The 144,179-nt window shown below is 47.0% G+C and overlaps 5 protein-coding genes and 2 pseudogenes across 6 annotated transcripts; 4 read left to right on the top strand and 3 right to left on the bottom strand.

Moving 5' to 3' along the window:
- The first annotated feature begins 4,021 nt into the window (after nucleotides 1–4,021).
- Nucleotides 4,022–8,010, top strand: LOC149328969 (kunitz-like toxin PcKuz1). The gene is made up of 3 exons (XM_089560247.1): nucleotides 4,022–4,091; nucleotides 6,690–6,719; nucleotides 7,850–8,010. Exons 1-3 carry the CDS (start codon nucleotides 4,022–4,024, stop codon nucleotides 8,008–8,010), a joined length of 261 nt encoding a protein of 86 aa, XP_089416373.1.
- A 52,950-nt stretch (nucleotides 8,011–60,960) lies between these two features.
- LOC149328968 (uncharacterized) lies at nucleotides 60,961–64,020 on the bottom strand (annotated as a pseudogene).
- Nucleotides 64,021–66,610: 2,590 nt separating this feature from the next.
- Nucleotides 66,611–70,653, top strand: LOC149328967 (kunitz-like toxin PcKuz1). Its single transcript, XM_089560248.1, has 3 exons — nucleotides 66,611–66,680; nucleotides 69,347–69,376; nucleotides 70,493–70,653. Exons 1-3 carry the CDS (start codon nucleotides 66,611–66,613, stop codon nucleotides 70,651–70,653), a joined length of 261 nt encoding a protein of 86 aa, XP_089416374.1.
- Nucleotides 70,654–82,848: 12,195 nt separating this feature from the next.
- LOC149328966 (uncharacterized) lies at nucleotides 82,849–85,118 on the bottom strand (annotated as a pseudogene).
- Nucleotides 85,119–93,124: 8,006 nt separating this feature from the next.
- LOC149328965 (kunitz-like toxin PcKuz1) lies at nucleotides 93,125–97,187 on the top strand. The gene is made up of 3 exons (XM_089560951.1): nucleotides 93,125–93,194; nucleotides 95,879–95,908; nucleotides 97,027–97,187. Exons 1-3 carry the CDS (start codon nucleotides 93,125–93,127, stop codon nucleotides 97,185–97,187), a joined length of 261 nt encoding a protein of 86 aa, XP_089417077.1.
- A 21,607-nt stretch (nucleotides 97,188–118,794) lies between these two features.
- Nucleotides 118,795–122,792, top strand: LOC149328964 (kunitz-like toxin PcKuz1). Its single transcript, XM_089560251.1, has 3 exons — nucleotides 118,795–118,864; nucleotides 121,473–121,502; nucleotides 122,632–122,792. Exons 1-3 carry the CDS (start codon nucleotides 118,795–118,797, stop codon nucleotides 122,790–122,792), a joined length of 261 nt encoding a protein of 86 aa, XP_089416377.1.
- Nucleotides 122,793–137,330: 14,538 nt separating this feature from the next.
- On the bottom strand, nucleotides 137,331–142,394 carry LOC149328963 (BEN domain-containing protein 5-like). Of its 2 annotated transcripts, XM_089562025.1 has the most exons (4): nucleotides 141,670–142,394; nucleotides 141,317–141,488; nucleotides 138,030–138,255; nucleotides 137,331–137,475 (listed from the first exon to the last, which is right to left on the bottom strand). In XM_089562025.1, the coding sequence occupies exons 2-4, from the start codon at nucleotides 141,317–141,319 to the stop codon at nucleotides 137,348–137,350; spliced, it is 357 nt and encodes a 118-aa protein (XP_089418151.1). In that variant the 5' UTR covers nucleotides 141,320–141,488; nucleotides 141,670–142,394; the 3' UTR covers nucleotides 137,331–137,347. The 2 variants fall into 2 exon arrangements, with proteins under 2 accessions (XP_089418151.1, XP_089418150.1); XM_089562024.1 differs by lacking the exons at nucleotides 141,317–141,488; nucleotides 141,670–142,394 and having other exon boundaries at nucleotides 138,030–138,398.
- Nucleotides 142,395–144,179: the final 1,785 nt, after the last annotated feature.

Here is a 144,179-nt window from a genome sequence, read left to right as displayed (position 1 = left end):
CCTGTTCTGTTGATACTGCCCTCGAGCCACGCCACCGCGAGAAGCTTCTTGAGCTGTTGCACCGTTTTTGGTCTTCATTCGACACGCCGCAAGCCTCTTTGGGCGGGACGACGGCTGTCTCCCACCACATCGACAAAGGCACTCACCCGCCTCTGCACCAGCGCCCATACCGTGTGTCACGTACAGAGCGTCGTGTCATAGCCGAACAAGTCGACGACGTGCTCCACCGCGGTGTTAGTCCCTGGTCGTCTCCCGTTGTCCTTGTCAAGAAAAAGGAAGGGTCTATAAGCTTCTGCGTAGATTATCGACGTCTCAACAAAATCACACGTCGGGCTGTGTATCCACTCCCACGCATTGACGATGCATTGGACTGTTTGCAAGGCGCCGAATTCTTTTCTTCGCTTGACCTACGCTCCGGTTATTGGCAAGTTCCCATGGCTCCAGCTGATCGCCCAAAGACCGCTTTCATCACTCCGGATGGGCTTTACGAATTCAACGTTATGCCATTCGGCCTTTGTAACGCCCCAGCAACATTTAAACGAATGATCGACAATGTGCTGCGTGGCCTCAAATGGAAGACCTGTCTTTGTTATCTGGACGACATCGTGGTTTTCTCTCCTGATTTTCCTACCCATCTGCATCGTCTCCGCCAGGTGCTGACCTGCCTTGCTCGTGCCGGCCTTCAACTGAACCTTAAAAAATGTCACTTCGGCGCCCGCCAACTCACCATCCTCGGCCACGTCGTGTGTAAAGATGGGGTCCTCTCCGATCGTGTGAAGCTGCGCGCCGTTGCTGATTTCCCGAAACCGGCCTCTCTCAAAGAGCTGCGCAGCTTCGTGGGCCTATGTTCCTACTTTCGTCGTTTTGTACGTAATTTTGCTACAATCTTCGCCCCACTAACAAAGCTCATGAATGGACCCGCTAACTTGTCCTCTTGGACACCGGCCTGCGACGAGGTCTTCGCGAAGCTCCGCAAAGTTTTGACATCACCGCCCATAATTCGTCATTACGATCCCGATGCTCCAACGGAACTCCACACTGATTCCAGTGGTGTCGGCGTCGGTGCGGTACTCACCCAGCGCAAGCATGGTTTTTCAAAATACGTCGTCGCTTATGCCAGCCGTGCCCTCACGACAGCAGAGTCAAACTACTCCGTTACCGAAAAAGAGTGTTTAGTGATCACCTGGGCGATCACCAAGTTCCGTCCTTACCTGTACGGACGCACGTTCGTCGTTATAAGAGACCACCACGCCCTCTGTTGGCTCGCTACGCTCTAAGATCCGTCGGGCCGTCTCGGACGCTGGGCTTTGCGCCTTCAGGAATATGATATCCGTGTTGTGTACCGCTCGGGCCGCAAGCATTCTGACGCCGACGCTCTCTCTCGGTCGCCGGTGTCCCTGCCTTCCGTTCCCACACCAGACCCTCCCCTGACCACTCTCACAGTCTCAGATATGCCTTCCGAGCAGCGCCGAGATCCTCGGATTTCTGCCCTGTTCAATGTCTTCAATGCGCCTACCATGGCTGCATATCCGCGAGCTCTCCGCCGCCAAGCTTCTCATTTCTCCGTCCGGGATGGTCTCCTTTATCGCCGAAACTACAACCCTGACGGCAGAAAATGGTTACTGGTTATCCCAAGCCATCTCCGCTCCGACGTTTGTGCCCATCATCACACTGACCCGCAAAGTGCTCACGCTGGTGTCCTCAAAACATATCACCGGCTTCGTCAGCGCTACTACTGGCGTGGAATGTACAATTTTGTCCGCCGCTACATTCGATCGTGCGATGCCTGTCAGCAACTAAAGGATTCACCCTGTCGCTCGGCCGGTCCCCTGCAGCCTTCACCATGCCCCGCTCGCCCCTTTGACCGCATCGGCATTGACCTTTATGGCCCACTTCCCTGCACTCCGGAAGGTAACCGATGAATAATCGTCGCCGTCGGTCACCTGAGCCGTTATGCCGAGACAGCCACCCTCCCCACGGCAACGGTTCGTGATGTCGCTTATTTTATTCTACACCACTTCGTCCTCCGTCACGGCGCACCTCGGGAGCTCTTCAGTGACAGGGGCCCCGTATTTTTGCAAGAGGTGGTTCAAGAGCTCCTCTCAGCATGTCAAATCATACACCGTGTGACTACTGCCTACCATCCGCAAACAAACGGCCTCACGGAGCGTTTCAATCGCACTCTGGGCGACATGCTCACAATGTACGTTTCGTCTGACCATTCCAACAGGGATCAAGTACTTCCGTTTGTGACTTCTGCCTATAATGCCGCCCATCAAGCGATGACAGGTTTCTCCCCTTTCTTCCTCTTATACGGCCGTGAACCATCCTGTACCATCGACACCATTTTACCCTACCGACACAACTATCTCCGACCTTGCTCACAAGGCTGAAGAGTGCCGTCAACTGGCCCGCACCTTTACCTCCGCCACACAAGGACACCGCAAAGACGTGCACGACAATGCCAGGCCTGCTCCGACGTTCTCCACTGACTCTCTTGTTTGGCTTTCGGTTCCTGCCGACAGCAAGTTCTCCATCAAGTACCATGGCCCTTATCGCGTCAATCAATGCAAGTCTCCTGTCAACTACCGCGTTGAGCCAGTTACAACTTCCTCGGACCACCGCGGTCGTGGTCGCGAGGTCGTCCACGTTAGTCGCCTCAAACCGTATTACAACCCGCCTGTCGTCTCTTCGCCGTAAGTCGCCAGGATGGCTATTCCTTCTCGCCGGGGCCATTGTAAGAAGAAGAAGAGGACGTCTCCGCGGTTCCGCACTTCGTCATCATCGCTGGTGGTCCCGGCGTGAGGCTCGTGCTGGAGCTGCTTCCTTCGGCTGGTTCTGCCGTCTTGCTACGACCTGACCGCTGCGTGCGTTGGTCGCCGTGACCCACTAATAAATCCACTGTTCACTGTGCTCTTTTCGATTCTTGATACTACTTCTCTTATTTCTCCATGCTTCCCTTGACTTTTTTTGCATAGTGTTCCTGTTACTTTCTTGCTTGCCTGCTGCCATGCCTAATGTTCCTGTTACTTGATTGCTTGCCTGTTGTCCATGCCTAGTGTAACCTTGACTTCCTTACTTCTGGAATGGCGAATCAACATCAACTTTGATCAGAAAAATGAACCTGGAAGTCGGGTGCCAGCTCACCGCGGTCCCCATTATTACTTGACGAGCTACTCGACACATGGCAGCAGGTGTTCATTGCAAACCCTGTGTCCCACCTTGAGACTGGGCGCCATACTGTGAACTCGACGTGTGCTTGTGTAAGCCGCAATATGTAGCGGGCTGTAGTTGATTTATGTTTTTACAACAATAAACGCTATCATCGCTTTCGCGCCTCTACCTCAGACACCTCACCCAAGCATTATGTTCAGATCATCTCCGAATTTTGTAGTCACCGTATCTACGTCGCGCACCAGCAAAGCAGCGCTATTAGGCGCCGCGTGGTTCTCTTGAATCCCACAGAGGAAAGGCTGGAGCAGCGAAACATGGCCGAGGAGCGGCCACGTTATCAACGACAGTATCGTAACCTTCACTTGGCTCTAAGTTCAAAGCCCTTGGGCAACAGTCTATGTTCATTCTATTTACAGTTCATGTGCCCCCACGTTGACCTCATCGAGGCTGAAATGGCTTAAACACAGTAATATCGGCTATGTTACTGAAATATTCTTTACATCTACCAGGTAAAGAAATAGGGCTTTGACATTGAAGCAGTGCTCACTTCCCTCTAAAGTTATTACCCCACGGGCTATGTTGCTGTTGAATTTGACATTTTGCTCGGGGTTGAAAGAACTACTGGCTACATCTCTCTGTATCTTTGGTACTAGAAGCGAAAAAAAACCCACAGCGATAAAGGTTGCACCCGGTCGCACGTGGGAAAACAGAGCGGAGGTATACCACCCATAAAGAAACATTTTGATTTTATTCGTGATATGCGCTTCTTGCTTTTTACGAGGACGCTCGTTCAGTGTATAAAAGATGAAGCTTTTCGCCAGGGTTTTGAATTCTTGCAGCAGAAGCCATGAACGCAGTATTCTCTTTAGTCATCGTGGCAGTTTTCCTCGCTGCCCTTGCAAGTTGCCAAGACTGTGGTAAGATTTTGTTTCCATAGATTGTATTTTGTCCGCATTTGAGAAGAAAAAGGCATTGCACGGGAAAAGTCTTGTAAATTATCAGCACTGAGAAACTTTATCGAAAACTCATCATTCAAGTGCAATGTTTTTTTCTCATGACCACTATTTTATTTTCTGGCTGAATAATCCACAGAAGATGGAACGCTTGAAAAGCGGAACGTCCTACATCGCTCCTCAAATGCGTTTTCTTGGTATGAATATCAGTCAGGAAAGGTGCAACAATATTCAAAGACCAATGAAAAGTAACATGACTGAGAAGATCAGAGAGACGCAAAATAAATGTTACAGACAACGAATTTGAGCAATCAATGAGCGTAGAATTCATTCCGCTCTGAATATCTCATATAACTATAACCCGATAGAAGTACCAAATATTCAATAATCGGTAATAAGTAAGGAATTAATCGCGTGGTGTTGATGTAATGGAGCTTAGTTTTCCGCTACCTGTATTGCTTGTTACTGTGAATTCTATTGCTGAGCACCGAAACCATCCAAAATACTCTGAGAAATCTTCCACTTGCTAATAGGCGAAGAAAATAAAGAACATAATGCGTAAACATAAAAACAAGACGAGCTTAAATCCCACTTACGCACGAAATCTGCATTTTTGAAGAGATGAAAGAGTTTTCAAGACAAATGCACCATAAAGCGATTTGATGGTGGTGTGTCCTCTCGGAAAGTTGTACGTGTTCTAACACCTAGTTGATGCTTCCGCCACCTGACCACATGGGCCATATTTGAGGATTCACAAACGAAAAACTCGTTCAACCATTTCGACGGTTCGAGTCTCGGCTCCACGGCGTTCATTATCCAGAGTCTTGAAAAAGGACAAGCTCTGCTGAAAACGTCTAACCGAAATAATTCTCTTCGTAAACGAAGCGTTTCTTAACCTCACATATATGTATGTATACGTAATGACAAATTATGCAGACGCACACTCTAAAAGGTAACAGGAGTTTACTGATCATGGGAAGTAGCGGGCCAGTTGGTTCATTTTTCTACTTACAACAGTGCGCAGGGACAGGACTGTGTCTAGTTGTTTCTCGATTTTGTCCTGTCCCTGCGCACTGTTTTAAGTGGAAAAAAGTTTACTGATATTTCGACTGGATAGCACGCATATTTATTGTTTCATACCAGTATATGTAGGGGTTGAGAAAAGCCTGCTAAAATGGACCCGCCGTAGTACCTCAAATGAAATCCTAAAGCAAAAAATGCTGTAAATATTGTACGCGGGCTTTTTCAGCGCCGAATGAGTCATAACCGACAAGGATGTACGGTAGCCGCACTCTGGGCACGCCACAAAACACTGGAAAGGATAGACGCACTGCACAATGCACAAATAACACTTGCTGTTCGAGTGCAGTTTATGGCAGGTTCACCGTCCAGGGCACTTCGAACAGAGGCTGGTGTAGTTGCTGGCACCACAAATACGCTCTCCCCGTCACCCTCTAGTCGAGCAGCCTCTGAGATAGTAAGCATAGAGGCTGACACAGAACACGCAGCCGGGAGAAAACTTCGTACCTTAGACATGCGTCCCAGCTTTGGGACTGCCTCATACCTCTTCAGTTAGATGCGTATCATTATCATTACGAGGAGCATCGTGTTTTCGTCCAAACGGTGTTCCGAGGTGTTCATCTGTGTACCAAAGCTGAAAACCAAGCCTTAAAATTCTTCTCTTACTTCGACACCGTTACCTTATTCACCGCCTCCACACGCTCTAAAGGATCACATGTCGTCACTTTGTTAGCCCTTTAACAATCTTCTCATGGGAACACTTTTTTACACCCGCCACCGTCACCACCGTATGCTCAGCGCCGACGCCTTTCCAATGCGGCTTTGAAGGAGCGCCTTTGGCTTTCGTTTGCCGCTTTTCCTGTCCAGTCTCTCCTTCATAGCGCTACTGCTAATCCTCCATCCCCGTTCCTGCTCATTCCTTTACATTTTTTCTCCGTCGTCTGCGTACTCCGTTCCTCCCTTGTGCTTTTCTCCACGTTTTCCGCTCATAGTATGTTTCCGCTTTACAGTTCTGTGCACGTCTGGATCATTTAAAAAAGCTAATCTGCACCACTGTAGCGGCCTAACCCTGCTAGAAAACTACAATAATTGTCACTTCATCTATATATATATATATATATATATATATATATATATATATATATATATATATATATATATATATATATATATATATATATATATATATAAACGCGTATATGCACACTAAAGCATAGTGTAGGATATGTGAAGCTCAATATGAACAGCTGACACCTACAAGGAATCCCCGGACCGCCGCAAATCTCTTGGCGCAGCCATACCCGAGGAGTCCCAGAATACAGAACGCCAGTTTTGTGAAGTATGTGAATGATGCTCAGGTATTTAGGTAGATATGCGCTCCACCAACTCAGTAGTCTTTTTGCATTTGAAAATGTTTAAAAAATTTCGTGCTCTACAAAGTTTGCTCTACTTAGCTGATTGTGCGAGTTTTCATTTGTTTACAAAAAAGTACAACGCAAAGCTTGATCTAGTTCCAAAAAAATTATGAATTTCTTCTTTCAGAGGACCCTCCAAAATGCACCTATCCAGACGGTATGTGTTCGAGTTTTATATCTCTCTGCTATATGGTTTCTGTGTTAGAATTATGTCTACTTTCTCGAGCTAATCAATGTTGCTCAGGTCATACAGAATATCTGTGTGCAAAACAAGAAGTACACTGGCACTTTGGGAGCATGTGTGTTGAGAGGATGGGGAAGAAATTCTACCATTACTTCATATAAAGGGGTTGAAGACGAAGCACAAACTCGCTTATCGAACCTAGAATGCTAAATAAGAAGTGTGGAAAGCAGAAGGCGGCCACTCCTTGCACACAAGCATGTGCAAACCTGTGCAGAATTCATGATTAACAGTTTTCATGGAATGTTTTCAGCAAACAAACATGTCGGCACAATCTCCTATTATTACAGCCTCGGATAATTGGTTGGTTGACAGGCTTGAGAGTTTAAAATCCCGAAAAAACAAGGATGTACATATTATATACTAAAAAAATACTATACATACTACGTAGATTACTTTATACTGTACATTTTATGCGCCATTTAAAATTCTTGCCTGTTTCTAGTTACGTATTCAGGCAAGTTTGCAATAGGCGATTTCATAACCGTATCATAGAATTCTTCATATGCAATGCTCGCTCTGCGGATACCTAGCTAACCACCGAAAAGCGCAAAAAACTTTTGCGCACTTTAAGTTTTGCACCCCAATGTCGTGTGTTGATACTTGTCGCCGAATACAAAGCAGGTTCTACTAAAAACAATCAAGCCAAAACAATGTTTAGGAAATAGGGGGTCTCCTTAGCTTCATAAAATGTACAAAATATTTGATTGCAGCGCTAAATTGATCATTTCGAGCTGCCTTTAATTATGCAGAATTAATTAATCCTGCCTAATTAATCCTGCTGAAGTATTGAAACTGTGTAGCATTAGTGGGAAGTAACAGACTGAATTAAAAACGACAAATCAAAAGGCAATTATAAATTTTTAACCAATAACATGATACCGCTACACAGAAGCAGTGGCACTCCACTGCAGTAAGCATGGACTCTGTTTCTTCAGCGCCTTACCATGGAAGATGTAGAGCGGGATCAGGAAAGAAATATGTGTGTGAGCGTTCATGACAAAGTTGTGGAGTTATGCCGAGATCTTGGTGGCTCTTCCATGCAGGTTGCGAGGAACCTCAAAGAGTTGGACCATGCAAGGCGCTTGAGCCGAAGTACTATTTCAACTCTACGACCAGGAAATGCGAGCCCTTCAAATGGGGAGGATGCTGCCCAAACTGCAACAATTTCCAAGAGCAGGAGGAATGCGAAAGAAACTGCCTGTGAAATTAATAACATGCAGCTCGCAGTCTGCTCTCTGTGATCCGCGTAGGCCAAAAACACAGACAGCATGAAGAAATGAAAGTTTCAAAAAAAAGGTTTACATTGAATGTTTAGTTGCAGCGCGATGTCAATGTGCCACGCTGGTGATTTATTAGGCGCAGTACCAAACATCTGACTGTCATTCTACATTCGAGGTGGTGTGGAAAGCTGCCAGTGACGAATGCCCTTCATTAAGAATTTTAAGGAAGGGGCGTCCATAAGATTACATGTTGACGATACAAAATATCCTTACGAAAGGTGTATGCGGCCTATCATCTGTACTATTATGAAAACCACATCTTCCATTGTGCCCAGTCCGCTTTAGTACTGAGCAGTGCACCAGATGAAGCACACATGCTTGGACAGCGGTGCTGGTTAAGCAGACATTCAACAGGAAACCTCCACCAATGGGCGTCCTCTCATTTTGATAGCATTTCATTCCAGTGAAGACCAGGGGAATTACAGTGTTGTCGCTATGTGAAACACAGCTCTCTCCTTGACCCTTTGTCTAGCTGCGATATCATCTCTATATGTTTACCACGGCGGACTACGGCTGCAGGCGAGGGTTAGAGTTGGGGTTCGGGCACTGATTGACGAACTCGCGGACAAGTCGACACCCGTTCCACCAGGAGAGGAGTGCCGTCGGGTGTTAAATTTCGGTGATAAGAGAAAGTGGAAGGCTGGGTTCGGATACATTCTATACAACCTCAACAGAAACTGGGAGAGTCTCTTCGCCGCACTCGTTGCAATTTCAAGATGGCTCTCATTCCATACAGCCATTAGAGGAAGGGTGGCCCTTGCCATGTACGCGGTGTCCTGATAACTTTTGCACGACGACACACCACCGAACTTATGGACATGGCGCCACGTGAAGATTGTGGGGACGCACTCGCTCCCTGTGGTTCGCTATCCTGCATTGCATCAGAACTGTGGTTAGCTGCCCCGCAAGGCACCCTCCTCAGTTGTGTTACTGTTGTGTCGCTGCGACGCGGGCGCCCTCCCCTGTTAGTTAAACAGGGGACGGCGCCCGCGTCGCAGCGACACCAGCGCCACGGATGGCGTTTTGCTGCGCGTGCGCGGGGGAGAGACTGCTCTCTTCTGCTCGGCATCGGGGAATTACGCGGACGTGTCGCGCGCCGCTCCACTCTTCGCCGCGGTCGCCTCGTGTAGGAACATACTCCCGCTAGCTCTCCCGTCCGGCCTCGGAGTTTTCCCCTTTGCAATAGCGTGGGCGAATGTTCGCTCCAAATCGTGCTGGTGAGTCGGTCATCCTCGATTCCTCAATGTATTTTGTTGTAGCAATAAATGCCTTGTTTGTGTCAGCCAGTGTGTCTTTCCTTTGTTCTGCCAGAGCAAGGCGCGCCGCAGTTGGCGTGCGCTCGGTAGAGCTCGGACCACGGGGTGCGGTCCGCGCGGTTTTGAACTGTGTAAGCCGCGGTTAAACGGGGAGAGCGTATTTATCTCCCCAATTTAAAGCCCCACAAGATCCACCGGAAATGGACCCTTTCGTGCTCAAACGTCAGGGCGACCTCATTTAGGGGCTGCCGACGGGAGATTTTTAGGCCACTTTCTCGACCCCGGCGTTTCCCTCGATCAAGCGAATGCGTCGGGTCGGCAGCTGATTGAAGGCGGTGTTTTTGGACAGATTACTCGCCGAAATTGGGCGGCGGCATCTGCTGGCTCCTGCTCTACATCGCCGTCGGGCACCGGACGGCGGAGCCCCGCCCTGCCCCTAGTGAGAGCGCGAGGACGCTTCACGTGACAAAATATTGCATGCTGCAAGTGAGCGAGACATGACGCTGAGGAGCGGCGGCGAGGATGCGCGGGTTCGTGGGCACGAAGAATTTTTTGCGGAAGCAACACTACACGAGTCACCGAGTCATTTCGCAGAGCGGACGCAAGGCCATATTGCGCATGCGCGAGGACGGCGCGCTCTCCACTGACTCTCTCTCTCTCTCCTCGTTGCTTTCGCAATCCTCCAGGTTTAATCAGAGCTAAACCACTGCCACTGCCAAGCCAGCACCAGCTATGAAGGTACAGAGAGCGGGTCGCTGTTTTATTTTGTGGAGTCATATACCGGCTGTCTCAGCTAAACTTGGTCTTTTAGAGTTTCGCGTTTGCACTTTGCGCGAGATAAAAGTTAAGCGAATTTCTATCATGGGCGCTCAAGTAGCACCACTGTGAAGGAGTATATTTTCAATTCCGCGCGGTTTCTTCCAGAGCTTTTAAATAAAGCTACACAGAGGGTGCTTTGTTGAAAGCTGTCACAAAATTCGGCGCATTTTAGGAACAAACAAAGAAAAACCGCCGCGAGCACGGCGTCTCGCCGGCGCGAGCCCGACGGGGGAGAGGGAAAGCCCCGCCGAGCGCATGCCTCTCTCTCCACCGCCGCGGCGTGCGCCGAGGAAATGAGTCATCCCCGCCGATTATTCTCGAACATGCGAGTCGGTTCTACAGCTGACGGGGGGAAAGGGCGTAGCCTTGCGTGCACTAAGACACGTCCCCCTCGCCCGTCGGCGTCGGCGCCGCTCAAGAACACGCTCGAAACTTCGAGATGCGACCCCCGACCTCTGACCAATGGGGACGCGCGGCCGGTGAGAAGAGGAAAGGGAGACAGCACTGCCAATGCTGCGTGTATGTGCGCGCCTACTCGGGCACGAACAACAAGCAGACGGGAAAGCGAGCCTATAAAAGAAGGACGCTGACAGCTATCAGTCAGTCCGGACCGCCGTTTAAGCTTCGGAGGAGCGCGCCCGTTCGACTCCCGGGGAAAACACCACTCGGCCAGCATCGGACCAACGAGGCAACGTTCGCCAGTCTGCGGGACGGCATCGTCGTGGAACTCTGGTCGTCGGACTGCCGCAGTGCCCGGTGAACAAATTGTGTTTTGTTTGTTTATCTCTCTCTCTTGTGTTAGTGCACTTTAGGTGCAATATTGTCATTGGATTGTATTCTCTCTCGAGTTTAACTTTGCACGAGTTGCATTGTTTTGATAATCACTTTGTATATGTTTGTACTAGTGATTGTGAAATCCTCTGTATCGTCTCTTAGCTGTATAAACTTTGTTTTGTTTTGTAAACCTCTGGCTCCGACCCATTCTCTGGCTTGCGACCAGCGAAAGCTGGGCACCGAACGCCCAAAAACCTCTTGTCACTTGGTGGCTGGTCTCCGCTGAGCTTGCCACGCTGAGTCGAGGGCATCTCCTTTGAGTCCGAGACCGCTACCCCCACACGCTCTAAGGGTGTCTGGGAGCTTCCCACTTAAAAGTGCGCGAAGTCTGGGTGACAAAAGCACGTCAGCAACTCTTTTGCAAGGTAATGTACATTATTCTAAATAAATGTTTTTTCCGTAGCCAACATTTAAACAGCCAGCAAGGTAGGTAAGGCTAATTAACCATCTATGCACAATGTAAAAAAAAATTGGACGGCACATTTACGCTCCGCCTTAAGGTCATTCCCTATTATACGTCAACCGATACCTGTGAACCCACATCCGCTTCCTGGCACAGTGGTACAGCTGTTAAGCACTGTAGTTAAGCGCTGCACTGGAATGCCAGGTGCTTCAACCGGCGGGGCTAGTGTGGCCTAGGTTGCTTTGCCCAAGTGACCAATCATTAACTTAGCTGCCACCTGCTTGGCGGGCAGGTTGTTATAACGTCCCAAGGTCACGTGACCTAAGTGGCCTACCTGCTTTCAAGGTTGCTATTTGGGGACCACCTGCCCGACCGGTGCTTTTGATTTTTCACTCGCCACGCCAAAAAGCCCTTACGATAGGCCACCCCTTCATGCACCTTCTCATTGGCGCGTCTACGTGTATTTTGGTGGTTCTTGGCAAGGGTGCCTGCTAAGATTATGTAGCCAAACGACTTGGAACACCACTCAAGAATACATGATGAAATATCTTAATGCCGAAAAATCCTGCCCATTTGGGTAGTAGCAGCTGCAGCAGCGGTGACATAGCTGTCTGCAGGGCAGCGGCACAAAGGTCGCAATGCATGAAAGTCATGAATGTCGCTGACATGGAACTTTAGGCTGTAAACGTGGGAGGTGTGCGAGAAGAGGCACAGTCGTGCAGCGGACTTTCGAGATAATGGTCGGAAAGTTCTTCTCCTAACGAACATCATGACAAGGTGATTACTGGATAACGACAGATATTTCTTATGAAAAAGAACTGATTCTGGACATGAGAAAACAAAACCAGAGTAGCCATACAATGATCAGGCAGTCTTTCCTAAAGGATACTCGACAATGAACCATGCTGATACTATCAATCAGGTGATTTAGAAAGGCGCAGAATATAACCAACCCCTATTTATAGCGTTCATTGATAACGCGAAAGCTTTTGACTCAGCGTTAACCTCAGCAGTCATGCAGACACTGCGAAGTCCCGATGTAGAAGAGTCTTATGCGAGAAGTAACGAATCTACAGCTCCCGTAATTATTAGTGAAGTTACTAATGAAATTCCAATCTAGAAGGGTGTCAGGCCATTCACTGCCTCTTTACGGAGTATGTTCCGAGGCATGGATTGGAAACTGTTGGGGATAATAGATAATGGGAGTTCCCTAAGCAATTTACGATTCACTACCCTATTGAAAATATTGAGCGTGAATTCTGCGTGCCTATCTTTGCGTGTTTATTGCCACGCAAAATGCGACGATTGAACGAGGTCGCAGAACGCGAGACATATTTCACATTATTTGCGCAAGCTGAGCAAGCTCGCAAACGCGAGACATCTCTCACATAAGTGCGCAAGCCGCGTAAGGCTCGTACAGCAGGAGACATCCTCGCGTAATATGCGCAAGCCGGATGAGGCTTCCAGAATGTCCGAGAGCCAAGGGTGAGTCCCAGAATGTTCAAGAGCCGAGTCTGGCTCACAGAGCACTAGACAGTGTCTAATGGAGTTACCATCATGATGCCGATAATACCTTGCATGGCTGCAAGGCTCCTACATCACTGCTCAACACGGTACGCTAATGTACTGCATTAAGGCCTCCTCATCTGTCTGTCACTGCCTCATTCAGCATGCATGTTGTGAGATAACAAGCTTTGCAGAAACGGTGCTTCGTGGGATGGTTCTCATGTGTGTAGCATGCTTGCAAAAGGACATAGATAAGGTCACCTTTACTGGCTTTATTAATGCCACATCCCTCATGATGGGTGCCACACAGTGGCTAAACAATTTCTTCAGTTTCTCCAAGTCCAGCAGGTTGGCGTCTTGATACAGGTTCTCACTATGCAGCACCTGCAAAAAGGTAGGAGTATATGCAAAAAAATTCAGTTAATCTGTTTTCTGGAAATTCGAGAAAAGGGCACAAGTACTTCTTCCATTAATGAACTAATGATGATTTCGAAAAGTTTCAGGTTTGAAATACAGACACTGGAAAACCCGACTCAAGCACGCAGACTGCTCAGCATCAAACCTGCACAAAATCTAATAACCGTGTCACACAGGCATTTTGAAGGCTTTCAAATGGCTATTAACTCAGTGGCACTTGAATACAGCTAAATGGGCATTTCCAATAGCCACTGAGTCCCTAGAACAGTGTGGACATCTATTAAGATTTTGAAGGCTTTTCAGTGGTAGAAATTTGCACTTAGACATGGAGCACTCGCAACTATACACGAAGGAATAAAATCAAAGCAATTTAATTGCTGAAAGAATACTCAACATGAAATGTACAACTTATTTCACTAAAAAAAAAAGAAGGCTAGCCACAAAACACTGCAGCAAGCATATTATTACTGTTGCCAATAGCACAAAAACAATGAATACCACCTTTTCAAAACTGTGTGAGCGCTACAACAGCTTCCCAGCAAAATTATCAACTGTGACAGTGGCGCCACAGCAGCTTGGTGCCAGATGATGAAATATCTCTACGGCGATCAAGTATTCTGTGTAGCAGTGGCATAACTCCCGAGTTGAAGTGCAAATCTCGAAGCTCAATCTCCCACCTCAACTGTTATCTTTAAATACATATTTAAATTCATTGGAGCGTGCTGCAGAAGTAGGTGGTCAGATCATTCGAGAGGATACCTGCAAGCTATCTCAGGAGACGAAAGATCTGATGAAGAAACGCCAAAGCATGAAGACGTCTAACTTCAGAGATAGAATAGAACTAGGAGAGCTATCGAAGTTATTTATAAGTGCAAGGTAGCCAACATAAGAAAGTTTAACATGGAGAAAACCTAGCATGCTCTAAAGCATGGAGGTAGCCTAAAATCAGTGAAGAGAAAACTAATCACAGATAAAAACCAGATGTATGCTCTAAAAGACAAAGAGGGCAATGTCATAAGCAATATGGATAAGATAGTTAAAGTAGCCGAAGAATTCTGCACAAATCTCTACAGTAGTGAATGTAATCAGAACGTTACGGAGAGAGGCAGTAGAGCATAGCAATGGGACATCCCACCAGTAACGAGGGAGGAAGTAAAGAAAGCCTCAGGAGCAATGCAAAGGGGCAAAGCAGCTGGTGAGGATCAGGTAACAGCAGATTTGTTGAAGGACGGAGGAGAGATTGTGCTAGAGAAACTAGCCACCCTGTACACGCTTGCCTCGTGACCACGAGCGTATCAGGAGCTTGGAAGAATGCGAACATTATTTTAATTCATAAGAAAGAAGATGTCAAGGACTTGAAGATTTACAGACCGATCAGCTTACTATCGATTGCCTACAAGGTATTTACTAAGGTAATCACTAATAGAGTCAGGACAACCTTCGAATTCAATCAACCAAATGATCAGGCAGGCTTTCGTAAAAGATACTCAACAAGAGACCACATTCATGCAATCAATCAGGTGATAGAGAAATGGGCAGAATATAACCAACCCCAATATATAGCCTTCATTGACTACCAGACAGCAATTGACTCGGTGGAACCACAGCTGCCATGCAGGCATTGTGGAATCAGTGTGTAGAAGAGTGTTATGTGAAAATATTGGAAGATATTTATAACGACTGCACAGCTACCATAGTTCTCCATAAGGTCAGCAATAAAATTCTTCTATATTCCGAGTTTTCTAACACCACCATCATTTTTTGGCACCGTGACCATATCATACAAGAATGTGAGACCTACTGCATACCTAAAGAAAATATGTGTGTAAGCCAAGCATCAGCGGTTGTATGCAATAAGAAGTCTAAGTGAAAAAGATTCGATGTAAATTAGAGAAAGCCTTGCCATTTTTGTACTTCTGCTTCTATGACTGCTTGCTGGATTTTTTTCTTTAGTTGGAAGCATTCTTCCATCCCTTATCTCTATACACTATTCCTCTGCCAAATGACTGAGTAACCCAAATAGCAATTCCTAAGTAGGGAGGGGGCCTTCCACAGTGACCACACAGGGGCCTTCAAGTTCTTGCAGCAATCAAAACATCCCTTTGTAACACTGGCCTTGAATGCACCACTATACTTTTGTGGCAGGCCAAATACCTATACAATTTATGTTTTAAAACCACACAGAAATCCACAACTGCCATTATGAAAACAACCTAGTAATGTAATCATAAGCGTACCTGGCCAGCATGATCAGCATGGAAAGGCGCACAGCTTGTGAGCAGCTCCTAAAATGATAGCAAATTCACATGATTAATTGCAATTTCCACAGAGACATTCTTGAAAAATCATGTTTTTGCACCACTCACCCTCAAGCCTGCCTTATTGCTCCTGCAGCAAGGAGGCAAATCTGAGCACAGCTTGGGGTGAGCTGGTGGTATCACATTACGCACCTGACACTACGTGCATCAATCCATTTGTATGATAGAATTTCAGAATGGCGAAAAGACACACACACAGGAAAAAATGGTGGGTGGATGAGATTAAGAAGTTTGTGGGGACACAGTGGCCGCAAGTGGCAAAGGACAGGGTTAATTGGAGAGACATGGGAGAGGCTTTGCCCTGCAGTGGGTGTAGTCAGGCTGCTGCTGCTGCTGCTGCTGCTGCTGCTGATGATGATGATGACAGCCTGAGCACACCTACAAAGTAAAACTGTGATCTCGACCCAGCAGCACTTTACTGTGTTGAAAGAGAACAGGTACAATTGAATTACTGCATTACCTTGTTATTATCATTAAAAAGTACAGGGCTCTAAGGACTTCCTAATTTACATCGAAACGAATGGGTTACAGTGAACTTTCACGGATTACACTAACAGGCACTGAAAATCCAACACAGCTGCCCAAGAGAATATTAGGCAGCCGCGCTAGCCTTCTTTTGCACTATGCTACCTGATACCAGATTAAAATTCCAGAGCAATTTACTCATACTCTAGCACTGGGATACCTTATGTCCCAGACTGATGCAGCTGTCTTACTAAAGGCAGAGAAGCTTTCAGTGTGGGTAATGTGTGCTGTGGCGTGAACACATGCACAGCATCGCCTGCTACCATTCAAGTCCTCTGTGTACACAAATGCAGGTGCAATAGAAAACCCACATCACAAATTTGGCTAGTCTGGTCGGCCAAGCATGGGCCAGCTGATAGCACGAAGAAGCAGGTGCGACACATACCATCATCATCAGCCTGACTAGGCCCACTGCAGGGCAAAGGACTCACCCATGTCTCCACATTAACCCTGTCCTTTGCTAGGTGTGGCCACCATATCCCCGCAAACTTCTTAATCTCATCCGCCCATCTAACTTTCTGCCGCCCCCTGCTACGCTTGACTTCTCTTGGAATCCACTCCATTACCCTTAAGGACCAGCGGTTATGTTGTCTTCCCATTACAAGCCCCGCCCAGGCCCTTTTCTTCCTCTTAATTTCAAGTAGCATGTCATTAACCCGCGTTTGTTCCCTCACCCACTCCGCCCCCTTTTGGTCTCTTAATGTTAGACTTATCATTTTTCTTTCCATAGCTCACTTTGCTGTCCTTATCGTTTGGCACGTGTTTTTTTCTTTGTAATAAGGCATAAAGTATTATACACGGATTACCACATGGCATCCTCCTATGACCGCTAAATAATTTATAATCAAATTTCTTTCTCCTGCTGTATTTGTTTCGGTTTCAACAGCTGAATGATGGCTGTGACGTCAAAGCGAGGTTATTGGTCACGTGAGGCATGAAAAACTGCAATAAAATTGGTACTTCTAGCTCTTAAGGAATACTGGCGTCAGCGCTGTAGCGAATTAAAATGATGAAGCAGCGATTATAAGTGCAGTTTTCCCACGCCTCACGTGACCTATAACCTCTCTTTGATGTCATAGCCATAGTCAAATTGTTCACCGAAACAGGATGGCAGAAAAAGTTGATTATAAATTATTTAGCGGTCTCACGCGAATACCAGATGGTGATTCATGCATAGTAGTGTCTTCCGCACCATTATAGAGAAGAAAACATGCCACCAAGATTAGGTGTATATACTCTTTTAAGCTGAACTCTATTCATTAGCCTCGAAGTTTCTGTCCCAAAAGTGAGAAACATGCAGGCTAAAGAAAAGATTTCAGCTTAAGTACCAAAGTGGCTCTAATCACACGATGAAGCGGAAAAACTCTCGACACTTGAACAGAGAACAAATAGGAATTCCAACAAAATTTTAGATTCTTGTAAGGCTATCAAGCATTTCTGAATATTGTAAACTGCACTTTCACACATACAGTACGCATGTATGCCAAGCTCACATTCAGTAGCTCTGTTTACCGGCAGTAATTATCACGGTCTGAGCTCAGTTACAGATTTAAAACCAGCCAAAAGATGCAACACAGGAAAAGATAAGAAAACAGGTTGGACTATCAATTGAATTTTTTGTAAAGGAAAAGAAGGCTCGCATGAAGATGCGCCACACATGACCCACACCAGGGAAAGGCAGGACAACAAATAACTGTCACTGATATACAAGCACGCCATCTAAAAGAGAAAATTCTTTCCGTTGAAGATTGACTAATGGCTTCGCTACTCATATAGCCGTTGCCTTGGAGATATGCATCAAATACCTTACAGATTTGTTTAGCACTTCTATACACCACTGAAGTGTCACAGAAATCAGGCGTACACTCTGATGGGTCATCTTATGATTTACACTCACGACATTGGCACTGTAGTGCCAGATTAGAAGCTGCCTTCCCCCTAACAAATTAGTGCTCACTCAGGAACACATTAAAGACACCTGCACATATCCCTGAAGTAGTTTCTTGCACAAGCTAGCGGAATGTGATAAACCACTTCCTGCAAGTCCTGAACCTAGTTTTATGGGATACCATACTGCTATCCCGGTTTTAACAGCAGCGCAAAGGCCATCAACACAATGATTGGCGCAAAAATTACATTTAAAAATTTTCCCGCCACTCGATTTGAACTCATGAAGTCTACACAAAGGACTCCATGATAACCGTTCTGAGGTGAATGGCAGTTCAGCCTAGCCTCTGGAATCTGTGCCAAAAAAAAACGGAGTCAGCGCATCGCAATTTACTTCCGAAATCAGCCGGTGCTGATGAAAATTGTATGTTTTGCTTTCTCTGGCTTATAAAGCTCCACTTTCAGAAAAAGTGTCGTCTTTGTGGTTAGGATGCGGAACTTCATCATCACAGGTCAACTTCAGCTTGCCATCAGTGTCCCTTTAATGCCTCAAAGTTGAACAATAGCTCCATTCATAGAGGAGGGCTGTGCATAAATTTCGACCACCAAAGATTCTTTAACATGCACTGACATTGCATAACACACGAGCAAATATGCATTTCGCCTTGTCGAAACGAAGCCACCACAATTCAATCCCGCGTCTTTGGGCTCAGTAGCCGAACACCAATGCAGTAGGCCACAACAGCAGGTGAAAAACAAAAGAGAGCCCTTAATAGGCAACCTAACTTGCCAAAATCAACATAACGAGGGGTCACACAAGTAGCAGTGGACTAGGAAAATAAAAGCTACTTGTGTCGGAAGATGTCTTCAGTGCTTACCTCAAAAGCCTGCTTGCTTGCTGGGCATCCTAGCACCAAGTGAAAGGCTGGCACAGCCATACTGGAGAGCTTGGAAGAGGCATTGCTGGTAAAGCTATGTGGAGATTGCTGCAAGGTAAAAAGACACATTTAACAGCAGCACAGAGCAAAAAATGGACTAGAATCAAGCATGTAAGGCAAAATGCTAGGCACAAAAAGGAGCCGGTCGCAGAATGGAACACAACTGTTTAACCACATTTCGAAGTGGGCCAGGCAACAAGAAATTCATAACCACGGCAGTCATTCACAAGCTAGCCTCAGACGAGACATCACTTGCATATCGATATCCAGCATCGTTTCTACAATACATGCCACCATTCAAAAGAACAGACCACAGCAGAACGATATTTTCAGTAGAAGGCTGGTTTGCTTCAAATTCTGCATGCGTCCCTCAATTTGAAATCTCTCATGATTAGCACTGATTTCACATTCTCACAGGTATGATGAATTAATAGTGCCAATTGCAGAAAACCACACTTTTTCCTTTAACATCAAATAAGGTATTGGAGAGGTACCTCAGCATATTTAAGTCAAAGTCAGATTTATTTGCGCCATTGGTTATAATCATGAAACAATCAAGTTTATTCTTCGTACATATTAAAGGCTCAATTACCCTTAAATTTCACTGCAACTTCGGGATTTAGGGCAAATGGAGCTAGGGCACCTGTGTGCATTTTGCAGTTGTTTTTACCATTTCAGCTCCGAGCCAAAGTATGAAAAAGCGAATGCCAAAATAGAGGCGGAAAACTTCAGAGCAATTTGTTTTTATCTCACCGTTCTGCTATTCAAGGCTCGACTACACTGGCTCGGCTATAAGTACGAACGCAGCTGGATCATATGCAGCTTCGTACCTTAAATACACAATTTATAAAAGTACAAGTGAAATACAAGTGAAAGAGGAGGAAGCTCAATCCTAACGCATACAGCTGAATCGCAGTCTACGTAGTTAAACTGCTCGAGCGCTGTTACTTCAATTACAGCGTAACATGCGGCGAGAATGTAAAGCCCGGGCCGAAGATCTATTGGTGGGCACATATTCCATTCTCGGCGAGAGATCAATGGCAGTACGGCGGCAGTACGGCGCCGATATCGTGCACCCCGCGATCGGATCAGCTGTGCATATTTGCATGGCATACTGACCATGACCGTGTGACCACTGACACTACACGCGCATTCATGCCCGTGTGCCGCCAGCAAACAACCTTTCAGCGCTGCGTGCTGCCGCGATAGGCACTGCGTCTTCGCGTCTCTGTACTAGCTGTGTTGACGTGGCCAGTTGTGCGCAAAGGCTTTGAAATAATGAACAGGTTCGAAGAAAATTAACTTACCCCCAAGATGCGAGATGTCACCCGGGTAGTGGTCTCCCACCAGCTGCTCCGCCATGGAGGAAATGAGCCCCACCGTCAGCATAGCGTTTCCAGTGAAGGCGCGCAAAGGACGACGCGCTATCCGTCGAGCCAGCTGACGCACGCTATAAACGCAGGTTTACTCAGCACCTTACCACGTTTTCGTACATCGCACCAGCGAATTTCACTGCTGTCGGCACATCACATATCGGAAGAGTGACAAATGCTCATGCCAGCGACGGTTCATGCCCTCGGCACCACAAAGGACCACGACAAACGTAGTAACGCTGACCGCCATGCTGTCCCACCCCAGACGCTGCGTTCGTTGGCTAGCGCTTCGGCCAGTTCCGGCTTCCTTCGGCCCGTTTAGAAAGGCATCGCCTTGAGGCATTCCTCCAGGTCGTCTCTTTCGGGCTCTATGCTTTTGGGCAGTGCGATAGCAAAGGACTAAAACCAAATGAAACTTTCGTTACAAAAATAATTAAGTTCTTGTGCACATATTAGCATTAAAAACTTGAGAAATTTGTGACGCATGGACGCATTAATATGCGTGTCGGTACATTCGTGCGTGCGTGCGTGCGTGAGTGGGCATGGTCTAGCGCGTCAAATCCAAAGCCTATCCGACATGCTGCATGGTTTCTGAGATCACCGCCGTGAGCTTTGCTTGTTTTCTTGTGCTGCTGCTGGGCGGTCTTGCGCGCCGCTGTTACTGTGCTGGAATCGCAAAATAAGAAGGATTACCGGTGTGTGCTGCCGGTGGGCGCGCTCTCATCCAAGAGTGGTAGTTAAGCGATCCGTCGGGGCATATGTGTTATGGATGTCTGGCCGACAACGATAATGAGGTCAGCAGTGCGGTGCCGTCGTTTGATGAGTCGAACATTTCGGCCTATTGCACTGCTAACTTCGTTGCAAAAATGCCTGGCTCATAAGCAGCGACAGTGACCATTGTTTCTGTGGTGTGTTTCGATTACAAGACGGCGCCCTTCTACAGTGTGGCTTCCTTGGAAACTTAGTCGGCGGTGTGCCTGCAACGCCTGTCGCTGTCAGCTCAAACTGCCCGCCTGCGAGCGCTGCCTTCTTTTGCGATGTGAACGGTGACGGGACACTTACTGCCTGTGGCCGGAGCTTATAGCAAAAGCGAAGAGTGTTTTCTGTGAAGGTTTGACGAAGTGCGTGTGTCAGTCTGGACCCTTAGCAAGTCATACGAGATGCGACATGCAAAAGTGGTCCACCAGTCGCTTCAGCAGAAAGGAGTGCGGATGTTTTTTACGTTACTTCAATCGAGAACTGCCCATGCAAATATTTCAACTCGTCTCTTGCCTAAACAGCATAGTAAAGAAGCTAAAGCAACAAAACTGCTGTTTCCATGCTGTATATTGATTCCGCACTCGTGCTAGAGGTGGGAAATATGTAGCAGTTATTGGCGGAGTTACAGCCTATGAAGCACGTGCAGCTTCATGTAATTGCAGGTTAGGATATGCGCCTTACATGGTATTGACTTTGTAACCAGACATAGCCATCTGTCAACTAAAAGAAATTTTCTTGCTATAGGATTCTGCAACATTATGTATGCTTCTGGACACTGAATACCGGGTGCGTCACCTCTCTTGAAAGCACTCAGATTTGTGTACTTATCAGTATGTTTGAGATGAGAAAATTTTATCAGCTTCTTTTCTTTATTTTATAATTAGCTACACAGTATGTCGCAAAAAAAAATGTTTTAAGGAAAAGTATTTCAGTTTAGAGTACAACAGTTCAACAAAGTTGTTTTGGGCATTCTGGTGACTTCAAGATGGTATCTGATGGTTGCATACAGACGCGCAAGTCAAACCTCAAAGGGCATCAAACTTAACAGTAGCGCTGAGCTTATCCTTTCGTGCTTTTTATGTGTGTGTAGATCACCTGGGAAAGTTCAGTATTGTATGTTGGATTTCATAGTTCTGCTACAACTTTTATCTTCCTTTCTACACATGAAACATTACTGAACTTGATTACATTCCCCAAGCAAATACCTGACGCCTTACAAGCGTTCCTTATTGTGCACAGTTGTCCCAGTGCATTATATCCACTCATGTGCAGCACACTGTTGTGTTGCTCTTGGTCTCCGAATGTGACTCTCAGCAATATGATGGAATCATAGTCCATCCAGATGGTCTTTGTGGTAGTGCAAATTTCAAAACAGATTGAAGAAGAATGAAGAGTGTGATACTTCGTCATGCATCATGCAATGCTGGTGCTAATCAGGCATGTGTGGTATATATACTTCGCACATTTGAGATTCATTGGATTTGTTCTGGAGCCATACTGGGAATTAATTAATCGATCTGTGATTTGTCACTGAAATTGAGAGAGGGCACTAATTTCTGAACTTTTGACACCAACTGTGAATTCAAAACTGTCTTTTCGTGTAGGCTTACATGGCCTTTTTACGTGTATGTAAATTTATGCTAATGACTTTGGAAATTGCTTTGGAAATGGTTTTGGAAATTGCCTCGTAACATTCCTGTTACAGCTCACAATTCGCTTTCTGCACGTCATGTTTGATTGAACCTGATTATATCCCCAAGCTTGTTTCTTGCACCTAACAAACACTGTTGCCCTTTCAGAGTTATTCCATTGATTGACTCCTTTCGAGTGCAAGCAACAAATGGTTGTGTTGCTTCTGATTTCGAAATATGGCTGTCTGCATGACGGGCAACAACATAAGTGCTCTGGATGGCTTTCATCATGCATCTATAACATATCTGTAACTTTCAGAATTGGTTAAAGGAAGAACTGAAGGATGCTGTAAGAGTCATTAGCAGCTTGTTTTTTACATTATTTTACAATGAACTTGCAATGTTGACAAGTTCTTGCTCAGTGTGCATGTTGTCATGTACAGGTCCCTGCAGTATCGAAGGGAACCATTTTGCACTAAAAGATAATTTTTTGGTTATTTGTTTGCTGAAGTTGAAAATGATTAATGGGTACTTACGCCAAGACGAAAAATATAAAACAGCAAAACGTGAGCTTATTGCTCATTATTGAGAAGTAATCATTAACTGAATGCTCGAACTTTGTTTGCTTTCACCCTAAATGGGCCTTTACAGTCTCGACAAGTTGCTACTAAGCAAGCAAACGCACACATGGCCACACGCAGCCTCACTGAGCTTGCTCAGTATGCACATAAGCACGCACAGCTTCGGCAAGCCCCTCTCAGCACGCAGATGTCCACGTACAGAGAGTTCTCCACGAGAGTCCACGATTTTTTACACGCAAAGAGTGTGCGTGAACGTCTATCAGCTCACAGTACGCGCATATGTACACACAGGACGCACAGAATGCGTACAGGTAACGCACAATTTCTGCGCATTCGTGTGCAAAATGAACGTGATCGTACAAAAATCACTGTTCTCGTGCAAACTCACGCAGAGTTTTTTCAATAGGGTAGTGATATTGCCTGCTAAGTCCTTTAGGAGATGAGCTGCAAAACACGATCAGTGAGATCGACAGGCAGAGCAGAACTGTAGGCCTTAAAATTACCATGCAGAAAACCAAAGTAATCTTCAACGGTTTCGCAAGGGACAGCAGTTAAAAAATGGTAGCGAGGTGCTGGAAGTGGTTAGGCAATACTTCTACTTAGGAGGTAGAGGCACTCAACCGGATCATGAGTGGGAAGTAAGTAGAAGTAAGTAAATGGACGAAGATCTGGTGGGTGGATACGTGTCCGCTTCTAGCTCTTTGTTTTCGAGTTGTTTTGCCTGTTGTCTCGAGTCTTAAGTGAGTGGGACAGTGCCCTCCGTGAGAACGAATGCCGAAGACGCCCCTGCGGAGAGATTCCCGGCCAGGTGGGCAGACTCTCAAGTGAAAAAACTCAGCCGGAACCAGAAGGCGCAAGCTAGGCTTAGCTCGGCGCTGCCGAGCGAGGCCGCGCTACGCGCCTGCATGGATTCGGCGTTGTTGACGACAGCTACGCGGGCGCCCGCTGTGTTACCACCTGACGCGGCCTCCACGTCTACGCTACCTTCAGCGCCTACGGGTCTCCAACCTGCTCAGTCTCCCGATGCCACGACACTGGTCTGTGCCATGGACTGCTCCACCGCCTCCGTGCCTATGGCACTCCCTCAAGAAACAGTGCCCGTCACACCTGTTCAGCACTCCCATCAAGGGTCGACACCAGCGTCTGAGCCCCTGCAGCCTCCACTGATGCCTCCCGTGAGTCGAGCCTCGCTTCCACCTGCTGCTCACTCTTTCCGCGTCACCATCAAGCCCACACTGCGCTTTGATATGACTGCAATCCCTGCACGGTATGTTCAAGCCACAATTGACCACGCTCTTGGCTCTTCGAATTACTGCGGATTCGTCGTTCATCGCCCATCTAACACCATCACGGTAAACTTGCCATCCTTGGAGGACGCCCAGAAAATGTGCGCCGTTACTCAGATCCCCCTGGACAATAGCAAGCATGTCCCGGTGCAAATATATTTTGCATCTAGTCCTGACACCCTCCGCTGCATGGTTTATCATGTTGACAGCACAAGTCCTCCGGAGGCGGTGCGGGCTAACATACGCTGCAAGTCTCACGTAGTACTGCAAGCACGGCCTATGGGACGCCGGGGCTCATACCTGCTCGTTCTGCAAGGCCCTTTGACTCTGCCGGAGTACCTTACTTACTACGGTGCGATTATCAAACCACAGCCCTTCCGACCACGTCGTATTTTTTGCTATCATTGCCACAAAGAAGGCCATATGCAAACCACCTGCCCTAATCCTGCTGCTGTGGTCGACATGAATGAACCATCAGTTCTTTGCGCCTTGTGCAAATCGCCGGACCATGATATACGCTCTCCCGCTTGTCCAAAGAAGAAGCGAGCGAAGAACCTGCACAAGCCATCTGTTAAACAGGATATTCCTACAAGTAATCGTTTTGCTGCCCTCGCATGTGATGACAACGACTTCCCTGAGCTTCCTTCAACTGACCCCGCTGCGCAGCACCCGTCTTTTCAGCACCCGTCTTCTCGGCAGCGTTCATACGCACAAGCGGCTCGCCTTTGTCGACCAAATGATACACCAACACGACCAGTGCATCCCTCACAAGTGGATTCCACAGATGAAGACGCAGCTTTAGAAAATGCTATCGTGGAGGCTCGCCGTCGACTAGACAAACTCAACCAGCGCCGGGAACAGCGACGTTCTCACTCCTCTAGAAGAACATTAACCACTCGGGAGCAATCTTCACAGGAATCACCCCCAATAACCACTGGACCACAATCATGTGCCGACCACCCGTTAACAGTGACTACCCCGACAGTGGATAAAATATTGGCGCTCATGAAGCAGTTGACCTCCCTCATCATAGAAGCTCTTCGGCCTAGCCATGGATAGTGCATCATCTATGGTGGTGCAGTGGAACTGTCGAGGCTTTGCTAATAAGGCCACTGAGGTGAATATCCGCCTTCGTGACGGAAAGTTGAAGGCATGGGCGTTCCTGCTGCAAGAGCATAATTCACTACCACGCCTTTCAGGATTCTGCGCATACAATTCACCCTCGATCCCTGATCGCCGTTACATCGCCTCCTCCCTCACCCCAGGTAAATCTGCAATTTATATTCACAGATCCATTCCCCATACTCCGCTAGACCTTTCACGGTGGTGCAACACACGTCAAGAGGTCGTCGCCATTCTTGTTAAACCAGCACGCACCCCTCTTATTCTAGTTTCTTTTTATGGCCGTCCTAGCTCCGCATCTCCCAATCTTGGCTGGGTACGTTTCCTTCGTTGTACCAACCCGGGTATCCCTATTCTAGTTGGTGGAGACTTCAACGGCGCACACACTTCGTGGGGTTACCCAGCAGATTCCTCAAGGGGTGCGCACATCCAAGGCAGCTTTTCAGATAATTCCTTTCAATTTTTAAACCACCCGAATACCTCTACCCGCCCAAGTGGTGGCCCGTATTCACCTGACTTGACTTGGTGGTTAGGGCCCGGTAACCCTCCTTGGGATGTTGAATCAGACTCTTGGGGTAGTGATCACTGCCCTATTTTTATCTCCCTCACTCCTTCGCGTCTACGGAAAGTACGCCGCAGCGTACGCATAACATCATGGGACTCTGTACGCGCTGACAATCGTTTAACTACATTCAACCCGTCTTCAGCAGTGTCTACCCTCTCTGATGTTCTCGCAACTCATACTATTACCAGTACTGTAAATGAAGGCGACCAAACCCGGACATACACCTCCTGAATCTGTGGGCTCTTCGTCGCCAGGCCGATCATTATGCTTCTCGCAACCCTGAGGACCCCTTGGCTCTTCCCTCTCTTCACCGAGCTACCGCCCGAGCGCGGCGTTATGCAAAGCAACTAGGCAGGAAATGCTGGGCTGCATGGTGTGCCCGCCTGTCCTCTACGCAGGGCAATCGACATCTTTGGAGAGTGTTTCACGCCATGGAGCGCCCTTCTCAGGTTGCAGATTACACTGAAAGCATTCGCCTCGCGCTGAATGTGGACGAAGATACATTTGCACAACAAGCGGCCCGTCAGTTTTTTCCACACCATGACTGCACCCCTACATCTCCCCCAGTCTTATCGGTTACAGAGCCTTCCGATGAGGTTACTTCTGATTTAACCATGGCAGAATTGCTAGCCTCCATTGAACGCCTCAAAACTACCACTTCTCCCGGGCACGACGGCATACCAAACTCTTTATTCCGTAACTTGGATGGGTCTGCTTTGCAAACCCTACTGGATACTTTCAACCAAGTGTGGCGTTCTGGTGTCATCCCTGGACAGTGGAAGCATTCTATTGTGGTCCCAATACCCAAGTCAGGTCAGCCTCCAGTATGTCTTTCGGCCCTTCGTCCAATTTCTCTCACGCCTGCCATCTGCAAGCTTTACGAAAGCATTCTCGCCGCACGCTTGTCGTGGTGGCTAGAATCACACGATTGTTACCCAGATTCCCAAATAGGTTTCCGTCCCCAAATTGGAACGGAGGATGGTCTTGCTACTTTGGCTACTGACGTGCTTCACCACTCTCCGCATAGTCACCTCGTTCGAACGGTGATCGCGACAGACATAACAAAGGCATATGATAACATCCTTCACTCTGCCATTCTTGCCTCCCTTCAAACTCTTGGTCTCCCTCACCGGTTTCTCCTATCCATTCACGCCTTTTTAACAAATCGTACCTTCAGTGTACGGGTCCATGGAAAGCCCTTTGGTAACTTCACTTCTAATAGAGGAGTGCCCCAGGGCTCCGTTCTCGCCCCCACATTATTCAATGTGGCTTTTATTCCTCTTGTTAGAGCCCTAGAGACCATCCCTTCTATCCGTGTGCTTGCGTACGCCGATGACATAACCTTGTGGTGCTGTCACCCAGATGCGTCTATCCATCAGTCGGCCCTCCAACATGCGCTAGATGTCTTGACATCTCGCCTCCCACCTCTGGGTCTAACCCTATCGCCTACTAAGTCATGTTTCATTCGCATTGGTAACAAAGCCGGCTTACGGAAAGCTGCCCCTTTAAATTTTGCAGTAGATAGTTCTCCGATTCCTCAGGTAGAAACTGTTCGTATTCTTGGCCTCCTCCTTCATACCTCTGGGACTGGCACCCCTTGGCTGACAGCCACACGCAAATCAGCTAACGCTACAATAGGTCTGATTCGTCGCATAGCTATGCGATCTGGTGGCGCACGTGCTCATACGGCCCGCCAGCTTGTGCGCTCTATCCTTCAGCCACGGATAATATATCAGGCACAATTTCAACGTCTCACCCGCAGACAGTGGGACTCCCTTGAGGCTATCAATCGTGAGGCTATGCGCGCCATAACATTTTTGCCTCGTTTGACACCCATACCCGTGCTTCAGGAGTTCGCCCAAATTAATACTCTCAGTGAACTCATCGACCAGCGGGTGGCAAACAGAGCTCGCAAACAGTCTCTACAACTTCATCGTTTAAAGACGCTCCCTCCGTGGTCGTATTGTCAGCTCACAGACAATCGCCCCACTGTTTCCCCGTCGGTATCAGCCGCGCATCTGCCTGAATGGTGCATATTGTACACCGATGCATCACATACTGCAGAGCGGGGAGTTACTGCTGTATACAGTCCCTCCCATCCGCATCTCAACTCTCGTGCGACGTACACCGCAGATACATGTACCCCCCTGGCATTGGAACTTCAAGCCATTTACAATGCCATTGCTTCCCTTCCGCTCGTTCCCACATTCAATGCAGTTCATATTTATACAGACTCCCTCGCCGCCCTTAAACAGTTTAAGGCTGTTCGACGCACATTCCAGATTACACAATCGATTCACCTACTCTGCGCAAAATACCCATGTCCTGTACGCATACACTGGATTCGCGGTCATGCTCACGATCCACATAACATTCAAGCAGATGCTATGACTCACATTGACACATCAGACGATCCGCCACCTTCCCCTCTTCCCCCAGATCCGTTGCTGTCCCATGTCTCCGATTCACAAGCACTGCGCCAGCGAACACGCGCTCTAATTCCTCCGTGTTCGCACCCTCTCCCCCGTAGTCTTACTCGGCAGGAGGAGGTATCAGTGCGCCGGATTCGGGCAGGGGCGGCCCTAACCCCTTCTGTCCGTTATCGGTGGGGTGATAAATATCTGCCAGCAACTGACAGGTGCCCTCACTGCGGCGCTGCACCGGACATTTGTGATGTGCGGCACCTGTTGTGGACTTGCCCAGCGACGGCCCCTATTAGAAAACGGCTCCTCAGGGAGGTCGGCCTGTGGTGGAACCGCGACGGGGACTATGTGAAGTGGACTATGGACAATCACTTCACAAGCAGCCTATGCGAGTACCTCGCCGAAACTGGTCTACACTCCTTCTTTTAACTTTCTGTAACCTACATTCCACTCCCCCTTTTCTCAACTTATGCCTCATGGCAGACTTCTCGAATAAAAAAAAAAGTAGAATAATAACCATGGGGTGGAGCACACATGGCAGGTTTTCTCAGATCATCAGTGGCAGTTTACTAATATCCCTCAGGAGAAAAGTATACAACATATGTATCTTGCCGGCACTCACCTAAAGGGCAAAAACGTGGAGCGTAACGAAACGAGTTCAGCTTAAGTTAAGAACACAGCAGCGCTACGGGAAGTAAAATTGTCGGTGTAACGTAAATAGATCGGAAGCGGTCAGAATGGATGAGGGAGCAAACAGTGCTAATGATAACCTAGTCGAAATCGAAAGGAAGAAATGGACTTGGGCGGGGCAGTTAATCCGAAGGCAGGATAACCGCTGGTCTGTAAGGGTAACGGAGTGTATTCCAAGAGAAGGCAAGCGTAGCAGGTTGTGGGGATACGGTGATGCAGTTGGCTAAGGGCAAGGTTAATTGGAGAGACTTGAAAGAGGCCTTTGCACTGGAGTGGGCGCACTCAGGCTCATGATGATGATGATATTGTAATTCAGGTAAAGCTCTTAGATAACAGCCTCGAAAAGAGTACGAAGATGACAGGATACGGCGAGCCGCGGTGATCGGTGGATTGGGAGGGTGATGGGGTTTTGCAGTAACTGGAACACGGTCAGTGTCAAGAGGAGCGATTTCACAGCAACCAAGACGGGAGTCCGCCACCACGAAAATGCCGGACGAGAGTCCATGGGTCGAGAAGGCCAGATTCAGAAATGACAGTGACACAATGTTCCCTTTGACGGTAGCCACGGTATGGGCCAGTGCAACTTTGGGGGTCAGCAGAAGATCGGCAAGTGGTGCAAGTACGCTGCCCTCATTGCGGATAGACGGCGGGAGAAGCAGGGAAAGAAAGATGTGGATTAGGATTGGAGAGAAACTTGGTTGGGAGAACGGAATTGTGGCGAAGAGGGCAAGAGTGCGGGGTCGGTGATTGGATGTTGGAGGTGCTGCACTCCTTGCGAGCAATCAATAAGAAATGATTGTTCTGATAGTTTTGCGTGAATCCCAATAAAAAGCATTACCATAAGCTACCACCACTCAGTTGCTTATAAGAGCTAAATGTTAGAGTGAAAGCAGGCACAGCCCTGCATGCAATTGTAGAGAAGCCTCCAGTCCCACAGGAAAGTAATGGAGTGCATATTGCTACCGCTCAAAACGACGCAGGACGAAGAGAGGAAAGCACAGGACAAGACGCGGAACGTCAACTAAAGTTTACTACAGGAAAACCACATTTATACAGGAAGCGTAATGACACCTGATAAACAGCCGAAACCATCAAATAACTCAGGCACACAATTGTCTTAAAAAAATTGACGACCAAGCTTAGCAGCGAAATCTTCGAAGCCAACTGCATAAGAAAAGAAAATGACCGTTGCATCAGCTCCACTTCGGTATCTTTATCTAATAAAGAGTGCCACTTGTCCTTCCGCGTCTTGTCCTGTTCTTTTCTCTCTTCGTCCTGCGTCGTTTTGCGCGGTAGCAATATGCACTCCATTATCAATCACCAACTAGCCGGCCTTCACTTGTTACATGTCCTACAGGATAGACCTTTGATTGAACCACTAAAATAAGCAATTACAGAATGAATGAATTGTTTGATTAAATGGACCACGGAATATCGTTTTCAAATTAAGTTGTTATAAGCTGTCTGCTATGGTGTTAAGTCTTTCACGAATTAAAAATAAGTTGTCACTTTAATGTTCCCTAGGTTGCGTGATATTCAGTAACTGCTCGACAAAATACACGACCGAGCAAGGGACACACGCACCAGCTCATAAACTTCCAACGTTTAATCGAAAGGTTATAAATTTTTTTTGATACCCTCTACCCCACCCCCACCCCCTATCAAAAGCACAAAACAAAACCGAACCAATTATCTGCGTAGAATCTCCCATTCACTGCACGATATCATCCAGGTTCCGGAACATGGGCAGAGGCTAAGAAACCGCGAAAACACTAGACCTTCCATCAAAATGGTAAAAAAAAACAGGTGGTTACAAGAAGATTATTAACAGCCACCAAGCTAAACCCAAAGTTAAAACAATGAAAGCGAAGATAATGCCCACAAGAAACACGGTAAAATGGTGAGGGTGCAACCATAAATACCGAAGACAAAAGCAATGACGTGAAAGAAACAACGAGAACAAGTGTAAAGACGAAATGCTGGGCGCAGGGCTAAAAATGACGGTGCGAATCTGTACCTTCTAAATATGATATTTTATTATCTGAAAGCGGAATAGGCGGTCTGCTCGCACATTCTTTGCGAATGAGTGCAGAACAAAGTGCGAGCACGCCGTGAATCCTACTTAAACGCACTCTTGTGATGTGCACCGTACATCGCCCTCATCATCAACTTCCATCTGCGGCGCGAACATATGAGTTCACCATAACCTCGGTCGATACTAAACCGGAGTGTATGAACGTTGCCATGCTTTAAGAAGACAATGGAAAACATAACCATGAGCCAACCAGGCTAAGCGAACGCTTGCGCATGTCAACCGTGTTTATGTACTGACAACCATACCAATTATTTTACGATTGTTTAGATTACTTCGCCCATTGTGCGTATTCATTGGGCAGCTATTTATATAGTGTTCCTGTTAATATCCTTCCTTGCCTGTCGCCCATCTCAAGTGTTTTGTTTGCTTTTCCGTACCGATTCTTATGTTTCATATGTTAGCCAAAGCGAACACGCCGCACGCGCAGCGATGGCAATGCCGCCGCTAACCAGAATGTCCGTCATCGTCTTTACAATACATAAAAAGGAACTCAGCAGCCACCAAAACCAACGTTCATGGTTCCATTCACGTTGACCATAACCGAGGAGCAAAGTGATATGTTTCTATTTCTTATTGGTGGTGTTAATCGATAGCAGATTAATAGTGTAATTCTTTTATCGCTTAATGATAAATTATTACAAAACAGAAGAAAAAAACGAGCACATGCGGCTTGTGGGATCCGAAGTCGTGACCTCCAAATTTTCCGTTTGGCGCTATAACAACTAAGCTAAGGCGACCGCTGTGCAATCTTCTGCTTTCGAGGATATTCCCATTGCCTGCAACCTGGCCGTTGCAGTGTTAATCAATGCAGCCTTTAACAATAGCAGGGGACATAGTAGGTGTATGCAGTAACCTAGCGAGGGCTTCGGTTCGGGCAGTCTTGATGCCTTAAGTAGCATAAGAGCGTTCTCGCTAAGCTAGTGCCGTCACGTTCTATGATGTTCTACGTCACACTGCGGACAATATAGGACGTACTACAACCACCGTATCTGGAGGAGGATGGAGCTGATGAACACCCTCCAGGTTAGTTAAAGGCAACATAAATACCCTCGCAAGCAGATGGAAAAGCCGTCACCGTAACTCAGTTGGAAGAATATCGGACGTGGAATTCGCATGTTATGCGTTCGGATCCCACTAATGGAATGAGTTTGTTTTTTCTCCTGTTTTCTAGTCATATATCTTGAACGATTAAATTATTACAATCTCTAATTGATTCACATCACTAATTTAAAAAGTATGGAAACATTCCTCTGCGCTGCTGGGTGCCAGTGGCGGCTGGGTTCTTTCACAGAAGTAAGGCTTCGGTTACTTATACGTGACTGGCGTATTTAATACGCCCAAAATTGCTCAGCCTTCGTAGGTTGGCAGCCTAGCCTGAGTAGTTGAATAAAATATTTATTGTTTACGCATACTTCGAGCTGCACAATTTAGATGATAGGAAATGTGAATGTTACGAATTGTAGGCATGTGTGTAACAATTTATATTAAGCCACCCTTCTAAAATACCGCATCTGCGGTGTTTGCAGCAGTCCCAGCGACTGACTGCTAGTGCTTCTTTCGACCTCATCCGCGAGCACCTGCCACTCCTCGATTCGACCAGTGCATTCACCTTTACTAGGGAGCCGTCGACCCCTCCGCCCCACATGGACTCGTCATTGGCACGTCGTTTCCGCTCTCTATCGCGAGAGCGGCGTTTAGTAGCACTGTTGTGTGTTTCAGCTTCATCCATGCCGGACCACTGCAATCATGCTTCTCGCAATCCTGTGGTACTCCTCTTGGACCCTGTGAGATCGACAATCCTGTGGGATCGGCCAGACTACCTGCTACTGTCCGCACGTCCGAGTACAATGGCGCAGCTGTCGTGGTCACTTCCTGTCGCTGTGCGAGCTCCTCACTATGTGTGCAGCAGCTACGCATTAGTCAAGAAAACCGTAGAAACACCTATCGCTATTAAGGCCTAATTTAATGTCAGTATGTGAAGGCGTTTTAGAGCCAATAATAAATAGTTTGGTTTGTTTATGGGGTTTAACTTCCCAAAGCGAGTCAGGCTATGAGACAGGCCGTAGTAAAGGGCTCCGGAAATTTCGACCAACGGGGCTTCTTTCACGTGCACTGACATCGCACGAGTACACCGGCCACTAGCAAAACTCTAGCAGCGCGGCCGGGATCGAACCCGCGTCTTTCGGGTCAGCAGCCGAGCACCATAACCATTGAGCCACGGCGGCTGCTCAATAACAAATGAAGATAACAAAAAGTTGCAATTGAAAATAAAAAAAGCAGGTGCATGACGATTTGTTTTAAAAATGTCGCTTTTATTTATCTTCTTTGACAACACTAAAGCACGCATCATGTTCTGCGCAAAAAAAACACTGCATGCACCCGCGGCGATGCTGTCACGCGGAGCTGAAAACGATCCTGAGACCAGTGCAAAAGAAATGCATAACACTGATATTTTAGTCATGAGGCTGCTTTAAATTAAATAGTAAGTAAATTTACCATTTGAAATAATCGCTTCCACAAGTGCCTAGGTAAGGTATGCGTACATGAAACCAAAGAGCACATGGAAGTGCAGGTATTTATTTTCTGCAACGTAACCGTCACCGTGCAGCTCACATCCAACGTGCAGAGCTGTCGGATGGCAATTTTTCTACCATTGGGGCCGTTAATGGCTGCATCTAGAGGCCATATATTGTGCTAGCCCACTTGATATTGCTTACAGGAATTTTCTCAAGTAACATTTCTGAGTCAATCAGTGTCAACTAAAAGAATATTGAAACTGAAAATTGGTTTTGAGTGAAGGAAATGACGCAGAAACTGTCTGACATATCTGAACTGCGCCTTAAGGGAAGAGATAAAGAAGGGAGTGAAATAATAAAATTAATATGCTTTAGCTTTCTTTAAACCTAGCTAGAAGTGCTAGCATCACGATGGTTTAGCCTGGCAAAGTCTTGTTAGTCTGTTCGTTGACCATTTCTTTGGTGTTTTACAGCTAAACCATCGTGAAGCTACCGCTTCTCACTCGGGTTAATCGAAGCTAAAGAAACGTTAACTATATTAAACTGTCTAAATGTTTAACTAATGAAAACACTTGTAACGTGAAGCAAGGTCTTTTATTATTGATGATTCTTTGTGACCGGTACGAGTAAACTTGTTGTCGGTAAAAAAGTTTGTCTTGGGGAAAATCTTCCAAACACTAAGCGAGGCTTGGATTGGTTGTCTCTGTTTAGGTTGCCCTAACGTAATGTATCTAAGACGAGATCAAAGTAAGTACCCCACCGAGTTGTATGCTTTGGTTGAAACTGGGTTAGTTCTAGGCTGATACGCTTGTTTAGCTCAGACGGGCCGAGAAGAGGCCAAGCGCCGGTTTTGTCTAGAGCGGAACCTACACATGATGCGAAGAGAAGCAAGAGCAGAGTTTGTACAAAAAACACCGGCAACTAGATACCACACTGTGTATGCAGACACCGATACATACACTGGTAACAGAAACCACAAGAAAAGCAAAGTGGCAACGGTGATCAACTCGGACGTAATTGAAATCACCAGCGTGTCAATCCGGAATTATATGGTAGTCGAGGACGAAGAGGCAGCCGTGGCTCTAGCGGCAGCGGAGGGCTACCGATACAACAGGTCCCTAACCATACTCACCGACTCACAAGCTGCATGCCGAAGCTACCTAAACAAACAGAATCAGCCACAGCGCGCCCCGCATACTCCGCTCAAGTGGCAAAACCGAAACGAACCAGGCCAAACACACAATAGTTTGGATGCCGGGACATACCGACATTACGAGGAAATCAGGAGGCGGATAGGATAGCTCGAGGGCACGCAACAAACCGAGTATCCACCAATCCCGATCCCGCCGAGGAACTCGAGCCGGTAGCCCAAAGCTATACAGACATTCTTAACTACTACAGAAGGATCAGACGAAAATACCCGCCCTCACACAAACAACTCAATAGAGAAGACGCCGTAGCATGGCGATAGTTAAAAACGGGAACACTTCCGTGCCTAAACATGCTAAATAAAATCTACCCCACGGAGTACAAGAGCGAGTGCCCGTGGTGTGGAGACAAACCAACCCTATACTCATGGGCTTGCCAGAAAATATACGAGCTACCTCTAATAGAAAACCCGAGTGTGGAGCATTGGGAGAGGATGCTATCCAGCCACATCCTGAAAGTCCAAAAAGGACTCGGAAGGCGTGCACGCAAGGCAGCTACCCTCGGCGGAGCCCTGGACTCGTTGATCCGTCCCTGATGATGAAATGAAAGACTCCATCTGAAGCCGCAAAAACATATTGTAAAATAGAGCAAATAAACGTTTTCCACAGCCACCACAGGCGCCGGGGGTGTTTCATCTCCATCGAAACGCGGCCGCTGCAGCGTAAGAGAATATTGCATTTCTTGTTTTCCGACGTTCAATGCAGTGCTGAGAGAGACAATAGAGGGCAAGGCTTCTTAAGGATTCAAAGAAAGAGTAAACAAAGTTAAAAGCGTGAGGACGAGGTGAAGATTTTAGATGTGGCCTAGAGTGGAAATGGCAACGGAATAACATGCGTCAGTAAAATATTGCTCTTCTCGAGGAAGGATAAGAGGCCGAGAAAAAGGATTAGAAGCAATGTTTGCTGAGTGCTTCTTAATTACAAGCTTTGAGGCTACGGTATGCTCTATGATACGTAGAGGGTGGGAAGGCCCCACTCTTGTCCCCTAGTTTAAAAGGCCTCTATCGCCTGGTAGAATATCTTACACCTGCAGGATTGAGGACATCTACGTTTGAAACTTGTCCTCGAAACGCGCTGTTCAGCCAAGTACTGTGCATGATTCGACGCATAAACTTTCCCTGCCAACGTTGACTGCGAAGTGCATAGAAGACGGATCCTCAAGTTTGTCTCCACTTCATAAACAGGACATGCTTTCTTGTGCTCAGCCGTCTGAACCCTACAGGCTAGGGTAGTCGGCCAGAAGTTCGCCTCATCGTTTAGATACTGTTACTTCTTCGCCGCTCTACGGTACGAGTCCCATAAGGCAGGACTGAGTGCCTATCCATCTCCAGGACAATGAAGTATGGTTTGGTTTATTGGTGTTTAACGTGCCAAAGCAACTCAGGCTATGAGGAACGCCGTGGTGAGGGGCTCCGCAAATTTCAACCACCTGGGGATATTTGACGTGCACTGACATCACACAGTACACGAGCCTCTAGAAATTCGCCTTCTTCGAAATTCAGCCGCCGCGGCCGGGATCGAACCGGCGTCTTTCGGGCCAGCAGCCGAGCGCCGTAACCCCTGAGCCGCCGCGGCGGGGCAAGTGGAATAGGAAAAGTTGTTCATTTCTATGTTCTTTTCGATTGTGCATACTACTTCTCCTATTGCTCCATGCATCGATCCTTTGACACTTTTTGCATAGTGTTCTTGTCACTTTCTTGCTTGTCTCCTGCCATGCGCCTAGTGTTCCTATAACTTTCTTGCTCGCCTGTTGCCCAAGCCTAGTGTTAGCCTTGAGTTGCTTATTTCTGGAATCCCAATCAGCGTCAACTTTGATCAGAAAAGTGAACCTGGATGTCAGGTGGCAGAACATCGTGGTCCCAATTATTACTTGACGAGCTACTCGACAGATGGCAGCAGGTTTCCATTGCAAACCCTGTGACCCACCCTGAGCCTAGACGCCATGCTGTGCACTAGACGTGCGGTTGTGAGTTATGTTTTGAAAACAATAAACGCTATCATTTTTCTCGTGCCTCTACCTCAGACACCACACCCAAGCATTGTCTTCACATTATCTACAAACTTTGTAGTCACCGTATCCACGTCGCGCACCAGCAAAGCAGCGCCATACGGCGCTGCGTGGTTTGCTTGAATCCCTCAAAGGAAATGGTGGAGCAGCGAAAGATGGTCAGGCAGCGGCCACGTTGTCAAAGACAGTAGCGCATCCTCCACATGGTTCTTAGTTCAAAGCACTTTGGCAGTAGTCTATGTTTGTTCTATTTACGGTTCATGTGCTCGCACGTGGACCTCATCGAGGCTGAAATGGCTTAAACATTAAAAATATCGGCTATGCCACTGAAATATTCCTGTACTTTTGCCAGGCAAAGAGTTAGGGCTTTGAAATGGAAGCAGTGCTCACTTTCCTCGAAAGTTATGGCGCCACGTGCTATGTTGCTGTTGAATTTGACATTTTGCTCCAGGTTGAAAAAACTACTGGATACATGTGTCTATATGTTTGTACAAGAAGCTAAAAAACGCACAGCGATAAAGGTTGCACCCGGCCGCACGTGGGAAAACAGAGTGGAGGTACGCCACCCATAAAGAAACGTTTTGACTTTTTTCCTGATATGCGCTCCTTGCTTTTTACGAGGACGCTCGCTCAGTGTATAAAAGATGGAGCTTTACGCCAGGGTTTTGAATTATTTCAGCAGAAGCCATGAACGCTGTATTCTCTTCAGTCATCGTGGCAGTTTTGCTCGCTGTCATTGCAAGTTGCCAATACTGTGGTAAGATTTTATTTACATAGATTGTATTTGGCCCTCATTTAAGAAGAAAAGGGCATTGTACGCGAAAATTCTTGTAAATTATCGTTGTGGTCTGGTTCTCCGCCTCGGCTGCGGGAGGTGGGAGGTTCGAAACCCACCATCGGATTCCCACCGTATGGTACAGGCTTCCCCCGGCCTGAAGATCGGTTTGTTCAGGAGGTGCACACCTGGGAGAGGCTCCGTATACCCCGCTATGCCCTTCGGGGACATATCCTGTTTCGAACAGCCACCTGAAAAGGTGGTTCGATGTATGTTACAGTGCCGCCTCGTGGTTGTCTCGTTGCTGTGTAAGTGTTATATGTCAACCCTCCTCATGAGTGATGCCCAAGCCTTCAATGGCCTTCATTCAAGTACAATGTGTTTCCCTCGAGACCAGTATTTTATTTCCTGGCTCAACAATCCACAGAAGTTGGACCACTTGAAAAGGGGAACGCCCTACATCGCTCTTCAATTGCGTTTATTTTGCATGAATAGCAGCCAGGAAAGGTGGAACAATATTCAAAGACCAATGAAAAGTAAGATGACTGAGAAGATCAGAGAGATGCATCATAAATGTTATCGGAAACGAATTTGAGCAATCAATGAGCCTAGAATTCAGTCCGCCCTGAATATCTCATATAGCTATAACCTGATAGAAATAGCAAATATTCCACAATCGGTAATAAGTAAGGATTTTATCCCATGGTATTGAAGTAAGGTTGCTTATACTCCGTTTCATACATAGCAGTCAACGCCGCCAAGGCTGCGGCGCCTGTTCTCGCTCCTCGTCCGCATTGTAATGTAGTGCGTCAAAAGTAAAAATCGTAATGAACTCAAAATTAAAATAAATTTTGGTTGATATTGCAGTATAATAATAACGGTGTTTTATTTTGCAAAAAGATTGCGCTTTCTTTTATGTTCTACAAAACAGAGTGCCTCAGTTTTTCTGTTTTTTTTTTCCTGTTCCTCCTGTATCAGGTTTTCGCCGCTAGGCCGGCCGTTCAGGCCGGCCGGTCATGTCGTCTGCTTGAGTGGTTCACTGAAGCATTTCGTTCCTCCGATATCTGGTGCGCTGTTCTCTTTTCTGTAAAAATCGCCGACCGTGCAACCGCTGTAGGCCACTCGCATGATACTCGTAGCAAATGTTATATATACCATTCCATAACCTACAGCACCAGTTTCTACACTCTTGTGAGTTGTGGCAGCAGTGAAAAACAACGGTAGTAGATTACAATCGAGCAAATGGACAACTTTAGTTACAAAGATGATATTTACAAAGATTAGAAACATGAGAGCGGATGTCAATAATTAAATGCCAGCCACAACGTTCACTCACGCTGCGCTTACATCTCATTGTTGTGTAAGAAGCCCGAATTTTTACTCGTTTATATTGTTACCGCGAGAGGACGATGACAAGCTACTGTGTGGAGAACGAACAGCGAGCTTCGTCAACCTCTTTGTGCGCCGTATTCAGGAAGTACGGAACCTCGACGTCGGCTTCTGACAATAACAATGTCAACTGCAGCGGGAAGTGCGCTAATATACGACATCACTTGTTGCGTTCGATGACCTGCGCAGCGGAATCTCTGCTCACGGCCCAAATACACAGCTTTCAACAATCCCCATCTCACCGAACTAGCTCACACCCAATCCGACATCTAATACAAAACATTACTACGAACGGAAGCACTTCAAAGAATTTTTCTTGTGACAACAGCTCATAAGTGGAGACTTCCCGAACCAGGCGCCGCTCACTTTAAAGCCGCTGAATACGCCGATCAATGCCGGGTTGCCGCTAGCCGAAGCTGCTCGGAATAATCGACGCCGCACTGAATTCTATCACCACACAATTAATGATCCATTGTGTGCCGCAATCAAAAGAGCCACTGAAAGCCCGAGAGCAGCACTTCGCAATCACGTCCGTCGCCAATACACTACACTGCTTTTTCCCTTCGAAACAAGTAAGCGGCGCAAGTAAATAGCGCAGTGTTTTTCAAAGTAGGCATTAGAGTTTGACAGTTTCGGCTTTCTACCTAATGATAATTATAAGAAATGAAAAAGGTACCAGCCACGCCGGAGTCGAACCTAGGCCTTTTGTAAAATGAACACACAGCCGCGCGCTCCGTACCACTCAGCCACGACGCGAGGCGGACGGATACATTTTGCTTGTTTTTTTCAGCGGACTACTTTCGTACCTTTGGCAGCGTTGACAGCTATGTATGAAACGGAGTATAGTTTTCCGCTTCCTGTATTGATTGTTTTTTGTGAATTTTATTGCTGAGTACAGAAACCATCCAAAATACTCTGAGAAATCTTCTACTTACGAATAGACGAAGAAAATAAAGAACATAATGCGAAAACATAAAAACAAGACGAGCTTAGATCCCACTTACGCACGAAATGTGTATTTTTGAAGTGAAGAAAGAATTTTCAAGACAAATGCACCATAAAGCGATTTGATGGTGGTGTGTCCTCTCGGAAAGTTGTACGTGTTCTACCACCTAGTTGATGCTTCCGCCACCTGACCACATGGGCCATATTCGAGGATTTACAAAGAAAAAGCTTCTTCAACCATTTCGACGCTTCGAGTCTCGGCCCCACGGCCTTCATTATCCAGAGTCCTGAAAAAGGACAAGCTCTGCTCAAAACATCTAACCGAAATAAATCAATGCCTAAACGAAGCGTTTCTAAACTTCACTTATATGTCTGTATACATAACGATAACATATGCAAACACACTCTAAAACATAACAATAGTTTACTGATGTTTCGACTCGACTGCACGCATTTTTATTGTTTCATACCAGTATTTGTACGGGTTGGGAAGAGGCTGCTAAAATGCACCCGACGTAGAACCTCAAAAGAAATCCTAAAACAAAAAATGCGGTAGAAATGTACGCGCGCTTGTTTAGCGCGAAATAAGTCACAACCGACAAGGATGTCCGGTAGCCGCACTCTGGGCACACCACAAAACACCGGAAAGGATACACGCACTGCAGAATTCCCAAATGACACTTGGTATTCGAGCGCAGTTTCCGGCAGGTTCACCATCCGGGGCACTTAGAACAGAGGCTGGTTATAGTTGCTCGCGCCACAAATACGCTCTCCTCGTCAGCCTCTATTCGAGCAGCCTTTGAGTAAGCATGGAGGCTGACACAGAACACGCCGCGTGGAGAAAACGTGGTACCTTAAACATGCGTCCCAGCCTTGGGACTGCCACATACCTCTTCAGTTAAATGCGTATCCATATCATTAAGAAGACCATCGTGTTTTCTTCCTAAAGGTGTTACGAGCTGTTCATCCGTCTACCAAAGCTGACAGCCAAGCCTTGAAATTCTTCTTTTACTTCGACGCCTTTACCTTACTCATCGATTCCACACGCTGTAAAGTATCATATTTCGTCACTTTTTTAGCCCTTCAGCAAATCTTCTCATGGGAAGACATTCTTACACCCGCCACCGTCAGCGCCGGCGCCTTTGCACTGCGGCGACGAAGAATCGCCTTTGGCTTTAGTTTGCCGCTTTTTTGTGTCCAGTTTCGTCTTCATGGCGCTACCGTTAATCCTACATCCCAGTTCCTGCTCATTCCTTTATATTTTTTCTTCGTCATCTGCATATTCCGTCCCTCTCCTGTGCTTTCTTCCGTGTTTTCTGCTCATTTTAAGTGTCAGTTTAAAAGTTTTGTGGACTTTGGAGCCCTTTAAAAATAAATCTGGAACACTGTACTGGCCTAACCCTAGTAGAACACTACGACAATAAATGTCTACATACTATATATATATACAATAAAGTATAAATAGTGTATAATATATAACACTAAAGTATAAACAGCTGACACCTACAAGGCATCGCCGGGCCACAAGTCTCTTGGCACAGCCGTACTCGAGGAGTACATGAATCCAGAGCGCCAGTTTTGTGAAGTATAAAAAGGCGCTCGCATATTTAGGAAGACATGCGCTCCGCTAACTTAGTGGTCTTTCTGAATTTGAAAATATTTAGGAAATTCCGCACTTCAAAGACAAACTTTTTTCTACTTCACTGATTGTGAGAGTTTTCATTTGTTTATAAACAGAGTACAGCGCACAGCATGATCTCATTAAAAAAAACATGGAAACATAAGCTCTACAACGCATTTATTCTTTCAGAGGACACTCCAAAATGAACCTATCCAGACGGTATGTGTTCCAGTTTTATATTTATCTACAATATTGGTTCTGTTTTCAAACATTCTCTAATTTCTGAAGCAAATCAATGTTGTTCAGGTTATTCAGAATATCTCTGTGCAAAACAAGAAGTACACTAGCACTTTGGGAGCGTGTGTGTTGAGATGAATGGGGAACAAATTTTACCGTTACTTCACATCATTGCAGCGGTGTAAGACGTAGCACGAACTCGATTATAGAACCTTGAAGGCTAAATAAGAAGCCTGAAATGGCAGCGCCTTTCACACAAGCAATACATCCTTCGCAGAATTCATAATTCACAGGTTTCGTGGAATGTTTTCAGCAGTCAAGCATATATGCACAATGTCCTAGTGTTGCAACCTCGGGTAGTTGGTTTGTTGTCATGCTTGGGGGTTTAAAAACACTAAAACAGAAGGTTTTATATATTATATACATTATTTACTATATATACTATGCGCATTAAATTGTACTATACATTTTATGCGCCATTTAAAACTTTTGCATGTTTCTGTTTAAGGATTCAGGCAAGTTTCAATAGGCGATTTCATAAGCGTGAAATAGGGTTGTTCATACGCGTTGCTTTCTGTGCGGAGACGTAGGTAACCATCGAAAAGCGGAAAACCATTTTGCGCACTCTAAGATTGCATCCCGATGTCGTTGGTTAATACTTGTCACACAATTAAAGAAACATGTTTTACTCTATGCAATCAAGCCGAAATAATGTTTAGCTAAGTGGGGGGGGGGAGGTATCCTTAGGTTCACAAAATGTAGAAAATATTGGTGCGCAGCGCCTATTTTGATCATTTCGAGCTGCCTTTAATTGTGCTGAAGAGCGTAACTAATTCCGCTGAAACATTCAAACTTTGTAGCATTAGTGGACAGTAAGAGAGTGAATTGAAAAGGACAAGTTAAGAGGCAATTTTAAATTTTTAGCAATAACATGCATTCGCTACACAGAAGGACTGGCAAGTAATTGTAACAAGAGTGAATTCTCTTGCTTAAAGGCCCTACCATTTAAACATTTAAAATGTAGAACTTAATCAGGAAAGAAATATGTGTGTGAACGTTCAAGCCCAAGGTGGTGGAGTTATACCGAGATCATGGTGGTTCTTTCATGCAGGTTTCAAGCAACCTCAAAAAGTTGGACCGTGCAAGGCGCTTGTGCCGAAGTACTATTTCAACTCTACGACCAGCAAATGCGAGCCCTTCAAGTGGGGAGGCTGCTGCCCAAACTGCAACAATTTCCAGAAGCAGGAGGAATGCGAAAAAAACTGCCTCTGATAATAATGACATTCAGCTCGCAGTCTGCTCTCTGTGATACACGTGGGCCAAAACCACAGAAAGCATGAAGAAATAAAAGTTTCAAAAAAAAGGTTTACATTGAATGTTTAGTTGCTGCACGATGTCAGTGTGCCACGCTTGGAACTTATTAGGCGCTATACCAAACTTCTGACTGCCATTCTATATGCGAGGCGGAGTGGACAGCGGAAAACAATGAATGTCCGTCATTAAGAATTTTGCAGTGGGGGTGCCCATGACCTCAAATATTGGCAATAGAAAGTGTCCTAACCAAAAGACATCTACGGCCCATCATCTGGAGCATAATGAGAACCACACCTGTCATTGTATCTAATCCGCTTTAGTTCTGAAAAGTGCCCCTGATGAAACACGCATATATTTTGACGGCTTAACTGGTTAAGCACGAACTGACGAGGAAACTGGCACAAAGGGTGCTCTTTTATTTTGATAGCTTTGTATTCCAGCGAGGAACAGAGGAATAACAGTGTTGTCGCTATGTGAAACACAACTCCCTCCCTGACCACTTGTCCATATGCAATTTCCGCTGTACATTTCTGACACGACGGACTACAGCTGCAGGCGAGGGTTAGAGGTGGGGTTCGGGCTCCGCTTGACGAATTCTCGGACATGCCGACACCCGTTCCACCGAGACAGGAGTGCCGTCGCGCGTTAAAGTACGGTGATATAAGAAAGCGGAAAACTGGGTTCAGATACATTCTATAAAACCTCAACAGCAAATGGGAGAGTCTCTTCGCCGCACTCGCTGCGATTTTTAGGCGGCTCTGATTCCATACATCCATTAGAAGAAGGGCGGCGCTTGCCAAGAACGCATTGTCCTGACAGCTAACTTTTGCACGACGACACACCACCGAACGTATGGACACAGCACCCCCCACCGCCACGTGTTGAGATTAAGAAGTGAGGAACATGGTGTGAGATCGGTATGTGATGTTCTCCGCACGTTTCCAGGGGCTCTGTACTTGAAGATGCACCCGAAATGGACCCTTTTGTGCTCAAACGTCAAGACTACGTTATTTAGGGCTGCCGACGGGAGCTTTCTGAGGCCACTTTCTCGCAGCAGGCTTTTCCCTTCATCAATCGCCTGCGTCGCGCCGGCAGCTGATAGAGGGTGGTGTTTTTGGACCGAGTACTCTGAAATCAGGCGGCCGAACCCGCTGGCTCCTGCTCTACGTCTCCGTCGGGCTGGGCGACGGAGCCCCGCCCTGCAGGGAACGAGCTAGTGAGAGCGAGAGGTCGCTTCTCGTGACCCAAGCTTGCGTGCTGCAAGCGAGCGAGACATGACGTTGAGGAGCGGCGGCGAGGATGCGCGGGTGCGTGGGCACGAGGAATTTTGTTGCGAAAGCAACTCTACGCGAGTCACCCAGTCATTTCGCGGAGCTGACGCAAGGCCCTACTGCGCATGTGCGCGGACGACGCAGAGCTGGCGAGCCCCGCCGTCGCTGCGCGGGTGACTCAGAGGTGCCGCCGCAGCACTCGCCAATTGCGCATGCGCAGTAGCGGCGCATAACTAGCGTGCCGGGGCCGCCGCCGCTGCCGCGCGCTCTCCTTCGCCTCCATCTCTCTCCTCGTTGCTTTCGCAATCCTCCAGGTTTAACCAGACCTAAACCACTGCCACCGCCAAACCAGCGACAGCTCTGAAGGTACAGGGAGCGGATCGCTGCTTTATTTTGTTTAGCAGTATACCGGGTGTGTCGCTAAACTTGGTCTTTTACAGAGCTTCGCGTTCGCACTGTGCGCGGGATAAAAGTTCAGCGAATTTATATCATGAGCGCTCATGAAGCACCGGTTTGATGGAATAGATTTTGAATTCGGAGCGGTTTATTTTAGAGCTTTTAAAGGGAGCTACACACGGTGCCTTGTTGAAAACGCGACAACCAACTGTTTTTCAAGGTGATACATACTATTCTAAATAAACTGTTTTCCCGAAGCCAACATTTATATAGCCAGCAAGGTAGGTTAAGCTAATTAACCATCTATGCATAATGTAAACAAATTGAACGACACACTTACACTCCGACTTAAGGGTGTCATCTGTGAGCGTAATTGTTTCATTCCCAAATATAGGGAAGGACATTCCCTATTATAAGTCAATAGATACCTGTGAATCCACATACCCTTCCTGGCGCAGTGGTACAGCGGTTAAGCACTCTGGTTAAGCACTGCACTGTGATGGCAGGTGCTTCCACCGGCGCGCCTAGTGTGGCCCAGTTTGCTTACCCCAAGTGACCAATCATTAATTTATCTGCCACCTGCTTGGAGGGCAGGTTGTTAGAATGTAGCAAGGTCACGTGACCTAAGTGGCCTAGCTGCTTTCAAGGTTGCTATTTGGGAACCTCCTGCCAGACAAATGCTTTTGATTTTTTACTCGCCCCGCCAAAATGCCCTGTGAGCAATATATTCGCCTTCGTCGTCGTCGCCTCTTTGGCTTCGACTTCATTCTCTTTCACCTGAAGATTCTCATCGTCATCGCTTGGGGCTGTTCGCTTCGCGGCTTGAAATGGAACACCTGCTTATGCTATCTGGACGACATTGTTATTTTCTCTTCAACATTTTCTGACCGCTTACGCCGCCTCGATGAAGTGCTCTCTTGCCTCGCTTCTGCTGGCCTTCAACTTAATGCGAAAAAGTGCCGTTTGGCCAGGAAAGAAATCACGATTCTGCGCCACCTCGTCAGCCGGGACGGCATTCGACCCGACCCTGATAAGCTTGCCGCTGTTCTGAACTTTGCCCATCCCCAGCAAACTAAAGAACTGCGTAGTTTCCTCGGACTGTCCTCTTATTTTCGGCGTTTTATACGAAATTTCGCGACCATTGCCGCGCCATTGCATCAGCTCCTCACTGCTCACAATGCTTTCGTTTGGACTGAGGAATGCGAAAGTGCTTTTCAAGACTTGAAGCAAGCACTCACCTCCGACCCTGTCCTTGGCCACTTCCACGATGCTGCTCCCACCATTGTACACAATGACGCTAGCGGCCACGGCCTTGGTGCTATTCTTCTACAACGTGATAGTACTTCTCGTGAAAGAGTTTCTGTTCGCCAGCCGCACTCTGACACCTGCGAAACGTAACTACACTATCACTGAGCAAGAATGTCTTGCCGTCGTTTGGGCAGTTCATAAATTCCGCCCCTATCTTTACCGCCGCCACTTCACAGTCATCACGGACCGTCATGCGTTTTGCTGGTTGTCCAGCCTCAAATATTTGCCTGGGCGCCTTGGGCGTTGGGTTATTCGTCTCCAAGAGTACAGTTTTGACGTCATCTACAAGGCCGGTCGAACGCACCGAGACGCCGATGCCCTTTCTCGTCGCCCGCTTCCAGAGTCTTCGTGTTGTTCTTCTCCCCACCTTCCACCTGTCACAGCGACTCCTCATCGTCGCCGGCTCTTCTGCACGTCGCCGCCCTCCCCTATTTCGGATCTGACGACCTAACCGCCCTTGTGTCGGATCAACGCAACGATGCGTATTACCGCTCCATAATCGACCGTCTCTCGGGAACATCCTACCCTTCTACCGCTCAGCTGCGTCGGCAGCTTCGGCAGTTCAAACTCGACAACGCTGTGCTCTACCGCTACGTTTACTGCCCTGATGGCACCCGTTGGGTTCCAGTGGTACCACGTACACTTCGCTCCCGTATTTTGGAGGCCCTCCACGATGATGCGACGGCTGGTCACTTTGATTTTCACAAAACCTATGACCGCGTCAAGAGCCGTTTCTTTTGGCCTGGCCTTTACTCCAGTGTCGCTAAATACGTCGCTTGTTGCCCGCTGTGGCAACGCTGAAAACGTCCGACTTCACCTCCTGCTGGACATCTGCAGCCTCTACCAGGCCCCACCACGCCTTCGCCGTCGTCGGCACCGACTCGTACGGCCCGCTTCCTCTATCTACACGAGGTAATCGCTGGATAGTCACTGCCGTCGACCATCTGACACGCTACGCCGAGACCGCAGCCTTGCCTGATAAATTGGCGCCCGAAGTTGCTACATTCTTTCTACAATCCATCGTACTGCGCCATGGCGCCCCTCGGGTGCATCTCAGTGACCATGGCCGGACGTTCCTTTCGACCGTTGTTGCAGATGTTCTGCAATCTTCTTCTACACTTTACAAGATGACGTCCAGCTACCTCCCCCAAACCAATGGTCTTACTGAGCGGTTCCATCGCACCCTGTCTGATATGATTGCCATGTACGTCGAACCTGACCACCGGAACTGGGACGCAGTCCTTCCTTTTGTCACTTTTTCCTACAATTCCGCGTTGCAACGAACCACTGGTTACTCCCTGTTTTTCCTGGTTTATGGCCGTTCTTTCCCTACCATTCTCGACGCCTCTCTCTTCTCGACGCCTGCGAACTCTTCATCGTCTGTCTCCGACCAGTTCCTCTCTCGCTTGGTCCGGTGCCGCCACCTTGCTCGCCTGAACACGGAAGCCTGCCAGGAAGACCGCAAGAGTAACTACGACACGACGCACCGCGTTGTCTCGTTCAACCCTGGAGACGAGGTCGTGCTTTCTACCCCTCTGCGGACGCCTGGTCTTTGCGACAAGTTCCAGCCCCGTTTCATTGGTCCCTGCTTCGTGCTCAACCAAACTTTTCCAGTGAACTACCGCGTCACTCCTGTTAATCCTCCTCCGGACCGCCGTTACCGCGGGACTGAAATTGTACACGTTTCCGTCTCAAGCCTTTCATTCGGCGCTCTGCAACAGACTAATCGCGGCCAGGCTGGCCACTTCGGCCCGTGGGTGAAGTAGTTGTTGTTTTTGTAGCCTTTGACAGAATGCACATACCCACACTGGGGGATCGGCCAAGAATCGGGAGGTAAAGGTTCGTATTCATCTCTACGTAGTAAAGGCAGAAGGAAAGCACACGGGAGAGGAACACATGGGGAGTCGACCACAAGAAGGGCACGGAGAGGATGAAAAAATAAAAATTAAAATTAAAAACAAAAACAAGAACAAAACAAAACAAAAATAATAATAATAAACAAAAATATTTATATATAAAGGAGTTTGGATTGGAGAGAGAGTGAGAGAGAGAAAAGAGAGAATAATTGGAAAAATTATGAAGCATAAAAAGAAAATACTGACAGCTTTAGCAAGGAAGTCGATGAGATTCCAGCAAGAAATTTTGAACAGCGTCACAAACAGACCTGTGGCTGAACCCAAGCGTGGTGGCACCAAATGATAGCAAGTGTGGGCTGCCCAAACTAAGGCCAAGTCACTGTAAGGGCAACTCCAGCAGTCTTCTTCTCAAAGAGGTGAAACGACGACAATGGAGCCAAAAATGATCGATAGATTCAGGCTCACAGCAAAATGCACAGAGGGGAGAAAACGCCAAACCAGATCTGTGCAGATATAAATTTAGAGGGGGGATGCGGCAGCGCAACCTCGTCAGAGATACTTCTAGCTGCCGAGATGGACAAATTTTCCTGCTCCAGGAATATTTCAGATGGTGATATTCCGCCGATGTTAAAAGTGTTGTGTCTTGCACGCTTAATAACGCTCGTCGCCGGAACCTAGATGCTGTGATATACGCTGTAGCCGGGATGATAGGCAACAAGGGGCCGCCTAGGGAAGCCTTTACAAGGTTATCCGCGATCTCATTTACAGTCATGCTGCAGTGGCCGGGTACCCATATCAAGTGAACAAGGCTCAAATGAGAAGCAAGTAGCGATAAAAAAGTGCTTAAAGTGGGACAGTCAACATGCGATGCGAGGGACGAACACAAAGATAAAAAATCGGTAATGACTGCCACTGCAGAAATAGAAAGATCAATCTTGCGCAGAGCAAGAACTACTGCCAGAGACTCAGCTTGGAAAATAGGGGTGAAATCCGGAGGGCGCAGGGAAAAGGACCAGTCTAAACTCGGACAGAAAATTCCCACCCCTGCCTTTTCGTTGCACTCAGAGGCATCGGTTGCTATTGCAATTTTTGTAGGAAGGGACCTTAAATGATCCTCTAATAGTCCATTTAAAATACGGGGTGGTAAAAGTTTCGCGTTTTGAGGAAAAATGTTGTCGAAAACAATGTGGACAGACGACCCACTGCTTAGTGCTGGAAGGATGTTGTAAATCTGCAAGTTTAAAGGCTCAAGCAGCCTTTGCACGAACACAACCTGTGGGGTATGAAAACGAGGCCAGTGGACACCAAAAAAGGAGGTCGGCTGGCAACAGAAAATGCTTTGCGAACGGTGAAAATGGGATTCAAAGATAATTAGGAAAGTCTGCACAGTTAGAAAGTGAAATCGGGATAACGGAGGAGAAATGCGGGCCTCAAGGTACAGCACATTGGTAGCCACGAATTTGGGGACGCCAAGGCACATCCGAAGCACCTCCCTCTCCAAAAGGATGAGAGGACGAAGTTTGCATGAAGCCAAGGCTGAAAACAACACAGAGCCAAATTCTAAAATTGGCCTGACATACAATATGTAAATCCTTAGGAGCGTATCCCTGCGCATACCGTACCTGGGACTGCATAACCTCCGTAACATGCCTGCGCAACGAGTCCCTTTGACAGCAACATGGTCAATGTGAGGCCGCCAGGTGAGTTTGTCGTCATAAATGACGCTCAGGTATTTTAGGGATTGAACTTGAGATACTGGCTGAAATTTGCATGAAAGAGAGACCACAACAGGATCCTGTAGAGGGAAAACAAGGACGGCACACTTGTTAACATTAAATGTGAGGTGTAAACTGCTCAACCAGTGCTCAAGAGAACTCAAATATGATTGCAATTGATCATAGAGGGAATGTATATCAGGCGCAGCCGCAAAAAATGCTATGACGTCCGCATAGACGTAAGTGCGAACATGGTGGTGGAGAGGAATGGAGCTGAGCAGAATATTGAACAGCACAGGCGAAAGGACAGCTCCTTGCGGAACACTTCTCGTCTGTTTGTACCTATCGGTTTCCCATCGCCATCACTTGGGGCTGTTCGCTTGAAATACGTCTCTGGCAGAGGGCTAGAATAAACGTCTTACGTGAAGTCTTCCCTTACAGCCCTTACAATACGCCACCCCTTCATGCACCTTCTCATTGGCGCGTCTAGCGGAATTTTTGCGGTTCTTGGCAAGGGTGCCTGCTAAGATTACGTAGCCAAACGACTTTGATTACCATTCAAGAATACATGGTGAAATATCTTCATGCCGCAAAATCCTGCCCATTTCGGTAGTAGTAGCTGCGGAAGCTCTGACGTAGCTATCTGCGGGGCCGCGGCAGAAAGTTCGCAATGCGTGAAAGTCATGAATATCGCTGACATGGAACTTTAGGCAGTAAACGTGGGAGGTGTGCGAGAAGCAGCACAGTCGTGCAGCGGTCTTTCGAGATAATGGTCGGAAAATTCTTCTCCTAACGAACATCATGACAAGGAGATTACTGCATAACAACAGATATTTCGTATGAAAAAGAACGAATTCTGGCCATGAGAAAAAAGAAACGCAGTAGCCACACAATGATCAGGCAATCTTTCGTAAAGGGTACTCGACAATTAACCATATTTATACTATCAATCAGGTGGTATAGAAAGGCACAAAATATAGCCAACCCCTATATATATCGTTCATTTATGACGCGAAAGCTTTTGACTCAGCAGAAACCTCAGCAGTCATGCAGACACTGCGAAGCCCCGAGGTAGAACAGACATGCAAAAATAAAGAAGCTACAGCTCCCGTAATCCTTAATGAAGTAACTAATGAAATTCCAATGAGGAAGCGTGTCAGGCAGGGAGACATGATCTCGTCATGCCATTCACCGTCTGTTTACAGAATATGTTCCGAGGCATTTGATGGGGAACTGTTGGGGATAACAGATAATGGAATGTACTTCCTAAGTAAATTACGATTCACCAGTGATATTGCCTGCTAAGTCAGTGAGGAGATGAGATGCAAAGCGCGATTAATGAGATAGACAGGCAGAGCAAAACTGTAGGCTTTAAAATTAACCTGCAGAAAACCAAATTAATGTTCAACAGTCTCGCAAAGAACAGCAGTTAACAAATGGTAGCGAGGTGCTAGAAGTGGTTAGGGAATACGTCTACTTAGCAGGTAGAGGCCACTGAACCGGATCATGAGAGAGAAATAACCAGAAGAATAAGACTTTGGTGGAGCACAAATGGCAGGATTTCTCAGATCATTAATGGCAGTTTACCAATATCCCTCAAGAGAAAAGTATACTACAGATGTATCTTGCCAGTACTCACCTATGGGGCAGTAAGCGTGGAGCGTAACGAAACGAGTTCAGGTTAAGTTAAGGGCAGCGCAGCTCTACGGGCAGTAAAATTATGAGTGTAACGTTAAGGTATGTCGCCACCTTTGAAAAATCGTTTTTTTGTAAAAATGACATTTTTTTTCTTTTTTATATTTTGCGAATTCCCAAACATTCAAAAATCTTTTGCAGCAAGAATAATGTTCGTATCTTACTTTGTTCAAAAGATATAGCCAACTTTCCAACAGGTGGTGAACAGTTCTGAAACCGAAACTGATGTGGTTTGGTATCAGAAAATGATAACTCTGCGATAATCAGCGGCGGATATTGAAAATTTTCTGTTTTGTTTTAGTCTGATATGTAAAAGATTATTCAAAGGCAATTTGTAAGGCTTCCTTTTTTTTAAACATGGCTTTAAATTTTCGCAAGGGGGATGCGAGACGCTACAAGTATGGCTACAAGCGTCTCAGTTGTTTACTTTGCGCGCACTTCACGCTGTCGCTTGGAATGCTATCGGATTCGTCCTTCAATGATGGCAGCAGAAGTACAGCAGATATTTTGAGGGAAGCAGGCATCGAATCTGGCCACCACACTCTCCTAGCATGTTGCACCAGTGACCATTACCATGTGACGAAGGCCCAGCGTCAGTCAACGGGCGAGGCAAAATATCTCCATAAGAAAAGACGGGCAGCAACACATGCCAAAAGAGAGCTCTTGTCAGCTAAGCAGAGCCTTAGCTATGAACCTGGAGGATTTTAACTTCCTAGGGCATGATTATCGTGTTTCTACAAGGATCGAAAAACTTTAATCTCGTTTTTCTCAAAACTCTATTTCTCGCACTTTCGTGTTGCGCGAACAGTGATAACTTCCAAATGAATACATATTTTTCAATGAAACTTTGCACACTAGTTCCTTTTTTACTAGCCTGTGCAATGAACTAGGATAAATGAAATCGAATGGTGAGTTTTGATATAATCATGTTTTAAGTCAAGGAAGGTAGGCAATAATAACACATTTTTTTGTTTTGTTCAGCATTTTTGCTATAACATTTTTCTCAATTATCGGATGGCAAAGATCCTAGTTGGTTGCACAGTATGGTTAGTTGGCTAACTCTGTGCCGAAAAGTTTACAATTCCTGCTCTTCATTCACTAGTTATGAGTGTTTGCATAACAGCTATATTTGGGCAATTTTTTGTGAATAATAAATGCCAGCATGGCTTTTTTCACTCTTTTTTGCTTTTGAATATTATATAAAGTGGTGCTTTATAAGGTAAATGTGAAATAAAAATTTAGTGGTCAAAATTTTTAAAAATTTTGAAAAAGGTGGCGTCATACCTTAAGAGATCGGAAGCGGTGGGAGTGCGTGAGGGAGCAAAAAGTGCCAATGATAACTTAGCCCAAATCGAAAAAAAAGAAACAGACTTGGGCAAGATATGTAGTGTGAAGGCAAGATACCCACTGGTCATTAAGGGTAACGGAGTGTATTCCAAGAGAAGGCAAGAATAGCTGGTTGTGGCAGAAAGTTAGGTGGAAAGATGAGAGTAAGAAGTTTGTGGGGTTACGGTGCTGCAGTTGGCTAAGGGCAGGGTTAATTGGAGAGACTTGAAAGAGGCCTTTGCCCTGGTGTCGGCGTAGTCAGGCTGATGATGATGATGATATTGTAATCAGGTAAAGCTCTCAGATAACAGCCTAGAAAAGCGTACGAAGATGACAGGATGCGGTGAGCCGCGTTTATCGGTGGATTGGTAGGGTGATGGGGTTCTGCAGTAACTGGAACACGTTCGGTGTCAAGAGGAGCGATTTCACAGCAACCAAGACGGGAGTCCGCCACCACCAAAATGGGTCGAGAAGGGTCCATGGGTCGAGAAGGCCAGATTCAGAAATGACAGCGACACAATGTTCCCTTTGATGGTAGCCACGGTATGGGCCAGTACAACTTTGGGGGTCAGCAGAAGATCGGCAAGTGGTGCAAGTACACTGCCCTCACTGCGGGTAGACGGCGGGAGAAGCAGAGAAAGAAAGATGTGGATTAGGATTGGAGAGAAACTTGGTTGGGAGAACGGAATTGGGGCGAAGAGGACAAGAGTGCGGGGTCGGTGATTGGATGATCGGGGTGCTGCACCTCTTGCGAGCAATCAATAAGAAATGATTGTTCTGATAGTTTTGCGTGAATACCAATAAAAAGCATCACCATAAGCTACCACCACTCTGTTGCTTATAACAGATAAATATTAGAGTGAAAGCAGGCACAGCCCTGCATGCATTTGTAGAGAAGCCGCCAGTCCCACAGGAAGGACCTTTGCATCAACCACTAAAATAAGCAATTACAGAATGAATGAACTGTTTGATTAAATATACTATAGAGTATCGTTTTAAAATTACCTTGTTATAAGCTGTCTGCTATGCTGTTAAGTCTTTGACGAATTAAAATTAAGTTGTCACTCCAGGGTTCCCTAGGTAGCGTGATATTCAATAACTGCTGGAAAAAACACACGACAGAGCAAGGGGCACACACACCCGCGCATACACTTCGAACTTTTACTCGAAAGGTTATAAATCTTTTTATACCCTCTACCCCCACCGCCTAGCACAAGCGCAAAACAAAACCGAACCAATTCTCTGAGTATAATCTCACATTCACTGCACGATATCATCCAGGTGCCGGAACATGGGCAGAGGCTAAGAAAGAGCGAAAACATTCTACATTCCATCAACTGGTAAAAAAAAAAACAGGTGGTTAGAAGAAAATCAATAACAGCCAAGAAGCTAAACCCAAAGTTAAAACAATGAAAACGAAGATAATGCCAACACGAAACACGGTGAAATGGTGAGGTTGCAACCATAAATAGCGAAGATAAAACAAAGGACGTAAAAGAAACAACGAGAACTACTGTAAACTGTAAAGACGAAATGGTGGGCGCAGGGCCAAAAATCACGGTGCGAATTTGTACGTTCTAAAAATGAGATTTTGTTATCTGAAAGCGGAATGGACGGTGTGCTCGCATATTCTTTGCGAAAGAGTGCAGGGCAAAGTGCGGGCACGCCGTGAATCCTACTTCAACACACTGTCGCGATGTGCATCGGACATCGCCCTCATCATCAACATCCATCTGCGGCGCGAACAGACGAGTTCACTTTAAACTCGGTCGATACTAAACCGGAGTCTACGAACGTTGCCATGCTTTTCGATGACAATGGAAAGCATAACCATGAGCCAACCAGGCTAAGCGAACGCTTGCGCACGTCTACTGTGTTTATGTACTGAAAACCATACCAATTATTTTACGATTGTTTAGATTAGTTCGCCCATTGTGCGTATTCATTGGACAGTTAGTTATATAGTGTTCCTGTTAATATCCTTCCTTGCCTGTTGCCCATCTCTAGTGTTTTGTTTGCTTTTCCGTACCGATCCTTATGTTTTATATGTAACCAAAGCGAACACACAGCACGCGCAGCGATGGCAATGCCGCCGCTAACCAGGATGTTCCTCATCCTCTTTACAATACATAAAAAGGAACTCAGCAGCCACCAATACCGAGGAGCAAAGTGATATGTTTCTATTTCTTATTGGTGGTGTTAATCGATAGCAGATTAATAGTGTAATTCTGTTATCACGTAATTATAAATTATTAGAGAACAAAAGAAAAAAACGAGCACATGCCGCTGGTGGGATCCGAAGTCGTGACCTCCAAAGTTTCCGTTTCACGCTATAACAACTAAGCTAAGGCGACCGCTGTGCAATCTTCTGCTTTCGAGGATATTTCCGTTGCCTGCACCTGGCCGTGACAGTGTTTGTCAATGCAGCCTTGGACCATAGCAGTGGACATATTACGTGCTATGCAGTAACTTAGCTAGGGCTTCTGTTCTGGCAGTCTTGATGCCTTAAGTAGCATAAGAGCGTTCTCGCTAAGCTGGTGCCGTTACGTTCGATGATGTTCTAAGTCACACTCCGGACAATATAGGATGTACTACACTTGCCGTATATCGAGGAGGGTGAAGCTGGTGAATACCCTCAAGGTTAGTTACAGGCAACATATATACCCTCGAAATCAGATGGAAAAGCCGTCACCGTATCTCAGTTCGGAGAATACCGGACGTGGAATTGGAACGTTATGGGTTCGGATCCCAGTAGTGGAATGGTTGTTTTTGCTCGTGTGTTCTAGTCAATTATCTTGAATGATTAGATAATTACAATCTGCCATTGATTAACATCACAGAATGGAAACATTCCTGTGTGCTGCCAGGTCTGAGTGGCGGTTGGCTTCTTTAACAGAAGTAAGGCTTGGGTTTCTTGTATGTGACCGGCGTATTTAATACGCCCAAAATTGCTTACCCTTCATAGGTTGGCAGCGTAAGCTGAGTAGTTGAATAAAATTTATATTGTTTACGCATACTGCGAGCTGCACAATTTCAATTATATCATTACGCAGGAATCGTGAATCTTACGAATTGTAAGCATGTATATAACAATATACATTAAGTCACCCTTCCTAAATACCGCATCAGCGGTGTTTGCAGCAGTCCCAGGGATTGACTGTTAGTGCTTCTGTCGACCTCATCCGCGAGCACCGGCCACTCCTAGATTCGACCAGTGCATTAACCTTTTTCAGGCAGTCTTTGACCCCTCCGCCCCACATGGACTCGTCATTGGCATGTCGTTTCCGCTTTCTATCGCGAGCGCGGCGAATAGTAGCAGTATCATCGTGTGTTGTAGCTTCATTAATGCTGGACGACCATAGGCATGCTTCGCGTAATCCTGTCGTAATACTGTGGGACCCTGTGGGATCGACAATCCTGCGGCATCGACAAAGACTACCTGCTGTTTCCGCACGTCCGAGTACAATGGCGCAGTAGTCGTCACTTGCTGTCGCTGTCTCAGCTCCTGACTATGTGTACAGCAGCTAAGCATTAGTGAAGAAAATTGTAGAAACAGCTATCGCTATTAAAGCCTAATTTAATGTCAAGAAGTCAAGGCGTTTTAGAGCCAATAAGAAATGGATTCGTTTGGTTTATGGGGTTTAGCGTCCCAAAGGGACTCAGGCTATGAGAGACGCCGTAGTGAAGGGCTCCGAAAATTTTGACCACCTGGGGTTCTTTAACGTGCACTGACATTGCACAGTACACGGCCCACTAGAATATCGCTTCCAGCGAAAATCGAGAGCCGCGGCCGGTAAAGAACCCGCGTCTATCGGCTCAGCAGCCGAGCGCCGTAACCGCTGAGCCATCGTGGCGGCTCAATAACAAATGAAGATAACAAAAACTTGCAATTGAAAATAAAAAAAAACAGGCCCGTAACAACTTCTTTTTAAAAATGTCGCTTTTATTTATCTTCTTCTTTGACAACACTTAACCACGCATCATGTTCTGCGCAAAAGAGCACTGCATGCACACGCTGCGATGTTGTTACGCAGAGTTGAAAACAGTCCTGAGCCCAGTGAGAAAGAATTTTATTTTAGTCACGATATTTTAGTCACGAGGCTCATTTCAATCAATCAATCAATCAATCAATCAATCAATCAATCAATCAATGAATCAATCAGTTTCTTCTGCACTGCAAAGACATTTTACAGATTCAGGCCTGCCGAAGCCTCATTGGGCTTCTATGGCAGCGCCTGGCAGGTAGCGGCAAGTCGCGTGCGACGCTTTACAAAATAAGATTAGCAGAAAGCAACAGAAAAATAGGAACAACAAAAAAACGTTCAAACACATCACACTTCACAGTTAACCGGAAAAAACGCTGAATACACTAAACTACATCGACCACACATGTGTATCAGAAAATGTAGGAGATGAAAGTCCAGGAATATGACCATGAAAGGAACGACGAGAGAAAACAGGCGATAAATTATAATATAAACTATAATGAAAAGCAAAGTAAATTTACAAATTGAAATAATCGCTTCCATCACAGCTTAGTTGAGGGATTCATACATGAAACCACAGAGCACATGGCAACGCAGGTCTTTATTTTCTGCAACATAACCGTCACCGTGCAGCTCACATCTAACGTGCAGGGCAGTCGCATATTAATTTTTCTACCACTGAGGCCGTTAATGGCTGCATGTAGAGGCCATCTATTGTGCTTCATACTATTTACAGAAATTTTCTCGAGTAACATTCGTGATTCGATCAGTGTGAACTAATAGAATATTGAAACTGGAAATTGGTTTTGAACAAAGGAATTGACGCAGAACCTGTCTGACATAACCGAACTGCGGCGTAAGGGAAGAGATAAAGAAGGGAGTGAAATAACAAAATAGATAGTGCTTTAGCTTTGTTTAAACCGAGATAGAAGGCGCAGCATCACGATACTTTAGCCTGGCAAAGCCTTGTTTTTCTGTTCGTTGACCGTTTCTTTCGCATTTTGGAGCTAAACCATCGTGAAGCTACCGCTACTCAGTGGGTTTAGCCAAAGCTAAAGCGAGGTTAACTATTTTAAACTGTCTCGTTGTTTAACTAATGAACACACTTCTAACGTGAAGCAATGCCTTTTATTGTTGATGATTCTTGGTGACAGCTACGATTAAACTGTGGTTGTCGGTAAAGACCTTTGTCTTGGTGGAAATCTTCGAAACATTAAGCGAGGCTTGGATTGGTTCTCTCCGTAAGACGAGATCCCTTATTATTTTTATTTCTCGATAGGTTCCCCCAACCTAATGTATGTATGACGAGATCAAAGTAAGTACTACATTGAGTTGTATGCTTTGGTTCCAACTGGGTCAGTTCTAGGCTAAAACGCTTATTTAGTTTAGATGGGGACAGACAAGGGCAAGTGCCCGTTGTATCTAGAGCCTAGACACCCTTGTTCAGTATTGGACTCCATGGCTCTGACTGCAAGGATACTCCACAGCTGCTATTTATGCGCGCCTGGACGCATGGCGTCACGGACTAGCACGTGAACAGCCCATGGGGACTTCGTGCGCAGGAGCACTGCCGCTCAGGCGCCTAACACGTGAACACTACTTGTGGAATTCGTGCTAAGGCGCGGCTCTGCTGCAGCCCTGACGGCTCGGCCTAGCACGTGAACACGATATGTGCACTTCGTGCCAGGCGCGCCGGTGCTACTTTAGTTATCTACTGGTTTAGGAGGGCGTAACCTCATGGCCTAGCACGTGAACACCGCATATGTGGTTTGGTTTGGTTTATTGGGGTTTCACGTCCCAAAGCGACTCAATCTATGAGGGATGCTGTAGTGAAGGGCTCTGGAAATTTCGACTACCGGGCGGTCTTTAACACGGACTGACATCGAACAGTACACGGGCCTCTAGAATTTCGCCTCCCGCGTTTTTCGGGTGAGCAGCCGAGCGCTGTAAGCACTGAGCCACCGTGGCGGGGCTGAACACCGCATGTAGACTAATACCCCTGTTACACGGGCACTTGCAACGGCAGTTGAACGCCGTAACGACCGTGGGAACGGAACAGTGGTGGCTGCCTCACTCGGCACTTTACATGTTCGGTCGGTTCACTTCCGTTTCGGCGATTTATCGCGTGACACTTGAACTTTTTACCTGGCCAACTCAAAAAAATTTTGTTTCTCTAATTATTTTCAGCGCTACATGCTGTACAGTGTGTTTTTCCAACTATTTGCAAGAGTTGCTTGCAAAACAAGCGGAGAAGCTTATTTAGCCGATCCAATCCGATTTAAGGCGTTGCAAAATGGCTGCGTTTGTTGTGGTACTACAGTACTGCTTATTGTGGTTTCAATGTGGTGGAGTGTCCCATTTCACGTTCCATCGCTTGTGCTAACCGCAGCACCACTGTGCATTTCTTTTTGTCATTCGTATCGCGAGTGACCGTCTGCGCGATTCAGCAGGTGCTGTGTTGAACGTTTTGCGACTTCGCGACGCGAACCCCAGAAGAGCCGTGGAATGGCGCTTAGCCGGCCGCGTCATGAATGCGACCGTGATCGTCCGCCCGATTTGCTTCTCCTGGTTGCGCACTACGAGGCCTTGTTGTCAGCAAAAAGGGCTGAACTGCAAGCTGTGCGCGTTCAGAAAGCGTCTGTAAAGAAGAAGCGGAAGCGGCAGAGAGGCGGTGTCGCAGCCTCGCAGCACTCGCTGTGGCGATGTCTGCCAGGCAAAGGAGTGGATGGACGCTTTCCAGACCACCGTCTTGGTAACACACCACCGTGCCGACGTTTTCGGATGAAGACTGCAAGGCCAACTTTCGCGTGACCTGTTCCACATTTGCATACATCCTGAGCTCGTGTCCCTCACTAACACGGGAGGATACGAACATGCGAGCTTGCATACCCCTACCCCAGCGCGTCGCCCTCTCTCTGTACAGACTCGCCACATTGGCAGAGGAAAGGACTGTGGCGCATCTTTTCGGCGTGGGTCGGCCATCCGTGAACCTGATCTTCCGCGAATTTTGTGACGTTGTCGTAGATGTTCTCGAGCCTCAGGTTGTACGGTTTCCGTCACTGAACAATGTTAGAGACCACGTGCGGGAGTTCGAAGCCTGCACAGGCTTTCGGCAGGGCTTTGGCGCGCTGGCTGATTGCCATATAAAAGTCTCGTCATCGAAAGAAAACGCGCAGGACTATTACAACTACAAGGGCTGGTATAGCATAATTTTGCTTGCTGTTTTGAACACAACTACAAGTTCATGTTTGTTAATGTAGGGTTTCCAGGGCGCAATCATGACGCAGCAGTGTACAGAGGCTCGATACTCCCGGGTGTAGTAGGAAATGATCTCTTCACTGTACCAACCCAAAACATTGACGGGATGCCAATGGGAGCGGTCCTCCTCTGTGACCAGGCCTTTCCTTTGCAGCGTCACTTGATGAAGCCTATCCCTCACATGAGTGCAAGCAACCCTACAGTGCAAACGTTCAATTACACTCTCTCAAAAGCGAGGCGTGTTGTTGAGAATGCCTTTGGGAGATTGAAGGCTAGATTCAGGGTCTTGAAGATGATTGAGTGTCATATTGACAATGCCAACAGCATTGTCCGAGCTTGCTGCATCCTCCACAATGTATGGGAACACATGCGTGATCAGTGCGACACACAGTGGAGTGCTGAAGCAGCAGCCGGGGAGCTTCCGCATACTGTTTGTGTGAGCAACGCAGTGAGCTCGTCAGGTGAAAGTGTCCGACGTGCTTTGGCCAAGCACATTTGTTCATTGAAGCCATGACTACTTTGAAAAGGTTTGTTTTATGCATGCAATTGTGAACAACGAACAGAACGTGAAAGACTGGTCAAGTTTGTGGCAATTTTCGGAGCACGTGCGCACACTGGTCTTTTATTCACCGTTCTCTGGGCAGTCAGGCTGACGCTCCTGCCGGCCTTCAGAGTACTGGCGAATAACGCTCACCATTTCGCGGTAATGTCATTCGCCTCCTCCTGGAGACTGACCGTCTTTTTGGCCAACGTATATTCTTTTTTGGGCATCTTTCTGGCACGGTTTTCTTGCCTTTCCAGCAGCAGCACAGCCTTCTCCATTGATGATGTCGGCTGTCGCCTTTCCTGTGTGTGGCCTTGCTCGGCTGAGGCAGCAGGTGGTGAAGCCTGGCTCGTCGATGCCTCGTTGGTCGAGGCCGGACTGGTCAACGCCTCGTGGGTCGAAAGACTGGTCGACGCCTCGTTGGTCGAGGCCTCGACATTTGTGATGTCTAGGACGCTTGGCGCTTCTGAGGGTGGTTGTGAGGCAATAATCTCAGCACCCTCTGGCAGCCGTTCCACCATGTCCAGCTTAAGAAAAGAAGAAGAACGGAAGGTTACCGAATGTTGCTTCTAAGTGATTATTACTGCGTTGCATGATGAGTGGAAGTGGTACACTTAACGTGCAGAAAGACTTCAATATACCAGAATTTTATGCAATAGCTGCCGTTTTCTCTAAAAGAGTTTTGGTACACCCTAAAGCATACAGTCTACACTGGTACCCTTTTGTAACATAACCATCCTTACCTATCTCGCCCTATTTTTTAACTCCAAGAAAAGTAATAAGTTTTGTGCCATCCAGTATGTCGGAAATGTTAGGCAATGGTTTCGATGCTACATAGACTGTGACGCTTATTAAAGTTATCTGTGCAATTTTGGTACTCTTGAACACAACAATGCCTTATGCTCATGTCATTCGTTTCAGTAACATGAATTTCTCTGAACTTTGCTGCCATCCGTCTCCGGCGACAAACTTGGCAAGCAAAAAAAAACAATTTCGATTTGTCAGTCCATTTCAAGTGTTTACATGCAGCCAAAATAAACAAATGTTGCACCTGAAAGCTCTCCTGTACCAGGCTTTTATCACTCAGATGAAGGTTTCCAAAGAAGGTGTGAAGCCGCTTGTAAAATGGGCACTGAGTTGCAGCCGACTTAGTGCCAGCAGTGCTTTCCTTTCTGAAATGAAAACAAAGTACAGCTAAGAGTCACTTCTTTATGTCGTAAGAGATGAACATGAGTTTTTTTTTTGCACAAGTATAAACTGCCAAGAACAATGAACCTCCTTGTGATGTAAGTTAAAACAGGAGGCAGAGAGGTAAAAAACAAGGACAACGCTCTTGAATTACGAAGCGAGCTCAATAGGCTTCGATCAAAGTCAGCTGATAGCCAAGATACAAGTTATTAGCCGATAGACACTGTCAAGACATAGGTTTGGGAGAATGTAGAACGTGTTGTTGGGCTAGTTGGTTCAATACTTAAGACATGGCAAGTGCACGAAACACACACACACACACACACACACACACACACACAAGACAGGGTACGGGACGAGCGCAAAGTTACAACTGATTTTATTCAAAGGACACAGCACGTATTTAGAGAAAAAATGACAAAAGAATGAACTTTGAGCATGATCAGCGCAAGGATACATCATGTGGCAATCAGTGACACACCAAGGCCTGAACTTAGATCATCTTATCGAGAAATGCTACCTCATTATTGAATAGTACAATCGAAGAATCACTTATACAGGCATCTCCTCTTTTCATTATGAAGTCAGCTTCCATAACTTTTCTCGTGCGATTCATTCGCGACTCTTACCCGGAACTGTAATCTCATCAAGCCGTGGCCAACAGTCACTCCAGGACAGGCAATGCTTTGCCAAATTAGATCCCTTCCCCGTGTTTAGCGATAACCTATGTTCCCGTGCACGATCGTTCAAGCAGCGTCTAGTCTGGCCTACGTACGTTTTTGTTTCTGATCGAACACACTTCTCGGCGCAAATACGTTCTGTCAGGCTAGGCTGGCCATGCCTAGCGTACGGCAAACGGCTACATATTGTGACGAAGACGAAGCTGGCAGTGGCGCGGGACGGAGCGCTCGCGCTAGGCCAGCGGCCATTAAAATCATCTCTTGTCCATCGTCCATCACGCCTCATTCTTCGGCTGGCCGCCACGTAACATTTGGTGTGAGGTGCTGGGGTCCCTTCATCGCCATCCTGGTCACGGAGCTTCGGTGTCCTACGCCTGCCGTGGACGTCGGCCGTAAGTACCTGGTCAGCGCCGCACGGCCGCGCCCCAGCCCGCCCGACGTGAAACGACCTCGATTCTCACCCCAGCCCCGTCCCCCGCCCGGACCACACGACACGAGGACCCAAGACCCGACGGACCCAAGACCCCACCGACCCAAGACCCCACTGACACAAGACCGAAGCGTGAAGACACCGCCCCCCTGCCCCTGCCGTTCGGTGCGTCCAGAGACCTCGGCCGTCAGCCCCTGGCACCCTACGGCCCGGATGCTTCGTGAACCGGGACTCATTCTCTCATCTTTCTGATCGTGGCGGCCAGCACTGCACCATCTTATACATACTGTTCAACCCCCCACTCAAGACCATCGACACATCGCGCGTCTGTTCGTCACCGATCGGGACGATAGCTCGGTGGCCCCGGGTAGTGTGACGAAGACGAAGCTGGCAGTGGCGCGGGACGGAGCGCTCGCGCTAGGCCCGCGGCCATTAAAATCATCTCTTGTCCATCGTTCATCACGCCTCATTCTTCGGCTGGCCGCCACGTAACAATATTATAACCAAATGTACTACGCTAAGCTGTGATCGCTCTTCCTCCATTGCTGCATGAACATTACAATGAGCCCGAAGCGTCGAGAAAGTCACGTTCGAGCTCATGTCAAGCAAAACTCTGCGTTGGTTCTGGCATTGAAACATACGTCCGGCCCTGCGGGGCCCCAGATTACATTGAACATGCCTCACAAAGCGCTATGTCGGCTGAAAAATCACTAATAAATTCATAGTAACTTACTTGTGAGCCTGGCCCAAGTTCTCCATCTTGCGCTTTATTTGCTTGACAGTCACGCACACAGCGTGCCCACATTCTTCGCTTGCGAGCTGATTGAAGAGTGCCGTCATTCTTAAGTACACCGGCGCGTTGTGTTTTTGCGCTCGCAGTTCGGCCAGGTGGTCCTGCCACAAGTTAATCAGAAAATGCGTCATTGACACTGTCCGCGCAAGGCGTTTTCGCGCCGGCGCGCTTGCCTGCAGCGGGGACGCGTTGCTGCTGGGCGCTGCCATCTTGCCCACTTCCCGACGAAACGGACGGAAACGGCGGCGGAACGGAGACCGGCGAGCTCCGTTGATGTCAATCGCTGGCGCTGCCGTGTAACTCCGCCTAACGGCCGTTACGGCCAACTGCCGTTTTCCTTAACGGCCGTTGAAGTGCCCGTGTGATAGGGGTATTATTCCTAGGCGCGCCAACGCTTCCGCTCTTATAGACTTGGTTAAAGATGGCGTGACGTACGCCCTGTCACGGAAACGCCGCGTATAGGCTCCTCGGCGAGCCCAAAGTCAATTACGTTACCGAATTGTGGTTGACCTTGACGCGTCCTCGATTTGACCTTGACCGTTGACCTTGTCCCCTTGACCTGTCCAACTGATTGACCATTGGTATGACTATTGATCATCCACCGGTTCTCCGAACTTATAAACTGAAGGTTTGACCTTGGCTGAGCCTTGAAGGTGATCGGCAACGCACGGCGGTCTTATCTCGAGACCTCTAGTAGTGAAGCTACTGCTTAAAAGGAAGTGCCGTAGTGGAGGCCTCCGGAATGATTTCGACCACGTGGAGATCTTCAACGCGCACTGACACCTCACTTGCACACAGGTGCCTGGGGCGTTTTGTCTCCGTCGAAACGCGGCAGCTGAATCGAATATTGCATTTCTTGTTTTCCGACGTTCAGTGCAGTGCTGAGAGAGACAGTAGAGGGCAAGGCTTCTTAATGATTCTAAGAAAGAATAAACAAAGATAAAAAGCGCGAGGAGGGGCGATGCTTTTAGACGCGGCGTAGAGTGGAAATAGAAGGAAATAAGGGGCGACAGTAGAAGAATATTGCTCTTCTCGAGGAAAGGCAAGAGGGCCGAGAGTAAAGATTAGAAGCAATGCCTGCTGACTGCTGCTTCTTAGTTACAAGCTTAGAGGCTACGGTGTGCTCTCTGATATGTGGTGGGTGGGAATGCCGCACTCTTGTTCCGGGATTAAAAGGTCTCTATTGCCTGTTCGAATGTCTTATGCCTGCCACATTTATGCCATCTACATCTCAAGTTGGTCCACTGAACACGAAGTTCAGCTAAGTACTGCTCATGTTCTGACGCATAAACTTTCTCTGCCAACGCTGAGTGCGAAGTGCACAGAAGACGCATCTTTAAGTTTGTCTCCACTTCATAAACAAGAAGTGCTTTCGTGTGCTCAGCCCTCCGAACCCCACAGACTAGGGTAGTGGGCCAGAGGTGCGCCTAATGGTTTAGATACTGTAACTTCGTCGCCTCTAAAAACGGTACTCGTCCGATCAGGCAGCAGAGTGCCTATCCATCTCTAGGACAATGAAGTGCATTAGGAAAAGTTGTTCGTTGCTGTGCTCTTTTCGATTGTTGATACTACTTCTCTTATTGCTCCATGCTTCCCTTGACTCTTTTTGCATAGTGTTCCTTTTACTTTCTTGCTTGCCTGCTGCCATGCCTAATGTTCCTGTTACTTGCTTGTTTGCCTGTTGCCCATGCCTAGTGCCACCCTTGAGTTCCTTACTTCTGGAATGGGGAATCAACATCAACTTTGATCAGAAAAATGAACCTGGAAGTCAGGTGGCAGCTCATCGCAGTCACCATTATTACTTGACGAGCTACTCGACAGATGGCAGCAGGTGTTCATTGCAAACCCTGTGTCCCACCTTGAGCCTGGGCGCCATGCTGTGAACTTGACGTGTGCCTGTGTAAGCCGCAATATGTACCGGGCTGTAGTTGATTTATGTTTTCACAACAATAAACGCTATCATTGCTCTCGCGCGTCAACCTCAGACACCTCACCCAAGCATTATCTTCACATCATCTCCGAATTTTGTAGTCACCGTATCTACGTCGGGCACCAGCAAAGCAGCGCTATTAGGCGCTGCGTGGTTCTCTTGAACCCCACAGAGGAAAGGCTGGAGCAGCGAAACATGGCCGAGGAGCGGCCACGTTATCAACGACAGTATCGTAACATTCCCTTGGCTCTTAGTTCAAAGCCCTTGGGCAACAGTCTATGTTCCTTCTATTTACAGTTCATGTGCCCCCACGTTGACCTCATCGAGGCTGAAATGGCTTAAACACAGTAATATCGGCTATGTTACTGAAATATTCCTTTACGTCTACCAGGTAAAGAGTTAGGGCTTTGACATTGAAGCAGTGCTCACTTTCCTCTAAAGTTATTAAACCACGTGCTATGTTGCTGTTGAATTTGACATTTTGCTCGGGGTTGAAAGAACTACTGGCTATATCTCTCTGTATGTTTGGTACTAGAAGTACCCGGCCGCACGTGGGAAAACAGAGCGGAGGAATACCACCCATAAAGAAACGTTTGGATTTTATTCGTTTATTCGTTTATTTTATTCTTGCTTTTTACGAGGACGCTCGTTCAGTGTATAAAAGGTGAAGCTTTTCGCCAGGGTTTTCAATTCTTGCAGCAGAAGCCATGAACGCCGTATTCTCTTCAGTCATCGTGGCAGTTTTCCTCGCTGCCCTTGCAAGTTGCCAAGAGTGTGGTAAGACATTATTTCCATGGATTGTATTTGGTCCGCATTTAAGAAGAGATGGACATTGCAGGCGAAAAATCTTGTAAATTATCAGCACTGAGAAACTTTTTCGAAAACTCATCATTCAAGTGCAATGTTTTTCTCTCATGGCCACCATTTTATTTTCTGGCTGAATAATCCACAAAAGATGGACCGCTTCAAAAGCGGAACGTCCTACATCGCTCCTCAGTTGCGTTTTTTTGGTATGAATGGCAGTCAGGAAAGGTGCAACAATATTTAAATACTAATGAAAAGCAACATGACTGAGAATATCAGAAAGACGCACCATAAATGTTACAGAAAACGAATTTGAGCTATTAATGAGCCTAGAATTCATTCCGCTCTGAATATCTCATATAACTATAATCCGGTAGAAATGGTTTTATTCCGGTTTAATGTCCCGAAGCAACTCAGGCTATGAGGGACGCCGTAGTGAAGTGCTCCGGAAATTTCGACCCTCTGAAGTTCTTTAACGTGCACTGACATCGCACATTAGACGGGCCTCTATAATTTCGCCTTCATCGAAATTCAGCTGCCGCGGCCGGGATCGAACCCGCGTCTTTAGGGTCAGCAGCCGAGCACCGTAACCACTAAGCCATCGCGGCGGGGCAATCCGATAGAAATAGCAAATATGCCATAATCGGTAATAAGTAAGGATTTGATCCCGTGGTTGTGATGTAATGGTGCTTAGTTTTCAGCTTCCTGTATTGCTTGTTTTTGTGCGTTCTATTGCTGAGTACGAAAACCATCCAAAATGAGAAATCGCCCACTTGCGAGTAGGTGAAGAAAATAAAGAACATAATGCGAAAACATAAAAATAAGACGAGCTTAAATCCCACTCACGCGCGAAATCTGTATTTTTGAAGAGAAGATATAATTTTCAAGACAAATGCACCATAAAGCGTTTTCATGGTCGGGTGTCCCTTCGGAACGTTATACGTGTTCTACCACCTAGTTGAGGCTCCCGCTACCTAACCACATGGGCCATATTCGAGGGTTCACAAACAAAACACTTGTTCAACCATTTCGACGCTTCGAGTCTCGGCTCCGCGGCCTTCATTATCCAGAGTCTAGAAGAAGGACAAGCTTTGCTGAAAACGTCAAACCGAAATAAATCACTGCCTAAACCAAGCATTTGTCAACCTCACATATATATGTATGTATATATAATGATAAAATATGCAGACACACACTCTAGAACATAACAGGAGTTTACTGATGTTTCGACTGGATAGCACGCATCTTTATTGTTTCATACCAGTATTTGTAGGGGTTGGGAAGAGGCTGCTAAAATGCACCCGACGCAGTACCTGAAATCAAACCTTAAAGCAAAAATACTGTAAATATTGTACGCGGGCTTTTTCAGCGCGGAATGAGTCATAACCGACAAGGATGTACAGCAGCCGCACTCTGGGCACACCACAAAACACTGGAAAGGATATCACGCACTGCAGAATGCACAAATAACACTTGCTATTCGAGTGCAGTTTATGGCAGGTTCACCATCCAGGGCACTTCAAACAGAGGCTGGTTTAGTTGCTGGCACCACAAATACGCTCTCCCCGTCACCCTCTAGTCGAGCAGCCTCTGAGATAGTAAGCATGGAGGCCCACACAGAACACGTAGCGGGGAGAAAACTTGGTACCTTAGACATGCGTCCCAGCCTTGGGACTGCCTCATACCTCTTCAGTTAAATGCGTATCAATATCACTACGAAGACCATCGTGTTTTCTTCCAAACGGTGTTCCGAGGTGTTCATCTGTGTACCAAAGCTGAAAACCAGGCTTTAAAATTGTTCTCTTACTTCGACACCGTTACCTTATTCACCGCCTCCACACGCTCTAAGGGATCACATTTCGTATTTTTGTTAGCCCTACAGCAAATCTTCTCATGGGAACACTTTATTACACCCGCCACCGTCACCACCGTATGCTCAGCGCGGACGCCTTTGCACTGCGGCGATGAAGGAGCGCCTTTGGCTTTCGTTCGCCGCTTTTCCTATCCAGTTTCTTCTTCATGGCGCTACCGCTAATCCTCCATCCCCGTTCCTGCTCATTTCTTTATATTTTTTCTCCGTCGTCAGCGTACTCCGTCCCTCCCTTGTGCTTTTCTTCCCGGTTTCTGCTCATAGCAAGTTTCCGTTTTACAGTTCTGTGCACGTCTGGATCATTTAAAAAAGCTAATCTGCACCACTGTAGCGGCCTAACCCTGCTAGAAAACTACAATAATTGTCTGTTCATCTCTCTCTCTCTCTCTCTCTCTCTATATATATATATATATATATATATATATATATACACACACACGCGTATATGCACACTACAGCATAGTGTACGATATGTAAAGCTCAAGTATGAACAGCTGACACTTACAAGGCATCCCTGGACCGCCGCAAGTCTCCTGGCGCAGCCATACCTGAGGAGTCCCAGAATACAGAACGCCAGTTGCTCACGTATTTAGGTAGATATGCGCTCCACCAACTCAGTAGTCTTTTTGCATGTGAAAATGCTTAAAAAATTTCCCGCTTTACAAAGTTTGCTCTAATTAGATGATTGTGCGAGTTTTCATTTGTATACAAAAGAGTACAGCGCAAAGCTTGACCTAATTCCAAAAAAATTATGAATTTCTTCTTTCAGAGGACCCTCCAAAATGCACCTATCCAGACGGTATGTGTTCGAGTTTTATATCTCTCTGCTATATGGTTTCTGTTTTAGAATTCTCTCTACTTTTACGAGCTAATCAATGTTGCTCAGGTTATACAGAATATATCTGTACAAAACAAGAAATACACTGGAACTTTGGGAACGTGTGCGTTGTGAGGACGGGGAAAAAATTCTACCATTATATCAAATAAAAGGGTTGAAGACGAAGCACAAACTCACTTATCGAACCTAGAATTCTAAATAAGAAGCGTGGAAAGCAGAAGGCGGCCAATCCTTGCACACAAGCATTACATCCTGTGCAGAATTCTTGATTAAGGGTGTTCATGGAATGTTTTCAGCAAACAAACATGTCGCCACAATCTCCTAATATTGCAACCTCGGATAATTGGTTGCTTGACAGGCTTGGGAGTTCAAAAGCACGAAAAAACAAGGATGTACATATTATATACTAAACAAATACTATACATACTACGTAGATTACTTTGTACTGTACATTTTATGCGCCATTTAAAGTACTTGCCTGTTTCTAGTTACGTATTCAGCAAGTTTGCAATAGGCGGTTTCATAACCGTATCATAGAATTGTTCATACGCAATGCTCTCTCAGCGAGACCTAGCTAATCACCGAAAAGCGCAAAAAACGTTTGCGCACTTTAAGTTTTGCATCCCAATGTCGTTTGTTGATACTTGTCGCCGAATAAAAAGCAGGTTCTTTTAAAAACAATCAAGCCAAAACAATGTTTAGGAAATGGGGGGTCTCCTTAGCTACATAAAATGTACAAAATATTTGATTGCAGCGCTAAATTGATCATTTCGAGCTGCATTTAATTATGCAGAAGATTCTAATTAATCCTGCTGAAGTATTGAAACTGTGTAGCATTAGTGGGAAGTAACAGAGTGAGTTAAAAACGACAAATCAAAAGGCAATTTTAAATTTTTAACCAATAACATGGTACCGCTTCACAGAAGCAGTGGCACTCCACTGCAATAAGCATGGACTCTGTTTCCTAAGGGCCTTATCATGGAAGATGCAGAGCGGGATTAGAAAAGAAATATGTGTGTGAGCGTTCATGACAAAGTTGTGGAGTTATGCCGAGATCTTGGTGGCTCTTCCATGAAGGTTGCAAGGAACCTCAACAAGTTGGACCATGCAAGGCGCTTGAGCCGAAGTACTATTTCAACTCTACGACCAGGAAATGCGAGCCCTTCAAATGGGGAGGATGCTGCCCAAACTGCAACAATTTCCAAGAGCAGGAGGAATGCGAACAAAACTGCCTGTGAAAATTATAATATGCAGCTCGCAGTCTGCTCTCTGTGATCCGCGTAGGCCAAAAACACAGACAGCATGAAGAAATAAAAGTTTCAAAAAAATGTTTACATTGAATGCTTAGTTGCTGCGCGACCTCAATGTGCCACGCTGGTGACTTATTGGGCGCAGTACCAAACATCTGACTGTCATTCTACATTCGAGGTGGAGTGGAAATCTGCCAGTGACGAATGCCCTTCATTAAGAATTTTAAGGAAGGGGCGTCCATAAGCTTACATGTCGACGATACAAAATATCCTTACCGAAAGGTGTATGCGGCCTATCATCTGTAGTATTATGAAAACCACATCTTCCATTGTGCCCAGTCCAGTTTAGTACTGAGCAGTGCACCAGATGAAACACATATGCTTTGACAGCTGTGCTGGTTAAGCACACATTCAACAGGAAACCTCCACCAATGGGCGTCCTCTCATTTTGATAGCCTTTCATTCCAGTGAAGACCAGGGGAATAACAGTGTTGTCGCTATGTGAAACACAGCTCTCTCCTTGACCCTTTGTCTTGCTGCGATTTTATCTCTATATGTTTAACACGGCGGACTACAGCTGCAGGCGAAGGTTAGAGTTGGGGTTCGGGCGCTGCTTGAAGAATTCGCCGACAAGTCGACACCGATTCCACCAGGAGAGGAGTGCCGTCGGGTGTTAAATTTCGGTGATAAGAGAAAGTGGAAGGCTGGGTTCGGATACATTCTACACAACCTCAACAGCAAATGGGAGAGTCTCTTCGCCGCATTCGTTGCAATTTTTAGATGGCGCTCATTCCATACAGCCATTAGAGGAAGGGTGGCCCTTGCCATGAACGCGGTGTCCTGATAACTTTTGCACGACGACACACCACCGAACTTATGGACACGGCGCCACGTGAAGATTGTGGGGACGCACTCGCCCCCTGTGGTTCGCTTTCCTGCATTGCATCCCAACTGTAGTTAGCTCCCCCGCAAGGCACCCGCCTCAGTTGTGTTACTTTAACTAACAGCGGAGGGCGCTCGCGTCGCAGCGACACCAGGGCCACGGGTGGCGTCTTGCTGCGCGCGTGCGGGGGAGAGACTGCTCTCTTCTGCTCGGCATCGGGGAATTACGCGGACGTGTCGCGCGCCGCTCCACTCTGCCGCGGGCGCCTCGTGTCGGAACATGCTCCTGCCAGCTCTCCCGTCCGGCCTCGGAGTTTTCCCCTTTGCCCTAGCGTGGGCGAATGTTCACTCGTAATCGTGCTGGTGAGTCGGACATCCTCGATTCCTTAATATATTTTGTTGTAGCAATAAATCCCTTGTTTGTGTCAGCCAGTGTGTCCTTCCTTTGTTCTGTCAGAGCAAGGCCCGCCGCGGTTGGCGTGCGCTCGGTAGAGCCCGCGACCGCGAGGTGGGTCCGCGCGGTTTTGAACTGCGTCAGCCGCGTTTAAACGGGGATAGGGTATTTATCTCCCCAATTTAAACCCCACAAGATTTACCGGAAATAGACCCTTTTGTGCTCACACGTCAAGGCGACCTTATTTTGGGGCTGCGGACGGGAGCTTTTTGATTCCCCTTTCTCGCAGCCGGCGTTTCCCTCGATCAAGCGAATGCGTCGGGTCGCCAGCTGATTGAGGGCGGTGTTTTTGGACAGATTACTCGCCGAAATCGGGCGGCCGCATCTGCTAGCTCCTGCTGTACATCTCCGTCGGGCACCAAGCGGCGGAGCACCGCCCGACCCTAGTGAGAGCGCGAGGACGCTTCACGTGACAAAATATTGCGTGCTGCAGGTGAGCGAGACATGACGCTGAGGAGCGGCGGCGAGGATGCGTGGGTTCGTGGGCGCGAAGAATTTTTTGCGGAAGCAACACTACACGAGTCACCGAGTCATTTCGCGGAGCGGACGCAAGTCCATACTGCGCATGCGCGAGGACGGCGCACAGCTGGCGAACGCCGCCGTCGCTGCGCGGGTGAGGTGCCGCCGCCACGCTCGCTAGTTGCGCACGCTCAGTAGCGGCGCATAGCTAGCGTGCCGAGCCCGCCGCCGCGGCCGCGCGCTCTCCACTGACTCTCTCTCTCTCTCTCCTAGTTGCTTTCGCAATCCTCCAGGTTTAACCAGAGCTAAACCACTGCCACTGCCAAGCCAACGCCAGCTATCAAGGTACAGAGAGCGGATTGCTGTTTTATTTTGTGAAGTCATATACCGGCTGTCTCAGCTAAACTTGGTCTTTTAGAGCTTCGATTTTTGCACTTTGCGCGGGATAAAAGTTAAGCGAATTTCTATCATGGGCGCTCAAGTAGCACCCGTATGAAGGAGTATATTTTCAATTCCCCGCGGTTTCTTGTAGAGCTTTTAAATAAAGCTACACAGACGGTGTTGACAGCACGTCAGCCAACTCTTTTGCAAGGTAATGTACATTATTCTAAATAAATGTTTTTTTCCCGTGGCCAACATTTAAATAGCCAGCAAGGTAGGTTAGGCTCAACCGATACCTGTCAACGTCAACCGATACCTGTGAACCCAGATACGCTTCCTGCCACAGTGGTACAGCGGTTAAACACTAGTTAAGCGCTGCACTGGGATGGCAGGTGCTTCAACCGGCGGGGCTAGTGTGGCCTAGGTTGCTTTGCCCAAGTGACCAATCATTAACTTAGCTGCCACCTGCTTGGCGGGCAGGTTGTTATAACGTCCAAAGGTCACGTGACCTAAGTGGCCTACCTGCTTTCAAGGTTGCTATTTGGGGACCACCTGCCCGACCGGTGCTTTTGATTTTTCACTCGCCACGCCAAAAAGCTCTTACGATAGGCCACCCCTTCAGCACCTTCTCATTGGCTCGTCTAGCGGTATTTTTGTGGTTCTTGGCAAGGGTGCCTGCTAAGATTATATTCAAAACGACTTTGAACACTACTCAAGAATACATGATGAAATATCTTAATGCCGCAAAATCCTGCCCATTTGGGTAGTAGCAGCTGCAGCAGCTGTGACATAGCTGTCTGCGGGGCAGCGGCACAAAGGTCGCAGTGCGTGAATGGCACGAATGTCGCTGACATGGAACTCTAGGCTGTAAACGTGGGAGGTGTGCGAGAAGCAGCACAGTCGTGCAGCGGACTTTCGAGATAATGGTCGGAAAGTTCTTCTCCTAACGAACATCATGACAAGGTGATTACTGCATAACGACATATATTTCTCATGAAAAAGAACTGATTCTGGCCATGAGAAAACAGAAACACAGTAGCCACACAATGATCAGACAGTCTTTTCCTAAAGGGTACTCGGCAATGAACCATTCTGATACTATCAATCAGGTGGTTTAGAAAGGCGCAGAATATAACCAACCCCTATATATAGAGTTCATTGATTAGGCGAAAGCTTTTGACTCAGCGGAAACCTCAGCAGTCATGCAGACACTGGGAAGTCCCGATGTAGAAGAGTCTTATGCCAAAAATAACGGAACCACAGCTCCCGTAATTATTAGTGAAGTTACTAATAATATTCCAATAAAGAAGGGTGTCAGGCCATTCACCGCCTGTTTACGGAGTATGTTCCGAGGCATGGATTGGAAACAGTTGGGGATAACAGATAATGGAAGGTACCTAAGCAATTTACGATTCACTAGTGATATTGCCTGCCCTTAGGAGATGAGCTGCTAAACACGATCAATGAGATCGACAGGCAGAGAAGAACTGTAGGCCTTAAAATTAACATGCAGAAAACCAATGTAATCTTCAACAGTTTCGCAAGGGACAGCAGTTAACAAATGGTAGCGAGGTGCTGGAAGTGGTTAGGCAATACGTCTACTTAGCAGGTAGAGGCACTCAACCGGATCATGAGAGGGAAGTAACTAGTAGAATAACAATGGGGTGGTGCACACATGGCAGGTTTTCTTAGATTATGAGTGGCAGTTTACCAATATCCCTCAAGAGAAAAGTATACAACAGATGTATCTTGCGGCACTCACCTATGGGGCAAAAACGTGGAGCGTAACGAAACGAGTTCAGCTTAGCTTAAGAACAGAGCAGCGCTACGGGAAGTAAAATTGTCGGTGTAACGTTAAGAGATCGGAAGCGGTCGGAATGGATGAGGGAGCAAAAAGTGCTGATGATATCCTAGTCGAAATCGAAAGGAAGAAATGGACTTGGGCGGGGCATGTGATGCGAAGGCAGGATAACCGCTGGTCTTTAAGTGTAACGGAGTGTATTCCAAGAGAAGGCAAGCGTAGCAGGTTGTGGCAGAAAGTTAGGTGGAAAGATGAGAGTAAGAAGTTTGTGGGGATACGGTGATGCAGTTGGCTAAGGGCAGGGTTAATTGGAGAGACTTGAAAGAGACCTTTGCACTGGAGTGGGCGTAGTCAGGCTGATGATGATGATGATATTGTAATTCAGGTAAAGCTCTCAGATAACAGCCTCGAAAAGAGTACGAAGATGACAGGATACGGCGAGCCGCGTTGTTCGGTGGATTGGGAGGGTGATGGGGTTCTGTAGTAACTGGAACACGGTCAGTGTCAAGAGGAGCGATTTCACAGCAACCAAGACGGGAGTCCGCCACCACGAAAATGCCGGACGAGAGTCCATGGGTCGAGAAGGCCAGATTCAGAAATGACAGTGACACAATGTTCCCTTTGACGGTAGCCACGGTATGGGCCAGTGGAACTTTGGGGGTCAGCAGAAGATCTGCAAGTGGTGCAAGTACGCTGCCCTCATTGCGGATAGACGGCGGGAGAAGCAGGGACAGAAAGATGTCGCTTAGGATTAGAGAGAAACTTGATTGGGAGAACGGAATTGGGACGAAAAAGACAAGGGTGCCGGGACGGTGATTGGATGATGGAGGTGCTGCACCCCTTGAGAGCAATCAATATGAAAGGATTGTTCCGATAGTTTTGCGTGAATACCAATAGAAAGCATCACCATAAGCTACCACCACTAAGTTGCTGATAAAAGCTAAATATTAGAGTGAAAGCAGGCACAGCCCTGCATGCATTTGTAGTGAAGCCGCCAGTCCCACAGGAAAGACCTTTGCTTGAACCACTAAAATAAGCAATTACAGAATGAATTAATTGTTTGTTTAAATATACCATGGAGTACTGTTTTCAAATTACCTTGTTATAAGCTGTCTGTTATGCTGTTAAGTCTTTGACGAAATAAAACTAAGTTGTCACTCCAGGGTTCCCTAGGTAGCGTGATATTAAGTAACTGCTTGAAAAAACACACGACAGAGCAAGGGACACACGCACCAGCTCATACACATCCAACTTTTAATAGAAAGGTTATAAATCTTTTTATACCCTTTCCCCCCACTGCCTAGCACAAGCGCAAAACAAAACCGAACCAATTCTCTGAGTATAATCTCACATTCACTGCACGATATCTTCCAGGTGCCGAAACATGGGCAGAGGCTAAGAAACAGCGAAAACATTATACATTCCATCAACTGGTAAAAACAACAGGTGGTTAGAAGAAAATCAATAACAGCCACGAAGCAAAACCCAAAGTTAGAACAATGAAAGCCAAGATAATGCCAACAAGAAACACGGTAAAATGGTGAGGGTGCAACCATAAATTCCGAAGTTAAAAACAATGACGTGAAAGAAACAACCAGAACAAGTGTAAAGACGAAATGGTGGGCACAGGGCTAAGAATGACGGTGCGAATCTGTACCTTCTAAAAATGAGATTTTATTATCAGAAAGCGGAATGGGCGGTGTGCTCGCACATTCTTTGCGAAAGAGTGCAGTACAAAGTTCGAGCACGCCGTGAATCCTACTTCAACACACTCTCGCGATGTGCATCGGACAACGCCCTCATCATCAACATCCATCTGCGGCGCGAACAGATGAGTTCACTTTAAACTCGGTCGATACTAAACCGGAGTCTACGAACGTTGCCATGCTTTTCGATGACAATGGAAAGCATAACCATGAGCCAACCAGGCTAAGCGAACGCTTGCGCACGTCTACTGTGTTTATGTACTGAAAACCATACCAATTATTTTACGATTGTTTAGATTAGTTCGCAAATTGTGCGTATTCATTGGACAGTTAGTTATATAGTGTTCCTGTTAATATCCTTCCTTGCCTGTTGCCCATCTCTAGTGTTTTGTTTGCTTTTCCGTACCGATCCTTATGTTTCATATGTAACCAAAGCGCACACACAGCACGCGCAGCGATGGCAATGCCGCCGCTAACCAGGATGTTCCTCATCGTCTTTACAATACATAAAAAGGAACTGAGCAGCCACCAATACCGAGGAGGAAAGTGATATGTTTCTATTTCTTATTGGTGGTGTTAATCGATAGCAGATTAATAGTGTAATTCTTTTATCACGTAGTGATAAATTATTAGACAACAAAAGAAAAAAACGAGCACATGCCGCTGGTGGGATCCGAAGTCGTGACCTCCAAATTTTCCGTTTGGCGCTATAACTAAGCTAAGGCGACCGCTGTGCAATCTTCTGCTTTCGAGGATATTTCCGTTGCCTGCACCTGGCCGTGACAGTGTTTATCAATGCAGCCTCGGACCATAGCAGCGGACATATTACGTGCTATGCAGTAACTTAGCTAGGGCTTCCGTTCTGGCAGTCTGGATGCCTTAAGTAGCATAAGAGCGTTCTCGCTAAGCTGGTGCCGTTACGTTCGATGATGTTCTAAGTCACACTCCGGACAATATAGGATGTACTACACTTGCCGTATATCGAGGAGGGTGGAGCTGGTGAATACCCTCAAGGTTAGTTACAGGCAACATATATACCCTCGAAATCAGATGGAAAAGCCGTCACCGTATCTCAGTTCGGAGAATACCGGACGTTGAATGGGAACGTTATGGGTTCGGATCCCACTAGTGGAATGGTGTTTTTTGCTCGTGTGTTCTAGTTAATTATCTTGAATGATTAGATAATTACAATCTGCCATTGTTTAACATCACAGAATGTTAACATTCCTGTGTGCTGCCAGGTCTGAGTGCGGTTGGCTTCTTTAACAGAAGTAAGGCTTGGGTTTCTTGTATGTGACCGGCGTATTTAATACGCCCAAAATTGCTTACCGTTCATAGGTTGGCAGCGTAAGCTGAGTAGTTGAATAAAATTTATATTGTTTACGCATACTGCGAGCTGTACAATTTCAATGATATCATTACGCAGGAATCGTGAATGTTACGAATTTAAGCATGTATGTAACAATTTACATTAAGTCACCCTTCTAAAATACCGCATCAGCGGTGTTTGCAGCAGTCCCAGGGACTGACTGTTAGTGCTTCTGTCGACCTCATCCGCGAGCACCGCCCACTCCTCGATTCGACCAGTGCATGCACCTTTTATATGGAGTCCTCGACCCCTCCGCCCCACATGTACTCGTCATTGGCATGTCGTTTCCGCTTTCTATCGCGAGCGCGGCGAATAGTAGCAGTATCGTGTGTAGTAGCTTCATTAATGCTGTACGACCATAGGCATGCTTCGCGTAATCCTGTCGTAATACTGTGGGACCCTGTGGGATCGACAATCCTGCGGCATCGACAAAGACTACCTGCTGTTGTCCGCATGTCCGAGTACAATGGCGCAGCAGTCGTCACTTCCTGTCGCTGTCTCAGCTTCTCACTATGTGTACAGCAGCTAACCATTAGTCAAGAAAATTGTAGAAACAGCTATCGCTATTAAAGCCTAATTTAATGTCAAGAAGTCAAGGCGTTTTAGAGCCAATAAGAAATGGTTTCGTTTGGTTTATGGGGTTTAGCGTCCCAAAGCGACTCAGGCTATGAGAGACGCCGTAGTGAAGGGCTCCGAAAATTTTGACCACCTGGGGTTCTTTAACGTGCACTGACATCGCACAGTACACGGCCCACTAGAATATCGCTTCCAGCGAAAATCGACTGCCGCGGCCGGTAAAGAAGCCGCGTCTATCGGCTCAGCAGCCGCGCGCTGTAACCGCTGAGCCATCGTGGCGGCTCAATAACAAATGAAAATACCAAAAATTTGCAATTGAAAATAAAAAAAACAGGCCCGTAACAACTTCTTTTTAAAAATGTCGCTTTTATTTATCTTCTTCTTTGACAACACTTAACCACGCATCATGTTCTGCGCAAAAGAGCACTGCATGCACACGCTGCGATGTTGTTACGCAGAGTTGAAAACAGTCCTGAGCCCAGTGCGAAAGAAACACATAACACTGACATTTTAGTCACGAGGCTCATTTCAATCAATCAATCAATCAATCAATCAATCAATCAATCAATGGATCAATCAAGCAATGAATCAATCACTCAATCAGTTTATTCTGCACTGCAAAGACATTTTACAGATTCAGGCCTGTCGAAGCCTCATTGGGCTTCTATGGCAGCGCCTGGCAGGTAGCGGCAAGTCGCGTGCGACGCTTTACAAAATAATATTAGCAGAAAGCAACATAAAAAAATAAGGAACAGCAAAAAAACGTTCAAACACATCACACTTTACAGTTAACCGGAAAAAACGCTGAATACACTAAGCTACATCAACCACAGATGTATATCAGACAATGTAGGAGATGAAAGTCCAGGAATATGACCATGAAAGGAACGACGAGAGAAAACAGGCGATAAATTATAATATAAACTATAATGAAAAGCAAAGTAAATTTACAATTTGAAATAATCGCTTCCACCAGAGCTTAGCTGAGGGATTCATACATGAAACCACAGAGCACATGGCAACGCAGGTCTTTATTTTCTGCAACATAACCGTCACCGTGCAGCTCACATCTAACGTGCAGAGCAGTCGCATATTAATTTTTACCACTGAGGCCGTTAATGGCTGCATATAGAGGCCATCTATTGTGCTTCATACTATTTACAGAAATTTTCTCGAGTAACATTCGTGATTCGATCAGTGTGAACTAATAGAATATTGAAACTGGAAATTGGTTTTGAACAAAGGAATTGACGCAGAACCTGTCTGACATAACCGAACTGCGGCGTAAGGGAAGAGATAAAGAAGGGAATGAAATAACAAAATAGATAGTGCTTTAGCTTTGTTTAAACCGAGATAGAAGGCGCAGCATCACGATACTTCAGCCTGGCAAAGCCTTGTTTTTCTGTTCGTTGACCGTTTCTTTCGCATTTTGGAGCTAAACCATCGTGAAGCTACCGCTTCTCAGTGGGTTTAGCCAAAGCTAAAGCGAGGTTAACGATTTTAAACTGTCTCGTTCTTTAACTAATGAACACACTTCTAACGTGCAGCAATGCCTTTTATTGTTGATGATTCTTGGTGAGAGCTACGATTAAACTGTGGTTGTCGGTAAAGACCTTTGTCTTGGTGGAAATCTTCGAAACATTAAGCGAGGCTTGGATTGGTTCTCTCCGTAAGACGAGATCCCTTATTAATTTTATTTCTTGATAGGTTGCCCCAACCTAATGTATGTATGACGAGATCAAAGTAAGTACTACATTGAGTTGTATGCTTTGGTTCAAACTGGGTCAGTTCTAGGCTAAAACGCTTATTTAGCTTAGATGGGGCCCGACAAGGGCAAGTGCCCGTTGTATCTAGAACCTAGACACCCTTGTTCATTATTGGACTCCATGGCTCTGACTGCAAGGATACTCCACAGCTGCTATTTATGCGCGCCTGGACGCATGTCGTCACGGACTAGCACGTGAACAGCCCATGGGGACTTCGTGCGTAGGCGCACTGCCGCTCAGGCGCCTAACACGTGAACACTACTTGTGGAATTCGTGCTAAGGCGCGGCTCTGCTGTAGCCCTGACGGCTCGGCCTAGCACGTGAACACGATATGTGCACTTCGTGCCAGGCGCGCCGGTGCTGCTTTAGTTATCTACTGGTTTAGGAGGGCGTAACCTCATGGCCTAGCACGTAAACACCGCATATTTGGTTTGGTTTGGTTTATTGGGGTTTAACGTCCCAAAGCGACTCAGTCTATGAGGGACGCCGTAGTGAAGGCCTCTGGAAATTTCGACTACCTGGGGTTCTTTAACATGCACTGACATCGAACAGTACACAGGCCTCTATAATTTCGCCTCCCGCGTCTTTCGGGTGAGCAGCCGAGCGCCGTAACCACTGAGCCACCGTGGCGGGGCTGAACACCGCATGTAGACTAATACCCCTGTTACACGGGCACTTGCAACGGCCGTTAACGCAAACGGCAGTTGAACACCGTAATGGCCGTGGGAACGGAACTGTGGTGGCTGCGCTCACACGGCACTTTACATGTTCGGTCGGTTCACTTCCGTTTCGGCGATTTATCACGTGACACGAACTTTTTACATCGCCAACTCAAAAAAATTTTGTTTCTCTAATTATTTTCTGCGCTACATGCTGTAAAGTGTTGGTTGGTTGGTTTATGGGGTTTAACGTCCCAAAGCGACTAAGGCTATGAGAGACGCCGTAGTGGAGGGCTCCGGAAATTTCGACCACCTGGGGTTCTTTAACGTGCACTGACATCGCACAGTACACGAGCCTCGAATTTCTCCTCCAAAGAAATTCAGCCGCCGCGGCCGGAATCGAACCCGCGTCTTTCGGGACAGCAGCCGAGCACCATAGCCACTGAGCCACCGCGGCTTCCTGCTGTAAAGTGTGTTTTTCTAAATATTTGCAAGAGTTGCTTGCAAAACAAGCGGAGAAGCTTATTTTGCCGATTGAATACGATTTATGGCGTTGCGGAATGGCTTGGTTTGTTGTGGTACTACAGTACTGCTTATTGTGGTTTCAATGTGGTGGAGTGTCCCATTTCACGTTCCATCGCTTGTACTAACCGCAGCACCACTGTGCATTTCTTTTTGTCATTCGTATCGCGAGTGACCGTCTGCGCAATTCAGCAGGTGCTGTGTTGAACGTTTTGCGACTTCGCGATGCGAACCCGAGAAGAGCTGTGGAATGGCGCATACCCGGCCGCTTCATGAATGCGACCGTGATCGTCCGTCCGATTTGCTTCTCCTGGTTGCGCACTACGAGGCCTTGTTGTCAGCAAAAAGGGCTGAACTGCAAGCTGTGCGCGTTCAGAAAGGGTCTGTCAAGAAGAAGCGGAAGGCCTCAGAGAGGCGGAGTCGCAGCCTCGCAGCACTCGCTGTGGCGATGTCTGCCAGGAAAAGGAGTGGATGGACGCTTTCCAGACCACCGTCTTGGTAACACACCACCGTGCCGACGTTGTCGGATGAAGACTTGAAGGCCAACTTTCGCGTGACCTGTTCCACATTTGCATTCATCGTGAGCTCGTGTCCCTCACTAACACGGGAGGATACGAACATGCGAGCTTGCATACCCCTACCCCAGCGCGTCGCCCTCTCTCTATACAGACTCGCCCCATCGGCAGAGAAAAGGACTGTGGCGCATCTTTTCGGCGTGGGTCGGCCATCCGTGAACCTGATCTTCCGCGGATTTTGTGATGTTGTCGTAGATGTTCTCGAGCCCCAGGTTGTACGGTTTCCGTCACTGAACAATGTTAGAGACCACGTGCGAGAGTTCGAAGCCTGCACAGGCTTTCGGCAGGGCTTTTGCGCGCTGGCCGATTGCCATATAAAAGTCTCGTCATCGAAAGAAAACGCGCAGGAATATTACAACAAAAAGGGCTGGTATAGCATAATTTTGCTTGCTGTTATGAACATAACTACAAGTTCATGTTTGTTAATGTAGGGTTTCGATGGCGCAATCATGACGCAGCAGTGTACAGAGGCTCGATACTCCCGGGTGTAGTAGGAAGTGATCTCTTCACTCTACCAACCCAAAATATTGACGGGATGCCAATAGGAGCGCTCCTCCTCTGTGACCAGGCCTTTCCTTTGCAGCGTCACTTGATGAAGCCTTTCCCACACATGAGTGCAAGCAACCCTACAGTGCAAACGTTCAGTTACACTCTCTCAAAAGCGAGGCGTGTTGTTGAGAATGCCTTTGGGAGATTGAAGGCTAGATTCAGGGTCTTGAAGATGATTGAGTGTCATATTGACAATGTCAACAGCATTGTCCGAGCTTGTTGCATCCTCCACAATGTATGGGAACACATGCGTGATCAGTGCGACACACAGAGGAGTGCTGAAGCAGCAGCCGGGGAGCTTCCGCATCCTGTTTGTGTGAGCAACGCAGTGAGCTCGTCAGGTGAAAGTGTCCGATTTGTTCAATGAAGCCATGACTACTTTGAAAAGCTTGGTTTTTGTGCATGTATTTGTGAACAATGAACTCAACGTGAAAGACTGGGCAAGTTTGTGGCAATTTTTGGAGCACGTGTGCACACTGGTTTTTTATTCAGCGTTCTCTGGGCATTCAGGCTGACGCTCCTGCCGGCCTTCAAAGTACTGGCGAATAACGCTCACCATTTCGCTGTGAATGTCATTCGCCTCCTTCTGGAGACTGACCGTCTCTTTGGCCAACTTATACTCTTTTTTGGGCATCCTTCTGGCACGGTTTTCTTGCCTTTACAGCAGCAGCACAACCTTCTCCATTGATGATGTCGGCTGTCGCCTTTTCCGTGTGTGGCCTTGCTCGGCTGAGGCAGCAGGTGGTGAAGCCTGGCTCGTCGATGCCTCGTTGGTCGAGGCCAGACTGGTCAACGCCTCGCTGGTCGAGGCCTCGACATTTGTGATGTCTAGGCTGCTCGGCGCTTCTGAGGGTGGCTGTGAGGCAATAATCTCACCACCCTCTGGCAGCCGTTCCACCATGTCCAGCTCAAGAAAAGAAGAAGAACGGAAAGTTACCGAATGTTGCTTCTAATTGATTATTACTGCGTTGCATGATGAGTGGAAGTGGTACACATAACGTGCAGAAAGATTTCAATATACCAGAATTTTATGTAATAGCTGCCGTTTTCTCTAAAAGAGTTTTGGTACACCCTAAAGCTCACAGCCTACCCTGGTACCGTTTTGTAACATAACCATCCTTACCTATCTCGCCCTATTTTTTAACTCCAAGAAAAGTATTTAGTATTGTGCCATCCAGTATGTCGCAAATGTTAGGCAATGATTTCGATGCTACATAGACTGTGACGCTTATTGAAGTTATCTGTGCATTTTTAGTAGTCTTGAACACAACAATGCCTTATGCTCATGTCATGAGTTTCAGTAACATGAAATTCTCTGAACTTTGCTGCCATCCGTCTCCGGCGACAAACTTGGCCAGCAAAAAAACAATTTCGGTTTGTCAGTCCATTTCAAGTGTTTACATGGAACCAAAATAAACAAATGTTGCACCTGAAAGCTCTCCTATTCCAGGCTTTTATCACTCAGATGAAGGTTTCCAAGGAAGGTGTGAAGCAATTGTAAAATGGGCACTGAGCTGCAGCCGACCCAGTGCCAGCAGTGCTTCCCTTTCTGAAATAAAAACAAAGTACAGCTAAGAGTCACTTCTTTATGTCGTAAGAGATGAACATGAATTTTTTTTTCTGCACAAGTACAAACTGCCAAGTACAATGAACCTCCTTGTGCTGTAAGTTAAAAACACAGGCGAAGAGACAAACACCAAGGACAACGCTGTTGAATTACGATGCGAGCTCAATAGGCTTCGATCAATAATCAGCTGATAGTCAAGATACAAGTTATTAGCCTATAGACAATGTCAAGACATAAGTTTGGGAGAATGTAGAACGTGTTGTTGGGCTAGTTGGTTCAATACTTCAGACGTGGCAGTTGAACGAAACACACACACACAAGACAGGGTACGGGACGAGCGAAAACTTACAACTGATTTTATTCAAAGGACACAGCACGTATTTCAAGGAAAAATGAGGAAAGAATGCACATTGAGCATGATCAGCGCAAGGATACATCATGTGGCCATCAGTGACACACCAAGGCCTGAACTTAGATCATCTTATCGGGAAAGGCTACCTCATTATTGAATAGTACAATCTAAGAATCACTTATACAGGCATCTCCTCTTTTCATTATGAAGTAAGCTTCCATAACTGTTCTCGTACGATTGAATCGCGACTCTTGCCCGGAACTCTGATCTCATCAAGCCGTGGCCGACAGTCACTCCACGACAGGCAATGCTTTGCCAAATTAGATCCCTCCCCCGTTGTTAGCGATAACCTATGTTCCCGTGCACCATCGTTCAGGCAGCGTCCTGTCTGGCCTACGTACGTTTTTCTTTCTGATCGAACACACTTCTCAGCGCAAATACGTTCTGTCAGGCTACGCTGGCCATGCCTAGATTACGGCAAACGGCTACATACTATAACCAATTGTACTACGCTAAGCTGTGATCGCTATTCCTGCATTGCTGCATGAACATTACAATGAGCCCGAAGCGTCGAGAAAGTCACGTTCGAGCTCATGTCAAGCAAAACTCGGCGTTGGCTGTGGCATTGAAACACACGTCCGGCCCTGCGGCGCGCCAGATTTCATTGAACATGCCTGACAAGGCCCTATGTCGGCTGAAAAATCACTAATAAATTCATAGTAACTTACTTGTGAGCCTGGTCCAAGTTCTCCATCTTGTGATTTATTTGCTTGACAGTCACGCACACAGCGTGCCCACATTCTTCGCTTGCGAGCTGATTGAAGAGTGCCGTCATTCTTGAGTACACGGGCGCGTTGTGTTTTTGCGCTCGCAGTTTGGCCAGGTGGTCCTGCCACAAGTTAATCAGTAAATGCCTCAGTGACGCTGTCCACACAAAGCGCTTTTGCTCCGGCGCGCTTGCCTGCAGCGGGGGCGCGTTGCTGCTGGGGGCTGCCATCTTGCCTACTCCCCGACGAAATGGACGGAAACGGCGGCGGAACAGAGACCGGCGAGCTCCGTTGATGTCAATCACCGTTGGATTTCCAACGGCGCTGGCGCTGCCGTATAACTCCACCTAACGGCCGTTACAGCCAACTGCCGTTTTCCTTGACGGCCATTAAAGTGTCCGTGTAACAGGGGTATTATTCCTAGGCGCGCCAACGCACGGCCGGTCTCGAGGGGGCCGCGCTCGCTCTTTTTCTTACGGCCTTCGCAATGGGGTCTGTTGCCGCCGCCCACCGCACCGCGGTGAGGTCGCCACTGCCCCACCGCTCCGCCGCTGTTTCCGCCGTTCACGCGAAAGGAGGATGCGCGCCCGCTCCAAGTCTGTCCCGCGTGAGCAGTAACCGTCGGCTCCTGATATTTCACCGCTATGCATTATTCAAAGACCGTGCCATCAGCCTCCTCGATTTGACATCTGAGATTTATAAAACAACTGAATAATTACCACGCTGCAGCGCGTGCTCTCCTTCAGTATGACCGCATGGTCGGTTAAACTGACTTCAACATTTCTTGCCCCTAAATTTTGCACAAAAACAAATCTATCAGCCTCATCAGTTCGCCCACTGACAGGTATTAACCAGTGTGCAGATAATTGACCTGTAGCGTTTGCGTCACCGGTTCCTAAGGATTTCGAAGCTTAAATATAGCTCATGAAATCTCAAGCGCTGCCTTTTTCGTTTCGCAGGAAAAGAAAACAATTTTATTCACAGCTAAATGCAAGTTGTCCAATGCAGAGCGTTCATATCCATAACTTCAATATGTTTTACATTCTGAAATGCTGTACATATCTAGTCTCGCGACTTGCTCACATCTATTACAGGTTTAGTTGGTTTAGTACATTGATCAACAACTTCTCATCAAAGAAGTAGGCATGAACAACGCTGTAGAAGTGAGAAGAACGGCAAAAAAACAAGAAGAAATCATTCTTTTGAAACTGTAGCCGCAATATATCCACACAAGTACGACCGGCGGTAGGAAAGTTCACAGTCTGAAAAACTTCCTTGACGGTTTATGCACATAATTAGCTGGCTTCTCGTTCCTGTCGGTGACTTTCTTGGTGTAGTTAACAAGAAGTATTCTGATAAATTTCTCAGATATTAAAGAAGCAGACCTTATGGCATGGCTGTTGTCGATTCCTTCTGGACAACTCAGCAAAGGTGAGTTTTCAAGGTGTGGCTGAATGAGGATTTGAAGTACTTCCAGAACATTTGTGCGTGGCAGGTGCAAGACAGTTTTTTCAAAGAAATATAAAACCTTATCCAAGAGGGCAACAAACTCTGGTTTTGGGTAGTGCAGTCCACTGAAATCTTGGCCTTGCAGAAGAGTGTAGAGAGGGCCGCTCGTCTCGCTAGTTTGAAGAAGGATGTCGCAAGCGTCGCATCCGAAGTCACTGATTAACTTCAGAATGTATCCAGCGACGTAAGTCAAACCAGAGTATGTGACAGAGGGCGATGAAGTGACAGGAGCTTCCTTGAAGTGCTTCAGTTCTTCAAAGACTGCTTTCGGCAGAGTGGAAATGATTTCTTCGGCGTCGACGCATGGTATATTTACTCTGTTGCCAATTGCAGACTCAGTCTTGGCAATGTGGTCAAGTGCCGCTGTTACAGCTCTCGCATCCAGCATGTCATTTCCTCCGCACATCATTCTTATTTTCCCGAAGAGAGCCTCAATGGGGTCACTATTGAGTTTCCTGGTGAGAATGGAGCTGACGCCTCTCCTCAGGAGGAATTCTACCGTTTGTACAGTAGACTTCGTAGTGAAGAGCAAAGCTTGGAAGGTCTCTTCGGTGAAAGTGCTTTTTCCTAATGCCTTGGAAGTCTCTTGTATGCCTTCCATATAGGAGGTGAACTCACTGGTTAGCCACAGCAGCCGAGAGTCATCTGGTTTTGTAATCGGCCTTTTTTTACCGCTTCCGGCGTATGTCGTGTCATGAATATCAAACCATTGCTTCACTGTCTTCATGAAATGGACTGTGGAGCTAACTTTTCTGAAGATGTAAAGGGCAGGGTCTCCTTTTGCGTTCTCTTGGAGGTGCTCTACTGCTGCTATTACCTGCGGCGAGAATATTTGCACAGCCCGCAGCATATTCATCTTTTCTAAGTTCGTCGGGTAGACATGCTTGCTGGTTAGGTTGCGCGCCAATTTGACTGTCATTCCTTTCTGGTGCTCGTAAAGCTTTTGGACAAACGCGCCGCAGATGATACCTGAACCGTCTGTCAGCTCGCGTTCAAGAAACTGGCTCCGGATGTTCTTTAGAATATGGCAGGGGTCGAAGCTTAGGAAAATCACCCGATGAGGATCGTGTGGGTGCTTCACTACTGTCGACAGGCAGCCATTGCCCATAAGCTTAAACATCGTGGTATTGGAAGAATAATTGTCCGTCACGATGCGCACAACCAAAAAGCCACATGACTCGACGGCGGCTATCACTTCCTTTGTCCACGCATATAGGTCTCTACCGCTCAGCTGCTTAGTAAAGTAATACGAGCAGGGAATTCTGTAAGAGCTGGAGATGCCGTGAAGAACAAAGCATAACACTCTGTTTGAGAGAATTTCCTTTGAACTGCAAGACGTGTCACTGTTTGGTTTGTCTCGGAAGCCGAACACTGCATCGGATTTTCTGTCATAAATGCACTTTGGTTTGATGCTGGCTTCGTCAATTATTAACGTGGCCATATGCTGCTTGGTGCTCAGCAGTGAGGCTTCATAAGTCAGCCTTTCCCTCATTGCAACACTCATCCCTGATGACGTTGGGCTGGGTCCCATGTAACGTTGGAGAGTGCATTTGGCTGGAAGCGTAAGCAGCGGAGACGTCCGAGCGCGGTCGTACCCTTTAGGCGAAAGAAAGCGCCACACAACGCATTCCCTGATTACCTCTTCTGGATACGCTGGTCTCTTCTGCCCATAGCTGTCTATCTGATGCAAAAGAAAGATGGCTTTTTTGTCCCCTTTTCCGGCATCACCAACAATTCTCTTAACTGACGCATGCCTACTGCTCCCGCGATAGAAGGCGACAATTTTCCTTTCGGCGTCAAGCTGTTGCTGGATCTTGCCGCAATTTGTGCGTTGGTAAGCAACCTGTTTTCGAAGCCTTCCAATTAGGGATACATACCCGCTTGCTCGCTTTGCCTCATTATTTGTAGTCTGTGTCGAGATGCTAGGATTTTTTGCAGCAAAAACATCTGGCAGTTCAGAAATGTCCCTACTTTCCTGCGATTCCGCTTTGCGCTTACTTGGTTTTCGACCAGGCGCACAAGTTCTGTCTGCAGGCTCCTTGCGAGGCTTTTTCGCACTTGGCGCCAGGTAGCACGGGTACTCATCGAACACGGTTGGCACAGCACCAGGCAAGAGTTTTCTTATGCGGCACCCTGAAACGTAGTCACTCGCGAGGAAATGGCGGCTGCAAACTACACTCGATGCCGACTTGTCGTTGAAGACGAAATTTTCTCTGGAGATGTTTTTGAGCCACTTTGCAAACAGTTCTGAATCACTCGGGAACTGATGAAAAGAAACGCCCTGAGTCTTACCCAACTGCGACTTGCACAGCGGTACGCAGCAGTACAACATCGGAGCGTTGGACGGTCAACGGTGAGCAGTCCACACCGTCGCACAGCAAAGCACTTAATCCGTGAAAGGAACGAGTCGAAACGAGTCCAGCATTCACGACAGAAAACACAACGCTGTCAGCAGACACATAGCGCGGTGAGAGCTCTTTGCGTGCACTCCAAGTCCAAGGGAGAAATATGCGAGCCTCGAGAAAACACAGCGAAAGCGCAGACCGACAAGTGACGTTTGCGTTTCGCACAACCAAATGTAAGAGGGAAGTCAAGTTGGCGGGCTCTTGTGCACGTGTTCATCGTGCAGCCGCCTACCCGGCGCCGTTCGAATGGGTTTGTTTCAAAACAAACGCAGTAAACTGCAGGAACGGAGGTCAGCGGGCTGCGAAGACCCAAGGCCTTCGAAGGCCTCAAAGCAGAGCCGACACACGGACCCCTGGAGTGCGAAGAGGGGCGTGAAATGTGGCAGTTCAGTAGCGCACCGCGCAACAACGATCAGATGTCCCGAAGTCGGACAGTTAAAGGGCGAGTGTGGCTAGAGCGGTCCTGGTTGCGTGTTTGTCTTTGCGCAGTTTTCTTGCATGTGTTCGTGCTTTAACAGTGCGTTAACGGCTTCGCGGAATGCACACGATGCTCGGGAGTAAAACCTTGCGGGCGGCGGCGTGGCTCGTTGAGTTTTAAAGAAATAGCCGAGCCAGCTCCAGAGTGTCTCCCAGCCCCATGCTACAGCCTATTCATGACAGTCTGGAGACGAAAAGAAAGCAATAAATATGGCGGCATTGAAACTGCAGATGACCGCAGGAGAATCGCGCGCCAGAAGACAACAATGCCAATTAGTTCGTGCCAGCGGAATCTAAAGTAGAAGCAAAAGCGTGATGGGCCTGAGGCAGGGCCAGCGTTGTGACAGGGCTGTGATTAACAAATGGCAGCGATCTGCAGTTTCAATTAGAGTCATGTGGTGGGCCTCGCTGGCCCAGCCAGCCACGCGGCATGGCATCGCTTACCCAATCGGCTTTGCGTGGCAGATGTAGCTGCAGCATACACGGGCATCATTCACACTCTGAGTCTGGCCTATCGGCGGCGCGTCATCTGATATCGGAGGCCTTTCACATTCACACAATAGGCAACTCATGTGTAAGCCAACCATCGGTGACTCTATTCCCACAGGAGATCGCTTTTCTTAATCATTGATGATATCCCGAATGTATATGCCTTGTCATGTTTGCACTGCAGTTTTCCCTTCTATGCTTTATATTGCACCCCTCTTTCGCAATAAACCATTTGGTTGTTAGTTCAGCGCATGTGTCTGTCTCATCTTCTTCCGTACCGTCCGTCAGCGCTGTTTTGCCGTACCATTCAACACGAACCAACCAGCCCGACTCAGCCCTCTCCTTGATCTACCGTATGGTGATTGCAACTGACCGACCAGGCGCCAATGTACTGGTTCGGATCTCTCTATTGTCCTCCGTGAAAATGATTGAGGCCGTGCGGATTTTAAACTGGCAACAATTGCTTTCGTAACGGACCCAAGAACGATGGATGATGCTGTGCCCGAGACGCATGTAGGTTTCTGGCAGGACCTAATGCGGCTTGTATGAATCCGCCGCGATGGCTGAGTGGTTGGAGTGCTCAGCCCTGAGCCAGACGACGCGGATACTAACGTCCGAATTTTGCTATAAAAGCTCCTTTTACGTGTGAACTTCTTGGCTGACATGCAGATAGAGCATTTGCTTTCTGTTTCCTTTCGTTCTGGTGAATCGTTCACCGAAAAGCAGCGGAAAACAGCAGGAAACCAGGCGACCACCGGCTGCCGCCGCAGAAGCAGGCGAGGAGAGAGCAATCGCGAGCGGTGGGGTCGTCGCGCCCCTAGCGGCGGCGGACGGCGTAAGTCCCGGAGAAAAACTCCCATTGCTTCCGCGGCGAATGCGAAGGCCGTAGGAAAGAGCGCGCGCCCCCCTCGAGACCGGCCGTGGCCAACGCTCCTTCTCTTATAGACTTGGTTAAAGATGGCGTGACGTACGCCCTGTCACGGAAACGCCGCGTTTAGGCTCTTCGGCGAGCCGAAAGTCAATTTCGTGACCGAATTGTGGTTGACCTTGACGCGTCCTCGATTTGACCTCGACTTGACCTTGAAATGACTTCGACCATTGACCTTGTCCCCTTGACCTGTCCAACTGATTGACCATTGGTATGACTATTGATCATCCACCGGTTCTCCGAACTTATAAACTGAAGATTTGACCTTGGCTGAGCCTTGAAGGTGATAGGCAATGCACGGCGGTGTTATCTCGAGACCTCTAGTAGTGAAGCTACTGCTTAAAAGGAAGTGCGTAGTGGAGGCCTCCGGAATGATTTCGACCACGTGGAGATCGTCAACGTGCACTGACATGTCACTTGCACACAGGTGCCTGGGGCGTTTTGTCTCCGTCGAATCGCGGCTGCGGAATCTAATATTGCATTTCTTGTTTTCCGACGTTCAGTGCAGTGCTGATAGAGACAATGGAGGGCAAAGCTTCTTAATGATTCAAAGAAAGAATAAACAAAGATAAAAAGCGCGAGGAGGGGCGATGCTTTTAGACGCGGCGTAGAGTGGAAACGGAAGGAAATAAGGGGCAACAGTAGAAGAATATTGCTCTTCTCGAGGAAAGGCAAGAGGGCCGAGAATAAAGATTAGAAGCAATGCCTGCTGACTGCTGCTTCTTAGTTACAAGCTTAGAGGCTACGGTATGCTCTCTGATATGTGGTGGGTGGGAATGCCGCACTCTTGTGCCTGGATTAAAAGGTCTCTATTGCCTGTTCGAATGTCTTATGCCTGCCACATTTATGCCATCTACATCTGAAGTTGGTCCACTCAGCACGCTGTTCAGCTAAGTACTGCTCATGTTCTGACGCATAAACTTTCCCTACCAACGCTGACTGCGAAGTGCATAGAGGACGCATCTTTAAGTTTGTCTCCACTTCATAAGCAAGACCTGATTTCGTGTGCTTAGCCCTCCGAACCCCACAGACTAGTGTAGTCGGCCAGAAGATCGCCTAATGGTTTAGATACTGTAACTTCTCCACCTCTAAAAACGGTACTAGTGCGATCAGCCAGCAGAGTGCCTATCCATCTCTAGGACAATGAAGTGGATTAGGAAAAGTTGTTCGTTTCTGTGCTCTTTTCGATTGTTGATACTACTTCTCTTATTGCTCCATGCTTCCCTTGACTCTTTTTGCATACTGTTCCTGTTACTTTCTTGCTTGCCTGCTCCCATGCCTAATGTTCCTGTTACTTGCTTGCTTGCCTGTTGCCCATGCCTAGTGCCACCCTGGAGTTCCTTACTTCTGGAATGGGGAATCAACATCAACTTTGATCAGAAAAATGAACCAGGAAGTCAGGTGGCAGCTCATCGCAGTCACCATTATTACTTGACGAGCTACTCGACAGATGGCAGCAGGTGTTCATTGCAAACCCTGTGTCCCACCTTGAGCCTGGGCGCCATGCTGTGAACTTGACGTGTGCCTGTGTAAGCCGCAATATGTACCGGGCTGTAGTTGATTTATGTTTTGTCAACAATAAACGCTATCATTGCTCTCGCGCGTCAACCTCAGACACGTCACCCAAGCATTATCTTCACGTCATCTCCGAATTTTGTAGTCACCGTATCTACGTCGGGCACCAGCAAAGCAGCGCTATTAGGCGCTGCGTGGTTCTCTTGAATGCCACAGAGGAAAGGCTGGAGCAGCGAAACATGGCCGAGGAGCGGCCACGTTATCAACGACAGTATCGTAACATTCCCTTGGCTCTTAGTTCAAAGCCCTTGGGCAACAGTCTATGTTCCTTCTATTTACAGTTCATGTGCCCCCACGTTGACCTCATCGAGGCTGAAATGGCTTAAACACAGTAATATCGGCTATGTTACTGAAATATTCCTTTACGTCTACCAGGTAAAGAGTTAGGGCTTTGACATTGAAGCAGTGCTCACTTTCCTCTAAAGTTATTACCCCACGTGCTATGTTGCTGTTGAATTTGACATTTTGCTCGGGGTTGAAAGAACTACTGGCTATATCTCTCTGTATGTTTGGTACTAGAAGTACCCGGCCGCACGTGGGAAAACAGAGCGGAGGTATACCACCCATAAAGAAACGTTTTGATTTTATTCGTTTATTCGTTTATTTTATTCTTGCTTTTTACGAGGACGCTCGTTCAGTGTATAAAAGGTGAAGCTTTTCGCCAGGGTTTTCAATTCTTGCAGCAGAAGCCATGAACGCCGGATTCTCTTCAGTCATCGTGGCAGTTTTCCTCGCTGCCCTTGCAAGTTGCCAAGAGTGTGGTAAGACATTATTTCCATGGATTGTATGTGGTCCGCATTTAAGAAGAGATGGACATTGCAGGCGAAAAATCTTGTAAATTATCAGCACTGAGAAACTTTTTCGAAAACTCATCATTCAAGTGCAATGTTTTTCTCTCATGGCCACGATTTTATTTTCTGGCTGAATAATCCACAAAAGATGGACCGCTTCAAAAGCGGAACGTCCTACATCACTCCTCAGTTGCGTTTTTTTGGTATGAATAGCAGTCAGGAAAGGTGCAACAATATTTAAAGACCAATGAAAAGCAACATGACTGAGAATATCAGAAAGACGCACCATAAATGTTACAGAAAACGAATTTGAGCTATTAATGAGCCTAGAATTCATTCCGCTCTGAATATCTCATATAACTATAATCCGGTAGAAATGGTTTTATTCCGGTTTAATGTCCCGAAGCAACTCAGGCTATGAGGGACGCCGTAGTGAAGGGCTCCGGAAATTTCGACCCTCTGAAGTTCTTTAACGTGCACTGACATCGCACATTAGACGGGCCTCTATAATTTCGCCTTCATCGAAATTCAGCTGCCGCGCCCGGGATCGAACCCGCGTCTTTAGGGTCAGCAGTCGAGCACCGTAACCACTAAGCCATCGCGGCGGGGCAATCCGATAGAAATAGCAAATATGCCATAATCGGTAATAAGTAACGATTTGATCCCGTGGTTGTGATGTAATGGTGCTTAGTTTTCAGCTTCCTGTATTGCTTGTTTTTGTGCGTTCTATTGCTGAGTACGAAAACCATCCAAAATGAGAAATCTCCCACTTGCGAGTAGATGAAGAAAATAAAGAACATAATGCGAAAACATAAAAATAAGACGAGCTTAAATCCCACTCACGCGCGAAATCTGTATTTTTGAAGAGAAGATATAATTTTCAAGACAAATGCACCATAAAGCGCTTTCATGGTCGGGTGTCCCTTCGGAACGTTGTACGTGTTCTACCACCTAGTTGAGGCTCCCGCTACCTAACCACATGGGCCATATTCGAGGGTTCACAAACAAAACACTTGTTCAACCATTTCGACGCTTCGAGTCTCGGCTCCGCGGATATTATCCAGAGTCTAGAAGAAGGACAAGCTTTGCTGAAAACGTCAAACCGAAATAAATCACTGCCTAAACCAAGCATTTGTCAACCTCACATATATATGTATGTATACATAATGATAAAATATGCAGACACACACTCTACAACATAACAGGAGTTTACTGATGTTTCGACTGGATAGCACGCATCTTTATTGTTTCATACCAGTATTTGTAGGGGTTGGGAAGAGGCTGCTAAAATGCACCCGACGTAGTACCTGAAATCAAACCTTAAAGCAAAAAATACTGTAAATATTGTACGTGGGCTTTTTCAGCGCGGAATGAGGCATAACCGGCAAGGATGTACCGTAGCCGCACTCTGGGCACACCACAAAACACTGGAAAGGATACACGCACTGCAGAATGCACAAATAACAGTTGCTATTCGAGTGCAGTTTATGGCAGGTTCACCGTACAGGGCACTTCGAACAGAGGCTGGGGTAGTTGCTGGCACCACAAATACGCTCTCCCCGTCACCCTCTATTCGAGCAGCCTCTGAGATAGTAAGCATGGAGACTGACACAGAACACGTAGCGGGGAGAAAACTTGGTACCTTAAACATGCGTCCCAGCCTTGGGACTGCCTCATACCTCTTCAGTTAAATGCGTATCAATATCATTACGAGGACCATCGTGTTTTCTTCCAAACGGTGTTCCGAGGTGTTCATCTGTGTACCAAAGCTGAAAACCAAGCCTTAAAAGTCTTCTCTTACTTGGACACCGTTACCTTATTCACCGCCTCCACACGCTCTAAGGGATCACATTTCGTATTTTTGTTAGCCCTTCAGCAAATCTTCTCATGGGAACACTTTATTACACCCGCCACCGTCACCACCGTATGCTCAGCGCCGACGCCTTTGCACTGCGGCGTTGAAGGAGCGCCTTTGGTTTTCGTTTGCCGCTTTTCCTGTGCAGTTTCTTCTTCATAGCGCTACCGCTAATCCTCCATCCCCGTTCGTGCTGATTCCTTTGTATTTTTTCTCCGTCGTCTGCGTATTCTGTCCCTCCCTTGTACTTTTCTCCACGTTTTCTGCTCATAGTAAGTTACCGTTTTACAGTTGTGTGCACGTCTGGATCATTTTAAAAAGCTAATCTGCACCACTCTAGTGGCCTATCCCTGCTAGAAAACTACAATAATTGTCTCTTCATCTATATATATATATATATATATATATATATATATATATATATATATATATATACACACACATATATACGCGTATATGCACCCTACGATATGTGTACGATATGTAAAGCTCAAGTATCAACAGCTGACACCTACAAGGCATCCCCGGACCGCCGCAAGTCTCTTGGCGCAGCCATACCCGAGGAGTCCCAGAATACAGAACGCTAGTTTTGTGAAGTATGTCAATGGAGCTCAGGTATTTAGGTAGATATGCGCTCCACCAACTCAGTAGTCTTTTTGCATTTGAAAATGTTTAAAAAATTTCCCGCTCTTCAAATTTTGCTCTACTTAGCTGATTGTGCGAGTTTTCATTTGTTTACAAAAGAGTACAGCGCAAAGCTCGATCTAATTCCAAACAAATTATGAATTTCTTCTTTCAGAGGACCCTCCGAAATGCACCTATCCAGACGGTATGTGTTCAAGTTTTATATCTCTCTGCTATATGGTTTCTGTTTTAGAATTCTCTCAACTTTCTCGAGCTAATCAATGTTGTTCAGTTTATACAGAATATCTGTGCGCAAAACAAGAAGTACACTGGCACTTTGGGAGCGTGTGTGTTGAGAGGATGGGGAAGAAATTCTACCATTTCTTCAAATATAGGGGTTGAAGACGAAGCACAAACTCGCTTATCGAACCTAGAATGCTGAATAAGAAGCGTGGAAAGCAGAAGGCGGCCACTCCTTGCAAACAAGCATTACGTCCTGTGCAGAATTCATGATTAACAGTTTTCATGGAATGTTTTCAGCAAACAAACATGTCGGCACAATCTCCTAATATTACAACCTCGGAAAATTGGTTGGTTGACAGGCTTGGGAGTTTAAAATCCCGAAAAAACAAGGATGTACATATTATATACTAAACAAATACTATACATACTACGTAGATTACTTTATACTGTACATTTTATGCGCCATTTAAAATTCTTGCCTGTTTCTAGTTACGTATTCAGGGAAGTTTGCAATATGCGATTTCATAACCGTATCATAGAATTGTTCATACACAATGCTCTCTCTGCGGAGATCTAGCTAACCACGGAAAACCGCAAAAAACTTTTGCGCACTTTAAGTTTTGCATCCAAATGTCGTTCATTGGTACTTGTCGCCGATTAAAAAGCAGGTTCTAATAAAAACAATCAAGCCAAAACAATGTTTAGGAAATGGGGGGTCTCCTTAGCTTTATATATTGTACAAAATATTTGATTGCAGAGCTAAATTGGTCATTTCGAGCTGCCTTTAATTATGCACAAGAGCCTAATTAATCCTGCTGAAGTATTGAAACTGTGTAGCATTAGTGGGAAGTAACAGAGTGAATTAAAAACGACAAATCAAAAGGCAATTATAAATTTTTGACCAATAACATGATACCGCTACACAGAAGCAGTGGCACGCCACTGCAGTAAGCATGGACTCTCTTTCTTAAGGGCCTTACCATGGAAGATGTAGAGCGGGATTAGGAAAGAAATATGTGTGTGAGCGTTCATGACAAAGTTGTGGAGTTATGCCGAGATCTTGGTGGCTCTTCCATGCAGGTTGCGAGGAACCTCAAAGAGTTGGACCATGCAAGGCGCTTGAGCCGAAGTACTATTTCAACTCTACAACCAGGAAATGCGAGCCCTTCAAATGGGGAGGATGCTGCCCAAACTGCAACAATTTCCAAGAGCAGGATGAATGCGAAAAAAACTGCCTGTGAAAATAATAACATGCAGCTCGCTGTCTGCTCTCTGGGATCCGAGTAGGCCAAAAACACAGATAGCATGAAGAAATAAAAGTTTCAAAAAAATGTTTACATTGAATGTTTAGTTGCTGCGCGACGTCAATGTGCCACGCTGGTGACATATTAGGCGCAGTACGAAATATCTGACTGTCATTCTAAATTCGAGGTGGAGTGGAAATCTGCCAGTGACGAATGCCCTTCAATAAGAATTTTAAGGAAGGGGCGTCCATAAGCTTACATGTCGACGATACAAAATATCCTTACCGAAAGGTGTATGCGGCCTATCATCTGTACTATTATGAAAACCACACCTTCCATTGTGGCCAGTCAGCTTTACTACTGAGCAGTGCACCAGATGAAACACACATGCTTTGACAGCGGTGCCGGTTAAGCACACATTCAACAGGAAACCTCCACCAATGGGCGTCCTCTCATTTTGATAGCCTTTCATTCCAGTGAAGACCAGGGGAATAACAGTGTTGTCGCTATGTGAAACACAGCTCTCTCCTTGACCCTTTGTCTAGCTGCGATATCATCTCTATATGTTTAACACGGCGGACTACAGCTGGAGGCGAGGGTTAGAGTTGGGGTTCGGGCACTGCTAGACGAATTCGCGGACAAGTCGACACCCGTTCCACCAGGAGAGGAGTGCCGTCGAGTGTTAAATTTCGGTGATAAGAGAAAGTGGAAGGCTGGGTTCGGATACATTCTATACAACCTCAACCGCAATTGGGAGAGTCTCTTCGCCGCACTCGTTGCAATGTTTAGATGGCTCTCATTCCATACAGCCATTAGAGGAAGGGTGGCCCTTGCCATGAACGCGGTGTCCTGATAACTTTTGCACGAAGACACACCACCGAACTTATGGACACGGCGCCACGTGAAGATTGTGGGGACGCACTCGCCCCCCGTTGTTCGCTTTCCTGCATTGCATCACAACTGTGGTTAGCTCCCCCGCAAGGCACCCGCCTCAGTTGTGTTACTTTAACTAACAGCGAAGGGCGCTCGCGTCTCAGCGACACCAGCGCCACGGATGGCGTTTTGCTGCGCGCGCGAGGGGGGAGAGACTGCTCCCTTCTGCTCGGCATCGGGGAATTACGCGGACGCGTCGCACCAATCTTCGCCGCGGGCGCCTCGTGTCGGAACATGCTCCCGCCAATTCTCCCGTCCAGCCTCGGAGTTTTCCCCTTTGCCCTAGCGTGGGCGAATGTTCACTCGTAACCGTGCTGGTGAGTCGGACATCCTCGATTCTTCAATGTATTTTGTTGTAGAAATAAATGCCTTGTTTGCCAGCCAGTGTGTCGTTCCTTGTTCCTTTGTTCGCTCGGTAGAGCTCGCGACCACGGGGTGGGGTCCGCGCGGTTTTGAACTGTGTCAGCCGCGGTTAAACGGGGAGAAGGTATTTATCTCCCCAATTTAAACCCCACAAGATCCACCGGAAATAGACCCTTTTGTGCTCAAACGTCAAGGCGACCTTATTTAGGGGCTGCCGACGGGAGCTTTTTGAGGCCACTTTCTCGCAGCCGGCGTTTCCCTCGATCAAGCGAATGCGTCGGGTCGGCAGCTGATTGAGGGCGGTGTTTTTGGACAGATTACTCGCCGAAATCGGGCGGCCGCATCTGTTGGCTCCTGCTCTACATCGCCGTCGGGCACCGGGCGGCGGAGCCCCGCCCCTAGTGAGAGCGCGACGACGCTTCACGTGACAAAATATTGCAGCTGCAAGTGAGCGAGACATGACGCTGCGTAGCGGCGGCGAGGATGCGCGGGTTCGCGGGCGCGAAGAATTTTTTGCGGAAGCAACACTACACGAGTCACCGAGTCATTTCGCAGAGCGGACGCAAGGCCATACTGCGCATGCGCGAGGACGGCGCACAGCTGGCGAACGCCGCCGTCGCTACGCAGGTGAGGTGCCGCCGCCGCGCTCGCCAGTTGCGCACGCTCAGTAGCGGCTCATAGCTAGCGTGCCGAGGCCGCCGCCGCGGCCGCGCGCTCCCCACTGACTCTCTCTCTCTCTCTCTCCTCGTTGCTTTCACAATCCTCCAGGTTTAACGAGAGCTAAACCACTGCCACTGCCAAGCCAACGCCAGCTATGAAGGTACAGAGAGCGGATCACTGTTTTATTTTGTGAAGTCATATACCGGCTGTCTCAGCTAAACTTGGTCTTTTAGAGCTTCGATTTTTACACTTTGCGCGGTATAAAAGTTAAGCGAATTCCTATCATGGGCGCTGAAGTAGCACCACTGTGAAGGAGTATATTTTCAATTCCGCGCGGTTTCTTGTAGAGCTTTTAAATAAAGCTACACGGACGGTGCTTTGTTGAAAGCACGCCAGCAACTATTTTGCAAGGTAATGTACATTATTCTAAATAAATGTTTTTCCCGTAGCCAACATTTAAATAGCCAGCAAGGTAGGTTAAGCTAATTAACCATCTATGCACAATGTAAAAAAAAATTGGACTGCACATTTACACTCCGCCTTAAGGTCATTCCCTATTATACGTCAACAGATACCGGTGAACCCACATCCGCTTCCTGGCACAGTGGTGCAGCGGTTAAACACTGTAGTTAAGCGCTGCACTGGTATGGCAGGTGCTTCAACCGGCGGGGCTAGTGTGGCCTAGGTTGCTTTGCCCAAGTGACCAATCATTAACTTAGCTGCCACCTGCTTGGCGGGCAGGTTGTTATAACGTCCCAAGGTCACGTGACCTAAGTGGCCTCCTTGCTGTCAAGGTTGCTATTTGGGGACCACCTGCCCGACCCGTGCTTTTGATTTTTCACTCGCCACGCCAAAAAGCCCTTACGATAGGCCACCCCTTCATGCACCTTCTCATTGGCGCGCCTAGCGGTATTTTTGTGGTTCTTGGCAAGGGTGCCTGCTATGATTAAGTAGCGATACTACTTGGAACACCACTCAAGAATACATGATGAAATATCTTAATGCCGAAAAATCCTGCCCATTTGGGTAGTAGCAGCTGCAGCAGCGGTGACATAGCTGTCTGCGGGGCAGCGGTACAAAGGTCGCAATGCGTGAAAGTCATGAATATCGCTGACATGGAACTCTAGGCTGTAAACTTGGGAGGTGTGCGAGATGCAGCACAGTCGCGCAGCGGACTTTCGAGATAATGGTCGGAAAGTTCTTCTCCTAACGAACATCATGACAAGGTGATTACTGCATAACGACTGATATTTGTTATGAAAAAGAACTGATTCTGGCCATGAGAAAACAGAAACACAGTAGCCACACAATGATCAGACAGTCTTTTCCTAAAGGATACTCGGCAATGAAACATACTGATACTATCAATCAGGTGATTTAGAAAGGCGAAGAATATAACCAACCCCTGTATATAGCGTTCATTGATTACGCGAAAGCTTTTGACTCAGCGGAAACCTCAGCAGTCATGCAGACACTGGTAAGTCCCGATGTAGAAGAGTCTTATGCAAAAAATAGCGGAACTACAGCTCCCGTAATTATTAGTGAAGTTTCTAATGATATTCCAATGAAGAAGGGTGCCAGGCCATTCGCCGCCTGTTTACGGAGTGTGTTCCGAGATATGAATTGGAAACTGTTGGGGATAACAGATAATGGAAGGTACCTAAGCAATTTACGATTCACTAGTGATATTCCCTGCTAAGTTCCTTAGGAGATGAGCTGCAAAACACGATCAATGAGATCGACAGGCAGAACAGACCTATAGGCCTTAAAATTAACATGCACGAAACCAAAGTAATGTTGAACAGTTTCGCAAGGGACAGCAGTTAAGAAATGGTAGCGAGGTGCTGGAAGTGGTTAGGCAATACGTCTACTTAGCAGGTAGAGGCACTCAACCGGATCATGAGAGGGAAGTAACTAGAAGAATAACAATGGGGTGGAGCACACATGGCAGGTTTTCTCAGATCATGAGTGGCAGTTTACCAATATCCCTCAAGAGAAAAGTATACAACGGATGTATCTTGCCGGCACTCACCTATGGGGCAAAAACGTGGAGCGTAACGAAACGAGTTCAGCTTAACTTAAGAACAGAGCAGCGCTACGGGAAGTAAAACTGTCGGTGTAACGTTAAAAGATCGGACGCGGTCGGAATGGATGAGGGAACAAAAAGTGCTAATTTTATCCTAGTCGAAATCGAAAGGAAGAAATAGACTTGGGCGGGGCATTTAATGCGAAGGCAGGATAACCGCTGGTCTTTAAGGTTAACGGAGTGTACTCCAAGAGAAGGCAAGCGAAGCAGGTTGTGGGAAAAAGTTAGGTGGAAAGATGAGAGTAAGAAGTTTGTTGGGTTACGGTGCTACAGTTGGCTAAGGGCAGGGTTAATTGGAGAGACTTGAAGGAGGCCTTTGCCCTGAAGTGGGCGTAGTCAGGCTGATGATGATGATGATATTGTAATTCAGGTAAAGCTCTCAGATAAGAGCCTAGAAAAGAGTACGAAGATGACAGCATACGGCCAGCCGCGTTGATCGGTGGATTGGGAGGGTGATGGGGTTCTGCAGTAACTGGAACACGGTCAGTGTCAAGAGGAGCGATTTCACAGCAACCAAGACGGGAGTCTGCCACCACAAAATGCCGGACGAGAGTCCATGGGTCGAGAAGGCCACATTCAGAAATGACTGTGACCCAATGTTCCCTTTGACGGTAGCCACGTTATGGGCCAGTGCAACTTTGGGGGTCAGCAGAAGATCGGCAAGTGGTGCAAGTACGCTGCCCTCATTGCGGATAGACGGCGGGAGAAGCAGGGAAAGAAAGATGTGGCTTAGGATTGGAGAGAAACTTGGTTGGGAGAACGGAATTGGAGCGAAGAGGACAAGAGTGCGGGGTCGGTGATTGGATGATCGAGGTGCTGCACGCCTTGCGAGCAATCAATAAGAAATGATTGTTCTGATAGTTTTGCGTGAACACCAACAGAAAGCGTCACCATAAGCTACCACCACTCAGTTGCTGATAAGAGCTAAATAATAGAGTGAAAGAAGGCACAGCCCTGCATGCATTTGTTGAGAAGCCGCCAGTCCCACAGGAAGGACTTTTGCTTGAACCACTAATATAAGCAATTACAGAACGAATGAATTGTTCGATTAAATGACCACCGAGTATCGTTTTCAAATTACCTCGTTATATGCTTTCTGCTATACTGTTAGGTCTGTCACGAGATAAAAATATGTTTTGACTCCAGCGTTTATTAGTTAGCGTGAAAAAACAGTTAGCGTGAAAGGGGCACACACACCAGAGCATGCACTTCCAACTTTTATTTCAAAAGTCATAAATCTTTTTATACCCACTACCACCACCACCTAGAAAAAGCACATTACAAAACCAAACCTTTTATCTGCGTAGAATCTCACATTCAGTGCATGATATCAAGGTGCCGGAACATGGGCAGAGGCTAAGAAACAGCGAAAACATTCAACATTCTATCAAGTGGTAAAAAAAACAGGTGGTCAGATGAAAATCAATAACAACCACGAAAGTAGAACCAAAGTTAAAACAATGAAAACGAAGATAATGCCAACAAGAAACACGGTAAAATAGTGAGGGTGAAACCATAAATACCGAAGATAAAACCAATTACGTGTAAGAAACAACAAGAATGGTGGGCGCAGGGCTCAAAATGACGGTGCGATTCTGTACCTTCAAAAATTACATTTTACTATCTGAAAGCGGAATGGACGGTGTCTTCGCACATTCTTTGCGAAAGAGTGCAGGACAAAGTGCGAGCACACCGTGAATCCTACTTAAACGCACTCTCGTGATGTGCATCGGACATCGCGCTCAACATCAACATCCATCTGCGGCGCGAACAGATGAGTTCACCTTAATCTCGGTCGATACTAAACCGGAGTCTACGAACGTTGCCATGCTTTCCGATGACAATGGAAAGCATAACCATGAGCCAACCAGGCTAAGCGAACGCTTGCGCATGTCTACTGTGTTTATGTACTGAAAACCATACCAATTATTTTAAGGTTCTTTAGATTATTTCGGCCATTGTTCGTTTTCATTGGACCGTTATTTATATAGTGTTCCTGTTAATATCCTTCCTTGCCTGTTTCCCATCTCTGGTGTTTTATTAGCTTTTCCGTACCGATCCTGATGTTTCGTATGTTAGCCAAAGCGAACACACAGCACGCGCAGCGATGGCAATGCCGCCGCTGACCAGAATGTTCATCTTCGTCTTTACAATACATAAAAAGGATCTCAGCAGCCACCAAAACCGAGGAGCAATGGGATATGTTTCTATTTTTTCTCAGTGGTGTTAATCGATAGCAGATTAACAGTGCAAATATTTTATCACGTAATGATAAATTATTAGAAAACAAAAGAAAAACAACGAGCACATTCCGCTGGTGGGATCCAAAGTCGTGACCTCCAAATTTTTCGTTTTCGCGCTATAACAACTAAGCTAAGGCGACCGCTGTGCAATCTTCTGCTTTCAAGCATATTTCCGTTTCCTGCAACCTCGCCGTGACAGTGTTTATCAATGCAGCCTTTAACAATAGCAGGGGACATAGTAGGTGTGTGCAGTAACTTAGCGAGGGCTTCGTTTCTGGCAGTCTTGATGCCTTAAGTAGAATAAGAGGGTTATCGCTAAGCTTGTGCCGTTACGTTCGATGATGTCTAAGTCACACTCCGGACAATATAGGATGTACTACACTCGCCGTATATGGAGGAGGGTGTAGCTTGTGAAAACCCTCAAGGTTAGTTACAGGCAACATAGATACCCTCGAAAGCAGATGGAAAAGCCGTCACCGTAACTCAGTTCGGAGAATACCGGACGTCGAATTGGAACGTTATGGGTTCGGATCCCACTAGTGGAATATTTGTTTTTTCTCCTGTGTTCTAGTCAATTACCTTGAATGATTAGATAATTACAATCTCCCATTGATTCATATCACAAAAATGGAAACATTCCTGTGTGCTGCCAGGTGTGAGTGGCGGTGGGCTTCTTTCCCAGAAGTAAGGCTTGGGTTTCTCGTATGTGACTGGCTTATTTAATACGAATAATTGCTTACCCTTCATAGGTTGGCAGCGTAAGCTGAGTAGTTGAATAAAATTTATATTGTTTACGCATACTGCGAGCTGCACAATTTCAATGATATCATTACGCAGGAATCGTGAATGTTACGAATTGTAAGCATGTATGTAACAATTTACATTAAGTCACCCTTCTAAAATACCGCATCAGCGGTGTTTGCAGCAGTCCCAGCGACTGACTGTTAGTGCTTCTGTCGACCTCATCCGCGAGCACCGGCCACTCCTCGATTCGACCAGTGCATGCACCTTTTATATGGAGCCCTCGACCCCTACGCCCCACATGGAGTCGTCATTGGCACGTCGTTTCCGCGCTCTATCGCTAGCGCGGCGTTTAGTAGCAGTATCGTGTGTTGTAGCTTCATTAATGCTGGACGACCTTAGGCATGCTTCGCGTAATCCTGTCGTAATACTGTGGGACCCTGTGGGATCGACAATCCTGCGGCATCGACAAAGACTACCTGCTGTTTCCGCACGTCCGAGTACAATGGCGCAGCAGTCGTCACTTGCTGTCGCTGTCTCAGCTCCTCACTATATGTACAGCAGCTAATCATTAGTCAAGAAAATTGTAGAAACAGCTATCGCTATTAAAGCCTAATTTAATGTCAAGAAGTCAAGGCGTTTTAGAGCCAATAAGAAATGGTTTCGTTTGGTTTATGGGGTTTAGCGTCCCAAAGCGACTCAGGCTATGAGAGACGCCGTAGTGAAGGGCTCCGAAAATTTTGACCACATGGGGTTCTTTAACGTGCACTGCGCACAGTACACGGCCCACTAGAATATCGCTTCCAGCGAAAATCGACTGCCGCGGCCGGTAAAGAACCCGCGTCTATCGGCTCAGCAGCCGAACGCCATAACCGCTGAGCCATCGTGGCGGCTCAATAACAAATGAAGATAACAAAAACTTGCAATTGAAAATTAAAAAAAAAACAGGCCCGTAACAACTTCTTTTTAAAAATGTCGCTTTTATTTATGTTCTTCTTTGACAACACTTAACCACGCATCATGTTCTGCGCAAAAGAACACTGCATGCACACGCTGCGATGTTGTTACGCAGAGTTGAAAACAGTCCTGAGCCCAGTGCGAAAGAAACACATAACACTGATATTTTAGTCACGAGGTTCATTTCAATCAATCAATGTATCAATCAATCAATCAATCAATCAATCAATCAATCAATCAATCAATCAATAAATCAATCAATCAATCAATCAATCAGTTTATTCTGCACTGCAAAGACATTTTACAGATTCAGGCCTGCCGAAGCATCATTGGGCTTCTATGGCAGCGCCTGGCAGGTAGCGGCAAGTCGCGTGCGACGCTTTACAAAATAAGATTAGCCGAAAGCAACAGAAAAATAGGAACAGCAAAAAAACGTTCAAACACATCACACTTCACAGTTAACCGGAAAAAACGCTGAATACACTAAACTACATCAACAACAAATGTATATCAGACAATGTAGGAGATGAAAGTCCAGGGATATCACCATGAAAGGAACAGCGAGAGGAAACAGGCGATAAATTATAATATAAACTAGAATGAAAAGCAAAGTAAATTTACAATTTGAAATAATCGCTTCCACCAGAGCTTAGTTGAGGGATTCATACAGGAAACCACAGAGCACATGGCAACGCAGGTCTTTATTTTCTGCAACATAATCGTCACCGTGCAGCTCACATCTAACGTGCAGAGCAGTCGCATAGTAATTTTTCTACCGCTGAGGCCGTTAATGGCTGCATGTAGACACCATCTATTGTGCTTCATACTATTTACAGAAATTTTCTCGAGTAACATTCGTGATTCGATCAGTGTGAACTAATAGCATATTGAAACTGGAAATTGGTTTTGAACAAAGGAATTGACGCAGAACCTGTCTGACATAACCGAACTGCGGCGTAAAGGAAGAGATAAAGAAGGGAGTGAAATAACAAAATAACTAGTGCTTTAGCTTTGTTTAAACCGAGATAGAAGGCGCAGCATCACGATGCTTTAGCCTGGCAAAGCCTTGTTATTCTGTTCGTTGACCGTTTCTTTCGCATTTTGGAGCTAAACCATCGTGAAGCTACCGCTTCTAGTGGGTTTAGCCAAAGCTAAAGCGAGATTAACTATTTTAAACTGTCTCGTTGTTTAACTAATGAACACACTTCTAACGTGAAGCAATGCCTTTTATTGTTGATGATTCTTGGTGACAGCTACGATTAAACTGTGGTTGTCGGTAAATAACTTTGTCTTGGTGGAAATCTTCGAAACATTAAGCGAGGCTTGGATTGGTTCTCTCCGTAAGACGAGATCCCTTATTATTTTTATTTCTTGATAGGTTGCCCCAACCTAATGTATGTATGACGAGATCAAAGTAAGTACTACATTGAGTTGTATGCTTTGGTTCAAACTGGGTCAGTTCTAGGCTAAAACGCTTATTTAGCTTAGATGGGGCCAGACAAGGGCAAGTGCCCGTTGTATCTAGAGCCTAGACACCCTTGTTCAGTATTAGACTCCATGGCTCTGACTGCAAGGATACTCCACAGCTGCTATTTATGCGCGCCTGCACGCATGGCGTCACGGACTAGCACGTGAACAGCCCATGGGGACTTCGTGCGTAGGCGCACTGCCGCTCAGGCGCCTAACACGTGAACACTACTTGTGGAATTCGTGCTAAGGTGCTGCTCTGCTGCAGCCCTGACGGCTCGGCCTAGCACGTGAACACGATATGTGCACTTCGTGCCAGGCGCGCCGGTGCTACTTTAGTTATCTACTGGTTCAGGAGGGCGTGACCTCATGGCTTAGCATGTGAACACCGCATATTTGGTTTGGTTTGGTTTATTGGGGTTTAACGTCCCAAAGCGACTCAGTCTATGAGGGACGCCGTAGTGAAGGCCTCTGGAAATTTCGACAACCTGGGGTTCTTTTGCATGCACTGACATCGAACAGTACACAGGCCTCTATAATTTCGCCTCCCGCGTCTTTCGGGTGAGGAGCCGAGCGCCGTAACCACTGAGCCACCGTGGCGGGGCTGAACACCGCATGTAGACTAATACCCCTGTTACACGGGCACTTACAACGGCCGTTAACGCAAACGGCAGTTGAACGCCGTAACGACCGTGGGAACGGAACAGTGGTGGCTGCCTCACTCGGCACTTTACATGTTCGGTCGGTTCAGTTCCGTTTCGGCGATTTATCACGTGACACGAACTTTTTACATCACCAACTCAAAAAAATTTTGTTTCTCTATTTATTTTCTGCGCTACATGCTGTACAGTGTGTTTTTCTAACTATTTGCAAGAGCTGCTTGCAAAACAAGCGGAGAAGCTTATTTTGCCGATTCAATACGATTTATGGCGTTGCGGAATGGCTGCATTTGTTGTGGTACTACAGTACTGCCTATTGTGGTTTCAATGTGGTGGAGTGTCCCATTTCACGTTCCATCGCTTGTACTAACCGCAGCACCACTGTGCATTTCTTTTTGTCATTCGTATCGCGAGTGCCCGTCTGCGCGATTCAGCAGGTGCTGTGTTGAACGTTTTGCGACTTCGCGATGCGAACCCGAGAAAGCTGTGGAATGGCGCTTAGCCGGCCGCTTCATGAATGCGACCGTGATCGTCCACCCGATTTGCTTCTCCTGGTTGCGCACTACGAGGCCTTGTCAGCAAAAAGGGCTGAACTGCAAGCTGTGCGCGTTCAGAAAGCGTCTGTCAAAAAGAAGCGGAAGGCGGCAGAGAGGCGGTGTCGCAGCCTCGCTGCACTCGCTGTGGCGATGTCTGCCAGGCAAAGGAGTGTGTGGACGCTTTCCAGACCACCGTCTTGGTACAACACCACCGTGCCGACGTTGTCGGATGAAGACTTCAAGGCCAACTTTCGCGTGACCTGTTCCACATTTGCATACATCGTGAGCTCGTGTCCCTCACTAACACGGGAGGATACGAACATGCGAGCTTGCATACCCCTACACCAGCGCGTCGCGCTCTCTCTCTGTACAGACTCGCCACATTGGCACAGGAAAGGACTGTGGCGCATCTTTTCGGCGTGGGTCGGCCATCCGTGAACCTGATCTTCCGCGAGTTTTGTGACGTTGTCGTAGATGTTCTCGAGCCCCAGGTTGTGCGGTTTCCGTCACTGAACAATGTTAGAAATCACGTGCGACAGTTGGAAGCCTGCACAGGCCTTCCGCAGGGCTTTGGCGCGATGGACAGTTGCCATATAAAAGTCCCGTCACCCAAAGAAGACGCGCAGGACTATTACAACTACAGGGGCTGGTACAGCATAATTTTGCTTGCTGTTGTAGACTCCTGCTAAAGGCAAAGGAGACAAGACAGTAAACTATGCGTGAAAAAAAAATAAAATAAAAAATAATAATAAAAAAAATAGAACAGAATAAGGTATGGAAAAAGTAAAACTGTATACAATAAAGGAATAATGAAGGAACAGAAGCCGAGACCCGAAAAAAGAAAAAATAAATAAATAAATAAAATATATTTTAGAGATAAGAAAGTGGAAAAAGAAAAGGTAAACGGAAAAAAAAAACTAAATTTGAAGATAAACGACAGGGAATACCAATACTGGGTCTCGACTGAAGACTAAAAAGGTCGCGCTCGAGACGCCCGCACTCGATCTGGTAGAGCGCGGCTGATTTCTGACACAATACGGAGCAGAATTTCCGACGCACGGCGATCATCTAACCACCGCCGCCAAACAGTGTGGCGACCAGCATTCTGATCCGCAAAACCCGGGAGCTGCTGCGCCAAATCCCTTGTGATGGGACATGAGGATAGATAATGGCTGACATCCCCGACAGAGTGACCACAAGGACACTCTGCCGAAGGTGCCAGACCAAAACGATGAAAGTAAGCTGGAAACCGGCCATGACCGGTAAGCAGTCACAAGTGGTCTGGGAGGAGGAAAAGATGCAGGCAAATGAAGGACGTCGGGCACCCATTCATAAATACCCGTGCCTGCATTAGATTCTCGCCACCACACCGACCACCGCAAATTAACGACTTCACGAAAAGCACGACGAACTGTTGCCCTCAAACGCAGCGCCAACCTCACCCGCGGCGAACGATTGGCCCGCGACGCAACAATGTCAGCAACCTCGTTGCCCAGGACTCCCGAGTGAGCCGGGACGTGAAAAATTTTGATGGGGCGCCTCCGGGCAATGGTGGACAAAGAATCCTTCAGATCGGCCACCCGGCAATCGGTGGTGTGATAAACCGAGAGTGCCGCAAGGAGAGAGAGAGAGTCCGTATAAACATAAACGGCAGACTCTCCAGGCAACTCACGCACATGCCCAAGCGCCTCCCTGAAGGCAACCACCTCCGTGCAATAGGCACCAGAGGCACCCTCAACACGAAACCGACCGACAGCCCGAATGCGAAGCCCGGCCGCGAAAACAGCGAATGCGGCGCCCGCGGCGGTCGGCGTATAAGAACCGTCGGTGTAGACATGAACGCCCGGCAACGACGCCATCATCGCCGCAGCGCGCACATCCAACCGCACGTGCTGAAAAGCAACCACCGCCGCCGGATGCTGGAGAGAGTCATCATACGGTCTCTCGGCCTCGGTCGCAATGAACTGTCTCGCACCAAAAGAGACATTGCGGCTAAGAGCAAAAAGCTCAAACTCCGCGTTCAGCCGATCCAGGTCGAGAGCTAGCGGCGGCGCGTGCAGAAGAATCTGCAGCGCCCTCGTGCTAGTCGTGGAATAAGCACCCGCTAACGCCAAAAGCGGAGCTCTCTGCACCGATAAAATGCGCGCGCGAAGACCTGAGTGGGGACACTCAGTCCACCACACCGGCGACGCGTAAGCGAGCGTGGGCAACACGACCTGGCGATAAAGCACCCGCAAACGGGGAGGTGCCGGCATGCCGCTAAGCCGCAAAAAGGTACTAAGGCGCGCAGAGAGCTTCTCGGCACGCTCCTTGAGCCTGTCGCCATGGGGAATGAAGGAGAGAGTGCGGTCGAAGACGACGCCCAGCACCCTGACCGCTGGCCGAAAAGGCAAGCGTACACCGTCAAGGTGGACTGCGGGCATTGTGCGTCCCATACCCCTACGAGGAGGAGAAATGAGAACGCACACCGTCTTCTCCCGTGTGATGGTAATCCTCGTCTCCTTCGCCCAAGACGCGACCCGACCGAGCGCATCCTCCGCCAAAACCTCAATCTCCTTTCTGCTGGGACCAGGCACAAGAACGACAACGTCGTCCGCATAAGCCTGGACCGACACACCCCGTGGCATCTCCACCGATAGAAGGCCACGCACCACTACGTTCCATAGAAGAGGCGACAGCGGGGAACCCTGCGGACTGCCTAAGGTGGGACGCGCAACCGCGTCGCCCGCACAAGAGCGGTACACCACCTCTCGATCGGAAAGAAATGATCGGAGCAGCGTGCAGAGATTCCGCGGACATCCCCAAGCACTGAGCGAACTCAGCACCAGAGGATGCCACACGCTATCGAAAGCCCCCTTGAAATCTATGGCAACTAGCAGCACGTGCAGGCCGCCGTCCCGCAACGAACGCAATTTTGAAACCAGGGCGTAGAGCGAGTGAACCGCCCCCCGACCCCTGGTGAAACCGAATTGCGCCTCATGATGCAGCCCACGACTAGCCAGAAAATGATACAGCCGCCCGTACAGCAGACGCTCCAGCACCTTACCGAGCGTCGAATTCATCACGACCGGGCGATAAGATGACGTGGCATCAGGCGGCCGGCCAGGTTTGGGAAAAAAAATAATGCGCCCGCGACGCCAAGACAAAGGAAAATAACCCAATTTCAAAGCCGAATTAAAAAGAAACAAAAAGAAATTTGGATGACTTGCCCAAAGCTCACGGACCACGCGTGGCGTGATCCCGTCCAATCCCGACGCCGTACCAATCTTCACCCGCGCCACCGCCAGCGCCGTCTCTCCAAACGTGAAGGGTACGTCGTCGGGACCTCCCAAATCGGATCTCAATACCGCCGCGCGCATCACCGCATGCTCGGGTGAGTCCTGAGCAACATCATCAGATGGGACCTGAGCATTCAAAAGAAGCTCCGCCGTCTCCAGCAGAGAACTGGTAAACGTGCCATCCGGCCGAACAAGAGGGGGCAAAATCACCGGTCCTCTCATTCGACCAAAAGCCTGTTTAAAAGGACGGCCATATAAATTTTCAAGTGTCGCCTGTCGCGCCAACTCGCGCGCAGCGGCCTCACGCGCAGCAGCAACCCGGTTCCTAAAACTGGTCAAAGCCTTATTAAAGGCCGCCCGGTAAACCGGACGGAGCGGCTCGGTTCGACAGCGCTGAAACCTGCGTCGAAGTGCGCGAACACACCGGCGCTCAGCCTGCAGCTCCACAGTCCACCACTCCGCCCGCCTGACCGCCGCCCCGCCTGAACCAGCACGACTAACCGATGACTGTCTGTGACGCTCCTTGTCAAATATAGAGTAAAATTTTTCCATTATTCGATCGAGTGCCGCTCCCGAAGCTAAGCACGCACCCTGAATCGTCCTGAAAAAATCATTGTTTACTAAGTTTCTAATTAGTCGCGTCGTACCGGCGTGCGTCAGCCTACGTTCCCTGGCGGTCCCCCCGCCACCACCAATGTGTACATGTATGTGTTTATGTTCGGAGAGTGTTTCGACATCTGAAACGGACCAACGCACCCCCGCCAGCACTAAACTCGGCGTGGCGAGAGTGACGTCGATCCAACTGTCAGTGTATTTTGTTGTGTATGTGGGAGGGGACGCTGGATCATTGAGAACTACAAGGCCCGAACTCATTGCAAAGCTAAGAAGCTCACCCCCCCCGCGCATCACAAACACCCGGACCCCAAACCTCATGTTTTGCGTTAAAATCCCCCGCCACTACCGCGGGCAGTCCGGGCGCGAGCATCAAAGCATGCTCCACCACTCCCAGGACGGGCGACATAGGAGAATGAGGGGGCGCATAGACTGCAATCAAGAGAAATGAGTGCATTGATGTAGTACATCTAATTGCAACCACACACTCCGTAATCAAAAGCGGGAAGCAATCTGACCGCGTCCGACATACCACAAGCGCGGTCCTCGGAGCACGGCCATCTGCAAAACATGGCCAGGTCTGAGGTAATTCGGGAATCTTGCCGGCTCGCACATAAGGATCCGATACGATCGCAAAGTCGAAATCACCAGCCATCATCTCTGCCACCAGCACTCCGGTTGCTCTACGACAATGATCCAAATTAGCCTGAATAAAATTTACCGAAATATTTTGAGCCATTTCGTAAAATTATGCAATGAAAAATAAAACAACCAAACAGAACCACAATCGAAACATGCTAAGTGGACCGCCCACTGAAGAGTGTGACAAAAAACCAGGTTAATCACTAAAAAGGCCTGTTGAAAAGACCGGAGTGCTGGCACATCAAGCAAGTTGTACTCTAAAGTCCTCAAACAACGATCAAATAGGACCAAAAACCTACCACAAAGAAATCCAAAAACTAACCAGGCAAGTGAAACGAGAGGTCGGGGAAGCCGCAAATGAAAAAGACTTGAAAAAGAAGCAGCAGAATTAAAAACCCTAGATAAAACAAAGAAACAAAAAGAAAAAGAAGGAGAACAAAAAAACATCAGAGCTCCAAAAAAGAACGACCAAAAAAACAAGAGAAGAAGATGAAGACCGAATGGAAAAACCCCACCACTATCAGAAAAACAAACCCAGAAAGAAAGAAGAAGTGCGAAGACTTTACAATACCTAAAAACGCGTCTTAAAACAAACCACTCAAGCAAACCGAAAAAACAGGGGAGCCGTGAACAAAAAAGACTGAGAAAGAGGGCGGCGGTTTGAAAAACCATAAATAAAGCCGAGAAAGAAAAACAAAACGAAAAAGAAAAAATAATCGTCAAAATCCCGAAGATGCACTGTGCAAGAGGAAAAAGAAAAAGACTAAAAACAGACTGAAAAAACCCATTGTCAAAATGACAAATCCCGAAAAAAAGAAGAAGTGAAAAAGCCTCACAGTACCCAAAAAGAAACTCCGAGGCCAACCAGTCAACAAAAACAAAAGGACTGGGAAACAGCAAACGAAAAAGGCTAAGAGAAATAGCAGCGGTATTAAAAACCGTAAACAAAACAAAGAAACGAAAAGAAAACAGAAGTGCCAAAGCATGGCGGTACTTAAAACGAAATTCTGAAAAAAGCCAATCAAGCAAAACAATTCGCGATCCTGAAATCCGCGATCGAAAAGGGCTGAGAAAATTAGCGACAGAATTAAAAAGCGTAAACAAAACAAAAAAAAACAAGAAGAAAAAGAAAAGGAACAGATAAATGCTAGCGGTCCAAAGAGGCAAAACGCATGAATCAAAAGAAAAGGACGAAAAACGAATAGAAAGAACCCACCACCATCAGAATAAAAATTCCAGAAAGAAAGAAGAAGTGCCAAAGCTTCACAGTGCCTAAAAAGAAATTCTAAAGCTTGCCAATCAATCAAAAGAATTGCAAAATATGAGTGACAAAGATTAAAAGAATTAGAGACGGATTTAGAAATCAAAAACAAAACAAATAACGAAGAAAAAGAAAAAGAACAAACAATCGCCAGCACTCCAAAAAGACATGGTATCAGAATCAAAATAAAACGAAGTACAGAGGGGAAAAACCCTCTACCATCAGAAAAATGAAACCAGAAAGAAAGAAGAAGTGCTAACACATTACAGCAAAAAAGACTAAGAAAATTAGCGGTGGATTTAAAAACCAGAAATGAAATAGAGAAATTAGAAGAAGAAGAAAAAGAACGAACAATCGCCAGCACTCCTAAGAGGCGCGGCACTAAAATCAAAAGAAGAAGACGAAAACCGAATGGAAAAACCCATCCACCATCAGAAAGGCAAACCCAGAAAGAAAGAAGAAGTGCTAATGCTTCAGGACTTAAACGCCAGCGCCCAGAGGCGCATCGCCAGCCCCAACTTAAAAGAAAAAGAAGAAGAAAAAGAAAATTCACGGCTCCCCGCCCTCTCGACACCAAGATTCCCTTTTTACCTCTCGCCATAATCAGTTCTGGAACACAGTCTTGCCATTCGCTCGATCAGAATGGGACAAGACCGCGCCCCTGCAGGATGCGACGGGCCCCGACGACCCGCCCTGCAACACTCCGCGCAGGCCAACTCCGCATTACCCGCGCGAACCATGCAAGTCCCCGCAAGATGGTTACGCGCACACTTCGTGCAGGTGGCCCGCTCAGGATGCGCTGACTGCTTACATCCTCGACGCGAATGCCCATAGGTTGCACAAAACGTACACATGGGCACATGTAAGTCCTCTGCTATGAACGCAGAGGACCAACCGAGAGAAACACGCCCCCTTTCAATAAGACGTTTAAAAGCGTCTGGGGCGACCTCTAACACATGAGTCTTAGCTCCATCGCGCTGTCTAAAGGTGTAACGGCGCTTGGTGGCGCGCGGATCAAGGTCAAGTCCCGGGTTCTTTGTATTTAGTTGTTCAATAACAGACCCATCCGCAACATCAGGATCAGCTCCAAAGATCCTAACATGCGGCCTGCGACGTTCGGCCACCCTAACAGACATAACTGCGCGAGTAACCGAGTTGGACTGTACCGCAGTACGCAAATTTTCAAGACTAGACCTATCCTGCGCCAAAACTGTTACCCCGGTCGCCGTGGGCCGCAAAACAACCGGACCAATTCCCGCTTCTTCCGGGTTAATGTTCCGTTTTAGAGATTTAACTAAGTCGCCCGGCGCGACCTGAGACTCCACCGAAGAAGTAAGAAATGCCACGTGATGTGGGACTTGCCGCAAAGGCTGACCGGCGACCGCAGATGACTGCACCGCCTCCACAGTGTCCAACACCGCAGAGGAAGGTGCCCGGCCACGCACCACATCCGCAAAAGACGGCGCCTGAGCTCGGGAGGCCGACGTCTCCAGACGCGCCTCGGCCCTCGCCAGACGCTCGCGCAACATCGCGTTTTCTCGTTGGCCCGCGGCCCACATATCTCGGAGAACTTCCGCTCGACCCCTGGCGTCAGCGGCCAGGGCTCGGAAGTCCGAGCAGTGTTTTGCGATGACGGCCACAAGGTTGACGACCTCAGGCCGCGCATGAGCCACCGATCATTTAAACGAATGATCGACAATGTGCTGCGTGGCCTCAAATGGAAGACCTGTCTTTGTTATCTGGACGACATCGTGGTTTTCTCTCCTGATTTTCCTACCCATCTGCATCGTCTCCGCCAGGTGCTGACCTGCCTTGCTCGTGCCGGCCTTCAACTGAACCTTAAAAAATGTCACTTCGGCGCCCGCCAACTCACCATCCTCGGCCACGTCGTGTGTAAAGATGGGGTCCTCCCCGATCCTGTGAAGCTGCGCGCCGTTGCTGATTTCCCGAAACCGGCCTCTCTCAAAGAGCTGCGCAGCTTCGTGGGCCTATGTTCCTACTTTCGTCGTTTTGTACGTAATTTTGCTACAATCTTTGCCCCACTAACAAAGCTCATGAATGGACCCGCTAACTTGTCCTCTTGGACACCGGCCTGCGACGAGGCCTTCGCGAAGCTCCGCAAAGTTTTGACATCACCGCCCATAATTCGTCATTACGATCCCGATGCTCCAACGGAACTCCACACTGATGCCAGTGGTGTCGGCGTCGGTGCGGTACTCACCCAGCGCAAGCATGGTTTTTCAAAATACGTCGTCGCTTATGCCAGCCGTGCCCTCACGACAGCAGAGTCAAACTACTCCGTTACCGAAAAAGAGTGTTTAGCGATCACCTGGGCGATCACCAAGTTCCGTCCTTACCTGTACGGACGCACGTTCGTCGTTATAAGAGACCACCACGCCCTCTGTTGGCTCGCTACGCTCTAAGATCCGTCGGGCCGTCTCGGACGCTGGGCTTTGCGCCTTCAGGAATATGATATCCGTGTTGTGTACCGCTCGGGCCGCAAGCATTCTGACGCCGACGCTCTCTCTCGGTCGCCGGTGTCCCTGCCTTCCGTTCCCACACCAGACCCTCCCCTGACCACTCTCACAGTCTCAGATATGCCTTCCGAGCAGCGCCGAGATCCTCGGATTTCTGCCCTGTTCAATGTCATCAATGCGCCTACCATGGCTGCATATCCGCGAGCTCTCCGCCGCCAAGCTTCTCATTTCTCCGTCCGGGATGGTCTCCTTTATCGCCGAAACTACAACCCTGACGGCAGAAAATGGTTACTGGTTATCCCAAGCCATCTCCGCTCCGACGTTTGTGCCCATCATCACACTGACCCGCAAAGTGCTCACGCTGGTGTCCTCAAAACATATCACCGGCTTCATCAGCGCTACTACTGGCGTGGAATGTACAATTTTGTCCGCCGCTACATTCGATCGTGCGATGCCTGTCAGCAACTAAAGGATTCACCCTGTCGCTCGGCCGGTCCCCTGCAGCCTTCACCATGTCCCGGTCGCCCCTTTGACCGCATCGGAATTGACCTTTATGGCCCACTTCCCTGCACTCCGGAAGGTAACCGATGAATAATCGTCGCCGTCGGTCACCTGAGCCGTTATGCCGAGACAGCCACCCTCCCCACGGCAACGGTTCGTGACGTCGCTTATTTTATTCTACACCACTTCGTCCTCCGTCACGGCGCACCTCGGGAGCTCTTCAGTGACAGGGGCGCCGTATTTTTGCAAGAGGTGGTTCAAGAGCTCCTCTCAGCATGTCAAATCATACACCGTGTGACTACTGCCTACCATCCGCAAACAAACGGCCTCACGGAGCGTTTCAATCGCACTCTGGGCGACATGCTCGCAATGTACGTTTCGTCTGACCATTCCAACAGGGATCAAGTACTTCCGTTTGTGACTTCTGCCTATAATGCCGCCCATCAAGCGATGACAGGTTTCTCCCCTTTCTTCCTCTTATACGGCCGTGAACCATCCTGTACCATCGACACCATTTTACCCTACCGACACAACTATCTCCGACCTTGCTCACAAGGCTGAAGAGTGCCGTCAACTGGCCCGCACCTTTACCTCCGCCACACAAGGACACCGCAAAGACGTGCACGACAATGCCAGGCCTGCTCCGACGTTCTCCACTGACTCTATTTTGGCTTTCGGTTCCTGCCGACAGCAAGTTCTCCATCAAGTACCATGGCCCTTATCGCGTCAATCAATGCAAGTCTCCTGTCAACTACCGCGTTGAGCCAGTTACAACTTCCTCGGACCACCGCGGTCGTGGTCGCGAGGTCGTCCACGTTAGTCGCCTCAAACCGTATTACAACCCGCCTGTCGTCTCTTCGCCGTAAGTCGCCAGGATGGCTATTCCTTCTCGCCGGGGCCATTGTAAGAAGAAGAAGAGGACGTCTCCGCGGTTCCGCACTTCGTCATCATCGCTGGTGGTCCCGGCGTGAGGCTCGTGCTGGAGCTGCTTCCTTCGGCTGGTTCTGCCGTCTTGCTACGACCTGACCGCTGCGTGCGTTGGTCGCCGTGACCCACTAATAAATCCACTGTTCACTGTGCTCTTTTCGATTCTTGATACTACTTCTCTCATTGCTCCATGCTTCCCTTGACTTTTTTTGCATAGTGTTCCTGTTACTTTCTTGCTTGCCTGCTGCCATGCCTAATGTTCCTGTTACTTGATTGCTTGCCTGTTGTCCATGCCTAGTGTAACCTTGACTTCCTTACTTCTGGAATGGCGAATCAACATCAACTTTGATCAGAAAAATGAACCTGGAAGTCGGGTGGCAGCTCACCGCGGTCCCCATTATTACTTGACGAGCTACTCGACACATGGCAGCAGGTGTTCATTGCAAACCCTGTGTCCCACCTTGAGACTGGGCGCCATACTGTGAACTCGACGTGTGCTTGTGTAAGCCGCAATATGTAGCGGGCTGTAGTTGATTTATGTTTTTACAACAATAAACGCTATCATCGCTTTCGCGCCTCTACCTCAGACACCTCACCCAAGCATTATGTTCAGATCATCTCCGAATTTTGTAGTCACCGTATCTACGTCGCGCACCAGCAAAGCAGCGCTATTAGGCGCCGCGTGGTTCTCTTGAATCCCACAGAGGAAAGGCTGGAGCAGCGAAACATGGCCGAGGAGCGGCCACGTTATCAACGACAGTATCGTAACCTTCACTTGGCTCTAAGTTCAAAGCCCTTGGGCAACAGTCTATGTTCATTCTATTTACAGTTCATGTGCCCCCACGTTGACCTCATCGAGGCTGAAATGGCTTAAACACAGTAATATCGGCTATGTTACTGAAATATTCCTTTACATCTACCAGGTAAAGAAATAGGGCTTTGACATTGAAGCAATGCTCACTTCCCTCTAAAGTTATTACCCCACGTGCTATGTTGCTGTTGAATTTGACATTTTGCTCGGGGTTGAAAGAACTACTGGCTACATCTCTCTGTATCTTTGGTACTAGAAGCGAAAAAAAACCCACAGCGATAAAGGTTGCACCCGGTCGCACGTGGGAAAACAGAGCGGAGGTATACCACCCATAAAGACACATTTTGATTTTATTCGTGATATGCGCTTCTTGCTTTTTACGAGGACGCTCGTTCAGTGTATAAAAGATGAAGCTTTTCGCCAGGGTTTTGAATTCTTGCAGCAGAAGCCATGAACGCAGTATTCTCTTCAGTCATCGTGGCACTTTTCCTCGCTGCCCTTGCAAGTTGCCAAGACTGTGGTAAGATTTTGTTTCCATAGATTGTATTTTGTCCGCATTTGAGAAGAAAGAGGCATTGCACGGGAAAAGTCTTGTAAATTATCAGCACTGAGAAACTTTATCGAAAACTCATCATTCAAGTGCAATGTTTTTTTCTCTTGACCACGATTTTATTTTCTGGCTGAATAATCCACAGAAGATGGACCGCTTGAAAAGCGGAACGCCCTACATCGCTCCTCAAATGCGTGTTTTTGAATTGAATATCAGTCAGGAAAGGTGCAACAATATTCAAAGACCAATGAAAAGTAACATGACTGAGAAGATCAGAGAGACGCAAAATAAATGTTACAGACAACGAATTTGAGCAATCAATGAGCCTAGAATTCATTCCGCTCTGAATATCTCATATAACTATAACCCGATAGAAGTACCAAATATTCAATAATCGGTAATAAGTAAGGAATTAATCGCGTGGTGTTGATGTAATGGTGCTTAGTTTTCCGCTACCTGTATTGCTTGTTACTGTGCATTCTATTGCTGAGTACCGAAACCATCCAAAATACTCTGAGAAATCTTCCACTTGCTAATAGGCGAAGAAAATAAAGAACATAATGCGAAAATATAAAAACAAGACGAGCTTAAATCCCACTTACGCACGAAATCTGCATTTTTGAAGAGATGAAAGAGTTTTCAAGACAAATGCACCATAAAGCGATTTGATGGTGGTGTGTCCTCTCGGAAAGTTGTACGTGTTCTACCACCTAGTTGATGCTTCCGCCACCTGACCACATGGGCCATATTTGAGGATTCACAAACGAAAAACTCGTTCAACCATTTCGACGGTTCGAGTCTCGGCTCCACGGCGTTCATTATCCAGAATCTTGAAAAAGGACAAGCTCTGCTGAAAACGTCTAACCGAAATAATTCTCTTCGTAAACGAAGCGTTTCTTAACCTCAGATATATGTATGTATACGTAATAACAAATTATGCAGACGCACACTCTAAAAGGTAACAGGAGTTTACTGATCATGGGAAGTAGCGGGTCCAGTTGGTTCATTTTTCTACTTACAACAGTGCCAGGGACAGGACTGTGTCTGTGTGTTTCTCGATTTTGTCCTGTCCCTGCGCACTGTTTTAAGTGGAAAAAAGTTTACTGATATTTCGACTGGATAGCACGCATATTTATTGTTTCATACCAGTATATGTAGGGGTTGAGAAAAGCCTGCTAAAATGGACCCGCCGTAGTACCTCAAATGAAATCCTAAAGTAAAAAATGCTGTAAATATTGTACGCGGGCTTTTTCAGCGCCGAATGAGTCATAACCGACAAGGATGTACGGTAGCCGCACTCTGGGCACGCCACAAAACACTGGAAAGGATACACGCACTGCACAATGCACAAATAACACTTGCTGTTCGAGTGCAGTTTATGGCAGGTTTACCGTCCAGGGCACTTCGAACAGAGGCTGGGGTAGTTGCTGGCACCACAAATACGCTCTCCCCGTCACCCTCCAGTCGAGCAGCCTCTGAGAGAGTAAGCATGGAGGCTGACACAGAACACGCAGCCGGGAGAAAACTTCGTACCTTAGACATGCGTCCCAGCCTTGGGACTGCCTCATACCTCTTCAGTTAGATGCGTATCATTATCATTACGAGGAGCATCGTGTTTTCGTCCAAACGGTGTTCCGAGGTGTTCATCTGTGTACCAAAGCTGAAAACCAAGCCTTAAAATTCTTCTCTTACTTCGACACCGTTACCTTTTTCACCGCCTCCACACGCTCTAAAGGATCACATGTCGTCACTTTGTTAGCCCTTTAACAAATCTTCTCATGGGAACACTTTTTTACACTCGCCACCGTCACCACCGTATGCTCAGCGCCGACGCCTTTCCAATGCGGCGTTGAAGGAGCGCCTTTGGCTTTCGTTTGCCGCTTTTCCTGTCCAGTTTCTCCTTCATAGCGCTACCGATAATCCTCCATCCCCGTTGCTGCTCATTCCTTTACATTTTTTCTCCGTCGTCTGCGTACTCCGTTCCTCCCTTGTGCTTTTCTCCACGTTTTCCGCTCATAGTATGTTTCCGCTTTACAGTTCTGTGCACGTCTGGATCATTTAAAAAAGCTAATCTGCACCACTGTAGCGTCCTAACCCTGCTAGAAAACTACAATAATTGTCACTTCATCTATATATATATATATATATATATATATATATATATATATATATATATATATATATATATATATATATATATATATATATATATATATATATATGTATACGCGTATATGCACACTAAAGCATAGTGTAGGATATGTGTAGCTCAATATGAACAGCTGACACCTACAAGGAATCCCCGGACCGCCGCAAATCTCTTGGCGCAGCCATACCCGAGGAGTCCCAGAATACAGAACGCCAGTTTTGGGAAGTATGTGAATGATGCTCAGGTATTTAGGTAGATATGCGCTCCACCAACTCAGTAGTCTTTTTGCATTTGAAAATGTTTAAAAAATTTCGTGCTCTACAAAGTTTGCTCTACTTAGCTGATTGTGCGAGTTTTCATTTGTTTACAGAAAAGTACAACGCAAAGCTTGATCTAATTCCAAAAAAAATTATGAATTTCTTCTTTCAGAGGACCCTCCAAAATGCACCTATCCAGACGGTATGTGTTTGAGTTTTATATCTCTCTGCTATATGGTTTCTGTGTTAGAATTCTCTCTACTTTCTCGAGCTAATCAATGTTGCTCAGGTCATACAGAATATCAATGTGCAAAACAAGAAGTACACTGGCACTTTGGGAGCGTGTGTGTGGAGAGGATGGGGAAGAAATTCTACCATTACTTCATATAAAGGGGTTGAAGACGAAGCACAAACTCGCTTATCGAACCTAGAATGCTAAATAAGAAGTGTGGAAAGCAGAAGGCGGCCACTCCTTGCACACAAGCATGTGCAAACCTGTGCAGAATTCATGATTAACAGTTTTCATGGAATGTTTTCAGCAAACAAACATGTCGGCACAATCAGCTAATATTACAACCTCGGATAATTGGTTGGTTGACAGGCTTGGGAGTTTAAAATCCCGAAAAAACAAGGATGTACATATTATATACTAAACAAATACTATACATACTACGTAGATTACTTTATACTGTACATTTTATGCGCCATTTAAAATTCTTGCCTGTTTCTAGTTACGTATTCAGGCAAGTTTGCAATAGGCGATTTCTAAACCGTATCATAGAATTCTTCATATGCAATGCTCGCTCTGCGGATACCTAGCTAACCACCGAAAAGCGCAAGAAACTTTTGCGCACTTTAAGTTTTGCATCCCAATGTCGTTTGTTGATACTTGTCGCCGAATAAAAAGCAGGTTCTACTAAAACAATCAAGCCAAAACAATGTTTAGGAAATAGGGGGTCTCCTTAGCTTCATAAAATGTACAAAATATTTGATTGCAGCGCTAAATTGATCATTTCGAGCTGCCTTTAATTATGCAGAATATAATTAATCCTGCCTAATTAATCCTGCTGAAGTATTAAACTGTATAGCATTAGTGGGAAGTAACAGAGTGAATTACAAACGACAAATCAAAAGGCAATTATAAATTTTTAACCAATAACATGATACCACTATACAGAAGCAGTGGCACACCACTGCAATAAGCATGGACTCTCTTTCTTAAGGGCCTTACCATGGAAGATGTAGAGCGGGATCAGGAAAGAAATATGTGTGTGAGCGTTCATGACAAAGTTGTGGAGTTATGCCGAGATCTTGGTGGCTCTTCCATGCAGGTTGCGAGGAACCTCAAAGAGTTGGACCATGCAAGGCACTTGAGCCGAAGTACTATTTCAACTCTACGACCAGGAAATGCGAGCCCTTCAAATGGGGAGGATGCTGCCCAAACTGCAACAATTTCCAAGACCACGAGGAATGCGAAAGAAACTGCCTGTGAAATTAATAACATGCAGCTCGCAGTTTGCTCTCTGTGATCCGCGTAGGCCAAAAACACAGACAGCATGAAGAAATAAAAGTTTCAAAAAAAAGGTTTTCATTGAATGTTTACGAGGGGGTACCCAAAAGAAACCGGACTAAATTTTTTGGTCAGCAAAGGTTCTGTGGTACCGCGTTTTGCCACTAGGAGCGCATAGAACGAACATTCCAGAGTCAGTAAGCCGAGTGCCGTCGTTGAAGGAGGTCAGACTAGTTTAGGCAGAGTTTTAGAGTGACGACTGTTTTGTGTGAATGTCGTTTTTGCAGTGGCTGATTTTCGTGAACAGCTGGCGCTGGTGAAATTCTGTTTTTTGCTTGGAAAAAGTTGAATGGAAACTCTTGAAATATTAAGAAAGACGTACAAGGACGATGCTATGGGGACAACTCAAGTGTTCCTGAATCGAACCCTGAATCAAAGCAACAATCATGCCAATGGAAACCTTCAAAGTCACCTCGCCTCAAGAAAGCTCGTCAGGTGAAACCAAACCTCAAAACAATGCTGATTTGTTTTTTCGACGTGAGAGGAGTCGTCCATTGAGAATTTGTTCCGCACGGTCAGACAGTTAGCCAGGCTTTCTACTTAGATATTTCGAAAAGATTGGGCAACAGTGTGCGGTGGAAGCGGCCAGATTTGTGGCGGTCGGGTGACTGGTTTTTCCATCATGGCAATGCCCCTGCTCACACAGCCCTATCTCTACGACAATTTTGTACCAAAAATGGCATGACCCCTATTCCTCAACCCTCATACTCTCCCGACCTTGCCCCGTGCTACTTTCCTTGTTTCCTAGAATGAAAAAAATAGGTGAATAGAAAGCATTTCGCTGGTGGTGCTGAGGTGTAGAAAAAAACGACGGAGGCACTGTCAAGCATCACAAAAGAAGAATTTAAACAATGTTTTGAAAAATGGAATGAAAGATTCGACAAGCGTATCATTGCAAGTGGGGATTACTTTGAAGGAGTTTGAAGGTCTGTGCTTATATTGTGAACAAATAACTTCAAACAAAAATAAGTCCGGTTTCTTTTGGGTACCCCCTCGTAGTTGCAGCGCGATGTCAATGTGCCACGCTGGTGATTTATTAGGCGCAGTACCAAACATCTGACTGTCATTCTACATTCGAGGTGGTGTGGAAAGCTGCCAGTGACGAATGCCCTTCATTAAGAATTTTAAGGAAGGGGCGTCCATAAGATTACATGTTGACGATACAAAATATCCTTACGAAAGGTGTATGCGGCCTATCATCTGTACTATTATGAAAACCACATCTTCCATTGTGCCCAGTCCGCTTTAGTACTGAACAGTGCACCAGATGAAGCACACATGCTTGGACAGCGGTGCTGGTTAAGCACACATTCAACAGGAAACCTCCACCAATGGGCGTCCTCTCATTTTGATAGCCTTTCATTCCAGTGAAGACCAGGGGAATAACAGCGTTGTCGCTATGTGAAACACAGCTCTCTCCTTGACCCTTTGTGTAGCTGCGATATCATCTCTATATCTTTACCACGGCGGACTACAGCTGCAGGCGAGGGTTAGAGTTGCGGTTCGGGCACTGCTTGACGAATTCGCGGACAAGTCGACACCCGTTCCACCAGGAGAGGAGTGCCGTCGGGTGTTAAATTTCGGTGATAAGAGAAAGTGGAAGGCTGGGTTCGGATACTTTCTATACAACCTCAACAGAAACTGGGAGAGTCTCTTCGCCGCACTCGTTGCAATTTCAAGATGGCTCTCATTCCATACAGCCATTAGAGGAAGGGTGGCCCTTGCCATGTACGCGGTGTCCTGATAACTTTTGCACGACGACACACCACCGAACTTATGGACATGGCGCCACGTGAAGATTGTGGGGACGCACTCGCTCCCTGTGGTTCGCTATCCTGCATTGCATCAGAACTGTGGTTAGCTGCCCCGCAAGGCACCCTCCTCAGTTGTGTTACTGTTGTGTCGCTGCGACGCGGGCGCCCTCCCCTGTTAGTTAAACAGGGGACGGCGCCCGCGTCGCAGCGACACCAGCGCCACGGATGGCGTTTTGCTGCGCGTGCGCGGGGGAGAGACTGCTCTCTTCTGCTCGGCATCGGGGAATTACGCGGACGTGCCGCGCGCCGCTCCACTCTTCGCCGCGGTCGCCTCGTGTAGGAACATACTCCCGCTAGCTCTCCCGTCCGGCCTCGGAGTTTTCCCCTTTGCAATAGCGTGGGCGAATGTTCACTCCAAATCGTGCTGGTGAATCGGTCATCCTCGATTCCTCAATGTATTTTGTTGTAGCAATAAATGCCTTTTTTGTGCCAGCCAGTGTGTCGTTCCTTTGTTCTGCCAGAGCAAGGCGCGCCGCAGTTGGCGTGCGCTCGGTAGAGCTCGGACCACGGGGTGCGGTCCGCGCGGTTTTGAACTGTGTAAGCGGCGGTTAAACGGGGAGAGCGTATTTATCTCCCCAATTTAAAGCCCCAAAAGATCCACCGGAAATGGACCCTTTTGTGCTCAAACGTCAGGGCGACCTCATTTAGGGGCTGCCGTCGGGAGATTTTTGAGGCCACTTTCTCGCAGCCGGCGTTTCCCTCGATCAAGCGAATGCGTCGGGTCGGCAGCTGAATGAGGGCGGTGTTTTTGGACAGATTACTCGCCGAAATTGGGCAGCCGCATCTGCTGGCTCCTGCTCTACATCGCCGTCGGGCACCGGACGACGGAGCCCCGCCCTGCCCCTAGTGAGAGCGCGAGGACGCTTCCCGTGACAAAATATTGCATGCTGCGAGTGAGCGAGACATGACGCTGAGGAGCGGCGGCGACGATGCGCGGGAGCGTGGGCACGGAGAATTTTTTGCGAAAGCAACACTACACGAGTCAGCGAGTAATTTCGCGGAGCGGACGCAAGGCCATACTGCGCATGCGCGAGTATGGCGCACAGCTGGCGAACGCCGCCGTCGCCGCGCTCGCTAGTTGCCCACTCGCAGTAGCGGCGCATAGCTAGTGTGCCGGGACGCCGCCGCGGGCGCGCGCTCTCCGCTGTCTCTCTCTCTCTCTCCTCGTTGCTTTCGCAATCCTCCAGGTTTAACCAGAGCTAAACCACTGCCACTGCCAAGCGAGCGCCAGCTATGACGGTACTGAGAGCGGAGCGCTGTTTTATTTTGTGGAGTCATATATCGGCTGTCCCAGCTACACTTGGTCTTTTAGAGCTTCGCGTTTGAACTTTGCGCGGGATAAAAGTTAAGCGAATTCCTATCATGGGCGCTGAAGTAGCACCACTGTGAAGGAGTATATTTTCAATTCCGCGCGGTTTCTTGTAGAGCTTTTAAATAAAGCTACACGGACGGTGCTTTGTTGAAAGCACGTCAGCCAACTCTTTTGCAAGCTAATGTACATTATCCTAAATAAATGTTTTTCCGTAGCCAACATTTAAATAGCTAGCAAGGTCGGTTAAGCTAATTAACCATCTATGCACAATGTAAAAAATATTGGACGGCACATTCACACTCCGCCTTAAGGTCATTCCCTAGTATACGTCAACCGATACCTGTGAACCCACATACGCTTCCTGGCACAGTGGTACAGCGGTTAAACACTGTAGTTAAGCGCTGCACTGGGATGGCAGGTGCTTCAACCGGCGGGGCTAGTGTGGCCTAGGTTGCTTTGCCCAAGTGACCAATCATTAACTTAGCGGCCACCTGCTGGGCGGGCAGGTTGTTATAACGTCGCAAGGTCACGTAACCTAAGTGGCCTACCTGCTTTCGAGGGTGGTATTTGGGGACCACCTGCCCGACCGGTGCTTTTGATTTTTCACTCGCCACGCCAAAAAGCCCTTACGATAGGGCACCCCTTCATGCACATACTTATTGGCGCGTCTAGCGGTATTTTTGTGGTTCTTGGCAAGGGTGCCTGCTAAGATTGTGTAGCCAAACGACTTGGAACACCACTCAAGAATACATGATGAAATATCTTAATGCCGCAAAATCCCGCCCATTTAGGTAGTAGCAGCTGCAGCAGCTGTGACATAGCTGTCTGCGGGGCCGCGGCACAAAGGTCGCATTGCGTGAAAGTCATGAATATCGCTGACATGGAACTTTAGGCTGTACACGTGGGAGGGTTGCAAGAAGCAGCACAGTCGTGCAGCGGACATTCGAGATAATGGTCGGAATGTTCTTCCCCTAACGAACATCATGACAAGGTGATTATTGCATAACGACCGATATTTCTTATGAAAAAGAACTGATTCTGGCCATGAGAAAACAGAAACAGAGTAGCCATACAATGATCAGGCAGTCTTTCCAAAAGGATACTCGACAACGAACCATACTGATACTATCAATCAGATGATTTAGAAAGGCGCAGAGTATAACCAAACACTATATATAGCGTTCATTGATTACGCGAAAGCTTTTGACTCAGCGGAAACCTCAGCAGTCATGCAGACACTGCGAAGTCCCGATGTAGAAGAGTCTTATGCCAAAAATAACGAATCTACAGCTCCCGTATTTATTAGTGAAGTTACTAATGAAATTCCAATGAAGAAGGGTGTGAGGCCATTCACCGCCTGTTTACGGAGTATGTTCCGAGGCATGTATTGGAAACTGTTGGGGATAACAGATAATGGAAGGTACCTAAGCAATTTACGATTCACTAGTGATATTGCCTGCTAAGTCCCTTAGGAGATGAGCTGCAAAACACGATCAATGAGATCGACAGGCAGAGCAGAACTGTAGGCCTTAAAATTAACATGCAGAAAACCAAAGTAATGTACAACAGTTTCGCAAGGGACAGCAGTTAACAAATGGTAGCGTGGTGCTGGAAGTGGTTAGGCAATACGTCTACTTAGCAGGTAGAGGCACTCAACCGGATCATGAGAGGAAAGTAACTAGAAGAATAACAATGGGGTGGAGCACACATGGCAGAATTTCTCAGATCATGAGAGGCAGTTTACCAATATCCCTCAAGAGAAAAGTATACAACAGATGTATCTTGCCGGCACTCACCTATGGGCCAAAAACGTGGAGCGTAACGAAACGAGTTCAGCTTAAGTTAAGAACAGAGCAGCGCTGCGGGAAGTAAAATTGTCGGTGTACCGTTAAGAGATCGGAAGCGGTCGGAATGGATGAGGGAGCAACAAGCGCTAATGATATCCTAGTCGAAATCTAAAGGAAGAAATGGACTTGGGCGAGGCATGTAATGCGAAGGCAGGATAACCGCTGGTCCTTAAGGGTAACGGAGTGTATTCCAAGAGAAGGCAAGCGTAGCAGGGGGTGGCAGAAAGTTAGGTGGAAAGATGAGATTAAGAAGTTTGTGGGGATACGATGCTGCAGTTGGCGAAGGGCAGGGTTAATTGGAGAGACATGAAAGAGGGCTTTGCCCTGGAGTGAGCGTAGTCAGGCTGATGATGATGATGATGATATTGTAATTCAGGTAAAGCTATCAGATAACAGCCTCGAAAAGAGTACGAAGATGACAGGATACGGCGAGCCGCGTTTATCGGTGGATTGGGAGGGTGATGGGGATCTGCAGTAACTGGAACGCGGTCAGTGTCAAGAGGAGGGCTTTCACAGCAACCAAGACGGGAGTCCGCCACCAGGAAAATGCCGGACGAGAGTCCATGGGTCGAGTCGGCCAGATTCAGAAATGACAGTGACACAATGTTCCCTTTGACGGTAGCCACGGTATGGGCCAGTGCAGCTTTGGGGGTCAGCAGAAGATCGGCAAGTGGTGCAAGTACGCTGCCCTCATTGCGCATAGACGGCGGGAGAAGCAGGGAAAGAAAGATGTGGCTCAGGATTGGAGAGAAACTTGGTTGGGAGAACGGAATTGGGGCGAAGAGGACAAGAGTGCGGGGTCGGTGATTGGATGATCGGGGTGCTGCACCTCTTGCGAGCAATCAATAAGAAATGATTGTTCTGTTAGTTTTGCGTAAATACCAATAGAAAGCATCACCATAAGCTACCACCACTAAGTTGCTTATAACAGATAAATATTGGACTGAAAGCAGACACAGCCCTGCATGCAATTATAGAGAAGCCGCCAGTCCCACAGGAAAGACCTTTGCTTGAACCACTAAAATAAGCAATTACAGAATAAATGAATTGTTTGTTTAAATGGACCACGGAGTATCGTTTTGAAGTTACCTTGTTATAAGCTGTCTGCTATTCTGTTAAGTCTCTCACGAGCAAAAAATAGGTTGTCACTCCAGGCTTCAATATGTAGCCTGATATTCAGTAACTGCGCGAAAAAACACACGACAGAGGAAGGGGCACACGCACCAGCGCATACACTTCCAACTTTTATTCGAAAGGTGTTAAATCTTTTTATACCCTCTACCCCCACCACCTAGCAAAAGCACAAAAGAAAACCGAAAAAATTCTCAGCGTAGAATCTCACATTCACTGCTCGATATTATCCAGGTGCCGAAACATAGGCAGAGGCAAAGAAACAGCGAAAAGATTCCCCATTCCATCAACTGGTAAAAAAAGAGGTGGTTAGATGAAAATCAATAACAGCCACGAAGCTAAAACCAAAGTTCAAACAATGAAAGAGAAGATAATGCCAACAAGAAACACGGTAAAATGGTGAGGGTGCAACCATAAATACCGAAGATAAAACGAATGACGTGAAAGAAACAACGAGAACAAGTGTAAAGACGAAATGGTGGGCGCAGGGCTAAAAATGACGGTGCGAATCTGTACCTTCTAAAAATGAGATTTTATTATCAGAAAGCGGAATGGACGGTGTGCTCGCACATTCTTTGCGAAAGAGTGCATGACAAAGTGCGAGCACGGCCTTAATCCTACTTCAACACACTCTCGGGATGTGCATCGGACATCGCCCTCATCATCACTTTTTCATCTGCGGCGCGAACATATGAGTTCACCATAATCTCGGTCGATGCTAAACCGGAGTGGATGAACGTTGCCATGCTTTTCGATGACAATGGATGACATGCTTTTCGATGACAGGCTAAGGGAACGCTTGCGCAGGTAGACTGTGTTTATGTACTGAAATCCATACCAATTATTTCACGATTCTTTAGATTATTTCGCCCATTGTGCGTTTTCATTGGACAGTTATTTATATAATGTTCCTGTTAATATCCTTCCTTGCCTGTTGTCCATCTCTAGTGTTTTGTTTGCTTTTCCGTACCGATCCTTATGATTCGTATGTTAGCCAAAGCGAACACACAGCACGCGCAGCGATGGCAATGCCGCCGCTGACCAGAATGTTCATCTTCGTTTTACAATACATAAAAAGGAACTCAGCAGCCACCAAAACCGAGGAGCAAGGGGATATGTTTCTATTTTTTCTTGGTGGTGTTAATCGATAGCAGATTATTAGTGTAATTATTTTATCACGTAATGATAAATTATTAGAAAACAAAAGAAAAAAAACGAGCACATGCCGCTGGTGGGATCCGAAGTCGTGACCTTAAATTTTTCGTTTTCGCGCTATAACAACTAAGCTAAGGCGACCGCTGTGCAATCTTCTGCTTGCAAGGATATTTCCATTGCCTGCAACCTGGCAGTGACAGTGTTTATCAATGCAGCCTTTAACAATAGCAGGGGAAATAGTAGGTGTATGCATTAACTTAGCGAGTGCTTCGGTTTTTGCAGTCTTGATGCCTTAAGTAGCATAAGAGGGTTCTCGCTAAGCTGGTGCCGTTACGTTCGATGATGTTTTAAGTCACACTCCGGACAATATAGGATGTACTACACTCGCCGTATATGGAGGAGGGTGGAGCTTGTGAAGACCCTCAAGGTTAGTTACAGGGAACATAGATACCCTCGAAAGCGGATGGAAAAGCCGTCACCGTAACTCAGTTCGGAGAATACCGGACGTGGAATTGGAACGTTATTGGTTCGGATCCCACTAGCGGAATGCTTGTTTTTTCTCCTGTGTTCTAGTCACATATCTTGAATGATTAGATAATTACAATCTCCCATTGATTCACATCAAAAAATGGAGACATTCCTGTGTGCTGCCAGGTGTGAGTGGCGGTTGGCGTCTTTCACAGAAGTAAGGCTTGGGTTTCTTCCATGTGACTGGCGTATTTAATTCGAAAAATTGCTTACCCTTCATAGGTTGGCAGCGTAAGCTGAGTAGTTGAATAAAATTTATATTGTTTACGCATACTGCAATCTGCAAAATTTCAATGATATTATTACGCAGGAATCGTGAATGTTACGAATTGTAAGCATGTATGAAACAATTTACTTTAAGCCACCCTTCTAAAATACCGCATCAGCGGTGTTTGCAGCAGTCCCAGGGACTGACTGTTAGTGGTTCTGTCGACCTCATCCGCGAGCACCGGCCACTCCTCGATTCGACCAGTGCATGCACCTTTTATATGGAGTCCTCGACCCCTCGGCCCCACATGCACTCGTCATTGGCACGTCGTTTCCGCTTTCTATCGCGAGCGCGGCGAATAGTAGCAGTATCGTGTGTTGTAGCTTCATTAATGCTGGACGACCATAGGCATGCTTCGCGTAATCCTGTCGTAATACTGTGGGACCCTGTGGGATCGACAATCCTGCGGCATCGACAAAGACTACCTGCTGTTGTCCGCACGTCCGAGTACAATGGCGCAGCAGTCGTCACTTCCTGTCGCTGTCTCAGCTCCTCACTATGTGCACAGCAGCTAAGCATTAGTGAAGAAAATTGTAGAAACAGCTATCGCTATTAAAGCCTAATTTAATGTCAAGAAGTCAAGGCGTTTTAGAGCCAATAAGAAATGGTTTCGTTTGGTTTATGGGGTTTAGCGTCCCAAAGCGACTCAGGCTATGAGAGACCCCGTAGTGGAGGGCTCCGAAAATTTTGACCACCTGGGGTTCTTTAACGTGCACTGACATCGCACAGTACACGGCCCACTAGAATATCGCTTCCAGCGAAAATCGACTGCCGCGGCCGGTAAAGAACCCGCGTCTATCGGCTCAGCAGCCGAGCGCCGTAACCGCTGAGCCATCGTGGCGGCTCAATAACAAATGAAGATAACAAAAACTTGCAATTGAAAATAAAAAAAAAACAGGCCCGTAACAACTTCTTTTTAAAAATGTCGCTTTTATTTATCTTCTTTGACAACACTTAACCACGCATCATGTTCTGCGCAAAAGAGCACTGCATGCACACGCTGCGATGTTGTTACGCAGAGTTGAAAACAGTCCTGAGCCCAGTGCGAAAGAAACACATAACACTGATATTTTAGTCACGAGGCTCATTTCAATCAATCAGTCAATCAATCAATCAATCAATCAATCAATCAATCAATCAATCAATCAATCAGTTTATTCTGCACTGCAAAGATATTTTACAGATTCAGGCCTGCCGAAACCTCATTGGGCTTCTATGGCAGCGCCTGGCAGGTAGCGGCAAGTCGCGTGCGACGCTTTACAAAATAAGAATAGCAGAAAGCAACAGAAAAATAGGAACAGCAATAAAACGTTCAAACACATCACACTTCACAGTTAACTGGAAAAAACGCTGAATACACTAAACTACATCAACCACAGATGTATATCATACAATGTAGGAGATGAAAGTCCAGGAATATGACCATGAAAGGAACGACGAGAGAAAACAGGCGATAAATTATAATATAAACTATAATGAAAAGCAAAGTAAATTTACAATTTGAAATAATCGCTTCCACCAGAGCTTAGTTGAGGGATTCATACATGAAACCACAGAGCACATGGCAACGCAGGTCTTTATTTTCTGCAACATAACCGTCACCGTGCAGCTCACATCTAACGTGCAGAGCAGACGCATATTAATTTTTCTACCACTGAGGCCGTTAATGGCTGCATGTAGAGGCCATCTATTGTGCTTCATACTATTTACAGAAATTTTCTCGAGTAACATTCGTGATTCGATCAGTGTGAACTAATAGAATATTGAAACTGGAAATTGGTTTTGAACAAAGGAATTGACGCAGAACCTGTCTGACATAACCGAACTGCGGCGTAAGGGAAGAGATAAAGAAGGGAGTGAAATAACAAAATAGATAGTGCTTTAGCTTTGTTTAAACCGAGATAGAAGGCGGAGCATCACGATGCTTTAGCCTGGCAAAGCCTTGTTTTTCTGTTCGTTGACCGTTTCTTTCGCATTTTGGAGCTAAACCATCGTGAAGCTACCGCTTCTCAGTGGGTTTAGCCAAAGCTAAAGCGAGGTTAACTATTTTAAACTATCTCGTTGTTTTACTAATGAACACACTTCTAACGTGAAGCAATGCCTTTTATTGTTGATGATTCTTGGTGACAGCCAAGATTAAATTGTGGTTGTCGGTAAAGACCTTTGTCTTGGTGGAAATCTTCGAAACATTAAGCGAGGCTTGGATTGGTTCTCTCCGTAAGACGAGATCCCTTATTATTTTTATTTCTTGATAGGTTGCCCCAACCTAATGTATGTATGACGAGATCAAAGTAAGTACTACATTGAGTTGTATGCTTTGGTTCAAACTGGGTCAGTTCTAGGCTAAAACGCTTATTTAGCTTAGATGGGGCCAGACAAGGGCAAGTGCCCGTTGTATCTACAGCCTACACTGCAAACCGAAAAACACCCGGATAGGAGTAAATGGCTCATCGCGTAGCGCACTCCCGAAAAGGGGTTTTTATACTCCTCAGAATAGGAGTATATCGTCTACTCCTCTGCTTGAAGGGATACTTTCGGAGTGCTAGAAGGAGTAAAGTGTTACCGCTCTGCAGACGGGAGTTTATTTAGGAGTAAAGTTGTGATCACAAAGGAGTTAGCATGGCAATTAATAGAAGTATTATATACTCCTTTGCAGCTACTTTTATAGTACATTTCAGGAGTACGTGCCTGTTTCTTTTAAGTAGTTTTGACAGGAAATTTTTGGAGAAATTTTTCTTACTATAGGGTTACATTTATGATTCCCAGATGAGTATATTACTTCACTTGATGCGGAATCCGATTTGAAATAAAGTATTCGTATGGAAGGCTCATTTTAGAGCTTGATATTCCAGGATAAATGCGTCGATGAACTTACAGTGATTTATTTCAAACAATATTTTATTGGGTACAAAACATTTGAGACATGTGTTCGGCAGCTCGCTTTCGACGGTTACAGAGAACCAACGTCTTGGCCCCTGTAGAAAAGAAGAGTGCCTTAACCCACGCTGTATTTGGGTACATAATTTAAATACCCAAAGGAATGAAAATAGAGATGCCACACTTGAAACCAAGGAGGGAACCTTGAAATGCTTCGCTGTCAACATACAGGCTCCTTCTGAAAGAAAGATTAGAAAAACAAATGCATCAGTGGAATTGCACCTCTAAGCTTGAAGTATGACGTGCTTCAAGTGTAGAAGTCAACGTCCCAAAGCCGTTCAGAGTGCACTTTTCAATAAAGTAGGTATTATTGAAGTTTAAACGTTTTTCATGACAAAAGATTAGCTAGCAGAACATAGTAGGTAATCAACTAGCTAATACATACCTGTACGCTGTCGGATGACAGCGGCTAAACGCGGTTTTCAGGGAATCACCAATTCCAGAGAGCCGCTTTCGTAAACGTTAAGGCAATACGGCGAATGGGAAGCAGCATCGATAGGGAACATTTTTTCCGCAAAGCATAAAACTGAAAAAAATAAAATGGTCTTACTGAGGCACTTGCGCATTCGCGCTGCCTTTGGCTGCGTTCCTGCACCGAAAGAGGCCTCGAGATATAATTTTTTTTTACTTGTCAGAGGTTCCTCATGCTTTTCAGGCACCATATCAGAAGCAATTACTGAAATCAAAACATGCAAACAAAAGACAGCGCTTTGTATACACGCAGCGGAAGCTTACATGCAATTTCCTTGATGGGAGAGCCCGCAGCTACACATTTTCAGGACGTCCTCATTCTGTGTATAGGCCAAAGGCAGGGCAAGGGTGACTGACATAGCAGGCATTGTTAGGAATAGAAAGCTACCACCAGACCCACCCTCCCGCCGCCACCTGTCTTCTGTTAAGCTTTGCCCTCACATTCGTGGCCAGGGTTCAAAAGAAAACATTCTACACAGGTCTATGGCTGGGAAAGGAATATACTTTCGGGAAAGAACGCCAACCAGAAAAAAAAAAAAACATGTTTGGGAATCTTCTTGGTTCTTTCAGCAGGTGTGACTGCGAGTGAGTCACAGCTTGCCTTTTTTAAGCCTTCGGTTAGTCATCCGCCGGGTCACTGATCGTAGACAGTTGATGCAAGGATAGTTCCCTCGAAGTCAGTCTTGTCAACCCACGCTTCCTTCCTTGTTCATTTGTTTGGCATCCGCTTTGTGCTGCTTCAGTTTTTCTGGGAAATGCTTGCTTTCGCCAATGTACTACGTCCAGCACGAGCAGGGGATCTCGTACACTGGCGTAAGCTTTATTCTTTTTCTTTCGCTGCCTTCCTGGGATCAGCAGTCTGAACCGGAACGCTTGCCTCCACGAGTTTCACATAATGGAATGTGTTCGGAAACTGCACGCGAAGTGGAAACTTCTTTTAACATTTTTCAAATGCGAAGAGCTTACAAGATACCACATTTTGGAACTAGACGCCTAACCATCCAGAAAAGGCAGCGTTCAGTATGGTTGAAACCTCATGTCCGCTGCCGAAAATCGCTGCAACGTTAAGATGCCACCAACTCGGAAAATGTAACAGTTTAGCTAATCTCCGTGAGCGCTAAGGCGTCGTCATGTCCTGTGCTATGACTGAAAATAATAAAATCGCTTGCATTGTTTGCATAACAAGGCCCTCTTAAAACACAGGAAAGGAAGCAACCGATTAGGGCACGGTTCTCAGCACTGTCCGTAATAACGTGACAAAAATTCACAGACCCCAAGGCTGTGCATTTTCACCTGTCATTGCCTGTACAGCTTTTCCATATTCATGGGGCGTGAACGCATGAAGAAAATTTGGTCCCTAGAAGAACTGACCGTACTTCCAGCTGTACATGTTAGCGTAACAGCCACGACTGCAGTGCCACACTCTTTTTTTCAGCCGCATGCAACAACAAATTTCTCAGATACTTACTTCATGCCTGCTGTGTGAGTTGGCTGCACCGGACCACAATGAAGCCTTGGCTGTTTTGCTGTTCTCGTTAAGCCTTTCATCTCGGCGCACCCGTGGTTCACAGCAAGTCTACGCACACTGAAAAGGGAGCGGCGTTAAGTGCATGCGCGTCTATGGCATCAAAGGAGAGTTTAATACTGCTTACCAGAACACACGACGATGATAATCCGGTCTTTAGTATTCTTGCAATACAGCGAAAGAACGAGGGGCCGACGATGTCGAGAAAACAGGTGCGTCACACACACATCGCCATGTCGGCGCGGCGAAACGGCAACAGCCAACACTTGTATGCTGCGTAGACAATGAATGACTAGCCGCTGCTTCTGCACATATTGCTGGCTTGAGTGAGACGTTCATTGCAGCACGTTGCTGCTAAGGTCGATGATGTCCAGTCTTACGTCACGACAAGAGCGCGCAAAGGAGCGGGTGGCAAACTGGCGGCTTCGGGGAGGTCGACGCGTCACACACCGCCATGTTGGCTCGGCTGAGCTCGGCTGGCTAAGCCTCTCGCAGACTGCCGTCGCAGGCGATGCAGCACCAAGCGTTCTCCGAATACACTGGGGGCTTCACAGGCACTGTCTGTGGCGCACATTGGTGCGCGAGGTTGCGGCGATCCGGTGTCTTGTAACATGACAAACGTGCGTGAAGCAGCAAAATCACAGGCGAGCAGGCAGCGACGACAGATCCGGCGTCGTCACCTGCAAGTGCAGCGAACCGGCAGCTGCCACTAGGCGGCGGGCAGACACTAAGGAGTGCCTAAAGGGCCTGAAGGAGTATTGAAGCCGACATACTCCTTCTTGGAAAAGTAGTAAAATCATGTAAATGCTTTATTTTACTCCTCGATTTCGCGACGGCAGTAAAAAAGGAGGATTTCCTCTCTTTTACTACTTAAAGTCGATTGCGCAATTTTCAATAAGGAGTTTAAAAGCGGACACTAGCCATTTATATTCCTATTTGGGCTTATTTGTGTTTTCAGTGTAGACACCCAATCGAAAATTCCACCAGGCCGTATGTGGTGTTAACACCAGAGTGGAAATTCAGACACGGTTCTGGTGTTTCCGGGCTGGTGTTTCCGGGCTGGTGTTTCCGGGCTGGTGTTCCCGGGCTGGTGTTCCCGGGCTGGTGTTCCCGGGCTGGTGTTCCCGGGCTGGTGTTTCTGGGCTGGTGTTTCCGGGCTGGTGTTTCCGGGCTGGTGTTTCTGGGGCCGAGAAACCCACGAGGTTTTGCCTGGTGTGTTAACACCAGAAAAAACGGTTTGGTGTCTCCGGGCTGGTGTTTCCGGGCTGATGTTTATGGGCATAAAAATCCACCAGGCCGTGACACCAGACGACGTTTCCATGCATGCAGGCATACAGGCTCGTATCACGAGCCTGGCATGTGCCCTGCTGCATTCGGTATGTATGGTGAGACGTAATGGTGCATTATATGGAGAAAGTTGCATAGGAAAAAATCCTATGCCACTTCTTGGATAAAGAAACATGCAATTTTCTATGCTTACGCAAGATGTTTATTTCGGGGGCCTCTGTCGCCGCAGCTCACAGGCTTTTTGGGACAACCACATTCGAATGTTTTTCGAGGCTTTGGCGACGTCCTCCTCTCCGTAGCCTTTTCGTGATGCGTAGTGCGTGAAAAACACTGCGTAGAAAAGAAAATGCACCATGAGTGTTAGAATGCCGCACATTTGGATCTCCGCACTAGTTAATTTAGCTGCGGTACATTAGAATGCAGCTGTAAACAAACAAAAAAATTTGAGGGGGCATTTAAGCTCTGCGGCTCACAGTTTTCTTTATTTAAGAGCCACCTCTCACAACCAATCATTAATTTCACTGCTACCTGCCATGATGGGCAGTTTTCTCACAATCCAGTCGGGATGTTGTGATGATGCCACAACATATGGTCCTTTCTTCCACTAGCTGTCAAATTATCTGCTATCAAAATTCCTCAATTGCTTTCCCACTGTGAACAATAAACCTTTCAGGCATTATTTTCTTTTAAAAGCACTTAAATATTTAATTTCATGGCTGAAGGTGGAAGCACAATATCAATCACACAGAATGTGTAACACTAACAGCAATCAATTTTTGCGGACACAGAGCACATTGAGTGAAAACTTTACTCTGCTTACTGATAAATTTGAGAGTTAAACTGCAGTTAAATCACAGAACAGAGAGCAAGATGACCGCATTCACCTTTCAGTGCATCAACTTTGTGGGGGGTGAGGGGCTGTTGAGGCGGCTTCTCTCCGCCTTGGGCGACGAAGCGGTTGGACAGTGTGCCCGTCACACTCCGCTTGGCGAGCCCTTCCGTCGACCAAATGGCAGTCGCGGCTCGCTTCACGAAGTGTGAGTCCTTGGGCACTGTCAACAATTGGTCGTACACCCCTTTGGCCAAATAGACCCCATTGGCCAGGTGAACCTGCATGAAATCAAACCAAACTACTTTCAACACCACTTCATAATGTGAAAAAACACACACAGCCATACAGCCCATAAAAACAGCTGCTTCAAGGCAATCTGTGTTCAGTGTAGGTTGGAATATAGCAGTTAATGCAGCACAAAAAAAAGGTTACGTCACTTTCCTATCTGCCCTCAGCTCATGACAATATTACGGCCCCTGGCCAAGTAATAAAACAACAAAACAAGAAAAAGGTAGGCACTTCCAAGAAATTACAGTAATCAAAATTGGCCATGTTACGTCCACTGCAACACAAATGCCTCCCCCACGGATTTCCAATAACAAACATGAGGAATTCACAGCCCCAAATATTTTCAGAATGTGTCCTCTTACTAGCTGTCGAAGCTTTCACACTCGCAGACAACCAGCTATATACCACACATCTTGCCTAAATCAATACCCAGGTCCCATGCAAGTCTATTGTTAAGCTCGAATATTCCAAACCAAGAGTTGTGCTTCATTCCACACTGCTCTCGTCGCACCCGAGTGCACCTGACCACCATCTGGTTGGATTTTTGTTTGACTTCAATGGTTTCCGGCCTGTTTCAAAGAATGCCCTCCCACAAAAATTTTCTGTATTGACCAATTAATATTGGAGATATAGCTTTCACAATCAAGAAATTTCGCCGCCTTCTGTTTTGGTTCCAGCAACTGAAAAGTGCGGTATTATCAAAGCACGCACACATACACTGCAAGCCATGAAAAGATGGAAGTACAGGTGTGTTTTTTGTTGCATTCCTACACTATCATTTAGAGGAACACACAATATAAATTTGAGTTGGCATGCATCCCGTTATATTCTCAGAGACCACTCTCATTCAAAATGTGAGCTTTTATCAGCTAGAAAACACCAAAAAACGATGTACAGATGTTGCCACTAGCGACCCAATTTATCCAGAGTACTTGTTTGTTTGTAATCTCTGAACATGTTCAGGGGACCTTTAATGTTATGGCTGTCACTGAAGGAATGAAGCTGCCTGAATAGTAATTGCCCGGCAAGTTTGTTGCTTGTGAATGTACTCTGCTTCTGCCACCTTGCCAGTGCCTGTGGCACAAGACACAAGAGTTTCATTGTCTCGCCTTCGCTATTATGTGAAACAACTAAGTGGTAACGTTACTACTAATATTAAATATTATTAAGCTGTATCTTTAACCATACCCTCCCATCCTCTGCTACTGTGCACACTTGTGTGCCTTCCCTGGTGGGGCCTTCCTCCTGGCTGCCCAAACCACCCTCTGTGAACTCCACATGAACCAGGGCTTCAGGAATGGGGCTCGGTGGGGGCTCAGAGGTGGCTGCAGGTGGAGAGGAGGGAGCTGGGAACACCTCAGCCAAAGGGGCATCTTTTGCAGGCGCCCAGGTAGCAGCTGCCGATGTAGCAGCCATCAGCGACGAAGCTGCTGATGCCGCAGGTGCCGGTGCCGCAGGTGCCAATGCCGCAGGTGCCAATGCCGCAGGTGCCAATGTAGCAGGTGGAACAGAAGCAGACGCCGCAGGTGCAGATGCAGCAGAGGCAAATGCAGCATGGGCAGGTGCAGCAGAGGCAAAAGCAGCACGGGCAGATGCAGCCGCCACGGCCTCGGAAGGTGCAGACGCAGCAGGCAGTGCTGCAAAGGGTGGCACAGATGTAGGCCAATGAAAATAACTTCACCAACGATCATGGTTTTTTGTAATGCGAAATTTGAGCACAGCTTAATTTTTTTATGTATTGAGGCAGAAAACAGACAATACTTAAGCTACCCTCAAGAGTACAATGTGGAGCACTCACGCTTTATCCAGTGCAAGGCCTCTAAACTACAACACTGAAAGAACTCTCCTCAGCGGTGCGGAGTGGAGCAGTACAACCCTTGCCTGGCTGCAGCGTCCTCTCCTGTGTTTACTGCTCTTTGCAAGAATGCATTGCAAGTTGGTCGCCTGTGCTTCAAAGAGAAATGTTGAAGCCACAGAGGACGAGTCTTGAGTCTTTGTTAGGAGCGGGCCGCGAGGCACATGTCCCGTATATTTATAATATTGTGTGCCTGTTCCCATGGTAAACGCCTCGCACTCCACAAACAGCCCTCATACACGCTCATGCATGTGCTGGTTGACAATTCGACTGCAGATTCATGCCCGACTCAAGTTTAGACGCAGTTTTGTGGTAGATGTTACACTGATTCCAACATAATCAGCCATGCATCTGTGCGAAAAGTGCCTCCAAAATAAGCTCCACTACAACCTTATCCTCCGTTATTCCTTCCCATAGCTTGGGATTTTTTGCGGTATGGCTCACTGCTGTGCCAAAAAATCTATCAGTTCGTGTCCCACAAGAAACTGCATGTTTAGATATGGCTTTGTCAGGTATTTATTATTTTTTTCTAACACCTGAAGTAATGAATTTTAAATCTGACATTAATGGAAAGCTTGGTCTTATTCAACAAGCCAACATGACTGAGTGAACTACTAGCGTGTTGACTTTGTGAACAAATAAAAAATTGTGATTTATGGCTTAGCCACAATTTACAATTAATCCATGTCCCGAAGCGACACACAGGCTATGAGGGACACCGCAGTGGAGGGCTTCGGAATAACTTTGACCACATCGGGTTTTTAATGGGCAGACGTTGCAGAGTACACGGACCCTTTTTGTGTTCTGCCTCCTTCGGAACGCCGCCACCACGGCCAGGATTGAACACAGGTGTCCTGGCTAAGCAGCCAAGTGCCCTGACCACTCAGCCACCGAAGCAGGTACAACAATTATTGGTATGGTGTTTTAAAGCAAGGGAAGAGAGTAAAAGAGTAACACAAAAAGATTTGTCGGCAGTCATGGCTAGGTTAAATCCTTCAAAGTGAGAGCAAGTTGCTCTTCAGTCCGCAGATTTCAATATGCGCCGTAAGCTATTCCCCCCCTCCCACCCCAACACACGCACACTTCCTTCTTAAACCACCCAAAAATTTTTCCAGGTTATGTGACCTGAAAACATTTAATCAATAAGCTTGACCAGCAGGAAATACAGGAAAAAAAACTCCTTATAAGGAGTGTACCATCAGCTGAGAGGAAGCGCAAGAGCTGGTGCTGCAGCTTGATGTTCAGCTGGCGCAGCTCCTCATTTTCTTTTCTCAGCTTCTGCACCTCTTTCTCTGCTGCTGTCTCCGTGCTAAGGTCGTCCGTTGCGGCCTGCTGCGCGAGCATCCGCAACTTTTTGATGTTTCGAACCTGCAGTAGTTAACACAGTGTCAAAACACATATTCACCCATATTGTCTTTAACATTATAAAAAAAATTAAATTTCTTTGGACGCAAACTGCAGAAATGCTTGCATGTGACACAACGTTACTGAAAACCTATTAAATATCACATTTCATTACAAGGTTCGGGTTTCAATTGCGCATACATACTTTATCACGTGCCAGGTCTCTTGGGCGTTTTGCGGGGCGCGCGACTGCGCCACGATGTCGTTGACCAGAAATATGTTGGTCCATTTCTTCTTTGGATTCTGGGAAGAAATCTCTTTTAGGAGTATGTTCGCACAATTTTCCATACATTGATTGTAATGATAAAATGCAAGATAATGTTTCCTGCACCAAGCCTTTTGCAGCAGCTTCTATTCTAAATTATTTAATTGACAGTGCCTATCTGGCCATCAGCCAGAATTCCCCCAACACTCATCAGAGACTGGCTGCTCAATTGAGTAGTCTGTCCTTTTTTTAAGAATGAATCATTTTCGCCACTGTTCAGCAGCAGTAACAAACATTGCTATATGAAACTGCAGCCCCAGGCTTTTTTGTTTATGGGGGTTCAACGTCCCAAAGGAACTCAGGCTATGAGGGATACCGCAGTGAACGGCTTCAGAAATTTCGACCTCCTAGGGTTCTTTAATGTGCACTGACCGCACAGTACACGGGGGCCTCTAGAATTTCGCATTCATGTCAAGTTTTCAAGAAACAATGCAGAATCGACACTTCCTACCTAGTGTGGCGTGAGAACCTCTGTCACATTTGGCAGCTTTCTCGGCTACAGAGGTCTTCACAGTTTAATATTCAATACACGTAGCTAGGACATGGTCATCAACTGAGCTATAACCAAGAGCAGTGAAGTATACATTTTATGCTTCCGAACTAGTCCCAAGTGATACACCCCCCCCCCCCCCCAAAAAAAAAAAGCAACAGGTTCACCCTGGGAAGACCAGCCACTCATCACTTGTACATAAGACAGTTCATTACTACAACTGAAGAATGCCTGGAGGGGCGCCAGTGAGAAAAAAAAAACGTATTCACGAGGCCCAGTTGATGGAGGTGCCGGGGTAATTTCAGCTGGGCGACTCTACCATCTACCGGACACTGCCAGATTAATTTCGTTACATCCATCAACATGCAACATGCTGCAAACAGGACGGAATTCGCAAACCTGCAAGTTGAACGTGAGAACTGCACAACAGCGGTGCGCGTTACGAAAGGCAGAAAAGCTCAAGAACACATTCCTATAGCCCTGACAAGCAAATTCGAGTGCTGTACCGCCGTCAGCATGCTTAACAAAGCAACCACAGCTATCCATCGGCCGGCCGTTGGCCGTCCGTTTCGGATGTTCCGGACGGACATCGATTTCGGACGTCCGTTCCCGGATCTTTCTCGGATGTTTGCATATATGGCACATGCATACTTTCTTCGTGTCCGCGGGGCAATAAAATGAAAAAGCAACTGAATGTACAGCGAGAATATTTTATTGTGACTGTACATCAGCACAGGACTGAGTTAATGTGAAGTGTGTAACTCCTCAATAAGACGTAAAACTTCGAGCGCACATCCATCTTCCTACTTCCATGATGAAGCAGAAGCGAACAGCTTTCTGCAAAAAATGAAAAGAAAAAGGTTAGTAATAAAGTCCACGCCAAATCTCAGTAGACCATGATAAATTCAAAAATGCTTGGCAACTTTGTTATTGGTATTCTCAACCCATTCTCAACAAGTCTCAACCCATCCGTAGCCCACACCACAGTATAGCCATAACATAACTCCAACTCTCCCGCGAGAGAATGTTACAGATCCTTCTCCACTGTCATAAAAGTAATTCCCAAGCAGTGTACTGCACTTACCTCCGTAGGGCATGCCGTAGGCAATCACACTAGGCCTTCTTTCATCCGAAGTCGGTGTAGTACGATATTCCAGCGTTCCAGGAGGGCTTCAGGCACTTGCCGCATCCTTCGAATTGTTCAAGTTACACACCACTTTCGTCCGCAGACTAAAAAAAGCCACACATTCTAGTAACAGAGCTCAAAAGGGGCACCACACTTCGCACCAAACCAGCAACGCCGCCATTACGCCGCTGCACTCTGTGGCTGATGGATTGGATTGGGCTGACTACAAGCTGCATTTATGATGATGATAGCGGAGTTAAACGGGAGTTTTGAATTTACAAGTGGTTTCAATCGCGTTTTACCACGGCTAGGGTGGCTACCACGGCGGACACGATGTCGCTACTGATTTTTATATGTTTTCTAGATGTAAATTAGTAATTGATTTACTGTAAATTTGTGTAGCACTCGCTCCTACCGTTAAATAAATTTAGTTCAGCAGTGGCCCTTGCACTGCAAGTATATGACTAGGGAATTGCGCGAATTTACAGAAGTCCTCAAGTCAAACCGTGTAGCTCATGGAAATAATTTCTCCAAAGCAGATATGCAGATATTAACGCAATTTCTCGCACACTAGCCAATAAAACTGACAAAATTTCCTTCGCGAATAAAATTTTCTAGGTTAAAAAAGCGAACTCTACAATATACATACTCGAATGGCGCGACTTTTCTGTGTGAACAATTATAAAAAAACTCTATACTCATATCCGGAGAATATACTCCACCGTACATCCCTCGGACGTACACCTTGTCTCTAATGCGGATAGACAAAAGCGG

The sequence above is a fragment of the Amblyomma mixtum genome, chromosome 9 (assembly GCF_055824585.1).
Source record: "Amblyomma mixtum isolate Tamu chromosome 9, ASM5582458v1, whole genome shotgun sequence".
Classification (NCBI taxonomy): Eukaryota; Metazoa; Arthropoda; class Arachnida; order Ixodida; family Ixodidae; genus Amblyomma; species Amblyomma mixtum.
The sequence above is the reverse complement of the archived record's forward strand: the minus strand, read 5'-3'. Positions and strand labels throughout refer to the sequence as shown.

Excerpts from the sequence above, each read along its gene's own strand:
- LOC149328967 (XM_089560248.1), top strand. The coding sequence starts at position 66,611 with ATGAACGCCGTATTCTCTTCAGTCATCGTGGCAGTTTTCCTCGCTGCC. Across the intron at positions 66,681-69,346 it reads TGCAAGTTGCCAAGAGTGTG|AGGACCCTCCAAAATGCACC; the intron begins GTAAGACATTAT and ends TTCTTCTTTCAG. Across the intron at positions 69,377-70,492 it reads AAAATGCACCTATCCAGACG|GTTGCAAGGAACCTCAACAA; the intron begins GTATGTGTTCGA and ends TCTTCCATGAAG.
- LOC149328963 (XM_089562024.1), bottom strand. The coding sequence starts at position 138,330 with ATGGGCTGTATGGCTGTGTGTGTTTTTTCACATTATGAAGTGGTGTTG. Across the intron at positions 137,476-138,029 it reads CAAAGTTGATGCACTGAAAG|TGTTTTTCACGCACTACGCA; the intron begins GTGAATGCGGTC and ends TTTTCTACGCAG.
- LOC149328965 (XM_089560951.1), top strand. The coding sequence starts at position 93,125 with ATGAACGCCGGATTCTCTTCAGTCATCGTGGCAGTTTTCCTCGCTGCC. Across the intron at positions 93,195-95,878 it reads TGCAAGTTGCCAAGAGTGTG|AGGACCCTCCGAAATGCACC; the intron begins GTAAGACATTAT and ends TTCTTCTTTCAG. Across the intron at positions 95,909-97,026 it reads GAAATGCACCTATCCAGACG|GTTGCGAGGAACCTCAAAGA; the intron begins GTATGTGTTCAA and ends TCTTCCATGCAG.
- LOC149328964 (XM_089560251.1), top strand. The coding sequence starts at position 118,795 with ATGAACGCAGTATTCTCTTCAGTCATCGTGGCACTTTTCCTCGCTGCC. Across the intron at positions 118,865-121,472 it reads TGCAAGTTGCCAAGACTGTG|AGGACCCTCCAAAATGCACC; the intron begins GTAAGATTTTGT and ends TTCTTCTTTCAG. Across the intron at positions 121,503-122,631 it reads AAAATGCACCTATCCAGACG|GTTGCGAGGAACCTCAAAGA; the intron begins GTATGTGTTTGA and ends TCTTCCATGCAG.
- LOC149328969 (XM_089560247.1), top strand. The coding sequence starts at position 4,022 with ATGAACGCAGTATTCTCTTTAGTCATCGTGGCAGTTTTCCTCGCTGCC. Across the intron at positions 4,092-6,689 it reads TGCAAGTTGCCAAGACTGTG|AGGACCCTCCAAAATGCACC; the intron begins GTAAGATTTTGT and ends TTCTTCTTTCAG. Across the intron at positions 6,720-7,849 it reads AAAATGCACCTATCCAGACG|GTTGCGAGGAACCTCAAAGA; the intron begins GTATGTGTTCGA and ends TCTTCCATGCAG.